Source organism: Bombyx mori, chromosome 1 (assembly GCF_030269925.1).
Source record: "Bombyx mori chromosome 1, ASM3026992v2".
In the NCBI taxonomy this organism is placed as follows: Eukaryota; Metazoa; Arthropoda; class Insecta; order Lepidoptera; family Bombycidae; genus Bombyx; species Bombyx mori.
The window spans coordinates 11540205-11684383 of NC_085107.1; the positions used below are offsets into that span (position 1 = coordinate 11540205).

At 34.9% G+C, this 144179-nt stretch overlaps 5 protein-coding genes and 3 long non-coding RNA genes across 18 annotated transcripts in view; 3 read left to right on the plus strand and 5 right to left on the minus strand.

Moving 5' to 3' along the window:
* Positions 1-7281: 7281 nt before the first annotated feature.
* Positions 7282-10544, plus strand: Surf1 (surfeit 1). Of its 2 annotated transcripts, NM_001046863.1 has the most exon segments (5): positions 7282-7552; positions 8431-8552; positions 8913-9110; positions 9202-9375; positions 10238-10544. In NM_001046863.1, coding segments are annotated over 5 exon segments (885 nt in total). In that variant the 5' UTR covers positions 7282-7378; the 3' UTR covers positions 10455-10544.
* A 1412-nt stretch (positions 10545-11956) lies between these two features.
* On the minus strand, positions 11957-45581 carry LOC101747133 (ankyrin repeat domain-containing protein 12). 7 transcript variants are annotated; one of them, XM_004929863.4, is made up of 15 exons: positions 44432-45581; positions 44199-44354; positions 42128-42385; positions 22653-22832; positions 21482-21674; positions 20708-20852; positions 18768-18987; positions 18115-18254; positions 16223-16342; positions 15288-15357; positions 14971-15116; positions 14699-14883; positions 14148-14256; positions 13743-13904; positions 11957-13640 (listed from the first exon to the last, which is right to left on the minus strand). In XM_004929863.4, exons 1-15 carry the CDS (start codon positions 44565-44567, stop codon positions 13467-13469), a joined length of 2394 nt encoding a protein of 797 aa, XP_004929920.1. In that variant the 5' UTR covers positions 44568-45581; the 3' UTR covers positions 11957-13466. The 7 variants fall into 7 exon arrangements, with proteins under 7 accessions (XP_004929920.1, XP_012548982.1, XP_062525397.1 ...); XM_012693528.4 differs by lacking the exon at positions 16223-16342; XM_062669413.1 differs by lacking the exon at positions 42128-42385 and having other exon boundaries at positions 44432-44956.
* Positions 45582-47670: 2089 nt separating this feature from the next.
* LOC134199166 (uncharacterized) lies at positions 47671-49594 on the minus strand. 2 transcript variants are annotated; one of them, XR_009973537.1, is made up of 3 exons: positions 48699-49587; positions 48055-48610; positions 47671-47973 (listed from the first exon to the last, which is right to left on the minus strand). It is a non-coding gene; the product is annotated as an uncharacterized LOC134199166 (long non-coding RNA). The 2 variants fall into 2 exon arrangements; XR_009973532.1 differs by having other exon boundaries at positions 47671-48610; positions 48699-49594.
* Positions 49595-49602: 8 nt separating this feature from the next.
* Positions 49603-55678, plus strand: LOC101746997 (prostaglandin E synthase 2). Its single transcript, XM_012693531.4, has 5 exons — positions 49603-50248; positions 51259-51468; positions 51547-51749; positions 53547-53759; positions 54177-55678. Exons 1-5 carry the CDS (start codon positions 49976-49978, stop codon positions 54439-54441), a joined length of 1164 nt encoding a protein of 387 aa, XP_012548985.2. The 5' UTR covers positions 49603-49975; the 3' UTR covers positions 54442-55678.
* LOC101735479 (uncharacterized) lies at positions 55668-65475 on the minus strand. The gene is made up of 7 exons (XM_012693530.4): positions 64995-65475; positions 64021-64173; positions 63521-63651; positions 62923-63178; positions 61415-61599; positions 60562-60763; positions 55668-56211 (listed from the first exon to the last, which is right to left on the minus strand). Exons 1-7 carry the CDS (start codon positions 65131-65133, stop codon positions 56090-56092), a joined length of 1188 nt encoding a protein of 395 aa, XP_012548984.1. The 5' UTR covers positions 65134-65475; the 3' UTR covers positions 55668-56089.
* Positions 57057-59197, plus strand: LOC134199170 (uncharacterized). The gene is made up of 2 exons (XR_009973538.1): positions 57057-58653; positions 58769-59197. It is a non-coding gene; the product is annotated as an uncharacterized LOC134199170 (long non-coding RNA).
* A 17996-nt stretch (positions 65476-83471) lies between the features above and the next one.
* Positions 83472-144179, minus strand: part of LOC105842151 (dendritic arbor reduction protein 1) — a 70797-nt gene continuing 10089 nt past the window's right edge. For 2 of the 3 annotated variants that reach the window (XM_062669440.1, XM_062669447.1), the window contains exons 3-7: positions 86289-86732; positions 85848-85949; positions 85595-85790; positions 83911-83970; positions 83472-83710 (exon numbers count right to left, since the gene is read on the minus strand). In XM_062669440.1, coding sequence (XP_062525424.1) covers positions 83520-83710; positions 83911-83970; positions 85595-85790; positions 85848-85949; positions 86289-86732 — 993 coding nt within the window. In that variant the 3' untranslated portion in view covers positions 83472-83519. The remainder of the gene's footprint in view (positions 83711-83910; positions 83971-85594; positions 85791-85847; positions 85950-86288; positions 86733-144179) is intronic. The other variant, XM_012693450.4, reaches the window with a different exon arrangement.
* On the minus strand, positions 135838-143255 carry LOC134199785 (uncharacterized). The gene is made up of 2 exons (XR_009974410.1): positions 143007-143255; positions 135838-136122 (listed from the first exon to the last, which is right to left on the minus strand). It is a non-coding gene; the product is annotated as an uncharacterized LOC134199785 (long non-coding RNA).

A 144179-nucleotide genomic window follows, 5' to 3' on the forward strand; every position in this document is an offset into this window, starting at 1 on the left:
GAACTCTGACTGTATACTTACCTACCTTTTTTACAAAGATATTATTTTAGTTTATCTCATTCAATGTCTTGAATGTTGTCTTATTGGGTTTTTATTGTATTTCTTGCTTTAATTTCATTTAATAATTAATTTCATTCAATTTTATATTTGAGTTCGCTTTTCACTTCAAACATAATTTCAGCCTCTGTCACAAGAGCTTTGGCATAATTGGCTATGTTCTCTTGGCCTGTCCTATAAAAATAGAACTCTAAGGATTTATTTTATTTTCTCTGTATACTTTTTTTTGGCGGGAAGTCAAACCTATTAGGCGGAATTTTTTGAAAGAAAATTTTCACAAATTGTTTTTACCAGGAATTTGTAACCAGGCATATAATCTCACTATTTATAGGTGAGCTTCAACATGAGGGGCAAGCGCAAAAAGCGCAAAGCCGACGATCTACATCAAGATGTGGCAAGTGTCGACGACTCAGATACTTCGACCGATACTGCTGAAACCGATAAGTATACCATTTATAAATCGGAAAATTACTGCCGTCAGTATCCAGAAGATGGCGGTAATTTTGAATATATTGTAATATATGAAAGTTCCGAAACCAGGCCAATAGGCGACAGAGACCTCATGTCCCTTGGCGCTTCATTAAAACGAGGCAACAAGGGCATAAAAAGATTTAAGAGAATAAACAAATACAAAATCGGAGCTATATTCGAGCGGCCAGGGTTAGCTAATAGCGCCCTATATAATACCAAAACATTAAAGGACCTGCACCTAAAAGCATCAATTCCCGCTTTACTCACTGAAACTACTGGTGTAATTCGAAATGTTCCCACTTATATGTCGAACAAAAACATATATAATGGATTATCAAGTTCCAGAGATGTAGTTTCCGTGCGTAGACTTATGCGTCGAGGCCGCGATGAGGACGGCAAATCGTGTTTGCTGCCCACCCAAACAGTTGCCTTAACTTTCGCCTGCCCTACATTACCAGACAGTGTTGATATAGATTCATGGTACTTCGAGGTAAGCCTATACATTCCACCAGTTAGCCAATGCCTGCGTTGTCTACGCTACGGTCATATCGGCAAATTTTGTAAGAATTCGCAAAAATGCACCATCTGCGGTGAAGAACACCTATACAGAGACTGCCCTAAAGATCCCAAGGAAGCCATTTGTGTTCACTGCAGTGGCAATCACATAGCAATTTCATCAGATTGCCCTATTAAGAAAAAAAAAATTGAAGAAAATAAAACTAAATACCAAAAAGTTGCATACGCCGATTTATTCAATGAGAAGTCTTTTCCAACATTAAACAAGTCTAAACCAACTGATAATATAAAAAACCTCCTACAGTGCGATGACTTTGTAAACTTACTTATTTCTTCTATTATCAAAATAATATCTCTCAACAAGTCTGACGAAACGCCTGTTACTTCTGCAGGCATCAAAAGCATTCTATTTGATACTTTCAGTACAAACAAAAACAGAAATAAACTTAAAACCACTTAATTTTTTTATGGACTACTTGAACATAATTCAGTGGAATGCTCAAAGTCTATCTAGTAATAAACATGCTTTTACATATTTCCTTTACAATAATGATATACATATTGCTTTAATTTCTGAAACATGGTTAAAACCCGAAAAACAATTTAATATCAAAGGTTACAAAATAGAAAGATTAGATATTGGTAGCAACCATAATGGTGTTGCTATACTTATAAAAAATAATTTAAACTATATTAGATTAAATACATTACATGATGATTCTTTGCAGAACATAGCAATTAGATTACAGTTCAACAATGAAGAAATCTCTATTGTTAGCTTCTATAGTCCTACTTCAGCTGCCTCGCAAAATTTTACTTATACACATATCAATAATTTGATTGATTCTCTTCCAAAGCCCTTGCTATTGGCAGGTGATTTTAATGCTCATCATACAATGTGGGGTTGCACTTCGAATAATGGTCGTGGTACAACACTACATAATATTATTGAAGATAGTGATCTTTGTATACTCAATGATGGACAAGCCACCACTGTGGGTTCCCACAAATGGCGTCCCAATGCATTAGATCTCACAATTGTTTCATCATCACTATCACTTCGTTGCAACTGGTCTGTTCACAATGATCCAATGGGCAGCTATCACTTGCCAACTGTCACTAGCATCTTGTTCAGCTATTCTGAAAATACAAATAACAAAGCAAGTCAGGGTAATTTTTCCAAACCAAGCTACATAAATGTTGACTGGTTCAAGTATAAACAAATTGTTGACTCCAAAATTTTAGATCACACTTTCGATTTTTCCGATCCCATTCTTTCATACACCATTTTTTGTAATATTTTATTGGAAAGTGTCAATGATGCTAACACGAAAACAAAAAACATAACCTTATCACACAACACAAATCACAAAAAAAGGCTATGTCTACCTTGGTGGAATCAGACCTGTACTGCTGCCATAGAACAGTGTCGCAAGGTTTATTTGCAATTCAAATCAGATCCTTCTATGGAAAACTATATCTCATTTAAAAAACAACAAGCACTTAAAAAACTTACACTTAATAAAGAAAGAGAAGCTTCTTGGACAGCTTTTTGTGAGTTACTCAACAGACAAACGCCATTATCGACCATCTGGAAAATAATAAGAAAATTTAACAAAACCTATCACAACAATAATATTAAAAGCTCTACAAATAGCAGTTGGATACAAGATTTTTTAAATAAATTTTCATCAAACCCCCAGTCACAGGTCAATTTCAATATCCATGTATCAAACACACATACACACAATGAATTTCTTACTAAAAGTTTTACTTTACCTGAACTACATAGTGCTCTCAACTCTAGACGCGATACGGCCTTTGGTTTGGATAATATTTCATACAAAATGCTAAAGAATCTCTCAGTTGACGTGAAAAAAATGTTAATTCTCATATTAAACCTACTTTGGAATGCATCTCTGATCCCACCGGAGTGGAAAACTGATTGCCTTGTACCAATATTAAAACCAGGCAAAGATAACACAAATCACAATTCATACCGACCTATAGCCCTGACATCTTGTTTTGGTAAACTTTTTGAGCAAATGTTAAAACAAAGATTAGAGTTCTATATAGAATCAAATAAATTATTACCTTCAAATCAATTTGGTTTCCGTAGAGGTTTTTCTGCTGCTGAAAGTATGAATAATCTTTACTTAGATATTCATAGTGCATTTGCATATAACAGATTCCTTGTCTGTGTTTTTCTTGATATTGTTGGAGCATTTAATAATGTTGACCATAAAGTTCTCACTAGAGAGCTATTGACTCTTGGCATACCTGTTAAAATAATTGCTTGGATTTTTTATTTTTTACATGGCCGACAAGTATATGTTAAATTTAATAATAATTTATACGGTCCAAAACCCTCTTATTTGGGAGTTTGTCAAGGTGGAATACTTAGTCCATTATTGTTTATTCTGTATATTCATAAATTAAATATTGTTCTTGGTCCAGAAGTCACAAACTTACAATATGCTGATGATTTAGCTGTGTACTGCTCAGAATCTAACATGGAAATAGCAGAAAACAAATTAAACACAGCTTTAAAAAAATTAAAAGTTTACTTTAATTACTTAAAATTGGATATAAGTTTGAGTAAATCGAAAGTAGTGGTTTTTAGTAGATCTAGAAATTTATGTGCTAACTTATATTATAATGATAACTTAATCCCTATGGTAGATGAATTTAAATTTCTTGGTGTAATATTTACCAAGAATTTATCTTGGAATAAGCATGTTTATGACTTGTCAGACAGAGCTTCTAAAGCTTTCAATATTCTTAAGCCTCTTGCAAGGACATCATGGGGTGCTGACCCTAAAATTTTACTTATGTTGTACAAATCTATAGTCCGATCTCATTTTGAGTACAGCTATTTTTGTTACGCATCAAATTCCATTCTTATTAAAAAGCTTGAAATTATCCAAAACAACAGTTTGCGATTAATAACTGGTGCCATGAAAACCACACCAATAATATCTATGCAAGTAGAATGTAACGTCCCACCATTACATCTAAGATTCAAATTTTTAAAATTTAAATTTCTTCTTAAGCTCTTTGCTATTTCACATCATGCACTACTGCGAAAACTTCAGCATTCCCAAACTATTCCTTCTTCCATTAATTCCCCAAAATACCCTTTCATTCTTCTTCACTTCTCGAATTTTATGGCGTTTGTTGAGCAATATAACATTTACAAAGCAGTTGATAAATGGGCTTGTTATGAAGATACATTTGAGAGTAAATTCTGTGCTATGCGTATATCTATAAATAATGACCTTAAATCTAAAGAAGACTTTGATCAACACATAACCGAATGGCCCGATTTTCACTGTATTTATACTGACGCCTCAAAATCAGATCAAGGAGTATCACTAGCCTATTATCACAACAATATTAAGGTTGGATATGGATTTGGTTTACCACCTTCATCCAGCATTTTCACAGCAGAAGCACTTGCTATATTGCATGCCTTGAAATATATAAAAGAAGACATATGTGCCAGAAAACAGAATAAGTGGCTTATCGTCAGTGACAGTATGTCAGTTCTTTCCAACCTTCAAAATAATTGCTTTAGCAATAGAATAAACCATGTCATCTATCATATTAAAAAACTTTGGACGGATTTGCGTAACCAAAATATCACTGTTGAATTCACATGGACTCCAGCACATTGTGGAGTGGTGGGCAATGAAAAAGTTGATAATTTTGCAAAATCAATAAATAACTTGGGTGGCCAGATTAAAAATATTTCAATTCCATGGCAAGACCTAATTCCTGATATTCGTCAACAAATTAATAAAGATTGGCTCGAAAATAGAAGGCATATAAATGAAACCAAAGGTAAATGGTATGCTGAAATAAATAATGAAATCGGTATTAAACCCTGGTTCGCTAGGAGCAAATATTTCTGTAAAAGGAAGTTCTACACACAGATTTGTAGACTGAGATTTGGTCATTGCAAATTTAACGCTCACCTTTACCGAATGAAAATAACTTCATCACCAAATTGTAATAAATGCTCCCTAAATGAAGAACAAACTTTACATCATATTTTTTTCACATGTCCAGCTTTTAATATTCATCGCATCTTATTTATTGATAAACTGCAAGAGGTTTATAAGGATAGCATCCCGCCTTCTCTTCAAGAATTGCTTAAGTGCCCTGCAAGTTTTAGAGCAGTATATGAATACATTATCTCAACTTTCGGAGACTTATAATGGAAAACACAAATTTTGACTTTATAGTCAGATTTTCCAAGAAACACAATTGCGACAACTCTCAACCGAAACAAATGGGAAAAAAAAAAAAAAAAACTGAATAGACATTTACACGGATTTGAAAAATATTTATAAATGAAGAATACTAAAGAATGGGGTTGGCAACTGTCAAAGTGGCGCTGGTGTGCATTGTTCCCATAACATTCAATATTTGTATTGGAATTTTTGATTAAAAATTATTTTAAGCACAATGACGCGTTGTTTTGTGCCAATATGCTCAGAAATTGGAGTACATCAATTCCTGAAGGACAAGAAAATTGGAAGACTGTGATTAAAGGCCATTTGACGCGAAAAAAGTACTCCCACAAAAAGTTCGAGGTTATGTCGTAAACAATTTGTGGAATCTGACTATGAAAACATTAGTAAATACACAGGTATGCTTCTTTCTGTTAAATATTTATAATGCATGACTAGGTGTAACACACATCTTTGTTCTCTTATAAAAAAAATCCAATAATAATTAGTTAGGCACACTATTAGTTGCTAACATATTTTGCAAGTAGATTTATGCTGTAAGGAACCTTTTAACAAACACAAAATCAGACTGAAGGAAACACATTCCTCATGAGCTGTTGTTCATTATCAGCTGTTACTATTGAAAGTTCTATCTAAATCGCTGCATCCATTGCAATAACAAATATTTTGAAACTATGGTCAGGTTTCCTTGTGATAGTATATTTAAATGTTATTCTGTGTTGTAGGTGTCAAACATTAACATAAATATCTGAAGAAAGGTGCTGTACCATCTATATTTTCATGGAATATGAAACCAGTTTCTGAAGAAACAAAAAGTAGAGAAGTTATGTAATTTTAGAGAAGGAATTGTCAATAAAAATAATTAAAAATATTCCTGATTTTTTATTTCGACAAGTATGTATAGTTATAATACAGATATTTCTCATACAATGCTTCTTTGAAAATATTTTCATAAAAGATATCTAATTTATTTAACATATTATTTATAAAATTATTGTCTTTTTCAACATAAATCACTTTGATGTCCTTGTAGGTGTAAATGACCAAGTTGCAGTATGTTTTGCCTGAGCAGTATAACTGTCATTGGATTTGATAATAATATGGGCAGGTTTTTTTAGTGACAATATCCCGTTACATTGTTCTAAATAAGGCACCGTTGTTATATTTATTTCATGTTTTCTGCTAGCGTATGGACATTTCACTTCAATTATAGCTTCTTCGCCCAACACACCATCAGGAGATGCAGCAAGATATGGGCGCTCTTGGCTAATGAAAATGCCTCATGGCTCCACTAGCAAATCATATATATTAGCATATTTTGCTAGAGCATTTTTTTCATTTTGTTTCAAAATTAAAATTTTGGTCATATAGCTCTAATCTGAAAAAAGTAAAATAATATATTAGTTGGTAGGTAATGTGTGTAATATGAGCAATTCTTTTTGCACATGCTACAAGGAATAAAGTTCCTAAGGTACACAATTTAATATTATTATTATAATAGCTACCGGAAACAGTTTGAGAGAAGTTTTCTAAGTTAAAATAAAACATCAACATTGTACCTTTCGACAATATCCACTTTTTTTCTTCGTAAAGATGCAACACGTTTTCTCAACTCCTCCTTTAATTCTTTAACTATCCAGTTGGAATACATGTTGTAAAATTGTTTAGCACTACTTAGAAAGTAATAAGAACCGTATCAAAGTCACAAAATGCCAAAATATCACGAACGCAAAACACACAAAATGGCGGCTCTCTGTGACAAGGGAACAAGCTACGCTGGCGACATCTGAGAAAAGCTTTAACCGGCCAACCCCATTGGCTTTTTTGCCTTGAAATATAAAATTAAATATGAAAATATTAAACTTAAGAATTGGCTGTATGGCTTAGTTCCATTGCCTTTCTCTTCGAGAAAAACCTTACTACTACTACTTTCTCTGAATACTTACCTACTTATCTATTATCCTAATCTGTGATACATATAGGTACCTACTTAAAAGTATATAATCTATGCTACCTACCTACTACCTACATAAATAAATCACTTGGTAGGTTACAAAAAAGAAGGAAGTAGATACAGAATGTTTAACAATATTTTTAAAATATCGCGAAATTTAAATATCATTTCCAATACTTTTATTAAAAAAGGATCTGTCAGTAATGTGAGATTTAATACGAATATTGCAAATATTATGCGATCACAGAAGGTCAAAAGAAAAGAAGAACCGACTGAAATATACAAATGGATCTTACTGGTAAGGTTAAAAAGATATGATTTTATTCAATTTTGAGTTCGATTTTAGGCTTTCATCTTACAAACCAGAGTAAGCAGGTCTAAGAACTGTTAAAAAATGTAAGTACATCATTTTTCTTCTCAGGAGGATCATCATTAAATTAAAATGACTAAATAATACTTAAAGGGCGTTTATAAATAAAGGAATGATGAAAAATGTCCTATAAAATCTCGTACTTACAAAAAAATTATCCTCAAAGCATGTAAAAAAAAAAAATAAGGATGATTTAAAATGAGAAATATGTGCTGTCTCATTGAGAAGAATATATTGACATTCATCAACTCACCTCAAATAAGTAAACGTAAAAACGCATGATTATATGTAAAATGAATATATATAAAAGTTGCCTAAAGATATCAACAAAATTTTATTTGATGTTGATTAATTCAAATTTGGCAAATAGCATCTTACTCGAGCATCTTTAACAACAAAGTAGTTGAAACATCAGAAGTGTATGAATGAAAATGAAAAAAGAAACATGAGATAAAATAGTAAAAAAATCTTGATGGTATATTATTTTTTTATCATGTTTAGTTCTATAGAAAATTCTGTCTATTAATTTGGCCCTGGTTGTAATGAAACATTAGAAATTGTAAAGGAAAAAATAAACATCAAATCAAACAGTAAAACAGTCTTGTAAAGTCTCTTTGGCCTTATTTTCTGTGTAATTTATGTTGAAGATAAAAAGATGACTATAACTAATGTTGATGAATCATGAACATTTGTATTAATTTTTGTAACACTTATTAAGCTATTACATATTTTCTAATCAATATAATATATGTAGATAATATATCACACATGCATATATTTATTTTTAAAATTTTCTTTCATTCCAGATGATACCAGTTACTTCCTTTACTCTTGGTTCATGGCAAGTGTACAGATGGCAATGGAAGCTGGGGCTCATTGACATGATGCAAGCTAAATCCAATGCTGTCCCAATCGACATGCCAAAAGAGTATGCTGATTTCCAATAATGAATTTAACTTTTACTTTCTGTAAAATTATGTTTGCCTTCACAGCATTTCTGATTTTTTTAAGTATTACCAGAATTCATAGACACTGCAATATGAATGCAGCGACACACCATGATATAACATCAAAATTTAAGGTGTATTGTATCTACTACTACTATGGGTACCTTTCTGCACTTGTAGTTGATACCTACTTTCATGCTAACTCACTCCCATAATATAGATTGTATGCTAAATTAGAAACATTGTGAGTTTGATTTCATTAAATTTTGAGATGCTCAAACAATTATTATATTTATCTAGAATTATATTAATATATCTAATGAAAAATTGTGTTTCTCAAGCTTTTCAGAATTAGAAAAAATGGAATATTTACCAGTGAAAGTAAAAGGAGAATTTTTGCATGAAAAAGAGATATTAATAGGTCCTAGAGCACTCATAGAAGAGAGTTCTATCACCAATAGAGTTGGTTCACTTGTATCTGACCCGAAAAAAAACCAAGGGTGGTTGGTGATCACTCCGTTTAAGTTAGCTGACACAGGGTATTACCAAAATGAATGAAATACAATAATACTATTATAAACAATATGTTAAAAATTGAATTTTTTAATTATCACATTTTGTTAATTTCAGAGAAGTCATCTTGATAAACAGAGGTTGGATTCATCAAAATTTAAGGCCTAAAGAAAAGCGAGAGCCATCTTTAATAAAGGGTCCTGTTGAGCTAACTGGTGTTGTAAGGTTAACAGAGAAAAGAGCTCCTTTCATGCCTAAAAATAATCCAGAAAAAGGCTCATGGTTTTACAGGTTGAAATTTTTTTATTCAATGGCCTAACTCATGCCTCATGACAACTCTTTGTGGAAAAGCCTTCTTTATTGCCAATAATGAACGACAAGCTTGCAGTCCATCTGATTTTAAATCTGCAGTTCATTTGTACATATTTGAAACTATGAAATTGTTTTTTTTTGAGAAGTTTAAAAAAAAAAGCAAATTGAATAAATATTTATTCAGCTTATAAAAAAAATTGAATTTTGTCTGAATAGGTTAAATTATGTGCAAGAATGTTCATAATTAATAGTTTTGGATATTTCTGCTCTGATCTACGATTACTATATTATGATAATAGTAGTCCTCTGAAGAATTGTTTTAAATGATTCAGTTCTGATTGAACATGTAACTGGCAAAGTAGTTTAGTTAACCATAAATATATGGTAACTTTGCAAGTAGAACAATTTATAGTTATTATGTGGATGAATGGCTTCACTTTATATACAGCGCATTTTCAGAGAACTATCATCCTAGTATTGGAATGTCTCATCAGCCTTAACTATACTAAGGCATGTATTTCAAAGGATGGTTGAAGAGTCCTTAGATTTAGGGAATGAGCTGTTTTGCTAAGTTTTTGTCTTTGTTGGTGTTCATGAGTGACAGTAACTAGGATCTGGTGAGCCGTAAGTTAGTCTGTCATCAAAGGCATTAATAATGTTATGAATATTTTCATCATGATCACTTGTTGAAGGCAGAGTATAATTGTGAACATTTAAAATATTTGTACTCACACGCCCATATACTGACGTTTTGATAATACAATAAAAATATAATATGTACATATTATTATGTTTAATCTGGCAAAATGATTGATCTTCATTGTTTTATTTTTATTTTCAGAGATTTGGATCAGATGAGTGCTCATATTGGATGTTTGCCGATTTGGTTGGATGCAAAAGGTATCCCAGACCCACCTACTGGTTGGCCGATCCCAAATCAAACCAGAGTAACATTGCGGAATGAACACTTTTCGTACATTGTCACATGGTATTCTTTGTTTGCATTTACTAGTATTATGTGGCATCGTTTCTTCATTAGAAAGTTACCATTATTGTAAATAAAGACAAAAAGTTTAATAGGTTTAGAGCATTATTAATTTTAATGTTACTTAAGTCAAGCACTAAATAAAATTGTTATTTTATTTCAATTATTTATTCAATTTCAATTCAAACCTAGTTTACAAAAAAATACATAAAATCATATTAGTGATGTTACGGCCATTCGCACGTCTTTTATATTCACATTCGCGACCGTTTTTTTTATTACTTAGATGGGTGGACGAGCTCACAGCCCACCAGGTGTTAAGTGGTTACTGGAGCCCATAGACATCTACAACGTAAATGCGCCACCCACCTTGAGATATAAGTTCTAAGGTCTCAGTAGTTACAACGGCTGCCCCACCCTTCAAGCCGAAACGCATTACTGCTTCACGGCAGAAATAGGCGGGGCGGTGGTACCTACCCGTACGGTCTCATAAGTGGTCCTACCACCAGTGATTACGCAAATTATAATTTTTCGGGTTTGATTTTTATGTCACGATGTTATTCCTTCACCGTGGATCTCAATCGTGAACATTTGTTAAGTACATATTTCATCAGAAAAATTGGTACTCGCCTGCGGGATTCGAACACCGGTGCATCGCTACATACGAATGCACCGGACGTCTTATCCTTTAGGCCACGACGACTTCATTTTTTCGTTTTCGACACCGTTTTTCTCTGGTAGAATGGTGAGTTGAGATATTATATTTATTTATAGGAACGATACCTACTCGTTTTGAAACATGAAATCGCGTGCGTTCGCCGTTAAATCATAACTCGACTGGCTTATAAAAGAAACTAATGAAATTTCAACATCCATTCCTTCCATTTGAATCTGTAAACTTATATAATTTCTTGTTCTTTAAGAAAAAAAAGTTATTTAGCACTTACCATTTATCTATGACCCTGTGATAACAATTTGTCCTTCGCAATTACGTAACCTTTTTGTTTTCGTCCCTCGTTTGGATGGATTTTACTTACAATAGGTATGTAAGGTATAGTATGGTCGAAACTAGAAGATGAGCTGAATATTTATCTGCAGAAAATGTGTAACATTTTATAGAATTATCTCGCTTTGCAAAATCTCCAATTGGTTATGATATACGGACATTAAGGGTAGGTCAAGATAATTTTAGTGTCTCAGATGCCCACTCTAGTACCCAGACAACAATGGGCCAATTTTCCTATAAGTATCAAAGACAAAAAAATATTTTGTATTAATAGGATATTATTTACAAAATTATTTAACCTTCCTGATCGCAGCTCTCTTAATGCTACAGAAACCATCTCATTACAACTAACCAAAAGAGCAAACAATATGAACCATTTAAATAAAAAAGATATTGGGTTGGGTTTTATTTGAAATATCTTTTGTTCTTACGAATTTGGCGCAAAAGGGACATCTAGCAATCTCCTATACCCCTATCCGTAACGTCTGTGGCTTACTAATAACGGCATATATAGGCAAGAGTTTAACCAAAGATGTATTTTTGTGGATATCACTAGAATTAAAAAACACTTGATTTGAGATCTTTTATTTCAATTTAAAATAAATGAAATAATATTAAATAATTTACAAAAGAATGTCACAAACATATGTTTTTATAACAAAAACAGACTATATTAGAATATATATTTTAAATACACTAAAGAATGGGTTACACTTCTAGTCAATAAATGGCTAACAATTACATTTAAAATACTTTAACGTATGTATCGTTGTTATACTGAATTATAAAATTTTCAAGTAATTTAAAAAGTTAAAATTTGGGACTTAAGACTTAGCATGCCTTTACAATTCGACATTCATAATGATTATGGGTTTACAAGAGGTAGTTTTCAGTTGACATTAATGAGTAACTACTCAAGAAAACAAATCATGACAAATTATTATGAAAGCACGGTTGTATCTTGGAGACACTAATAAAATCTGATAATTGTTTTCAGAGTACATTTTAGTAGTATTTTCAGAAGAAGACGCTTTCGTTAATTCAAGTAGAAATACGACTTTAACACGCAAGTTATTCAATCTTTTTAGATCGACTCGTGCGAATCCTCACATGTGGTGTGACTACGATACTAATTTACAACAACTAAATGCCTATACACTACTAGCCTATCTTTAGACAAAGATGCTCTTGGCTGGGCCTTTGCTTGCCCACCTGTCCTGGTGAAACGGGAGAGGCCTCTGAGCAACCAGTAATCCCTTAAAAAAAAAAAAAAACAATGATGCTGTAAAAACCTATTAGTCTAAATTATAGTATGGAGTTTGATAAAAAGAGGCGTTAAATAAATCATTGTTGAAAATGTAGTATAAAATATTTGATATTTTTTTTAATATATAGATACGTCATATAAAATAATTATGTAAATTGACTAAGTAAAATATTAAATTACGTTAATTAGAAATATAATTACGTGTAAAATATACATTTCTAATATTAATACAGAAGGATAATCAAAACATAACGTAATTACAAAAACAAATGTAAAACAAGAATTGTTATGTATAAATTTATAGGATTAGAGAGCATGTCTAAAATGAATAAATAATAAAATTTCTTGACCTGTTAACGTATTACTTGAAAATTTCCGTTTTAAACAGAAGTATTTTACTTTATAAAATCTTTTTTTTTTTAAATATATATACGCTTCTTCTAATGTAGATAATAAGCCCTTTTCAAGTTGCGACTTTTTTAAATCATATAAAATTGTCAAGGAATAAATGTCAAGTAACGAAATTATCCAAATAACAAACGAATTATTGTTTCTCCTTATTACAAGTAGTCACTTTTTAAACTTAAGAATAAAAATCATACATGATATAATAGAAACATTTTCAGACATCGTGAAGTAAGGACGCAAGAAAAATTTAGTTATTAGTCTTAATAATCCAATTTTGTAGTTCCGCTTGATTGTCATTACCAATTGGTGCTTAACTTGATAGATTAAATCAGAATGAAAATGTTAGCATTTAATGAGAAGATTTATGCTAACTTTATATAAACACAGGCAATCTAACTCAAAATTCAAGCGGGCAAGTCAAAATTTGATACATGTATTTGTGGTACATGGGTAGTATCAATTTTGGGTATAGTCTTAAAATCGCAGAGGCCCAGCTCCTTCAATTTCCACTCCCAACCCATGGTTTGTACTGCATGTAGTGTTTGAGCCTCGGTGTGCTGACGTCGAAGCATTCCCTCCTATTTATAAAAAATAAATAAATCAAGAGTTAGTAAAAATAGCTTCTTTTAAAAATTCCTTTTGAATTTATTTGTAAATACACGTGTATTGGAAACACTCACTTTAATTTTTTCCCATTTGTCATCCACCTCTTGAAGCCAAGAGTTAATCTGCCTTCCGTTGCAACGTGAGCGCTGCGCATTTCGTTTCTCTTCCTGCTCTGGAGCTAGCACGTTGTAAACTTCTCTGTCACGAAGAATCGTACAAACAGAGAAGGGCAGGGACTGTCGAATAATAAACTACTACAGAATTTATTTACACAATTGGGTGCAACTTGAATAAACTACAGGTTCACTGATATTTCTTTTTATAAAAAGCTAAGCATAAATATCATTGATGAAATCAAAAACTTTATATTTTTTATATCATGATTCATTATATTTTTCAGCACGTGTTTTATTTAATTTTGTCGCCTCTTGAATTTTAAACATAATATCAGTCACCTGTCCAATTAGGATTGCAATTACCTGATTAGCTACGGCGCGTTCAGCGCGCCCGTGCACTCGAAGTATTTCTTGTTCAACTGCCAGCACAAGCTTTTCTTTTTCAACCAGATGTTGTATCCGTAAACGATGCCTTACAAACGAGATTATATTAATAAAAAAACATTTAGTTGGCAAGTAATCCTACATATAAGATGACAAATCTTCAAAAAGCCCCCAAACTATTATGTATAATCAACATATAAAATACAATTAAACAAACATGGTTTCATCAAGATGTCTATTAAATAAATCCGATATGCTACTTCCAAAACATTACCACTACCACAGTTTCCACATTCCACATCATGGTTCAGTTGTATGTCGAATACTACATAAGAACAGTCTACTTTCCATATAACTCCTATAATTTCCTTGTGTCTACGCATACGCCGCCATCTTGGTTATTTATGACATGGAAGATTAATGCTAATACATTGCAATTGGACTTCAACTGAATGTCTCAATATGGATGGGAACAGTAATCCACTAATCGTTTACTACTAATAAAAATGTACATAAAATACTGTGTGCACCTTTCTTTCTCCTGAGTCATAAATTCATTTATCATTTGAGGTGGCAAATTGTGTGGTATCTCGATTTGTGGCTCAGGATTGACATTCCTTTGTAGGGTGTATGTACAACGATTCATCAGATATTTATTGAAATCTTTTGGAGGTTTTGGTTTGACTGGAAACAAACCACGTTGACGGTGATGAATCTGTGAGCAAAAAGAAACTTTTTATATTTCTATCTAGTGAAATAGAGTTTTTTACCATACAACCCTACATTGAATCTAATAATATACCTGTTTCCGTATATGTATGTACATCTGATACGGGTTGCTGTGTGTGATATTATGACTGAGGGAGCTGGCTTCTTGTGTGGAATCGCTTTTCGATTCTCGCGAATGATCCTTGGAGGATTTTAGTTTTCTTTTTCTTGGATGCAACTCTAAACAGGAAGAAGAGTGGTTGATCAATATATACTATATACATAAAAACGTAGTTAATTTATTCGATCGTTATGATTATTATTTCCTTTGGCTTAATTTTGATGATTATATCACTTTCAGAAATACTAAATATAGTGGTATTTATCCGCTTCGATATTACGAAAACTTACCCAATTTGGTTTTGCCTTGTTCCGATCTACTGGAGCCACTCGATGTAGAAACAGTGTGATCATCGTGACTCTAAAAAATGAATATTAATGCTCTTCAATTGTACATGTTCTTTTAAAATTTAACTATGAATTCTCTGTTTAGAATCATTGCATAAATCAAGAACACTTATTTTAATGTGAATATTGGTCTAGAGACAGACCTAAATTCAACAAAATGTGCTAGTTTGGAACAAGTATCTTCTGGGTGTATTTTATTCAGAATTTCGCCGATTTAGAAATAAATACTATCAATACTTTTAAATTATTTATAGAATTGCTCAACGATCCGAAGTTTTTTTCATTTTAGTTGACAAATAATTAAATGACTGTAATGACACTAACTGTAAGAGTAGAAAATAATCTCAAATGACTCCTACCATTCTTTTTATTTTTTTAAGTATGGCAATTGATGGGATTATTGCCAGTGTCAAGTTTTTAAAATCTTCAATTATTACATATATTCATACTCTGTTACATGAAAAATTAAATGGTGTGAAATGAGAAGTTGATTTATTTAATACTAATTTATTATCAATTGGGATGAAATTAAATGAAATGAAATAAGACGGGATGAAATTAAATCTCATTAAAATAGTGGTTATTTAAGCCTTCAGTGGACTGGAAGAATCCGAGATGCTACGGCCAGCGGTTTTATTCCCACATGCGTGCACTTTCATAAATGCTAAAACAGTTAACAAGCCACCGTTATTACAAGTTCAAAACCTGAATAAACGCTAATATAACAAAATAAAACAATCCAGAAAACTTTGCTTTTCGTGTTCCCGCCAAAAAAATCTTATGCGTTCGTACAACCCTTAGTTGCATAGCATCATTAAAACCAAGGCGAGCTAGACTGGTTTTACATTTTATATCAATAAAACATTAAAAAAACTTACAGAAGGCGGTGGACTTTTGTTCGTGTTTAATTGGTTTTGTCCAGCGCCAACGTGCGGTGACGTCCTCTCTTTGTCTTTGTCGTCATTGGTTCTATGCGAACGCAGCACTCTCTGCCCGGCCTTACAAACAAGACATTTGTTTTATCTTGAGATTATGTTTACCTGACTTAGACGCGTCATTTTACTCCATTTCGCATGCTACGTAATTAAAAAATACTATTCGAATATTTTTGCTATGCAATGTCTCATATTTGAATCGATAATAAAGCGTCCTAATCAGGTAAAGTGTTTACAACATTTAATAACAGAGTACAAGAATATAAACTGAAAGGAATACACAGTAAAAAGGCACATTTACCTAAATCTTTGAGTTCATTATGATCGCTTTTTGTTCATAGTTATTTATAGTTCAATTATTTTGAATAAATAAAAATTAGTTTGCCAGACCAAAAATTAGTTATAAAATATATTTTTACGACTTTTTAATATTATATTAGATCATAATTTACTCTGAAGATACTAGAAAAAAGAATAACATAGAACATCGAGGGCTCAAAAAAATAAAATAAAAACAGACTGAAAAATCAAATCAACTCATTAATACAACACTTATAGTTTGTTATTAATCCACAAAAAAATAATGTTTTTCATAAAGATGCGGATTAGATCTCTTACATATGTGGTAGACTTCCTTGGCCACGTTAACTGAAACGTGCGAAATGTCGGAAATTGTAAAAATAGTTGTACCCAACTTAATTATTAAGATAATTTAACATTAGGGGGAGAACAAATGTCGCGCGATGGTTTTTGAAATTCAATTTCATCAAAACACATTAAATCTTTAACTGCTTGATGCTAATAAAATTGATTTTTATTTATTATAATTTAATAGTATATTGTGACATTAATTGTATACAATGAAATACTGTAAACTAAACAACCATCGTTATTGAATTAATAAGAATATAATATTTAGGGATAGTGTAAATCAAATATACATCTAAGTATTGTTTTAGTACCGACCTTGACGTATGGCTGCGAGGCCTGGGCATAAAGTAAAACGAATATGCATTAAAACTGCGTTCAGTTCAAATCTTAACGTAAAGTTTATGATCAAGCAAAATAATGAAGTAATCTAATGAGTATGAGGTGAATTTCAATGTGCTTTGTTAGTTACACATTAACGTTATATTTGACGTAATAATATGATCTATCAGAATAAGAACAATGTCAATAAATTGAATCAATAACGAGTAACCTATTGTGATTATTTCATAAACCGTATATGTATATACTATATATGTACACACATAATATACATACATATGCATATATACATAATACAAATTTTAATTAATCTGGTGAAATAATTAGGATTAAATGAATATAGAGATGTTTCACATTTTTTTTTGTTTCATTTTGTATACATATAATAATATGTTTCTCCAAAAAATACCATTGAAATATGTATGTATACCTATTGTATAAAAAAATCATCGATTTGAATTGTAAAATAACAAAAGTTAATATTTTATAGTTAAGAAGCGATGGATTAGTAAATACGTCGATTTTATCGAGCTTGTCCCATCCAACACATCCCAGACTCAGACCGCTATCTTATTGCCAATAAAATCATAAAACTTATCGGATGCACAGATAATTATGTTATTTAAAAACCAATCAGCTCCACCACCATAGCTTTTCGTTTCAGAACTGTTTTTTTTAATTTGCCCCTGTTTTGTATTTTCGATGAATCTATTCATTATAGATTAAATGAGTAACATCCCTATTTGTGACTCTTGCTATTATATTATTATGTAACATGATTTATGGAACTTTAACGGGAGGATGATTTAAATCGTTTTAGCTGATGATGTTAAACATGAACCAACCTTCCCGCCTTCTATTGTTCTTTTGTCGTCCGAATTTCCGTCCGAGCTGTCCGATGTCTGTCCCGTGTCGGTGCTTGTGCACGGGATTACGTATGGCAGGGTTGACACACTACCCCGACCTTTCCCGCTTCCCCTTTGACCTGTACACCCAAAAGTAACGACGAGACAAATTCTAAAAGTACTGATAAAAGCAGGAAGTGCATAATATAATGTGACATTTTTAGGTCCCGAATAACCAGGATGAAGAATTTTGTCACTATTGTATGTTCCATTACATTAGGTTATCATCCAAAAGTTTTTTTTATTGCTTAGATTGGTGGACGAGCTCACAGCCCAACTGGTGTTAAGTGGTTACTGAAGCCCATAGACATCCACAACGTAAATGCCGCCACCCATCTTGAGATATGAGTTTTAAGGTCTCAGTAGTTACAACGGCTGCCCCACCCTTCAAACTGAAACGCATTACTGCTTCACGGCAGAAATAGGCAGGGTGATGGTACCTACCCGTGCGGACTCACAAGAGGTCCTACCACCAGCAAAAAGAAATTATCCCTCAAATTATTAAGAAGTGAGGTTATTATACTAGATATAGTAATCAATGAGTGAATGAATAAATGATGAGAATGATTAAAAACCAAAAATACACTACCAACCTTCGCCTTCTTGTTCGTTTCTACCGCCAGAGCCCCCGGCGCCACCCGGTATCACGATCTTGAGTGGAGGAACTTTAGGCCCTGATGATTCTTGCGTTTTCTGATCGTCCGTGTCTTCACTATTATCTTTACTACTATGTGGCTTTGGACTTGCCACTGGACTTTTTCTATCTTGCTTGTTTTGCGATCCCGATCCACCTTTGGAGCTTGAGGACTTATTCTGAATATAATATAATTAATTATTGTTACAAGGATTGTGTGGGAGCCGTTTCCGAATCCTAAGCCTACGGGGGTGACAATAATATTTTCAGAAAAAAATATATTACTGTTTTTCAAAATAATGCACAATTCAAGCATTGTTCCAGACGATAAAACTGGAAAAAGAGGGGGTTTCACTGTTCTTCTCTCACTCTCTTCTCTTTCATTATTTTTTAATACGGTGTAACTGCTTCTTCAACGTCTTGAAATCAGATTCCTCAGGTCTTTTGTTTTGTTTTTGGAAATACATAGTAGTTGCGCTGGTTTAAAACTGTTAGTTTTTGGTTTCGAAAAATAGCAACATTTAATTTGGTTTTGCAAATCCTGTCCCATCCCTCATCCCTCGCTTTACCTACCGAAGCGTGCGAGCGAGATCGTGTGGCGACATCGACTCGAGAAGAAATGTAATGGCTGAACTAGCTCGCGCGCTTCGTGTGTGTTGTAATATATTCGTAAATAAGTGAAATTGTTGGTGTTTCTCATCGCGTAGCGGTGCGAGTCTGCAGTAAGGACTACATAAGGTATTGTGCATCCTTCCTTTACCGCAGAACTGCCGCTTCTTATCGTTTCTTTCCGCAGTCTGTGTCCTTCATTTGCAACGATCAAATTTCAAATATTTCGTAGTATTCGCTTATATCGCGTCTGCACATAGGAATCGCAAGGCACAAGGTCAGGACTTTTTGGCGGATAGCTCAACAATTCCACTATTAAAGTTAAATTAAAATTAAAAAATTAAGCAAAGTAGTTGTTTCTCTGGCTGAGCGTGAAGAATCATCCTGCGAAAACGCTGCTCTCGAACTTTATCCAGAACACTGGTGGCAACCAGATATTAGATTTGCATCACATCTTTTCGGAGTAGGCAGTCCGTGCGAAGAATATGGCTATCATGTTTCTCACGCTGTATCTTCTCTTCACCTTTTTTATGGATATTTTTAGTAGGAAACGCCCAGCGTGAAGATTGGCTTTCATATTCCAACAATAATCGATCATGATCGATTAATAAATCCCATGTTTCGTTGCGTATGAAGACGTCAAATTCGGTCAAATCGTGGGGTACCATCTATCTAGGGTTTCATCTTGAAACCCAATCGAAGTCGAATATAATACTGTTGCGACTTTGCGAACTAGGGCCATAGTGAAAATTAGAAAAAGCATAAAGCTAACATTTTTACGTGTTAAATTCACAATACCAGTACCACGATACCTATTCATGTTGCGACCAAATTAAAAAAAAATACTAGTTGACTAAATATATCGCTTTGAACTACAAAAAAAATTAAAAATATCCTCATCGTGCCATACTCAAACTATGTTTGAAATGTCCTTAATGGTGGGCAGCGCTTTGGTCCATGTTAATTTGCAACGGTTAGTACTTACCATTGGGTGGATCGTATGTTAGTTTGCCATCCACGGCGTGTGATGCATTTAAGCGACAATTAACAGAAACGACATTGGTCGCAATCTCAACGGCCTTTATTCCAAGAGACTAACGACTTCGATTTAATGTCTCAAGGTGAACCACAGTGTTCGCATTATCATCTCAGATAGCGACTTAACATTAGGTGGGCCGATCTATTCAGCGATGCTTATATAAAATTATTGTCTTCAAGATTTATTATGAGTCATGAACGTGTCATTAGAAGAAAACAAGAACACGGGAACTTATGATTTGTAAATAATACCTTTCCACCGGCACCTTTTCCTTGAGACTGCATTCCGCTTTTTCCTGAAGAGCCGCCACCCGATCCACCCTTGCCAGAGCCCTGTGCCCCTCCACTTTTGCCGAGTGGGGCCACGCCTGTCTTGCTTGCAGGACCAGGAGGTTTACTGTTTGTTAACATGTAAAAAATTAAGAAAAATCACAAGCATCATCCTCATCTGCTCATCGGTACTGTATCTTTGTATTATGGACAAATTTACGAATAAGATATCATTACGTCCTTCCGGAAGTATTAGTATTTTGAAGTCGAAATTCTGAGCAGTGTTCAAGATCGAAGTCTTATGGAAAGTATAGTGAAGTAGGCTTCTAAAATTATGACAGGAATACTCGAACAAAGTGGAGCGATACTGTAAGTTTGTTTTCCTTAAATGACAGTAAAAATAGAATCATTGTTGAAAAATATAGTATAAGTTTTTTTTTTCTACCTAAGCTGGGAGCCTTGAGACGCTATATCAGCGTAACCTTAATTAGTAGGTGAGCTCACGGGGCTCAAACCTGATGACGTTGCTAACACGAACCCTAGCAAGAGCCGTGCTTCGCAGAATCTACCACCGGATCGGAAACGCGACCCACTAAGAAGATCCGGCGAGAAACTCATTGGGCTGTGTCCGAGAGTTAATTTACTCGTCGAGCCCTTCGTCGCAAGCGACGGGTTCGGCGAGAACGATGACCGGGAGTTTATTGTGAAAACGATAAAGGTATTCTTTACCACGCAAAGCTATCCAATAAAACGTACCGTCCGGGTCCTCCCCTAGCAACAGGGGCTGGTTTACCCATCGGTTCTTTTTCTTCATCTTTCCTCTTCTTTCGTTTTGACACTTCATCATCAGCTCCGTCAGTTTCTTGGTTATCTTCTGCATGCTGTCGCTTATTACTCGTGATGTCGTCTTGACTGGACGACACCACGCCACTACTTAGCTGCGAACTTTCTGCGTTAGAAAAAAAACTTATATCTTTAATTTAAACTTTTCTAATAAAATTAACAATCTTTGTTAATTTACTAAATGTTGATTCGAGATTATTTATTTCAATTCTACTATAAGCAAATGATGTTTATCGTTGAGCACGATGATCAGGATAAGAAATGATAATCTTGAATCTCTGATCAAGGAAATTACCAACACTTAAAATTTATTTTATAGTTTCGTTTATATTATTACTTATATTTTACTGTGAACCAACCACAGCAAATGAATATTTCTTTGATCATAATTCATTGACATTTTTCTTTTTTTCAAGTCAACAGTGTATAAAAACGTTACAAAATGAAAAAATATTAAAACTAAGCTTATTCAAGAAAAGTATATAATATAAATTATTATGGAACAATTTTGATTTTCATAAAAATCTAACTGGTTTTTCATCACATGTGTTCCTTTTCCAGGCGACAGGAAGATCTTCGCCTCCATATTGTTTTAAGTCTTTCAATTTGTTAGTTTCTATTGTCTTTCGATTTGTTAGGTTATGAAAATTATCTCAACATTATCCATCTTATAATGAATTTATATAGTCTTATTAATTGAAAGTTCTCTTTCAACTGTCCTGCCGATACATGCCGATGCCGATCACCTTTTCAATTTACTGTATTACAGTCAACAAAAGACAATTCATATTTTCATAACGTACTCGTATTTTAGTATTTGTTGAGATTTATTTTTCGTTTAATATTCATCTATTGGATATTTTATTTTGACAAATTAAACGAGGACATGTGCAAAACATTGGTGTTCGATTTTCGAAAAACAACAAAAATAAAGTAAACTGATGATATTATTTTTACTGTCCATATCTTAATTAAAAAAGCGATGACATGACGTGGCACTTGATTAAATTAATAAAAATTAAATGTGAGTTTTCAATTGTAAGGTTCACCAAACCACACTTGAAATAGTACACTTCCGTTTTACCATCTCTGTTTTCCGTCGATCCTTTTTCTTGCGAGGTAGCATCTTTGCCTTCGAAATTTTCGCCCTGCGCTAGGGTTTCCATGTTGTTCCGCTTACTGCATTCACTGTTACCACTTGCATTGCCTTTCTTGACGTTATCATCCCTTGCGCGACTGAGGTGTGTTGCTCTCGCGTTACTATCTGTTGACAATTCGATGCGATCCCAATAAGTGTACCAAATATTAAACCCCGATGTCGCAAGCCACGCTGTCAGCATTCGTTGTCCTTATTGTCACTATGCTCAACGCAAACCTGTATAAACAAGTACAGCACAAAGCCTACGTACGTACATAAAGAAAAATTCCTCTTCTGGAATACCAATACTTTGTCGCAACAAGTAGGTAATGTGTGTTCAAAAAACGGTACAAATATGGAGCACGACATTGTATCAATTTATTAAATTAAAAATAGTTAATGCCATGTTATTATATTATGTAGAGAGGTCTTAGGATAATCATCACTAGTAAAATTTAACGATCGTCAGTAGTTTCGTATCCCAGACCGAAGTTTTCAATGATTTTAAACCATTTTCTTTCCTAAGTGCACATAAAATATAAATTTTTAGTTATTGTTGTTACGCATACGCATCGCATATATTCCTAATTTGAAGGAAAAGTTTAAAACGTTTTTAACGATCATCAGTGTGATTCTGCACATAGATAGTGTCCTTATAAAATTTCGCTGTTTATTTAAACTTGCAAAAGAGATGGACGCACAAAGATAAAATTCAGAATAATTTTATTGTGGATCTCTATAGCATGAAAATATTAAATGACGCGTGTCCTACAATTACATCCCTTTCAAATTTTGAAGTAAATGAAAGTATTTGATTGTGAAAATAAAAACTTTAAACAAATATTTTAATATAACAATTAAATTTTTAGTAACAAATAACTCATCATATTTTGGTTCCCAGAATGTGAGCGATTCTCCAAAGAACAAACTAGCAGTAAAAAAATCAGAAATTGTTACACACGCAGACATATTCAAATAATGAAATTATAAATCTACGTACTGGTTAAGCACCATTTTCCGAATCGAGTTATGGTTACGATTTATGGCATATCCGAAGACAGCTTTAATTTGTATTAAAATTCTGATAGATGGTTAACGGTTGTTGGATATTGACAACAATATACTACTTGTAGTACTTAATCAAAAGCGAGACAAAATGATCAAGACTCAAATGGTGTCTCACTTGAGTTTGATGTTGAGAAATTGACCTAAAACAGTTGGGTCAACTGAACAAAAGTGTTGTTTTGAGATTTGTATCGGTACCTTACATTGTTTCATAAAACAAATCTTATTGATAAGATATTCTAACGCAATTGCGTTGTAAAGTAACAATATTATTAAAAGTGTGTACTACTAATATTTTAAGTGCTTCATTTAAAAGATAAAGGTGTTGTTCATTGAATAACATTGATTTTCCGTATTATTACAATTAACTACTACCATAAATATAGTGTCTCCCTGCATTTCTTCCATATTCAAAGAGCGATTCGTGTACATTTCCCTAATAAAACAAAAAAATATTAAATCGGCATTTTACTTCTACTTTATTAATCTTACGATCTACAAAAATACCTAGTATTTAAACATTTTTAGTCATTTCGGTAACAAGGAGGTTTCAAATTACATTTACATGTACAGTATTGCAAATGTATGTTACATACGATATTTATTGATGATTCGGTAATTAGGCATTCCAAGGTCCAACAAATAACTTTCGAAACTCTTACCGAATTGATGACGGTGATAAAAATGCACTTGCACTTTATTTTATTTTCTTGTTTATTTAAATATTAAATTATGTTGTTCGAAGTAATAGCTCAAACTTTCCAGCGCTATTATCCAAACATAATTAGACATGTCTTAAGGTCCATTTTAGCGTGCCAAATATAAATCATTCCTCCATCACACGATGCAGCATCTGAAGATAAATGCTACTAGTCCGGTAGCCTTCGACGAAGTATGGCCCAAGTAATTATTATGCCATATGAAGTGTAAATCTCCGTTGGAAGGAGTCACTTTAAATTACAAGCGGGTCGTGCAAATGCACGTTATGCTCATTGTAGATGCTAACAACACGCGAGAACTAGCTTTCATTTGTTCACAAGATATTGACATCAGCATTTTGTATATCAGCATATCCAGTAACAGAAACAATTCGAGTTGCGTTGTCTTGCGAATGAAGATCGCGAGCCTTTTGGTCATAAAAAGGATGCGGTAGTTAAATCGCCACACGGTATTATGAACATTAGAATGCTTAACGGAATCTAGTGTAGTGGTAAGACGTCTCCTTGAAAGAATTCATTTAATTCCACAAGGGGTCCGGTGCTTCTGCGTCTTTGAGAATGCCGGGGAACACTAAATTGACCCTAAGCCCGTAATCGTCATGTGGCTGCGACCATCAGGTTGCGACTTGAAAGTGTTGTTAGGGAATAACTTTTTGAACATTCGTACAGCAGACTGACCATTGCCGCTTACCCGTAAAATCACTACTTTGTATTTAAAGGTGTTTCGTTATTTGTATTGTTTATTCTACAAATACGAGCATACGAGTATATACTCAAACTAACAGAAAGGTATTGTGGGCAGTGTGATGTTGCTGACGGAGAAACTGAGTAATGACTCGTGAGTGACATAACGAGTAGTGCGTCAGCCACCAAGACAGACGTACCTCGGGGTACTTACTACAAAGCGGACCGGCGACGACAACGCAACTCGTAAAAATTGTCGAAAGTTCTTTTATAGCTTCAGCAATTTTACTCACTCATATTTATTCGACGGTTAATTAGCATCATTTGGCGAAAAGCAGCGTCGTCATTAATTGTTGCATATTTTAGATGTCCCGAGCGTTCTTTACCGATCCCTCTAGTATTGCTACATAGTCTAGTGGCCACAGTCGCTTATGGATGTCACTAATGCCAGTAGTAATAAAGACGGTATCTAAAAGTACTTGTTTTATCCCTTTACTTATCATATTTTTGCCATGGAAAGTGCTAATACCGGACGTCCGATCTTCGTCCAGGGTCAAAACCCGGTCAGAGTACGGGGGTTCCCGCGGTCAACATTACAACCAGACACATGGCGCCACCCCGAGGACGCCCGACCGACGGGTCGTCGAGGCGGTAGTCGACGACCAACGACGTCGGTCTCCGCGGTACGGCGGCCCTACCAGGCCGCCCGGGCGATACTATAGATACTACATTAACTTTGGCCAAACACATTAACTACTGTTTCCCTTTTTTTATCTGTACTGAATTATTAAATATTATTATGGAAAACTTGTCAATGACCTGAGTGTCTGCAACCAAACTGTTAACAAATGGCAGCAGTTAACTGAATAATGCATAATCACTAACAGATCACTCACTCTAATTAGAAAGTTTGAACTTTGAAATACTCAGTTTTAAGTTACAAATGTAGATCATGTGACATGTGTATGTATGTTTAATGTTTACCAAGTTTTGTTTGACTACAAATTTTGTAGTTGATTGTAATATAATAATTTAGAACAAAACATTATTTACTTTTAAGGTTAAATGTAATAAATTCTCAATCTTAGGGTGTTCATTAATTTCGAAAACCAATAGATACCGCTGGTAATCACCACCACCCTCAAGTTGATTTTTAAAAGTATGGAATGATTTGCCTTTTGATTATATATTAGATATTCCAGTATTGACACAACAGCTCATCCTCGTAACTAGTTAGTTCTAAGGAAGGAAAATATATTGTTATTACTACTGCTGTCGATGAGGAAACTATTGTGGCATTTGGGTAACTTCTATTTAACATCAGCTTTAATAAAATTATCTTCAATTACGTTTTCTGAACAACTTACAAACTCAGTAAATTGTAAAAAAAAATTTACTATGATTTTATATATAATTTCTATTTGTTTTCTTATTCAGCAACTTGAATTTTAAATCTTTGGTACTGTCTTTTATTAATAAAATTCAGAGGAAAACAAAAAATTCATTTTCACCCAGAAATAAAATAAAATATAATAATTAACTACATTTAAAGTTGTATGTACTTAGTACTTTAATTGGTTTACTTTTTCTTAACAGCAACTCTCCACAATATCCACAATTATGTACTTATAAATAAAACACACGCTGTGTGAATTCTAAGCAACAGGACAAGTTCAAGAATGTTCAATACCTACCTAACTATTAACAACTACAAACTTTGTTTTGACATTGGCAACTGCTAAGTGCAATGATCTCATTACAGAGTAAATTTTATAAAAGTATTTATCATCATTACGAAACTATTTATCTAATTTGAATTTTAATTGAGCTATGTAAAACGTCACTTATCTACTAATACATATATTAAATACTTGAAAAAAATAACATACTTACCTGCATGAACTGTGAGTGTCGAATATACTATAAAACTATGGACGAAACTTCACTATTTTATGCGTATTATCAGCGTTGACGAGAATAAAATCACCTTAGTAATTAACTATGAGAAATTAAAGATCTTCTTAATAACCACATTGTCATGTTAGGTGATTATTATGAGTTTACACAGGGGTCATAGCACGATCGTGAGTGTACGGCGTGCAGTAATCACGTAAACGTTCGTAACATAAACAAAAGCAACCAAATTGATACTCCTGATTGATATCAAAGAACGTTTTTCTTTTAACTACACGAGCTTATACACAGCAAAAAGGTTTAATGCCTTTTCGTACTCAAAAATTACGAAAATACCTATGCCCAATTTAGCATACGAAACCGTTATGAAGTTAGCTGTAGGAGCGGACCATCCGACTGTTCAGACAACACGCCCCACAACGTTCCGTAACACGAAGAATTTTGTAAGGTTCCAAGCGCCTTTCAACTGTTTTGTCGATATTTTACTTTCATTAATATAAAAATCATTTGATTATGGAGAAAAATATAATAATAATTTATTTAATTTGAAATGATTTTTATTTGTTACTTATCTTGTTTTATTTGTCTACAATGAAACTTTTATGCACACTGAAATAAAATGAGTTCAGTGTTACCAGCGTGAGTTTCAAATTTAGGAGAACAAAAACATTTCGATTAAAATTTGAAAATAAATACATCAGTAATTACTTATATTTAATTTTATTGTATATATTTAAATAAGTCATAAAACTAATATATTTTACCGTAATTAGGTCACAAAATTTAAAAGGTAATTTTAACACTAATAGTAAACTTATTTTTCATTAGGACGCTGTATGTATTATTTTACAAATATAAGAAACGAAAAATTTGCGGTTTTTTTCCGAAGCAAGCAATTGTATCCAATTGGGTATTTTCTAATCGACTCAGCGTGATGGCCTGAACTGTAGCATTCGTTTTATGCCCATTCGAACTTGGTCCTGCAGCATCATCAAGGTAGAGCAGGCAAAACGTATGTTCGAAACCGCAAATTTGAAAGTTAAAAGAATATTCCTCTCAAAGCTAAAAATTTGTTAGCGACTGTTAAGTAGGTTTTCGCCAAGACGGTTCAGCTAACAAAGTTCTTGTGTACTTTGGAGACCTTGAAGAAGAAATCTTCGCCGGCTTTACTATTGGATCACTAGAAATTTTGATGAGTACTTGTTAATGTCCGTTGCCATAGACCCTAACCATGAATATTGTTCACATTTTTCAGTGTTCTCACCCTCGATTTGAGCTTGCCTTGGATGGTAAAACAATTATGGTGGAATTTTAGATTGCTGTCAAACACTTGGCGGTGAACGTAACAAAGAATGAACGAGACATTTTGAACATCAGACAAGCTGCACGTCGGATTCAAGTAATTTTGGAACGAGTCGCGAATACTGAAGGTAAGATGATATATCCACATCGGAATAAAAATTCCATTTCTCTTTTATTATATTATAGCCTTGTTTGAATAGTTTTATAATTCTTTTTTTTTTTTTATTCATTTATGCCGATATTTACGTTTGTTCATCACAGACCGTAATTAGAACAGCCAACTAAAATCAACACAATATGAGTCAGAAAAAGTTTCTGATGAAAACCGAATCAATTTGTTGTGTCTCAAGTAAGGTGTTTTAACTACTTTGTTTGGCAACCGTTCTTCTCTTTTTCTTTTCTGACAGGTTCAAAGTGTTGCCAATAAAAAATAGAAACGGTTACTTTTTTCTTACTTTTACATGAAAAAATATCAATAATAAAAATGTGATACTCAAAATGAATCTAAGTCTCGAGGTGCCAGTGATTGCGATTGAATTTTAAGGACTGGGCGACCATAAGTTCTATTAATTAGCTGCTGCAGCCGAAGGCTAATAATAATATGATAAAGCTATGCAGGTAGGAGTCACCGGTAGTTTGTAATAGCAAGCAAATATCCGCAAAATAAAATCTTAATGCTTAAAACTAGGTGTATAATAGGTGTTATTGATTTTTTAGTTAAATTTTTTTGTTATTAGATCTTGGTAAAATGACAAAAAAAAGTCTAAGAAAACAGAGAACCCAAAACGATAACAACTTATCTAAAGAATTTCTATAATACGATCACTAGCAATTTGGAACTATACTATTTCCATTTCTTTATTTTCTCGATGACAGCTCCTGTGGATACTTGAACGAGCGTCTTTTTTACATAATCTAAACATTATTTATAAAAATATGACGCTTACGCACGTGTCATTGCAGAGTCGGAGAAACTGATAGGGATGGAGCTATCGATAAACGTAACACGATAACAGACCCGATATTTTTTTACAAAGTGTAGGAAGCTAAGCTATTGCCGGATAATTTTGTACAAATTTATTAACTAATATTACATTTGATTACAAGATGTTCATCGACAGTGCGTTTCCAAAGATCTTTTTTGCCACGTACCATCCGGCTTTGGAATGAACTCCCCTCCACAGCTTTTTCCGAGCGCTATGACATGTCCTTCTTCAAACGAGGCTTGAGGAGAGTACTTTATGGTAGGCAGCGGCTTGGCTCTGCCCCTGGCATTGCTAACGTCCATCAGCGACGGTGACCACTTACTATCAGGTGGGCCGTATGCTCGTCTGCCTACAAAGGCAATAAAAAAATAAAATAAAAATGTAAATAAATTATGTTGATACTTTATTTACCATATTTTAATCAAAATCTGGTGAATCGTCACTGTCACTCGATGAGCTCTCACCATCATTTATTATAAGTTCCTGTACTTCTATATTATCGATTCCCGGATGAATTTCCCAATCCGACGCTATATTGTTTTGGGTTCTTCTCACAATTTTTTCCAGTGTTCGGCGGTTACTTCCCCACATGCATTTTTTAATAAATCTAACATCTTCTTTGCCGTAACAGGGGGATGGGTATTGTTTTGAGCGGCGCCGCGGCGTGTCCTTTGATTTATGCCCATAGCATTTTGTTCTAAAGCATTGTACTGGCAATGATACGGCGGAAGTCGAAAAATCCAATGACTACATTCGGAAGCTATTTTGTCGGTAATATATCTTTTAGGTAGGCGTTTTTCGATTTTAAAAATTTCACTAATAGTACTTTTAATAAAGTATTATCCACATTTTCGCCATGACGTTGGAGCCAGTCAATTATCTCTTGTTTTTTATTGGCCTGCGTCGGCATTTTGTCAATTTGTCTGGGGTGATATGTAGCGTTGTCCATAATAATTATCGAAGGTTCTTCCAGAGATTGCACTATTTCTTTAAACCATCCTTCGTAAATCTCCTCGTTCATTTCTTCGTGGTAGTCCACTGTTTTCTTGGATTTAAAGGCCAGTAAAGCATCTGACACGAATCCTTTGCAGCATCCTGGGCAGCAATTAACACGGAGGAACACAAAATACACACCGTAACGTATGGATAATGTGAAAAAACTCAGCGAACAGAAATGTAGTGACGACGGTCCTGTTGCGAGTGACAGGTTAAAACAAACACAAAATGGCGGTGGGCCCTTGAGTGTTCCCAGCTTGAAATAAATTTATTTGAATGGTTTTGTTGTATTTGTCTTTGTTCAAAACATAATAAATATATGCGTTCGATATCATTACTTATTTGATCACAACACTACAACTATCAAATTAGAACTGTCATCGAGAAAATAAAGAAATGGAAATAGTATAGCATAAGTAATGACTTCGGAAGGTTTATTTAATGCTGCGTGCACAAATGACAATTCACATTAAATCCGGCTATTCTACCTTACGGACTGGGAGAGGGATTTTTCAAGATATAATATCTATGGGCTAGGACCACTACTTTAAATCACGTTGATCATGAGCTCGTTCACCGATGTAGTGCAACAAAGCAAAAAAAACAAGACAAAACATATTTACCTTGAATAGAAAAAAAAAATTACCTACCTACCGATATTTCAGTAACACTTCAGCTTCTGCCTTTAAATTAAATATAAAAATCGAAAATGTTAATTAACATTGTTTGCGAGTGATATACGCTATGATTACATCAGAAGGTTCTCAAGTTACGTATATTTATTTGTTTGTTCAATGTTGCGATTTTATATTCATTCGATCATTATAATGCAACACCGGACACGTGTGCATGTAGAGAGCACCCTGGATCCAAACCAGCCTTTAGGTTAAGGTAGTTTTGACGTTAATTTTGAGCTTTTGTTTTATTATTTTTTTGCTTTTGTTCTATTCCGAGATTCTAGTTATTGTTTTTATTTAATTCTGGTATACTATATGAAATACTAATGAATGTAATATGGATGCAAAATCTGAAGTAAATGAAATAAATAAATAAAATAAAATAATTAGTATTTTCTTAAAAGAAATGGTACCTGCCTACGGGTTTCCAGCAATGGCATAGTCTCATCGATCGGTACGAGTAAGCAAGGCGTTTTATTCTTTAGCTCACTACGATATTGAAAACGACTAAGGTATTTTCGACAGAGACGTTTAAATTACACACCAATATCATTTACTTCTTTGCTTATTCCTTGTTTGTTCCTTTAGTTTTATAAAGTACTAGCTGACCTGGCAGACTTCGTAGTGCCTCAATCGATAAATAAAAGACCTAAACTTTTGTATAAAATAAACTTAAAACAAACAAAAGGAATCCATCCGACGGGGGACACATCAAAGGAAAAACAAAATTGTTATTTTTATTTAATTCCGAGCATTTTCATATGTATCTACCTTTTAAACATTCTCTGGACTTCCACAGATAATTCAAGACCAAAATTAGCCAAATCGGTCCAGCCGTTCTCAAGTTTATTTAAAGTATGGTACGTTATTATTTTTTGCTTTTTAGTAAGTATTTTTAACGCAGTTGAGTTTTATACAATTTAATAACTTCTCGTTCAATTATTAGCACATATAAAATATTAAAATAACATGTCTTATTATTCACCACAGCTGAGATGAATCTAATGACACCTCATATTGAAATTCGTTAAGATAGAAGATCGAGATACAGAGGATCTCTTTTAGTATGTATATATTGCATATAAATTGCTGAAAATTGCTTATTAAAGAAAAAATATCAATAAAAATACAGATGCTCATAATCAGTTCTAATGCCCACATAAAGACGATACGCGACCGTGCCGCCTTCATACTAGGACGCCTCTACCCGACGATATGCAGGCGAAGTAAATTGTCCCTTAGAAATAAGGTGACACTCTACAAAACTTGCATACGCCCCGTCATGACCTATGCAAGTGTAGTGTTCGCTCACGCTAACTTAAAATCATTCCAAGTCGTTCAATCCCGTTTTTGCAGGATAGCCGTCGGAGCTCCGTGGTTCGTGAGGAATGTCGACCTCCATGACGACCTGGACTTAGAGTCCATCAGTAAGTATCTACAGTCGGCATCGATGCGCCATTTCGATAAAGCGGCACGACACGAGAACCCTCTCATCGTGGCCGCCGGAAACTACATTCCCGATCCTGCGAACAGAATGGAAAGCAGTCGATGTCGCCCCAAACACGTCATTTCGGATCCTGCCGATCCACTAGCGGTCCTTTTAGGTACCTCAAGCACCGGTCATCGTTCTCGTCGAACCCGTCGCTTGCGACGAAGGGCTCAACGAGTAAATTAACCCTCAGACACAGCCCACTGAGTTTCTCGCCGGATCTTCTCAGTGAATCGCGTTTCCGATCCGGTGGTAGATTCTGCGAAGCACAGCTCTTGCTGGGGTTCGTATTAGCAACGTCGTCAGGTTTGAGCCCCGTGAGCTCACCTACTAGTCAAGGTTAGCTGAAATAGTCTCTCAAGGCTCTCAGCTAAGATAGAAAAAAAAATCTAATGCAAATATATAAATGAACTTCTTTCGAGAGAGGTCTCGACACGAGAAATGTATCGATACAACAAATACTCAAAAATATATTATTTTAATATAAAATGGCAGTTCCATATTTTAAAAAGACGATAACATTACTTGGGAAATTCTGATCTGATAAACAGATAGAATAACATGCCACGCACTTTTAGGCTAAATGCATTTAGAATAAAATTTTCCGAACTATTTTGTTGGATGTCATGTCAATGTGAATGAAGAATGGATTTACGCATATTATTATTATTTTTCCGGCCTGCCCTGGCAAGAGCAGTGCTTCGCAAAATCTACTAGAGGATCGGGATCGCGCTCCACTGAGAAGATACAAGAAACTCAGTAGGTACGCCGCATATTATCAACTCAATGGCTCACGGTGAAATTGAAAAATGGCAACCCTCGTTTTTTGATTCGATGACCCTCGGACGGAAACTCTTTATTTTGACGTGTACTTAACTGCACTAGATGCGAGACCCCTTTAACGGTATAATAGCAAAAATCATTTCTTAGTGATTACTTAAGACATTAAGTATAGGAGCAATTTATACCAGAGTTTTTTTCGGACAACTAATTTTGTACTGCCATAAATATAATAATCCACAGGACACATTTTATACTCATTCATTTTACTGCAGTTTCATTTGAATAGTTACCAAAAAAATACATATTAACATTATGTACGTTATGTTCAAATAGGTTAAGTACTTCAAATTCATAATGGTGTTTTAACTACCACACAAAAGTCCATGCATAGTGCAACATTCTAAACATTCCATTTTGCTTGTTAACGTGAGGTACTTTGATTCCGATGATATAGAAACTAAAGAATAATGCAGAGAATAACACAATGTGGAAGTATCTTAGAAAAAAATTCGAATATTTTACGTCGCGGCCACACATTGGATATACATCTATCTATATATTAATACGAAAAGCAAAAACTTTGCATCCCTTTTTACGAAAATTGCGCGGACGGAGGATTATGAAATTTCTCACTCTTATAGAGAATACAGTGAAGGAGAGCAGAATGCTAATATATTTTTTATATTATGCATTAATAATACATTAAATCAATAAAAAAACATTAAGCACACTACCATGTATTTGACACACACTCATATTTATAATCTATGTTTATTGTCAAGCTTTTGTTATGCTTGGACTTTTTGGCGGGAACGTGAGCAGTGAAATTGTGTGATTTGTTTTATTTTGTCTATTTAGTGTTTTTTCAGGTTTAAATGTGTAATAACGGTGGTTTATTAACTGTTTAATATCTGTGAAAGTGCACAAATGTGGGAAAATGAAACAAAGCTGCTGGACGTAACTTCTCGGGCTCCTCCAAAAAGTCCACTGAAAAAATCTCAGTAAATGACCACCATTTTACTGCGATTATATTTCATCCCATATCATCTCATTTCATTAAATTTCATCCCAATTGATTAATGTCTCAAATTAATCATCTTCATTTCATTTCACTCCATATTATCATTTTTCATAAAATTAAGAATATAAAGTAAAATAAGACATGACTTAAAGGTCTTAGTTACCAGGTCATAAAATCTCTTAAAAAAAAAAATTGTTATGCTTAAAGTCTGTGGTCAAATTGAAAATAGGTTAATATTGTTTATCTTCAATGTTATTTGTCTACAGTGTAGTCTTGGCGAGATCTGTGATTATAGAAGTATAATAGTTTTTGACAATTGCACCATAAAAATGTTCAAACTTATAATTTCAGTTAATTATAGTCGAATTTCGACTGCAGCGGGATCACTAGTTTCATTTAAATAGTTGTAGTTGAAGATAGTGAGCCTGTGTAACTTTGACATTTCATTCAATACCTAACGCCAGCCCACCCCGTGTGTATTTAACACGTTGACTGCGAGACTATATGAGGGATTTTTAGCCAGTACGTATGAGGTCTTTCCAGGCAGGTCTCAAACGGTAAATAAGTAAATTATTTACCGTTTGAGACCTGATAGGTCTCAAAAACGTTTTCGAATGTACCCATACTTATAGAAATGTGGACTTGTCTTAATGCACCAAGCGAAAAGTTTTGACTGCGGCATCAGGGAATAGCTGCGTGTGGGGTTTTTAAGTCGCATAACGCAGACGACGTGTTAAGACAAATAAAGAGGATCTGCACGCGGTCACATTTTGTCCAAAGTAGCCGGTCACCAAATCGACTAACTGTGGTCAATTAATGCACGCACGATGAATACAATGCACGCAGGATGCATACAATGCATTCGTTTTATTTAGGTACTTGATTGACACGATGACCTCGTAGATCGCGTCACAGTAATCAAATGAACAAGATTATGAATTCATAAAACAATATCCAAAAGGACCAGTAGTAGAACAGTAATAATCAATCGAAATCGTAAAAAAACGAGCCACTGGCTTATAAAACATTATGTAAATCTAAACGGTAACGGTTGTTCTAGTTGGAACGTACTCATCAAAATTTGTTGTTAGATTAGGCTATGAATTCCTACTTCACTTTGGGTATATTCCACGACTATCTATATAATAATTGACGAAGCATATACCAGATTACACGAGTATTAATGTCGACGTTCACTCATTTTTATGAGTAACTGAAATTAAGTTCAAGTGCTTTATCATGTTTTGTTTTTCCACAAGAAAAAATCGCCGGATCCCCACCTGCCGCGCGGTATTTTTTTTTTATCCTACCTATGCTGATAGCCTAGAGGCTATTTCAGCTTCACCCTAACGTGTGTAGGTGAGCTCACGGGGCTCAAACCGGAGCGTTGCTATCACTGACCCTAGCGAGAGCAGTGCTTCGCAGAATCTATCACTGGATCAGAAACGCGACTCACTGAGAAGACCCGGCGAGAAACTCAGTGGGCTGTGTCTGAGGGTTAATTTACTCGTCGAGCCCTTCGTCACAAGCGACGGGTTCGACGAGCATGGTGACCGGTGCTTGTGGTGCCTAAAAGCACCGTTAATGGATCGGTGGGGTATGTGGGAGTTGAACCTCACTAAAAACTCCTGCCGCTCACAACCAGCGCCCTACCTGTCCGGCCCGGGTCGGATCCCAGTCGGGGCTATTGAGACGGCAGGACAGGGTTGACGCAGAGCATATTACATCCATCTCGCTTGATCATGTTTTAGCAAGTGTTGGCGTAAATTAGAAACTAGGTGAAGATATAATTAAGATTCAATAATTGGCCATATAATCTTAAAACCAAACTTGAGCTCAAGGTTTATAATATAATCCAATATGCAGCCGCAACAGTTTACAAAGTTTAGTCTTTGCTTCATTAGTTTGTAAATTTGAAACATTAAAAGCAAGGGAAGTTGTGAAGGAAAGTAGCGTGAAAAGTATTGTTAGAGAAAAAAAAGAAAATTTATAATGATAGAACCGAACTGAAAATATTTTGGTTTAAAATTTGAAATACTTTAAATCGTCTTTCGTAGTCGGCTTTTAATCGTGGACGTATCACAAATACGTAAAACAATATTATTAATAATAATACGTATTAAACAACTGCGGTGAGGTCGCGAACCACAATACATGAAATTGATTGATGAGTCCAAGTGTCCGGAGATGACGCAATAATAAATAAATTGAGGGGCCGCGGACTGAATGGTGCCGTGCGTCGACTGCCGTGTCGTGCACAATAAAATGTACAGCTTGACTAAACTACAACATATTAAACAGCTTGCAATCAACACAACAGCAACCAAAATTCGAATACTGAAATTCGATAATATTCTTATATAGTACTTACCTAATTCTTATTATTATAATTAAGAGCTTTGCTTCTCTTTAGTTTATCTAAATTTAATGTATCGCAAATATAACACTGTCAAGTACTATCAGTAGAATCACCGACATTTGTCTGACGTAATCCTTTGTTATGGTAATTTTTGTCCCTACTCATTTAAATCCGAATCAGTGAAAGAAAGGAGGATACAAATTGACACTTTTTTTTTTAAATTATATCGTAAGTTACCTAAATATTAAACATTTTAAGACACTTAAATGATTAAGTGAAACTATTTGGTTGCTTAGCAATGTTATATCGTTATAGTACAGTGAGATCTGGATATGTGTAATCTCTAGTATAGGGATCTTTATCGATTTTTACACGTTCTGAGCAGTGAAACAAAAAATTAGTTTTGAAGAATAAACTATTATAGTTTATACACTTTACTTATTTATAAAACCGAAAACAAAAAAAAAACTTACAACCTTACAACAAATAAATTACGAGTTAAATTAGGTACTATAATTCTAGCTACTCTAATCTGACCATTAACTTAGCAACCTTGTTTAATGAGTGTTCTATAGGAGATTGAATAGAGATGCGATCGCGTTCGATGCAAACGTGTGCGTACCACAGCCCAGTAAAAGTTATCTTACTTATCCAGGTTTCACTATATTACAATGTCGCATGGATTTATACAGAAACAGAAAATGGATACATAAACAAAATGCATTCGCAAGATATTCAAAGCCTGGTTAATGTGTTACAATGATACACGAGTACACGGCAACAAGCACATACATTACGAGCAATCAGTTTGTAGAGTATATTTTAAAACTCATAATGAACGAATTTGAGTCTTATCATTCAAATAACGAAATAATTATTAATCTTATTATAAATTTAATTCGTGAGTAAGAGATTTAAAAACACTCATATCTATTTATATATCTACAACACTCGCTAAAGCATTAAAGACCGGCGCAGTCTTACCAGGTTAACCTTCCTCACTTAACCCAAGGAAGTTATTAAGCTCAACTTTTTAAAATTTAAATTATTTCTCTTCCGCATTTTAGTGTATAAAAAAGTTTTATGCAACTTTTTGCGAAATCATATCACATAAAACGACATAATACTATGAAAGTATGTCACTTCGATTTTATGAAAAGAAAAAAAAGTCATCTCAATATCCCAAGTCCAAACAGCAAATTTTAATGATGTATTGCTTACGTAAAAGTCTTACGAATTTACCGACTTTCTTAGCAATTTTTTTTTTTTTTTCATTATGAACGTTAAGTTTACAGAAACAGCTCAATGTGTGCTCCGCCTTGCTCAGTATACAACCTCGTTCGTCGGGATATGGCTTTTGTGGCATTTCGCACCGTTGTCGGTGTTATTGATGTGAAAACCGATCTAACACGCTGTTCCATCTCGGCAATTATTGGGCAATCGAAGAAATACACTCTCTCCTTCACATAGCCCCACAAAAAAAGTCCAAGGGTGTGAGGTCCGGAGAATGAATAATAGGCCATAGCACCGGTCCCTCGCGGCCGATCCACCATCGCGGAAAGCAAACGGTAAGATGTTCTCGTACGTTGCGAGCAAAATGCTGAAACACCATGTTTCTTTGGTTCTCATAGTAATTCCAGTCAGCCACAGGAAAGTCGTCAATGGCCTTTCCGAATTCCGTTTGTAAAAACGTTAGATAGTTATTACCGTTCAGACGTGATGGCATAATGACGGGACCGATGACATGCCCGTCATAAAGGCCAGTCCACACATTCAGCCGCCACTGGTGATGGAATCTGCCCGCCGTGAATCATGTCGGTTCAAACGAACCCAAACTATCGTTATGCATATTTGAAAGTCCTGACCTCGTGAATGTTGCCTCGTCCGTCCAAAGAACATAGTTTACGTAATTAGAGTTTTCCTCTAACTGCCTGAGGTACCACTCGCAGAAGTTATGGGTCAAAATCGGAGGGTATCAGCTCCTGTGTACGGCGATAAGGGTGACGATTATCGTCACGAAGAATTCGTCAAACTGCAACATGGTTTATACCGAATCTTGTTGCGGCTCGCCTCGTACTTGTGGTCGGCTCCTCTTCAAAATGCTCTAACACTAATTAAGCTTGCCTGGCTTCAATTGTGTTTGGACGTCGACTTCCAATAGACCGTTGAAAAGAGCCGGTGGAATGTAGTCGTCTTGACATGTTCCGAAAACACTGGTACGAAAGCAGCCGTCGCTGTTCAGTGGTGGGTCTACCGTCGATAAATAGTTGCCGATAATGATAATCGAGTTCGCGAGCACGATTTAAATTGCTACCTTCATGGCCTATGCTATGCATAACATCATATCTTAATATTCCGAGTTAGAATGCACAAAATGTTGGGAAAAAAGTTCGAAGCAGTTGTAGGATATCGATTAGAAGATTTGAAATTGACAACATATTAATTTTCTCCAACTTGACTTTTTTTAAGTCAGTACTTGAGTTTAATGACATCCTTGTATTGAGGTAGCAACATTTATGAATGAAAAATAGAAAAACTATTAAAGTCGACAATTAATAGGTAAAATAGGCCTTTCTGTTAAATAATCTGGTTCTCTGACATGACAGCTTACTACGATTGACAAAATTTTTGGCTTAAATTTTTACGGGGTATTTTGTAACATTGTATAAAAAAAAACCTCATTTGCTGTTCTTAACCTTGCTTTGAATCGTAAACAACAATACTTGATAATTTATTAAATATGTCTGCATTTGTGCCGTAAAAAGCATTTTTGCGTAAAGTTTTATTTCATCATATTATGAAAAAAGTTCTGTTGAAGCTCATCGTATCTTAGGGGAAGTGTATCGTGGACATGCTTTAGCTGAGCAAACATGTCGGAAGTGGTTTACACGTTTCAAAGGTGGTGGTTGGAAGACAAGGAGCGAACTGACCAGCCGAAGAAAATAAAGAGTTAGAGGCATTGCTCAATGAAGACTCACCTCAAGCACTTCAAGAATTGTCTATATCATTGGAAGTTGACTTATCAACGGTAAGAAAACGTCTCTTTAAACTCTTAAACATTAATTATAATCCAGAAGGAGGGACATTGAGTCCTGTATGAACTGAAACCAAGGGTAATTGAGAGGCGTCTTTTGAGGTGTGCTGCTTCAACGGGAGGAAAGAAAAGGTTTTTTGCATCGAATGGTGATAAATAATGAATCTATTAAGGTCGGTCTACTATTAACATCAGTTGCAAAGCAAAATATCCATAGGTACTTGGTGGGATCAGAGGGTTGTGGTTTATTATGAACTGCTGAAATCGAAAGAAACCATAACTGGGAATCGCTACCGACTGCACTTGATGCGATTGAGTCGTGCGATGAAAGAAAAACGGCAGGAATACTCCGAGAGACACAACAAGTGTTTTTGCTGCACGAAAATGCTCGTCTACATGTCGCAAAACCTGTACAAACGTACCTAAAAACACTTAATGGAAAGTCCTACCGCACCCGTCGCATTCTCCAGATATCGCTCCTTCAGATTAACTTTTGTTTCGTTCGATGGCTCATAGTCTGTCTGAGCAGTTCACTGTACACAAAAAAAAAATGATTCGATTCGTGGATTGCATCAAAAGGCGAGGCTTTCCTTCGACACGGTATTTTTACCCTGTCCGAAAGAAGGTCACAAGTAATAGAAAGCAATTGGCAATACTTTCATTAGTGTATTTTTTTAATTTTACATTGATTTTTTTTCTCATTAATATGGCTACAAATACATTTGAACACCTTACAAATATTATGAGATTTTTTTTATTTTTTTTTTATTGCTTAAATGGGTGGACGGTCTCGGTATAGTTACAACGACTGCCCCACCCTTCAAACCGAAACGCATTACTGCTTCACGCCCGAAATAGGCGGAGTGGTGCTACCTACCCGTGCGGATACACAAGAGATCCGACCACCAGGAATTACGCAAATTATAGTTTTGCGGGTTTGATATTTATTACACGATGTTATTCTTTCACCGTGGAAGTGAATCGTGAACATTTGCCAAGTACGTATAATATTTCATTAGAAAAGTTGGTACCCGTCTGCGGGATCCGAACACCGTTGCATCGCTTGATACGAATGCAAGGGACATCTTATCCTTTAGGCCACGACCGGTTTTGTAACAGGAAGTTAAAATAAAAGACCTAGCCATTTTAACAAGCGTCAATTGTATGATTTTTATAGCTGCATATATCTGAATAACTGGTTAAGCATTTCATCTAATTCTGGTTGTTTGTGGTCCTGCTTTACTAAATGTTTGGTATATTACTGATGCAAGCTTCAAAATAATTCCTTCCACCTTTATTCTTAAACATGGTTCCACATCCACATTTTTCTACTCCCAAATCATATAAAGTGATAATATAATATCTTTGAAGGATTCATCAATGTTCAACTTGCACAATTTATTCATTGAGAATTTGTTCCGATCACCTAGCAATCACTTTGAAATGACTTAATGTTTTTTTTTTGTATCTTTTACATAATTCATACTTGCTATTAATTAAAAATGAAACAGAATATAATTATTTGACCTGTGTAAAAGACCATCAACTGCATATCAGTTTAATTAGTTGCGAGGCAAGTGTTAAATTTTTTATCAAAATAATATTACAGATTGATTTAACTTGTAAAATCTGCGCCCATCTTAAAGCTTAGGTTCGAGATAATGTGTCAACTATAACTTAGGTAACATTCTAAGGGGTATTTGACTAGTTTAAATAAAACATGATGCCAATTCAAATACGACGTAAATAACAAATAGATACAAATTTTTGTTGTTGCAAATATATTTCGACTGACGATAACAATGAAATCAATTCAGTCAAACTTTGTAACAATTCCCTAAGCAAATTTTGAGTATTTTATGAGTCAAATACCCATCAATCTGTCATCATCATTAATAATTCTAAAAATACAATCCTCTTCATAGCACGCTCATCAATGTGATGTTTTTGTAAAATATATCTTATCTCTTTTATACCAACAGTCTTGTAATTGTATCAGTAATTGTTATTGTACGTCATCGCGACCTAATGCATTTACACGACAAATGTGATTTTAAATTGGGTATCAAGAATATTTCACATTGCATTTACTAAAAAAAAATCATTTGGCTTATGCTGTTAGTGGTAAGCATAAAACAAATGAAATTAACGATATAAAGCTTTTGTGATGAATTGTTATTTTCATAATCTGTTTTTTTATTATTATTGGCAATGATCAATTTCCACATGATTTTAAATTTTGTAAAACCCCAATTTTACCATAACTAATCAATGCTAAAGCAGAAAAACCAGAGAAAACAAAAGTGTAAATTTAATTTAGACTGCAAAACCTTTCCTTGATCCAATTGTGAAAAAAATAAACAAACTAAAAAGAAGGTTTAAATTAACATACCCTTTAAAGACTGTAGATATTCATAGATGTGTGGTGCTGCGTAATCTGATGGCATTTTTCCCTTGCTGTTCTTCACAAATGGGTCGGCTCCATGCTCAATAAGAAATTTTACCATCTTTAAGTTGCCAGACGTAGTGGCATCATGCAGAGGAGTGTCATCGTCCAACCCTTTTGCATTGACATTAGCACCACCATTTACGAGCACCACTACAACCTGATACCATCCATAGCTGCATGCTTCATGAAGAGGAGTCCATCCTAGAATTGTTACAGTTATGTAGACACATAGTTTTGTAACCATGCAGACATTTTGTTTTTGTGATAACTTTTAACAGTTATGACTAGAAGAAGATGAAGTAACACAGTGAAATAACTAGATGTTGCCAGTTTGATTTAGCTGCAAACAGTTTTTTTTTGTAACTTTACTAATGCAAAATATCACTATTTAGACTTTGAGGCCGACTTGCATGAGATGACTCCAGGTGAGTCCTAAAAGCTACATAAAATTATCATTACCCTCAATAAAAATAATACACTTAATAATAATTATGATTTTGTTACAAATAACAACAACCCTCAATATGATATAGTTAATAGTTTATTTTTAATGACCATCAGTTTGATACTAAGTATAGAAATCCATTCTACTCACTAAATGCAATGTAATGGAAAAGCTGACAAAAAAATCATCGACATGTGAAGCAAAACATATTATGTATGTAATTTGGCCTATCTATAGTTTTACCAATACTAATTTACGACTTAGTTAAACACCCACAGGACCAGCTTCATACAGTTAGTCTTGATTTTGGTATATGTTACACATAAGGCAGTTATTGTCATTAATTTTTTTTTTCAAATTTCATTGAGACATTTTGCAAGTCGGCCTTTGTATATTTTTAAAATCACTATTATATGTATGATATATTTTCTCAAAGTGAAAATATATGACATAAGGTTTGATTGCAACTAGATTCAATTAAATAAGCTAGAATTCAAGCATATAAATGTAAACAGATTCAAAGCCATCACATACAGAACAATTATCTTTACAACAAACACAAACAACTTATGCACAGCCTTATCACAACAAATATAAGCAAGGGAAAACATGCTATGTAATAATTTAGCAACAACATTCATACAGCACAGTTACTGACAAAATCTAGTTAGAAAGTTTAGCTGTGTATCAACTAATTACATTCTGTTGAACAATGATTGTAGTTTCTAGCCATAACATTGAAAAATTTACATCAACTACTTAATTTATTATGATTGATGAGGATGTAAACATTGCAGTCGAACCGTTTAATGAAAGTAAAACATCACATGGAACACTTTTACTAAACATTTAGTTTGAATACATTAATCAATAGATGCATATTACAACATAAGCAAACACTTGTATGTAACTTAACATCAAAATGTACTTGTCTAAATGATGACAACATATCTTTAGTTGATGATGACTGCAACTGCAACTAATAGTTTTCTTGCCATAGTTAGAAGAAAACTTCATAGAACTATTGGGAGCTATAGAGTTGAGGAAAAGGTAACAAAAATTCATGTTAAGTATTAAATTGTAACAACATTTTGAACATTGTTTAAAAATGATCAACAGTTTTCTGCTTTATCTCTTCAAATCACAATGGGTCGACAAAACCCTGCTCTTTCCCTTCATAAACATTTTCCCTTGTGAACTATTATAAACTGATAAACATAATAGGATTTAGTATTTTCTAATGTGTGTAAATATGTCGTATCGTTTAAATAATGGATAACACAATTTTTTATTTAAATACTAAATTTAATATAATTCATTAACATTGTGACTTTCAGTATCACTGCTATGTGAAATTATACAATACTTATCATCTTAAATTCACACTTCAACATTATACACAATACGAAATTTATGATTAGTACAGAAGCAGCATAAATACACTGTTAATATTGTTAATAATAGAAATAAAGTTGAATTAAACCACAACTCCCAGATATTAGGACACACATGGTAAACATTATTATTTGTGTTACATCACTTGAGCAGTTCAACAGTTAAAACACTTACCAGCAAAATCAGGAACATCCGGATCTTGACCCTGATCAATAAGCTTTTTCACTTGATCATGGTCTCCTCTAATAGATGCGACATGAAGAGGTGTTTCGCCACGCTCGTTGCGTTGTTGTCTTGTACGCTTTCTTTCTTCTGCTGGAGTCGGAGCGGCTGTACACGGAATTGGCGGGAAATTACATCTCTTTTCTGCAGATTCAACCAACCATATGTATACAACGAAGCCAAACCTGGAGGAGCATCTTGTGATGATATTTGCATCACCAAAGCCAGCTGCTGCCGCTCCGACATGGGAGCTATGACTTGAGTCCGAAGCGAGCCGTCAGACCCACGGCCGGAGCCCCTCGTTCGCGACGTCGACGGCATGGTCTGGGCATAACCACACGGCTAAACGTGAAATAACACTTACGACGCCGTAGAACAACAAGACATCATCTACACTGGATCACTGACGCGCTAATATTTTACACAAGATGTGCGACAACTATAACTTCCTCTAAAAACTAAACAAGCTTCGAGCTTCAATACATTTTTAAAAGTCACAAACACGTAAAATTAACACATTTGACACAGAATTGTGATTAACCATTGAAACTAAATAAAATCTCAGAAAATCAGTCAATAAGGTAAATAATCATTATCCAAATGAAGGTAGCTCGTACAACACTACAAACAGACATTTCGATGAACGAATCGAAACAACGAAAACGTTTACTTGAGATGAAAATTGTCTATGGCAAATGCAATCGATTTCTTCCGAGTGCGTTTTTTTTACAATTATATAGGACATAGGTCCTGAGAGATACAGGGTTCCTAAACTATTATTTTCTTATCCAGTCACGCGAATGTGCCAGTGTTCGAATCTCGCAGACAGATAGATACCTTACATTACATACATACTTATAATAGCTTCACGAATGACTTCCACTGTGAAGAAATAACACAATGTAGTAAAACTCAAGCCCGCAAACACTTCAATTTGCGTAATTAGTGGTGGTAGGAGGTGAGTCCACACGGATAGTTACTACCACTCTGCCTATATATGCCTTGAAACAGTAATGTGTTTCAGTTTGAAGGGTTGAGTAGTTGTTATACTGTAAAAGAGATTCAGAATTCATGCTTCAAGGTGGGTGGCGCTATTTACGATTTACGTTATTGATGTCTATGGGCTCCGGTATCATCATAACCCCAGGTGGACCACGAGCTCGTCCCCCGATCTACGCAATAACAAAAACAAAAATGCGTTCACTTTGTTATGACCATCGAAAGATGTACTACCGTAAATCCGTATTATCGTTGGGAATGGACAGTTCAAAATAATGTTAGATGAAAATGAACTAATTTAGTTCCTTGCTTGATAGGAGTTGATGCTTCAACTGTCAGTTGATTTAGACTAGGACAGGATCCCGGACTGTTGAGGCGATCAGTGCAGTTCTTATTTATTGGGTAAAGGGTGGTTACAAGTATTTTTGACGTGAATACATCTTTAAAATCACTTCCATAGGGACGCAATCAAAAAAAACGAATGATAACAAAATCAGAGGGATACAGTTTAGTGTTGTAGCTACATATCTATCATCTCCATCCAAATTTCAGTTACATCACTGGATAGCTAAAGAATCAAAGAATTTATTACGCTAAGTAAGGACTGTAACACATCGCGCGCGGGGGAGGGGGAAGCCCCGCCATTTTGAAGGTAATTTTGCTGCGTATCTGCGTATAGAGATTTCCATTTTCCATTTAGTATAACTTTCGACTCGGTGAAGCTACGACGTTCATTCAAGTTTCAATCGTCAGCTCTCGTCAAAATCTATCGATTATATATATAAAATTAGTGTAAAATTGTAACTGTGAATATAATGTGTTAAAATAAAATAAAAATATCGAAAAATATATAATGTCGGCCCATACGCGTCGAAAAGCCAAATCGAAATACAGATATCGTATAGGTACGGTTGGAAAGGGCATCTCAACAGCAATCGAATGGTACCAATAAAACACCATATGATCGAGTCAAGCAGTGCCGGCAACGTAAAGTAATGAATGCGGCCGAGCGGATCAACGACGGTGCCAGTACATCTGCAGCTGGGACGGTTGAAATTACGCAGATGGATGATGAAATCGCTTCTGTATCGACATCGGGCTTATGACACAGACCTATAATAAATAAAGTTATAGTAATCGGCAAACTTCTTGAGCAAATGACCTTGACTGCGCAGAACCGAATTTTAGGTCACTTTGGTGGTGAGGGTGAGGCGCGACGGCAGGGGAAATCGTATCGAGCGCGTTATTGGTAGATCAGTCGAACCTTGCGTCCCGCACCGCGCCCTCATTCCGCTTGCTCCCAAAAGTACGCTTGCGTACAGTGGAAATTCTATCGTTATTAATCGTTAAGTTATTTGTTATAATTGCTTGTGGACTTTGTTGCCATTGCTATTTGTTGAGTGTTTGTTGATTTTTTATAAAACATACACTATGCCGTGGCAAACTGGTGTAGTACTTAAAAGAAAGGGTAGAAAATTTGTGTACGACGTATATTGCTTCATTATAAAACAGGGGAAGAATGATATGGAAAAATTAAAACAGACTTCGGAAGCAACAAAAACATCAGTGAGTACTGTTAGGTGCATTATTAACGAAGCTAAAGGCTCTGGCTTGCTCGCCGTGTTTCGGACTCCGGGTAAGAAAAGATCAGGGAAGAAGAAAGTTACCGGAATGGATAGTTTCGTTCAATCTGTAATAAAAAGATGTAATCATAATAACTACATAACAAGCAGCGAAACTCCGTACCGTAGAAAGGCTTCGAAGAATTTAAAGAAAATATAAATTTTAATGGCTCGGAACGAAGCTTACGACGAATTATGAAAGAGCTAGGCTTCAGATGGAAAAAAAGAACAGAAAATAATCGGAAGCTGGTAAATGAAAAAAGTAACATTCGATTACTACGAATCGAATATCTTCAAAAAATAATTAATTATAGACAAAAAAGAAGACCGAATCGACCGAGTTGTAAACTACGCCGATGAGCCCTATGTCGACTCATCACGATGATAGCCACTCGGGTGATGAAAACAGTGATGATGATGATGGTCAAGATTATGATAACGAAAAAAAAATTACAAATACCAGCTTCGCTTTAACTGAACCAAGACCTGGCAACAGCTCTAGTTTTGACTTAATAGAAGGAATATCTATTTTACCCCAAGATTAAATTATTACAATTATTAACCTATATGTTTTGTTGATGTTCTAATAAATATATAAATAAATACATATGTTGATTTTAATAATTTAATAGCATTATGACGCAGAGTAAGTAATGTTTTTGCACGTGAGTGTACCATGCGCAAACTTACCCCCACTACGTCAACAAATGCTCAAGAAGTTTGCCGGTTATTATATAATACAGTAATTATAAAATATGTTTAGTTGATTTATTTCCTGAACCCATTAAATAAAAAAGTTGCCATCATAAACAAAACATGTATACCCGGAGGACTTCTTATGATTATGACATACATAAATAATAATGTTTTATATAGAAACTATTACCCGTTACGAGTCGTATTCACGTACAACAAACGGCCGTGTCCATAACACAGCCACACTCCTTTTTTTCTTTCCTGGTTAACGCAGGTGCTCTTGGAACAACGAATGAGTAAGTAAGACCTTAACTTTTGGGGTAATCTGAACATTTCTGGTGAATCAGATATCACTGGAATTCATTCCAATTATGGATTTTCAGCTGGCGACCTTTTTTGTATTCAATTCACTGTTGGATTAAAATGTTAGAGCACAATGCACTCACTGTGAGAATTGATGTCGCGAAAGTCTTCGATAAAATATGGCATACCTCAATTCTGTTGAAGAATCATCATACAGAGAATTCTTGAAAATCTCTACACGTAGATCGCTAGTTTTCTGAAGGTCGAATCTTAAAAGACGATCGTTGTCCTCTATTCCTATTATAAATACTTGTTGTTTGCATGCTTTTCGCATTGCATAACAAGGCCAATAACTTCTTATTTATTGTTGGCATGCATAATTACGGAAGGTGCACAATTCACCGGGTGCAAGAGTTTCTGTAGCATTGTTTTGAAGGAGCGATCAAAACATGTGTTTGAAGTCTCGGAACAATTTGAATCGAATCTCCGATTTCAGTTAATTCAATTTTGCTCAATGAAACAAGACAATACACAGAAGAAGGTTTTTTTGTTATTCCGCTGCAAATCCAAAAAACTGTTTATGGAATTGGTATTCATGGGTTCCATGAAATATCGACGATAGCGTTCAATAACGTAATCATTTAAAAGGAAAGTCTATTAGACTAACACTTTGTTTATCTCTCTCTCTCTTATGAATCGCTTCTGATGCTTCTGTTATCTCGTTACCATCACCCCCACCCATTGCTGGAACAAAGCTCGTCCATATTATGACCTGGAATCGTTGCAATCTATAAGCATCTGTCTAATTTATCTTTTCCAGAAATCATCTTACCGACTACCATTCGATTCCATGGTGTTTCCTCAGTGCTACGATATGTCTTTTTTCCTACGGCAGTGACGAGAGAATATAGTCGTTATGGTAGCCATACACGTAACGATATACTTGTGCAAGTTTAGACTTGCACAGGTATAATGTCACTCCTAAGTGACCACAGACGGCTCAAGTATAATTGAACGATATCATTTCTATGAAAGTGAGCAGAGCATCCGGGTGTGTCGATGGATGAAGCTTTGGCAATAGTTTGCTTAATATTTGCTACCAAAAAACTGAAAAGACTTAAAAGAAACCGAAATATATGGTGTAAAGACTGGTTAAAAAAAAGAGAGCATTATTCGCACATCAATTTATTAAATGAATAAAAATTTTCAAAGACAGACTTCATTTCTGTAAATATTAATAAATTCCTCCAAATTGTCTCGAACTCCATGTCTCTCACTCGTCATTTTAGCGCGTTTAAAACTATCACAAAACGTGCGCACAAGCGGGCGGTTGCTATACTACTGTAACTTCGAACGCCGGCATGCCACACACGTTCAAGTAAACTTGCGCAAACAGAAATTTGCACAAGTTCGAAATCGAAAATTAAAACTTTTTTAAACTTGTACAAGTCTAGAAATTTGCGCAATAATTTTCCAACACACGTTACTGCATACTTGTACAAGTCTAAACTTGCACAAGTATATCGTTACGTGTATGGCTACCATTATATTAGCTGCTATTTTAAGATGGTGCCGCATAAAGACAATTTGAAGCAATAGTTAGAAAAATATACCTAGTCAACTAATGTACGATCCCACTTTTCTTTGTGTGTTCAGTTGAAGACACATTAAGATCGCCCGGTTACGCTGTTAGGGTGTCTCAAGACCATCAGCTTAGGTATGAAAAAAAACAAGAAAATGGTAGCCATAGATAATTAAAGATAGCTGGCAGTGAAGGTAGTAAACATTATGCTTCTACTTTCTACTATCGAAAATACAGGAAATTTTACAAAAACAGTCCCTATCGTAGATTATACACATTATTAAAATAAAATACAGTTTCTACTATTTTCTACTGTACATAGTCTTTCCATGACACATAAATTGTTGTTGGCTTATATATAATTATATATTACACTTAGGTGGTTAGTCTTGCCTGCAAAGAAGAAACTTATGGGTTTATTTTCTGTTGAAATGGCTTAATTTTCAATCAAGCCAGTACATTAGTATTCTCGTGATAAGCTTAACTATCTACAATATTAACTAAATTAACAGGATAGACTGATCAAAATGTGGCGATCAACACTAACACTATTAAGAAAAATTGTGGTTCCGTCGCTGAAAGAGAATTTGCAGCAATCCAAAACATTATTTTCCACTAAGTCACGGCCTAGATCGACGGTGAGGTTAACACTCATCAGTGCCGGGATAGGAGTTCTTGTTGGAGCTGGCTATGGAGGTTATACACATTACAAAATAAACGCGAAAAAACGTACACTTCCTCAAGAAAACGAAGAATATGCATTTTTAAAGCAAGCACCCAAGTACACACCGCAGTATTGTGTAAGAGGAAAATTACTTATTCTAATAATAGTTTTTAAGTTACATAAAATAAAAGTACCTACAAATGAGAAAAAAAAAATAGCCATTTTCAATATAATTATTTATTTTCAATCTAGGAAAAAAATGTTCTTGGTTACCTAAAAGAGTATGGCCCTGTGGAGTCGAGTAGAGAATAGTAATGTACATCTTTTTATTAGTGTAAGAGATTTAGCTAGAATATTACTTTCTAACATACAAACATTTTTAAACAGACATAATTTGATTGTGAAAATTTATACTACACAACAGAATGCTTATAATTAATACAGTGCCTATGTATTTTGTAATTTTGAGAAAATTTGAGTATAATAATATTATTTAAAACATTTCATTTCAAATCAAAATTTTAATACTGTTATAACAGTGGAAATTGAAGTTGCTCATAAAAAAATATTAAAAAATGTATTTTTATGATTATTGAACATCACTTTAATTTGTTAATAAAATGTTTGTGTGATAGTGAATTAGTCTAGCTTCAAACAATTACATAATATTATATGAAAAATTCATCACACATTGGCTCCCATTGCTTCCAGTATGCCAATCAGGAGCCATCCTGTTAATAAAATCATTGAACTTCAATTTACATAGGAACATCTTAGAATTTTTCAGCTCAAGTCACAATTACAAATTAATAGTTACATAATAAAAATGCTCCTTATTATATTCCAACATGTGGCCTTCCCCTCAGTGCATAATATATATTTATTTATTTATTTGTTTGTATTAATAATGACACTATTGCTTAATGATGTCCAAGAAAAATGCTTAAACTTATATGAATTTGTTATTTGTGAGGATAATTGATTGAATTTTTGATTAAAATATTTGAATGTTATGTAACAATGTTAATTACATTAAATAACAGTTGAATAAGTTATTGCAATAAAAGTTGTATAGCTCAGAAATAAATTATTTCCTTGTTCACATTGTATTACATAAATATTAAATATATCTTTTAAACTTTGCAGGTTATAAATGATTCAGATACTAGTAATCTTAGCTTAGTTCTGTTCCAATACAGAACCTGTCCATTTTGCTGTAAAGTCCGTGCCTATCTTGATGCCCGTGGTATCAGTTATGAGGTAGTTGAAGTTGATGCTGTACTTCGTCAAGCAATCAAGTGGTCTGGTTATAAAAAAGTGCCTATTGTCCTCGCTAAAGTGGATGGAGGGTACCAGGTATATAAAACATGATGTAAAATGATGTTGCCAAAATCAATCAAATATGAGTTACTAATTATGATTTTAATCTTTCAGCAATTACTTGATAGTACAGCAATAATATCTATCCTTGAAACATATTTATTAGACAAAAAATCTCAATTAACTGAAATCATAAAATTTTATCCTGTATCTCAATTTGTTAATGATGCAGGGAAGAACATAACAGAAATTACCAATAAATATTTCATAATGCATAATTCTCCATTAAGTAATGACAACGAGAAGTCTGCAGAATTGTGAGTCAGTGTTTTTATTTTATTGTAATGAAATAATCTTGCTGGATTTGGAAAAAAGAAACATGGTTTCAAACAACAATAAGAGTTTCAACAGTCAAATGATAAATTTGATAGTTGCTAGTAAAATATCCAATGAATTTGAAGCTGCGATTAGAAGATGCCATTTTTTACATATTCAGTGCAACAAGCCCTATGATATACATACATATATGTGAAATATGCATGTTAATTTCATTGCAATTTCTTAAGTCATATTTAAAAAAATGCACAAACACTGTTTAAAGTTGCCTGTAAATCATTTGTCTAGTATGAAGTTTAATGGCACATATCAAGTTGCATAATTTCACATTGTTATAGGTAGAGTATCTTGTCTGTCTCTACTGACCTTATCTGATATATTCTCTTGATCAAAGAGCACATTAAAATTATTCACTTTCTATGAAGTTTTATCACCATTACAGGATATTTGTAGAATGTGCTGTAAGCATGTAAATTGGTGTGCACTCAAGAATTAATTTACACGAATAAAAAAATGGGAATGGTCAAATAAAATATCACAGATAATTGTGATCGTTTTTTATTTATTTATTGCTTAGATGGGTGGACGAGCTCACAGCCCACCTGGTGTTAAGTGGTTACTGGAGCCCATAGACATTTACAATGCAAATGTACCACCCACCTTGAGATATAAGTTCTAAGGTCTCAGTATAGTTACAACGGCTGCCCCACCCTTCAAGCAGAAAAGCATTACTGCTTCACGGCAGAAATAGGCGGGGTGGTGGTACCTACCTGTGCGGACTCACATGAGGTCCTACCACCAGTAGATAGATAGTTTATTAGTTTGGATTTAGCTCAATGTCCTTAGTTTTTAACACTGCAAATATGGATAAAACCAACTATAACAATTACCTACTTTAAGAAAATTATGTATAGAAAATATTTTTTGTACTAAACACAGTATAAATTTTATCTGATATAGTTTTAAGACAGGATATAATATGGGTATTAGTACTTACTATTTGCCTTCACTAGCTTTTGAAACTATTTTGTGTCCTTGGCATAACGTTAATTATTTTTGAATTGAATTTTATTTGACTCGTAATGTTTGGGGAATATGTTTGCTTCAGATGTTTGCCTAGTTTTACTTCAGGTGACCTAGTAACTTCAGTGGCTTTTATATCTTGCATTTTCAACTATTAATATTATTTCGCACAATAAACAAGACAGCCAAGCCATAAAAATGGAAAAACCTACATTTCTTAAAATTCTAATATAAGAAATAAATTTATAACATGAAAACTTTATATAACAGTTTATTTTTTCATCTGCTCTAAAAAAGAAAAAGAAAATTGGAGCTGAAATCAAACCCTTAAAGTTATTAAATTTATTACATTATGCAATTTACATGATGTAAAAGCTTGTTGCAAGATTTACTTATTTCAACTTGAAGCTTTTTTGTGCCTAGTGCGAAACACTTCCAGATTATAATAATTTGGAGCTTTCCTTCTATTTTTTCCCATACGTGAGCAAATACAGTTATGATATTTTCACTACAACAATTGCACATATTTTTGATACTGTAGTGTGAATTTTTCATATTGGCACTGTAAAAAATGGCACATCTATCTATAGGGAGCTTTACTAGTTGAAATTTCATTATCATTTGCAAACAATTTTTTGTAATTCTAGTAATCGTAAACTTATCAACAATGATTTTTTTGCCTTGCCTATAGTACTAGCTAAAAATAGTCAAACAATATAACTAAATAAAACATTGGATGTTAATAATAATTACAGAGAAGAACGGAAATGGCGCCAATGGGCTGACACTGTTCTGGTGCACACATTATCACCAAATGTTTATCGGACACCGGGTGAAGCTTTAGAAACATTCAAATGGTTTGAACAAGCGGGGCGCTGGAAAGAATCGTTCCCGGGCTGGGAATGTGCACTCATGGTTTATGTCGGAGCTGCAGCTATGTGGATGATTGCCAAACGACTTAAGAAAAGGTAAATTAATATGTAAATAATAATACCCTTTAGAGCAAAAACAACATTCCATTTCATAATGGTTGTAGTTCAATTTCGATATTTTTTTGTATTGCTCAGATGGGTCAACGAGCTCACGGGCCCCCTAGTGTTAAGTTGCCATAGCTCAAAGACATTATAGCGTGAATGCCGCGCCCCGTTTTTAGACTTCTGGTCTACTTATATAATACTTATTTTAGTAACAATCACACCACATGAACAGGTCCCGTGCTAACTTCGTAAAGAACTTGTGTTACAGGTACCAGATAATGGAAATAAATGTAAATTTTTTATTATACACATATATACGATACATAAAATATATTTTATATTTATCATACAAATATCTTCGAAGCCTTCAAGAAGAATTCTTTGAAGCCTTGATTGTTTTAATTTCAGACACAATATTAGTGATGATGTCCGTCAGTCTCTTTATGATGCAGCAAATGAATGGACTATCGCAGTAAACAAAAAAGGAAAACGATTTTTTGGCGGGGATGCCCCTAATTTAGCAGATATCACTGTGTACGGAGTGTTAAGTAGCATTGAAGGTTGCATGGCATTCAAAGATTTAAGAAACAATACTCAAATCGCGAAGTGGTATGATGATGTTAAAAACGCAATAGAGAGCAGGATGGGTAAAGTAGAAATGGCTCACGCATAATCCATTTCATTGATATTCATGTGCCTTATACTTTTTATTAAATATTTACACACAGGGTGGGAATAATGGTATTGCCCTCGGGGGTGGTAACGCTTACTCGTGCTCTTTTAGAAACGATCAGAAGCACTGTTGAAACTAAAATGCATAAAATTATGATATCGAAAATAAACGTCTTTTGTGTGTGACTAGTTTGGCATGGTACCCTTTAAGGTGATAACGTCGGTCCCACTCTGTCGAATTCGTTGTGTTATTTAATATTCTACAGTATTGTTGCTTCACTAAGATTACGAGATACTGTTATGTCAAAAGTTATTCATTTTCATTTATAGTTAGATTCATTAAATGCGAATAGATTGTAATAAAATGTACGAGCTCATAAAAAAAATCTGTTTACCACCATTGGTTACTCGACTTTTTAGTCTATCTTGTAATCTTTTATAATGATGATCTTCACTAAAGTGGCGGGAACTTGTTGGGACATCAATAAGCTTAGAACCACAGAAGTCATGTTCAGTCATTTAGTTCTTTTTCTTCACACTTGGTAGTTTCTGATTATTGTGGTTAATAATCTATAACTATTATATCACTTTTGTCGAAGAAGCATTAAATTAAAAATAAAACAGTACAAAATCATTCACCACGTTTCTTTTCACATTTGTAATTCATTAAAATTGTATAATTTCAATAAAAAAACAAAAAATAGATATATATATTTCTGTGTTAAGTTAAGCTTAAAGAGTTCGAAGGCAAGTTCTAGAAATATTTTAGCAGTCGATTAGTAGTCAAAAATAACTAAAAACATGTGATAATTTCATTAATACGATAGGTGACCGTTGTTTTTGCGTTACCTTTCTATTTCAAAAGTTAATGAAATATGATTTTAATTGATTACAAGTAATTGACAATATAGAAATTAAAAAAATACTGAAATTTCACATAAATATATATCAGTATGTATGTTAAGTTGTTATGATTCTAAGTTAATTTTGTTGTATGTATGTAGTTTATGAAATATGAATTCTATTACACTCGAGATCTCGTTTCGCATTGGCCAAGGATATTGTGCGAAATGAACGATAGGTAATCGTTTTTTGTAGCATGCAACATTACAGTGAACATTAGTTTCAAAAAAATGGTCATTGTGTAAGAGATTGTTGAGAGAAAAGCTCAACTACACGGAAGTATTAAACTAATGTGATGTTATTTCTTGAAATTAAAGGCATTAATTGTTGTTAAATGTTTTTTTATTTTCTAAATAAATATATCTACCGGAGGCATGTGTCGCATACTAACTCATAATTATACACTAAACCATTTAAATTTCGAAAAGTAAACGATAATTAATATGAAATAAAAATTAAAGTTTGCCTTTCAAAAAATCGTGTACCCTTAGTAACTATCAAGAACAGTTATATACTAAACAAACGTTTTGATACTATGAATATTATTATATCCAATTATATAATTCCGTATCTTAAAACGTTATAGTTCAAATAATGCTCAATTTTTTTTTAAGTGGCTTAAGCAGTTTTTTTTTTTTTAGTTTATGGCCTGGTATCTAGTAGACCTTTAGGCCAGCTGTTAATTTTTCGTTAAATTTAGGTACAGACTAATTACAAAGTTTTTTTTATTTTTGTTATTGTTAATCTCAGCACGCGATTTGGGTGTACGTCAGAGAGAAACCACGATTGGCCACGTCCGGAGGGGTGGTTGCGGTGGCACCTTCATTGCCGTCTGTCACCACGTACAGAACAAAAGGCTTGGCTCCAGCTGTGGAATGAAAATCTCTTAGAAACATGAACTACGTTTTTTCTGTTTGTGGATGTTGATTAAGAAACTGTATTCAAGGCCCTCGCTTCTGTAGATAGAGATGGAGTCTGTTAATCTCGAGCTTCGATCAACAATAGCGACGATATAATAATATAATAGGTATCTATACTAATATTATAAAGAGGAAAGATTTGTTTGTTTGTTTGTTTCGAATAGGCTTCGAAACTACTGGACCGATTTGAAAAATTCTTTTTCCATTAGAAGCCGACATTGTCCCTGATGAACATAGGCTACTTTTTTTTAAAAAAAAAAAATTTTATTTTTTTGGTTTCATGTGTGTTTTAATGTTTCCGAAGCGAAGCGAGGGCGCACAGTGGGTCGATACTATGATTTTAGTGACTTAGGGACCAACTTTGTTTTTTAAGATTTTTCTTTATGTGGATAGATAGAGCTCGTTAATCTCAATAATAATTGTTCTTGGCAAAAATTACAAAAACTTTATAGTTTGGTCAGAAAAATGTGTTTTGTGATTTTTTTGTATGGAGCGGGTCACATTAAATTAAATTCCTGCTAAGTACCGTGAGGTCCCGCTTTGAAACTATATTTTTCTTACACCTTGCCTAGTCTACTATCATTTTATGCTATGAACATGTGCATAAAGTTGCAACTCTGCCAAATAAATGGATCGAAAAAATGAATCAATACATAGAATAAAAACCTTTATTATTTATTTTCGTAAGTGCTTTTAAATTAAATTTGATATGGATTAGTAAGTAAAAGTACGTAATAATACCCATAATTACATAATACCTAACAACAATACATTTAGTAAGTCTCTAATCAATCAATCTCTCTAATTATTAGGATAGTTAACATTAGTTAATGAGGATAATTAGTTAAGCAGCTATTACTGGGTAGTAGAAAATATAGTAAACATTTGCTTGTCTCTGGAAGTATAAATAAAGTGACCATATTTATTATATACTAACTAGTGTTCGTTTAATCGTACTACTACTAACATCTCGTGATTGTAGTCGTGATCTTCCTTTTTCCGTTATAGTGGATAATTTTGTTATCAATTTATTATTATTTATGATTTTAAAAGAGCAACTACAGTCGCTGTCTGATAATAAAAAACTCATTCAATTCCTACAAAATCAAATGAACGTGACTGAAGAGAAAAGTGTTGAGCTCCAAAAATTCTGTACGCACTTTTGTTCAAATATAAGTGCAATATGGAAACGAAGTATCGCATGTTAGCACAGTTTATAAGAAAAAATTGTGATTGGTTAGAATGTGCAATAAACTGGCCCGAAGGAATGATACCTGAAGCTATCAACACTGTACAGGAAAGGCTCGAGCTTTCGAATACTGAAGATGTTGAAAATGTACCACCCTCAAATGTACTACAGAAGCCTCGACATCTACTTTTACACCTCGAAAACCTTTTGAAGAATTGGGATCCAGGCAAAAACGAAGACGCATTGAACAAATTTACCAATCGCTTTCGTTATCCCCGGATGAAATGAAAGCTACTACAATTGCTAGTTTGAGAAACACTGGAAATGAAGATGTAGGAGAAATAATGAACCATTTGACAAATCACCCAGAAGATCTAGAAAAAGTTAAGGAGTGTTTAAGTACAAGTAAAGAGAAAAGTAGTACACATTCTCCCGATAAGGCACTATTAGTTTCACTTAAATTAAGTAAGTGGCAGTATATAAAGCTAAGAGAAGCAGCAAGTGAAAATAGGTTTGATTTATACCCTTCTTATTATAAAATTAAGCAAGAAAAGAACAAATGTTATCTAGGGAAAGACGAGATAATTATTAGTGAAGAAGGAGCTGCTATTAAAATGCAAGCATTACTAAGCTTGGCCGTATATAGGCTTTTAGATGTGATTACTTCGGATTTGGACTCGGCAAGAGAGCTACTGCTTCTAAGCAAATAGGCTTTGATAGAGCCCCAGGTCAAAGTAATTATAAACAAAAGACTGAAACAGAGTTTGATAATTCATCTATTTTCTTGACCAGTCTAGTTCCTATAAGGCTTCAGAAATTTGATGGAACAGTTGCTTGGTAAAACGACCAACCCTCATCAACTTTTTATTGCCGTCCAATAATGTTTAAATTTACAAAAAAAAACGCAGTCAACAGTGGCAATTATAAAAGCTAGTATAACAGAAGAAATATAAAGACTTCAGTCATCAAAAAACAAACAAGTTGAAGTTAAGCATCACTTGCACATGACGTTGATAGACGGCAAAATAACCTCATATTTGTCAGAAACATTTTTTGCTGCCTGTGATATTTGCAAAGCATAACCGTCAAGGTTTTTTGGAATCACTTGCATATCAAAGAGAAAATAATGAAGAAATATTCCAGTATGGAATGCCACCTTTACATGCTTGGATAAGATGCATGGACTGCTTACTTCATATTGGTAAATATAATTTTATTACATCACAATTTTTTCATCGTATATAGTTTCCTGTGAGATTATTTTTTAAATGACATTTTTTTTGTTTGCATCTTATCATTTGGACTTCAATAAATAGTGCATTGCAATGGTGCATGGAAGGAATGCGGTTGGTGGAATGGTGCAGGTGGAATGCGGTTTACTTATAGATGTTGTCAAGCAAGACGTAGGAACAACCAATGATGGCAATACTGCCAGAGGATTTTTCAGGGATGCAGAAGGAACAGCCCGCATAACAGGAATACATAAAGATTGAATAGAGAGGTTTCACGTGATTCTTCAGACTGTTGCATCTGGAGAGCGCGTGGACCTTTCCAATTTTTCCGAATTTTGTAGATATGCTGCAGAATTGTATGTTAATTTATATCCCTGGTATTATATGCCTTCCAGTATCCATAAATTGGCACATGGCAGTGATATACAATAATTAAGAACTTTGGTGCCATTCCTATAGGTAAACTGTCGGAAGAAGCAGCGGAAGCTCGCAATAAAGATTTTCGGAAATATACAGAGAGTTGTTATTCTAGAAAGATAAGTAGAACGTCGAATAATTAGGATATTTTAAACAATCTTCTTTGGTCTTCTGATCCAAAGATCGAATAGTGAAACAAAATACATAATACTTAGAGAGATTGATTAATTAGAGACATACTAAATGTATTGTTGTTAGTTATTATGTAATTATGTGTATTATTACGTGCTTTTACTTAGTAATCCATATCAAATTTAACTTAAAAGCACTTACGAAAATAAAAAATAAAGGTTTTTATTCTATGTATTTATTCATTTTTTCGATCCATTTATTTGGCAGAGTTGCAACTTTATGCAGATGTTCATAGCATCAAATGATAGTAGACTAGGCAAGGTGTAAGAAAAATATAGTTTCAAAGCGGGACCTCACGGTACTTAGCAGGAATTTAATTTAATGTGACCCGCTCCATACAAAAAATTCACAAAACACATTTTTCTGACCAAACTATAAAGTTTTTGTAATTTTTGTCAAGAACAATTATTATTGAGATTAACGAGCTCTATCTATCCACATAAAAAATTTTCTTAAAAAACAAAGTTGGTCCCTAAGTCACTAAAATCATAGTATCGACCCACTGTGGGGCGGGTCGCTAGTAATTTATAAAATTGGTGCGTGAACAGGTTCACCACAAGATCATGATTTTATTTTTCTTTCGAATTTAAGTATATTTATTTATTAGGCACATAATACGCATTATAAGCTAGAAAAGAAAAGATACACAATGAATAACAACAAGTAAATAAAATTGGATTTTAATATAAGCCATGCCCGCACAACTAATCAAGACAAATGTGCTAAGTACACAATGTTCATTACAACTTTACCATAGGACAAGACAGCACGATAACGATAACCAATTCAACTTTTAATGTAAGGATGTAACAATAAATTACAATCACAAAGGAAATCACATTAAACATTAAACAATTACACTACCTAATCTACTATTAACATAGAGGATGCCCTTGATCATTTTTATAAACATCGCTAATTTATATGTAAAAATATTCAATTCAGTTGACGACTTTGCTAGTTCGTTATAGGTGCGAGACATTCGGGTAATTGGATTATAATAAGATATGTTGTTTTTGTAACTTTTTTTTATATCTGAATATAGATGATATCTGTGCCTATGCATTTTAAGTTGTGTTTTGTGATCACTTTAATCGAAATCAAGGTCAGAATCAGCGAATACCATTATGTTTTGAGTACTTCCGAGTAATACCTACTACATGTAACGTAAAGACTGTTTCTAAATCTTAGTGGCCTCATTAGCTAGTAGTCAAGTAGAAAGCAACTGTAAAATTAAAAAACTCAACAAAATGAAGCTAGGTACTTACTTTGAACCGGGACAAATCCAAGACCGCAAAAGCGGTCAGTGCCGACTGGTACTGCAGTGGCGGCAACAACAGGGTTTGGTATCACGACGAAATCCGTAACACAAGCGCCGTCGTTGACTGCCCCCACCGCTGTGCCCAGTACTGTATTGTCGGCACCCTCTACGTCGCCTGTTACCGTGAACGAGAACACATCGTTCGCTGTCTGAACATAATTAACATTCGGATTACTTTCAGTAGATACCGGGATAATTAAACAAATTGCCAATTGCAAACAAAAGCCTATCGATAGATAACGAATGCATATCTTTTGACTTGAGCCATGGAAGTGATTCATTGGTAGTTGGGCGTATTGTGAGCCCCCACGGGTATGTACCGTCACGCAATACAGTTGGGCGTACCGTGTTAAAGATTAAATTGAATTCGCGTATCTCAGAGTGGCATTCATATTCATCATCAACAGCCCAGGGACGTTCACTGCTGAACTCAGGCCTCGCCATTACGGCCATGATCTCCATTACGGCCGATTCAGTGCTGTTCGCATTCAGCGAAGTCCTAGGACCTTCAGCAGGTCGTGGGAGGTCTACACACTGCGTTTTACAGTATGGGGTCGCTACTCGAGAATTTTTTGGCCTCAGCTGCTATCTGTTTTATGAGCAAAGAGTTTTTCCCACTGCCACTTTAATCGCACCATCCTTCGGGCTATGTCGGTTACCATGGTTCTCCTGCGAACACTCCTCATTCATAATTCGATCTCGCAGGTAAACTCCTAATATGGCACTTTTGGTGACTGAGTTTTCGGATAATCATTCATACCATTATAGAACAAAATAATGTTTGTTCTGTTATAGCTTACCTGAGCGTATTGTATAGCACAATATCCAGCCTCCATTCGAATACAAATACCGTAATTCAAATTCGCAATCTGTCTAGTGCCTGTGACCAAGGAGGCACTGAGAAGAGTATTAGCTCCTGTACCGTAATTGAAACTATTTATGGTGTCCGTAATTCCTGTGTAATACTGCAGGCAACCATTAGGAGCTGTAAAATAAATTATACTAAAATTAGGCAGACATTTCCTTTTTAAGTTAATAACAATCTTATAAAGGCCGTCTTGAACAACTCTTCAAACGACCTCTTGAAGCATGCGATGCATAATACACTGTGTTTGTAATAGGAGTGGGTAATATCGGTTTTGCCGCGTATCGAATCGTATCTATATATCGAGGATCAATATCGGATATTGAATCTATATATTTTCTGAATCTATATATTGATGGATGCTAGTAGATTTTCTCGATTCATGATATTTGAGATTTGAAACGATACGCTGATATAATATCGTAGTAGATATAGATTTAAGTCAACGTTATACGGTTGGTTTTCTGATATCAATTTATAATATGATCTTAAAGTAATAAAAAGAACATGAAAATAAAAATATCAAAAAAACTTCCCTTCATGCTTTTACCAGGCTTAGGACTGGCTACATTATTTTCAGTTTTTAGTATTTTGTGTCTTAATTTAAAATTACAAAATATACCAAAAGAGTGTAGATTTCAAAAGTTTAATACAAACACAAGAAATAAACTCAATTATTTGGATTCAACTAAAAATAGAAAAATGTGTACTTTAAAAATCAAACACAAAAAACTTTTAAGTATTTATAAACACTTGTCCAAAAATTCTAGTTCAAGGTCAAAGCGCGTGAAATTAAATTCAACGATGCAAATAGGCTATACTGCATTCAAGTTAGGGTCGAAAGTTGAAACTTCTTTCCTTAATTATATCCTGCTGATACGCTAAGAATAATCTACAGACATATGGACTTAAATATAAGGTTTACAATTGTATGGATAATGCCTGTTTCTGTTTCATTCATCACATGATATCCCTATCGTGCGCTCACTCACTCTGGCCGATTCGATACGAACCAAACGAATATTGCTGATATTAACGAATCGGTACGATATGCCGATGCGCATCACATCGAGCAATATCGTGTATCGGCTGATATCGAAATATAGATTTCGATTCACGAATCGGTACGATATGGCGATGCGCATCACATCGAGCAATATCGTGTATCGGCTGATATCGATATATAGATTTCGTGCGGGGCGATATCGGATTCAACGATATTGCTGCGATATATAGATATTGAATCTATATACGATTTATATCACCCACTCCTAGTTTGTAACGAATGTTTCTCTGTAAGCTTAAAGGTACTAAAGGATCGGACATAGATGTAGATGTGCCGGCCCTTTTCTGATAATGTAAGACTTTAGTTGTATCTATTTTTGTTTATCAGAAACAAACAAATGAAAATAGAGTATTTATGACTAGCCTATAACAGTTTACCTAAGCCAGGACAATCACATCCCAATTGAGTAAGTCTCATATTCCATCTCCTTGCAAAAGTGGTAGCTAGAGTTGCTGTCACAGCAATTGTAATCGCTGCATTTCCGTTAAAATCTACGAAAATCGTTTGTCCTGTGAGGTCGCCGCACAACGGTGGAACTATCGTGTTTCCACCAGTAATAGTGATAGAATCTGTGACACAGACACCATCACCATCAGGCTGTGCTATCACGAAATCCAGAAAATCTATACGAAGCTGCAAAACAAATATGAATTTAAATATATGTATATCCTAAACCATATTAATGGATCTTAGTTCGCGGTACTGATGCTAGTCTAGATTTTATTCTGGTGCGGTAGGGTACAGCCATCCTTCTAATTTTATCAGCGATGTCCTGATGCTTTTTGAGTTGATGAGTAGGGTAACCACGAACTCAATACAATTGAGAAATCGACCTCATTTCTCAAGTGTGGTAGCAGCATTCAGGCTGTGTTTATGAGCTCTGATCACCACAACAATAGGTAGTCCGAGCAGCACTCACTAGCCCATTTACAAACTATAAAAAATGAATAAGGTTTTTGTAATTTGTTATATTACTTGGCAGATGTTGTTGTTGCATCTGTTAACAATAAGTGTACATGCTTGTCCACCAGCATACGCTGCCGGATAACCGGGGCTTGTGAAGTATGTATTGTTTACGTTCGTTGTAGAGCCACACGTTCGGGAAACTGCAAAACAGCATTATCAGATAAAATTACAATTTAAATGCATTTTAACACATAAGTTGGAAGAGATGAAAAACAATCATGAGCTGTAACAAAATTTTATGAGGTCAAATAAAAACTACAATTTTTAACCTACATTTTATTTCATGAATAGCTTGTTACAGCCATGATTGCTTGTAGTCAAAAAAGTATTTGTAATATTAAAAAAAGTCAATCAAAACAAAGTCAGGTGGTTGCGAAAATATTCATATTTTATGGTCTTAAACGAAAATTTTCCCGATAAGCAGATTTAGCAAGTACCTAATTGTATTATATGCTTAAAATATAATTTAAAATTATGTAAAAAAACATCGAATAATCGGTGGAAATTACCAACACAACATCTTCCTCTCCTAGAAGCACAAGTTCCCGTGATGGTTCCATTAAGGTTGTTGCATTCTCGTCGCGCCAAACATATACCATTCATTGTATTGGTTGACGCACAGTCCGTGTTCGCGAAACGGACGATACTTACAAATGGAAATACTGAAATGCATTTCAATAGTATTATTTATATAACATACATTGCGTCTTGCCATAAAAAAGTTCTGGATAATTCCTAATCCTTATGGCATGGTAATTTATTTAAAATAATATGGCAGACAGATGTCAGGTTCGGATTAAGTATTAGCTTTAGTAAACTATTGAGGGAGATGAATTCTTTTTACGAATTAAAAGCATTTGCTCTTGAGGTGTAAATGGCATTATCAAATACAACCTTGTTTTTTCTCCCTACCTAAGCTGTTAACCTTGAGAGGCTATTTCAGATTCGCAGATTCAAACCGGAGTGTTGCTAACACTAGTCCTAGCAAGAGCAGTGCTTCGCAGAATCTACCACCGGATCGGAAACGCGACCCACTGAAAAGATTCGGCGAGAAACTCAGTGGGCTGCGTCTATAGGTTAATTTACTCGTCGAGCCCTTCGTCACAAGCGACGGGTTCGGCGAGGACGGTGACCGGTGCTTGACGTATCTAAAAGCACCGTTAATGGATCGGGAGGATCCGTAATGACGTTTAGGGCGACGTCGATTATTTAACATTCGGCCCACCGTATCGCGTGTGAAAATTAATTTGCGCTGCAAAACACCTAAACGATTTTATTCTTAATGTACAATAACGGCACTGACTTCTACCTTTCAAGCTGGTTTAACATCGGCCTTGAGATCAAAGTAGACCACATTTACCACTTTAAATCAGAGGGCACATTGAAATTGTATTTTTTTCCCTTAATATTGCTCTATTTAATCGCAATAGCTTGATTTATCGCATTGCTGTGCACAATTCTAAATAAAAAAATGTGTACTTACATATTCTTCCTTCTCTTTCTTCGTGATGGTCCAGATCATTGTCAAATTCATCTGCTACTGAATCGTGCGTGTTATATATCGTATTTGCCGTAACAGCTACGAAAACTGTTATTATAATCAAATAAGATTTTCGCATCATTGTATTAGTGTTTTACTAAAAACGTTTATCGAAATTGGGTCAAATATTTTCCACTAGACCGGAAGATGGTACGTTTGACGACAAAATGAGAGTACAGTAGCGTATCTGGTATAAATAAAGTCGGTAACGGTCACATATTTGTGTAAGCTGTTTAGGTTGTTACCGTTTTTCGTTTAGCACTTGACGGCGACCTGACCGCTAAAAGTCCACTACTAGGTCACGCCCAGTTCTATTATTGCATATTATTTTCTATTTGAAAGACCTTTAAACGTTATTATACTTTACCCAGACTTTATCCAGACAAAATCTTAAGTTGTCACCCTCAATCATGGTCCTGAGCAAGTCGAGCCTTTACATGGGGCATACAGAGTGTAATTTAGAGAACGAAGATAATTATTGGAACTGGCATTTTCCAGCACTATAGTACTGAAAGATGCTACTAATATTCTTTTATAATAAGATAAGGATAAAAATCTATTTTTGTGTATTATAATTATAAATAATAAGGAACAGATTGATATGAAAGTTTGTTAATCAATCACGCAAAAATGGCGGAAAAGATTTGAATGAAATTTCTCATAAAAATAGTGTATATATAATCTGGATTGATACTTTTTATAATTGTTAGCGAATGTAGGATTACACAAACAAACAAACTACGGGTAGTTTATCGATCAGAGAGCATAACTCTATATCTTAGGAAAATCCAAAATTCTTAATTCTTTCTGTATGAAACATTTAAATATATAATGTATAAAACCGCGGGGGATGAGCGTTTTCATGGGAATATGGATGGCGATTGCCACCTACCTTGGCGTTATATTGGGAATTACAAAAATATATATTTACGCTTAGCGCAGTAAATGAACAATCTTTTCCATTCACGTTAGGGTACTAGTTTATTCTTAATATCTTGTATGTATTTCTGTGTATATATTTGTACAAAATTTTAATTAAGGTCAGAGAAAATCTTTTTCTATTGAAATTGAAATTATAGGTTGTTCTACTTATGGTCTCAGATATATATTAGAAAGTTCTTGACAAATGAACCGTCGAAGCGTTCAGTCTACTCGATTACTACAGTTTTTGTCGGTTTCTACCGAGAGACTGAGTTTATCGCCGGATCAATGATTGAGGGATTACCGGGGGCTAAGCTAACCCTGGAGGAGTGGGATTTGCTAAAATTTGCTGCCCTAACACCTTCAAAGGAGACCTAACAACTTAAGAGCAGCTGCTTCACGAATGAATCTACAACCGGATCGGAATCGCGACCCGCTGAGAAGATCCGGCGAGAAACTCAGTGGACTGATGCATGGACTAAGTTGCACGGCTACCGGGGCCCCTAAGCCTGCTTCTAGTGCTAGAGCTGAAGGTGCCTAATCCAAGACTTATTGGATCTGATGGATCCGTAAGGACGTGTCTAGGACGGCTAACCTGCAAAAGCGGGATTGTAGGGTTTGGAGGGTGTCTGTGCGTGCTCAGGCCGCGTGAGCGAAAGTCATGACGGGTCTTATGCAAGTTTTGTCACCTTGTCACCTTGTCCCGAAGGGACATTTTACTCCACTTACAGATAATGGGGGACTGATTTTATATGTGGGCGGAATGTCATGGATGCATCCAGGGTGGCTCCCAGATACTTGACTTTCCTGGCCCAGGGTATGGGTTGGCCGACGAGGGTGATTGGAAATGTGAGATTCCTCCTCCTAATGCCTAAGGAAATCCGTGTAAAGTTTCCCCTTATTAAATAGCACCGCTGTGCTTTTCGCTGGGTTGATGTCTATGTGCCATTTTCGGAACCATTGTCCGAGGGTTACGGCTGCGCTTTGGAGCTTACTCACGATTAGGGACTTGTTTCTACTCGAGTAGTAAACGGTCGAGTCATTTATCTCGGCTATAAAGCGGGCTAATGTAAGGCCATAATGCAATAGAGCCGCATACGACTGAACCGCACATACTTCTATGATAACAATGCAAAATCAATGCTGGTCTTTTCCTCCCTTGGTCGCCACGTGATTTGGTAACCGTGTCTACTGTTCGTCGAGGTACCTGTTTAAGTACCGTTTGAAGTCAGTATCCGCAAGTTACTTGAGCCTTCCTCGAATACGTTTAGGCAGAGGTTGCATGTGTATGCTGGGAGGTCGTGATGCTGTCCACGTATTCTTCTCTATGATGCACAACATTTGAATTTGAATGATGTTCTTTTACTTTTGATGTGCGGTGTCATTCTAAATTATATTTTCTCATATACAAGTAAACACAATGTTTTCAAGTATTATTTACGTTTTAATTAATTGCTATAGCCGCTAGTCCACCCTTTCAGTGTGAGCGATTGCTACTAAAGTTTGACTCGTGCTGTTAAATATTTATACTGTAAGATGAAAGTGTAGTTTTCTATCTGTATCCCACGAGTGAAGGTATTTTTTTAGACCTAGGCCTTGAAGTTGGTATTTAATAAATTATTTATTGGCTTTAATTTAATACTGTTTAATATTTCAAGTTATTTTTCAGTTCCGGTGCTGAAGCTTTCTTAATTTCAATATCCAGATCCAAACGATTAACATATTCGTACATGATGTAATTAATATATTTATTGGCTATTATTATACTTTAATATTTTCACTTGAATATTAGGTAAATGTTACTGTGTGGAACACTGTGTAACTATAATTAAATTCTCATGGCTCCTTCTTTAAGCCAACCTCATTGTGGGTTCTATTCCATGAAATTCAAGCAAAGCGAAAAAACTTTGGACTGTTATTGTAAGAAAGGCCTAACATAGCACCGATTTAGGCCACCGTAAATATCAAATGCACCATTTTCTTTACTGTGATCGGTGGATGTTGAAAAGGCTATAAAGGTGCTCACTTTTATGTGCTTGTATAAAATTAAAATTATCAATTATAGGGATATAAGAATACACTAATTTCATAAACGTGACTAAATTTAATTTGTTCTTAAATTGTGTAACTTCAATAACATAAGTTGCAATATTAGGTTTATGCATTTGATATAGAACAACGCTCTAATTTGCTACAACCAATTTTTTGATAAGATTGAAATGAAATGAATAATAAAATATGATGGCAAGATGACCTGGTATATAAAATCAAACAAATATTGGTTATAATCTTCAAGAACAACAAAATATCACGTATTGGAATATGTAGCAAATTAGTTTGATGCTTCGTATATATTCGGAATATTGATTTTAAAAAAAAAAAACAATTGGGTACGGAATTTGAAACTGATTCAATACTTTTCTTTGAAACTGTAACGAATTTGCTTATTATTTATATATCCTCATGGGATTTTAATTGTATGTCATGCTACTTTCGAAAGTAGGTATTTTTAATACGCACAGTTTCAAGGAAGAAGGTGAATTTTTTCTCAGGATACTAGAACGAGGGAATGGAAAATTAAATATTATTAACATCAAGTGGCCATTAAATTAAACAAGGTTAGTAATATAAAAATCACACTTCTGAGAACATTTACGAACTAAACACTGAAAACACATTAAGACCATAATTTTCCGTGAACATAAATTATAATTACATTTGTTTTTTTTACATATAAAAGCAATTTAAAACATGTCATTGGTAATAAATTATTTTGTGACTTAGTCAACGTACTTATCTAGGTTATTAAGTAAATTATACGCCTTAAAATTCAAAATGATATAAAAACATAACTTAAATAACAGAAAACAATCAAGTGGCATAAGGATTAAGCAAGAACAAAGAAACAAAGGTATGACCGTGTTTACAAAAGTTCCACTTAAATCTAAAGTTATGTCTCTGTTACTAACAAATACAACATAGTAAGTACATAATATTATGGCAACTGCAGACAGGTTGATGGCAATACGTTTGCTTCTATAGCACAAAGGGCGTAGGTACAATTTTATAACTAAATTCATTGTGTCATCGTGTTATTAAATATAATATAGTGTAAATTTAAGTTATATGTTGATGTGCGCCTAGTTTAAATCTTACATAATTCAAGAGGCACTGGATTAAAATGCTATTTTACAATATTAAATATATCAAGGCAATAAAGAAGGCACAATTTATATGAGTAATACAAGTTAAGGCACCTGTTTTGTAAATTTAATTATTTTAATGGCATCATGGTTTCATATAAAAAAACGAACGTTCCCAAAAGAAAGGTTCGTATTTAATAAACATCAAACCCAGATACGACTAGAAAATATTAATATGACACTATTTATCATTATGTAATTAATTAATTAATTTCTTATAATTCCATATTGTCATGACGATAACATGTCTATTTAAAACAGCTTTAAAAAGCGTACCTTGATTCATAAAGTGTAAATTGTATGGGGAGCGGTTATTGATGAAAAACCTTTTTAATAAATAGAACGTTATGAACCAATATTACCTACGAGTGTGGTTGTACTGTTCCTTACAATTTTTTCTCAAGCATCATATCTAAATTGTGTTATTAGACGAATAAAAAGTAGCAATAGAACAGTCCAAATATCCCCAATTACATTACAATACAACATTCATTCAACTTCATTTCATAATTTTTAATGCACCTGAGTTTTTTTCGTTTCTAAACTTTTCATTTCGTGTTCATCTGTTGGTTTAGCAGCCATTACATTAAAATATAATTTCTAAATAAATGAATATTTCAATTAATAACAGGACAAAACTATTATTTCAAGATACAGAATGAAACCAGTAACGTAATTTAAAAAAAAAAAGAAAAAATTACGAGACCATGACTTTTATTTTACACATCACGGATAACGCTTAATCTTTCGCTTGAATTAATTGACATATAACTAGGTAATTTAATTCATTTCTAAATTTTGATTTATTTTAAAATTGTATTTTACATTACTTTATATAATAATGAAGTACAGAGTTGCATTTTCTTCGGTGCTTGCTAGTCGTAGATATAATTGATACTACTTTTACGTTTTAAAATCGTGTTTTCTATTTTCATTATAATAGTATTTTTAACTTTCCGAATACTTTACAATTTTCGTAGTCACGGACGACCAAGTTGTTATTTGTCGACGTTTGATTTTAATGCTGATATAGTAAATAATGACAATAAAAATGCGTTATTAAACTGTAAAACTAATATTAATTATGAAATACACGATCTTTTCTTGTAATACCAACTGGAGCGCTGTATTATGATTATAATATTAACCTAGTCTCAAAAATTCACTAAACCCACGGCGTGTTATAATTGTTATAATAGTAAAAGAAGAACATTGTATAAGTAACTGTAAAAAATAAATGGTTTTGGCTTTTATGAAGGTACTAATGTATGGTTTTACAAAGGTACACAGTAGTAATTTCCGAAGAACATGTTCGTAATTTTACAAAGATATCACCAGTCTGCATTTTTTTGTCTCCTTATTCTGAAACATTCGTTTTCAAGATTCGAGTTCGTGGTTATATAGTATTAAGATAATTAAAAAAAAAAGATTTTTAAGTATACACGTTTTTACGAATTTTTTATTTATTTATAGATTTTCAAACATGTCTGTGTATTTCTGTTTTTTAAGTTTAGTGCTTATAAACTTTGCTTTGATAATTCTGCATTTAACATTTGCATTTCATCTAGATGTTTTTTCCATGAAATTTGTCGTTAGAATTTTGCAAGGAACCGTCAATTAATTTTCATTATTATTTTTCCTATAAGTTTATGTTACTTTCTCAGAAGCAGTCAGTTTTATTCAGCTATGCTTCGTTCACTAGTAGTCTTAATTTAGGTTCTTAGTAAACTCTCGTAAATATGATACTTGAGCGTAAATGCGAAAGTAAAAGCAAATGCGCAGGAACTTATAAACATATTTACTGTTTTAGTTATATTTTGTTTATAATAAAAAAAGGAACAGGAGTTGATATACAACTCTTTTCTTCGATTTTCATGAGTCGTTGTAATAATAAAAAATACTTTTGCAGTTTAATATCGCGTTATTTACTGTCGATATATTGGTATAGTATCTCCAAAGTTTCGAAAACTCCACAGTTTTAGTGGTCACAGAAGATAGATTGATTAATAGGTAATAGTCTTAGTAGTAGTTTTAAAGGTAGCTTTAATGAATATGTAGGTTACATATATTTTGGAGATATTTTAAAAGGAAACAGCAGTGGAAAAAATAACAAAACACACCAAAGGGAAAAAAGCCATATTTTGATCTACGATATTCGAGTGGATTTTGATTTCATGAATACATCTCATTTTTATTTTCCTGGAGAGCTTCGTGGCAGACTAGTGATACTTTATCTATGTAACCTATTGACATTAATGGCTAATAGCGATGGCAAGCAAAAAGTGTAATTTTAAACTTGAATCCATTTTTATTATTAAAGCCATGTAAGTTTTCAATGTCGTTTATATAAACGGTATTGGAATAATTTCAGAAAATGATGACAGATGCTTGTACTAGCGAACAGCAGTACGGTTACGGTAGTATCAAATCAGATTTGATTTTTTTTAAACGTGACACGCGTTTTCTATGTTTTCGGCGCGTGGAAGCTTGGGATTTAGGACGTTGGCGTGTGACATTCGCCGGGAACGATGTTTTACAGCCTATACAGCGAAGTGTAAGGGAGCTCAAGTTATTTCAATAGCCAAATTATGTTATCACAATCGTTATGATACAAACCCTTTCAAATTGTTAATAGAGTTATCAGCTACTTTGAAAAGACTCTACGAGGTAACTGTGATAGTTTTAAGAATAAATTATAATAAATCTTTAAATGTGAGCATGCTTAATAACAATGTAAAATTAGTATGTAATAACTTTCCAAATTGTTATTTTATAGATTACTTTGGTTCTAGTTATAATAAAAATAAGTATATAATATGCCAAAAAATAAACTACATTATAGATAGTATAGATTATGATACGAAATACTTGTCATTGAAAAACAATAAAAATAGTACGTTACACACAATTGAAATAAAAAATGATACTTTAGGTAATTTAACTAAAAATAATTCAAGATATACTCAAAGAACTATACTGGACTACTTTAAAAAAATAAATATACAAACCCCTAATTGTACGAGTATACAAGCATTACCAACAAATAATAATTTATTTTTTCGTAAATAATAAAGAACGTAATATAGATTGTAAACTAACACTATTGCATCAAAACATAGCTGGGATATTAGGAAAAATAGATTTACTTAAAATTACTTTAGATGAGCTTTATAGTCAGAATACTGATATAGATATACTATGCTTCAGCGAAACATTCCTCAAAGTAGGGGAAGAATCTAAACTGGTATTAAGAGGATATAATATAGCTAACTTTTATTCAAGGAGTAAACAAAGAAGGGGTGGAGTAGCAATACTATGTAAAGATTACATAAGCTCTAAACCTATCTTGTGGTTAAGAGACTTAGCATTAGAGTTTTCCTTTGAATGCTGTGGTATAGAGATTCCGGAATACAAATGTATAATTATATGCATCTATAGAACACCAAATTCAAGAGTACAAATATTTTTAGATAAAATCGAAATTGTATTAAGCACAATTCGTAATAAAACAAATAAGAAAATTATTGTCTGTGGTGATTTTAATATAAATTTATTAAAAAGCTCCAATGTATTAAATGAATATAAAAGAATAACACAAAATCACAGATTTAATATTCACATTAACGAACCTACCCGACAAAATGCGTGCTTAGATCAAATAATAAGCAATGTTAGTGAAGCAGAAGGCAAAATACATTCCCTGGGATTATCAGACCATGAAACTGGACAAACAGTCTGTATTCCTGTGAAATATGTAAAAAAACCACAAAAGATATATTACATTAGAAAACGGGACTTTGATGAATATAATATTAATAAATTTATAGAATACGTAGCTTCCTTGTCCTGGACAGAGGAATGTGAGATGACTGATTTAAATGCAGCATTTAATTCATTTCATGATCATATTGTTCTACTCTATAACTTATGCTTTCCTTTCAGAAAAATTAAAATTGATAACAATAAAAGCCAAAAAACGCTATGGATTACTACAGGTATAAAAAAATCATGCGTAAGTAAAAGGAAACTCAGATATTCATATATAAAGAATAAAACTACTAGTTCAAAAATTAAATATAAAAAATACAATAAAATATTAAAATCATGCATAATTACAGCTCAAAAAATTAGAAACGAACATCATATAAATAAATCTAGTAATATATGTCGGACATCGTGGAATATTATAAAGCAAAATGACAACAAAATTAATTCAAATAACAAAAGCAATATTAAACAAATTTTACATAATGGCAGAGTAATCACTGACACTACAGAGATAGCTAGCATATTTAACAATTATTACATTGAAATAACAAATGATGAAAACAAAAACTATAATAATATACAAGCAATAAATACACAAAACATAAATATATCTAGCTCAAGTATATTTTTAATGCCAGCTACATGTGAGGAAATTTATAAAACAATTCATTCTCTCAATAATACTAACTCAACAGGTTATGATGAACTGCCCACCTTTATACTAAAACAATGTGCAATAGCCATTACACCTGTACTCTGTCATATTATCAATCTTTCATTAACTGAAGGTACATTTCCTGATAAATTGAAAATCTCAATAGTGAAACCTATATACAAAAAAGGACATAAGGAATGCATCAATAACTACCGACCGATTACTTTAATACCTATACTTGCAAAAATATTCGAAAAAATCATGCATTCTAGACTCACAACTTTTCTTAATAAATCTGAAGTTATAAAATCTGAACAACACGGTTTTCAAAAAGGCAAATCTACTACACTAGCAGCTTTTAAACTCATTAGTAAAATTACTGAAAATGTAGACAGAAAAATACCCACGGTTGGAGTTTTCTTTGACATGACCAAAGCCTTTGACTTTGTTGACCATAACATTCTTCTACGGAAGTGTAATAATTATGGCATTAGAGGGATAGCTGAAAAATGGCTTAGTAGTTATCTAAGCAACAGACAACAATATGTTGAAATTAGGGATATTGATAATAACAATGAAGAAGTGGCTTTTAAATCTTCATTAGCGTATAATAAAGTAGGTGTCCCACAAGGGAGCATTTTAGGACCGCTACTCTTTATCATTTATATAAATGATCTCCCAGAACACATACATTACCCATGCAGCTTATTTGCTGATGATATAGCCGTTGTAATCACCAAAGATGCCACACTAGATTTAAATGATGAGATAAATGCTACTGTTAGTAAGGTCATAGATTGGATGAATAAGAATAACTTAAAAGCTAATTTAGACAAAACGAGATATATACAATTCTATAATAGACACAAATTTATTAATAACTTAAATATAACTTATAATAATAACACACTAAATGAATGTAATAGCATAACATTTTTAGGATTAAATGTGGATAATCAATGTAGCTGGAATCTTCACATAGATATTACTTGTAGTAAAATTAATCGATTCTCATATGCACTTTGGCGACTTACAAAAATATGTAATTTAAAAACTGCATTACAGGCCTATCATGGATATGTCGCCTCAAATATCAGATACTGTATACCCCTCTGGGGAAATTCTAGTCACATAAATAGAGTGTTCATTGCACAAAAGCAATGTGTTCGTGCCATGTGCAATATTCATCCTCTGACTTCTTGTAAACCATTCTTCCAAAAACATAATATTTTAACTGTACCATCCATATATATACAAGAATGTTGTTTGTTTGTTAAAAAGCACCCACAATTATATAAATCGTGTGGCGAGTACTGTCAATTTAATACAAGATACCCTACTAAACTAATGTTACCAAGTATAAATACTCGTTACTACCATACAAACTGTTATCCTATGACTATCAGAATATTTAATAAGATACCAAACAGCATAAGAGATCTTCCACTAACTCAATTTAAAAGAAAATTATATTTATGGCTGATAGATAAGGCTTATTATAGTGTGCAAGAATTTTTAAATGATAAGTGTTGTACATAATAAAATATTAGAATAAGAAGTGATAGAATGTAAAAATAGATAGATTTAGTAAATTTTGTGTTATAATTAATATAAAAATAAATTAAATTTTCGCATGCCTAAACAGGCGAAATATATGAAGCTATGTCCTATATCTTATAAACTATATTTCTGGCGAATAAAGATTTTCTTTCTTTCTTTCTTTCTTAATTAAAGCTGATCCTTTTTAGGTTTAGTAAATCAATGGGGCAAGTTGATGAACAAAATATTACGTGAAATAGCTAAGGCTGTTTTGTCATGCATCCTTACTCCAGAATACTTTCGTTAAAAAAACGCCTACTTGGCAAATGGTCAGGCTTTTTTTTGTTATTTCCGTTTTGTTGTGTTTTTTTCTTTATCCTGTAGTAATCGTGCCGCATCGCCACCTGTGTTCAATAGAACCGCTCAGGTCCGAGAAGTTGGGGCCTCGCCGCAAGGCGAGTGTTTTCAAGACCCGGGGCCGCCCCACCTGGGCACTCAGCGATCATGGACGCTGTATTCGCGGAATTCCTCCGACTTCGCCACCCACAGCTCGCCTCAGAGTTTCTGGCCTTCAAGGCCGATCACACCGCGAGCCCTCTCGTGGACTCTGCCGAGCTCGCTGCACCTGCGTCGCCTGTACCTGCGTGCAAAGCTTCTGCATCGAGCACCGCAGCCTCCGTCGTGCCTGCCGTTCCCGCGTCGCCTATACTGGCGAGTAAAACTGCTGCGTCGTCCGCCGTGGCCACCGTTCCAGCAGCGCGATCATCCGCAGCCTCCGTCGTGCCCTCCAAAACACCTGCTCGTAGGTCACCTGCGCCCGCCTCCTCGTCCTCCGACTCTGACTCGGAGATGGAGGTCGACCTCACTCCCGCCTCATCGACGGATGGATTCACCCTGGTACAAAAGGGTAAGAAGCGTGCCGCGGAGTCTCGAGCTCCCGCGGCCGCTAAAATTAGTAAAGCCGCGAACGCGTCGCGCCCCCGCCCTCAGACTCCCGTTGTGCCTCCAGCCCGTGCCACTCCGTCGCCGCGTCCGGTGGCACAAAATAAAACCCAGACCCCTCCCCCGGTTATCCTTCAAGAGAAGGCAGCTTGGGATCGAGTTTCTCTGGCCCTTAAGGCCAAAAATATCAACTTCACGAATGCCCGTAACCTCGCGAACGGCATTCAAATTAAGGTTCGAACACCCGACGACCATAGGGCCCTCTCTTCTTACCTCCGTAAGGAACGTATAAGTTTCCACACGTATACGCTCCAGGAGGAGCGCGAACTCCGTGCCGTCATACGTGGCATCCCTAAAGAGTTGGATGCCGAGCTAGTCAAGGCCGACCTTCTCGAACAAGGCCTACCGGTTAACTCCGTACACCGCATGCACACAGGTCGCGGAAGGGAGCCATATAACATGGTTCTCGTCGCCCTCCAGCCTACCCCCGAGGGTAAGCAAATATTCAACATCCGAACGGTCTGTAGCCTTTCCGGAATCGCCGTCGAAACCCCACACAAGAAAGGCACACCTAGCCAGTGCCATAACTGCCAATTATACGGGCATTCTTCCCGTAACTGTCACGCGCGCCCCCGATGCGTCAAGTGTTTAGGAGATCACGCCACGGCCCTCTGCACTCGCGATCAAAAAACCGCGACGGAACCGCCTAGCTGCGTCCTGTGTCGTACACAGGGTCACCCCGCAAATTACCGCGGATGCCCCCGAGCCCCGAAAATAAATCGCCGCGTCGCCCGCCAAAACCGCCTCCGAGCTTCCGGCCCAGACATCAAAGCCTCGGCACCCTCTGTGTCGCAGGCTAAGCCAGCGTTCGATCCGGCGCCGGTGCCCAGTGTCTCGGCTTGGGCGAAACCGCTGCCGTACACGAACACGGTTACAACTCCCTCCTCCGCGATTCGTCCCGCCCCCGCAACTCGTCCCTCTCCCGCGACTTGCCCTCCGACCGCGTCCGACAATCTCGCTTTAGCGATCGACTTCTTTCAGTCGATCAACTTTGAGCGCGTTAACGCTTTGGGCGACGCCATTCGCGCTGCCTCCACTGCACAACACTTTATCGCCGTTGTGCAAGAATACGCCGACGTATACGCGTCATTAAATACGTACGTCCTCCCCTCACTCCGCCGGTAATCAATGGCGTATATAAGTAGAATAAAGCCCCTATCCGTAACGATAGGATTTTTTAACGCTTACGGTCTCGCAAATCAACGTGATCAGGTTTCTGACTTTTTGCGTGACCATCAAATTGATATCTTTTTAGTGCAGGAGACCCTACTTAAGCCCGCGCGCCGTGACCCTAAAATCGCGAACTATAACATGGTCAGGAACGACAGGCTCTCTGCTCGTGGTGGTGGTACCGTCATTTACTATAGAAGAGCCCTGCATTGCGTCCCGCTCGATCCTCCCGCGCTCGCTAATATCGAAGCATCAGTGTGCCGAATCTCACTGACGGGACACGCGCCGATCGTTATCGCGTCCGTTTATCTTCCACCGGATAAGATCGTTCTAAGCAGTGATATCGAGGCGCTGCTCGGCATGAGGAGCTCTGTCATTCTGGCGGGCGACCTAAATTGTAAACACATCAGGTGGAACTCACACACCACAACCCTGAATGGCAGGCGGCTTGACGCGTTAGTCGATGATCTCGCCTTCGATATCGTCGCTCCGCTAACACCGACTCACTACCCGCTAAATATCGCGCATCGCCCGGATATACTCGACATAGCGTTATTAAAAAACGTAACTCTTAGCTTACACTCGATCGAAGTAGTTTCAGAGTTAGATTCAGACCACCGTCCCGTCGTTATGAAGCTCGGTCGCGCTCCCGACTCCGTTCCCGTCACGAGGACTGTGGTGGATTGGCACACGCTGGGCATCAGCCTGGCTGAATCTGATCCACCATCGCTCCCGTTTAACCCGGACTCTACCCCGTCTCCTCAGGATACCGCTGAAGCCATAGACATCTTAACGTCACACATCACCTCGACATTAGATAGGTCATCGAAACAAGTTGTAGCGGAGGACTTCCTTCACCGCTTCAAATTGTCCGACGATATTAGGGAACTCCTTAGAGCTAAGAACGCCTCGATACGCGCCTACGACAGGTATCCTACCGCGGAAAATCGTATTCGAATGCGTGCCCTACAACGCGACGTAAAGTCTCGCATCGCCGAAGTCCGAGATGCCAGATGGTCTGATTTCTTAGAAGGACTCGCGCCCTCCCAAAGGTCTTACTACCGCTTAGCTCGTACTCTCAAATCGGATACGGTAGTAACTATGCCCCCCCTCGTAGGCCCCTCAGGCCGACTCGCGGCGTTCGATGATGACGAAAAAGCAGAGCTGCTGGCCGATACATTGCAAACCCAGTGCACGCCCAGCACTCAATCCGTGAACCCTGTTCATGTAGAATTAGTAGACAGTGAGGTAGAACGCAGAGCCTCCTTGCCACCCTCGGATGCGTTACCACCCGTCACCCCAATGGAAGTTAAAGACTTGATCAAAGACCTACGTCCTCGCAAGGCTCCCGGTTCCGACGGTATATCTAACCGCGTTATTAAACTTCTACCCGTCCAACTCATCGTGATGTTGGCATCTATTTTCAATGCCGCTATGGCGAACTGTATCTTTCCCGCGGTGTGGAAAGAAGCGGACGTTATCGGCATACATAAACCCGGTAAACCAAAAAATCATCCGACGAGCTACCGCCCGATTAGCCTCCTCATGTCTCTAGGCAAACTGTATGAGCGTCTGCTCTACAAACGCCTCAGAGACTTCGTCTCATCCAAGGGCATTCTCATCGATGAACAATTCGGATTCCGTACAAATCACTCATGCGTTCAACAGGTGCACCGCCTCACGGAGCACATTCTTGTGGGGCTTAATCGACCAAAACCGTTATACACAGGAGCTCTCTTCTTCGACGTCGCAAAAGCGTTCGACAAAGTCTGGCACAATGGTTTGATTTTCAAACTATTCAACATGGGCGTGCCGGATAGTCTCGTGCTCATCATACGGGACTTCTTGTCGAACCGCTCTTTTCGATATCGAGTCGAGGGAACCCGCTCCTCCCCACGACCTCTCACAGCTGGAGTCCCGCAAGGCTCTGTCCTCTCACCCCTCCTATTTAGCTTATTCGTCAACGATATTCCCCGGTCGCCGCCGACCCATTTAGCTTTATTCGCCGACGACACGACTGTTTACTATTCTAGTAGAAATAAGTCCCTAATCGCGAAGAAGCTTCAGAGCGCAGCCCTAGCCCTAGGACAGTGGTTCCGAAAATGGCGCATAGACATCAACCCATCGAAAAGTACTGCGGTGCTATTTCAGAGGGGAAGCTCCACACGGATTTCCTCCCGGATTAGGAGGAGGAATCTCACACCCCCGATTACTCTCTTTAGACAACCCATACCCTGGGCCAGGAAGGTCAAGTACCTGGGCGTTACCCTGGATGCATCGATGACATTCCGCCCGCATATAAAATCAGTCCGTGACCGTGCCGCGTTTATTCTCGGTAGACTCTACCCCATGATCTGTAAGCGGAGTAAAATGTCCCTTCGGAACAAGGTGACACTTTACAAAACTTGCATAAGGCCCGTCATGACTTACGCGAGTGTGGTGTTCGCTCACGCGGCCCGCACACACATAGACACCCTCCAATCCCTACAATCCCGCTTTTGCAGGTTAGCTGTCGGGGCTCCGTGGTTCGTGAGGAACGTTGACCTACACGACGACCTGGGCCTCGAATCAATTCGGAAATACATGAAGTCAGCGTCGGAACGATACTTCGATAAGGCTATGCGTCATGATAATCGCCTTATCGTTGCCGCCGCTGACTACTCCCCGAATCCTGATCATGCAGGAGCCAGTCACCGTCGACGCCCTAGACACGTCCTTACGGATCCATCAGATCCAATAACCTTTGCATTAGATGCCTTCAGCTCTAATACTAGGGGCAGGCTTAGGGACCCCGGTAACCGTACTCGTCGAACTCGACAAAGAGGTCGACGTGCAACTTAACCCATGCATCAGCCCGCTGAGTTTCTCGCCGGATCTTCTCAGCGGGTCGCGATTCCGATCCGGTAGTAGATTCATTCGCGAAACACTTGCTCTTGAGTTGTTAGGTCTCCTTCGGAGGCGTTCGGGCAGTTGTTAGCAAATCCCACCCCTCTTGGCTGAGCCTTTGCTCGCCCACCTGTCCTGGTGAAACTGGAAAGGCCTTCGGGCCACCAGTAAACTTTCAATCATAAAAAAAAAAAAAAAAAAAAAAAAAAAAAAAATGGTCAGGCAGTTGTCATTCATAAAGGAAGCTATGATTTAATATATCCAACGAATGCCGCTAAGTATTTTTTGGAAACTATACGACCTACCGAATAATCCTGTCAATATTTGATTTAAATTATTTGAAGTAGTAATTTAATTGTCTAAAGAACTCACTAAGGGCAAAAGTCATCCTTAATAGTATTTACAAGCATGCAAATTATTCTCTAATTAATTTCCGAATTAGAAAGTCATAGACATTTTCAAGACCACTATTACTTTTAATAACTCGTTTATTTCATTAATTTCTTAACATCCACAATTCCGATAGCTAAAATGATAATAAACGCAAAAGGTTCTTTATTTATTTTATTCAAGCGAGCAAAATAAATAAGTGATAATGATGATGATTATATATTTTCTTTCAAATGTCCATTAAAGACGAAGCTCCATTGCTATCACCAAAGAGATGAACAAGTGGTACCAACTATTCCTCGATCTTGATAATTCACGTCGTACTAACTCATCATGTTATTATGTTGTGTACTTTTCGTAATATTATGTAAGAGACCGGAACAAAATGAAAATGAACGGGTCTTAAATTATTGTTTTTTGCTGATGTTTCGATTTTTAATCATAGCCGTAACTAAAGCTTTTTCTAATGATGGTACCGATCACTCTAATTACTGCTTCAGTTCGAGATAATTTGGCTTGAGCCCTTCTTAGACCAGGATCTTTAATGACGTTGATGGTTTTCGTCCACCTTCCCAGTCTCATGGCTCAAATGATGTTGGCGGTCAGCGGAAATCTTACAAAGTTGAATTGTCACCACTCAACCACAGACCGATTACGTAACAGTCTCAGTTTCATTCGAATCGTAACGCACATACATTTACCAGGTGGCAGAAGAGATTTTTTTTTTTTTATATACGTAATTTAGCAACACTCATAAAGCCGTTATTAAATTAAGTTATAAACATTTAAACTGCTATAATATTTTACAAAGTATAACTATAAGTACTTAATTTTAGGGCTTACGTACCATTATGGCAATATTAGACAGCTGATAAGTGTTGTGGCTTTTGTTAATTAAAGATGTGATGAAATATATTATATGGTAAAAAAAAACTATAATAAATTGAGACTAGAAAGTGTAGAAATACGCTAGTCCGAATGAAACGAACTCATCATTGGAAGCAACGTGACACAGTGATAGTAAAATTTATATAACAGAACAAACATTTAAAGTTTTAATTTGCACAGGACTTCCACTTTATCTTATAAATTCTAAGGGTCTCCAAATAAACAGGCAACGGTTGTGGATGTTTCCAATGATGAAATAGCAGTCATGACATTCGAAGCCGCGTTTGCACAATAGAACTAAAATCTAACTAATTACTGATATTATTTTTTTATATTAATATAATAAAGATAATATCTTGGATATTCCTTGCTCTCTTATCATCTTACAATAAATTAACTAATCATATCTAGTGAATACTTGGAGCTGTACGTCGTATGATTAATTTGACGACATCATTGCTACTGCGGTGAGCAAACGATTGTACTTACAACTACTTTAATATTCATTTCAATGAAGATCAACTATATGTTACTGTTCTGTGCTTAGGTTGATCATAATTTGAGTCCTTATTCAGTGTTTTGAGAGAGACGTGTGCCCGTTTCTCAAACATTTTATCATTTAGCAAATCTATTAAAAAGTCAATATTATTTTGAGAAATTATGGTCTCGAGTACTTTTAGTACTTGTACGCAGTAAACAATGTATTGGTGAAATACGTTGTTGACGATATAAACTTAGCAATGATGTCGCAATTTCTCAAAGCAAAACTTTGTCTGGTGTTAACATATTCATATAAATACTTGATCTATCAATTAATTCTGCAATTATGACTACAGTCTAGTCATTAACTATTAAGTAGGTAAATTAATGTAAAGCGATTTCCTTGGTAATGCTGTAATACATTGCAAGTAGTACACTGTTGAGTGACTAAATGGGAAATTAAAAGAGAACGACTCTAAAAAGTTTTCAAATCTGAGAAGTTCACAATTGTCCATTTTAATGAATCACTGCTGTTAGATTCCTGAATTGATTTTCGCTTTAGCAAATTAAAAAAAAAACAAAGTTCTGTCAATGTCGATAGCGGGTGCTCGCCGTTACAGCACTCCGTAGAATGTATCCATCAGGTTCACATCCAGATCGCACTCAAGGAAAATGCTTTCATTGCATTCTTCCTGAAAGTAAACAAAAAATAAGAAAATTACACAATCGAATATGTATATGTAATTTTACAGAACATTTAACGTTTGTGTTTTATAATAAACTAGTTGACCCGGCAGACTTCGTAGTGCCTCAATAGATAAATAAAAGACCTAAACTTTTGTATAAAATAAACTTAAAACCAACAAAAGGAATCCGGCCAACGGGGGACACGTCAAAGGAAAAACAAAATTGTTATTTTTATTTAATTCCGAGCATTTTCATATTTATCTACCTTTTAAACTTTCTCTGGACTTTCACAAATAATTCAAGACCAAAATTAGCCAAATCGGTCCAGCCGTTCGCGAGTTTTAGCGAGACTAACGAACAGCAATTCATTTTTATATATATAGATTATAATTTGTAGAGAGTAGTTGAGACTCGGATGCGATCCACAAACGGATCAGGCTCTCAACAATCTGCTAGCTGAGGATCCTTGGCTACTTCGGTCACATTACGGTCACATTGGCCACCGACAGCCGGATAACTTAGACAAAGTGATTGTAACGGGCAAGGGGGAAGGAAAAAGACCCCGCAGCCGATCACCTAGCCGTTGGTGTGACCAAATAACTGCCATAACTGGTCTGCCAGTTGTAACCGCCCTACGAGAAGCCGAGAGCCGGACAAGGTGGAAACGGCTTACGAGGTAGGCCACGGTCAAGTTTCAAAAACACGACCTTCAGTAATGAAGAAAGCGACGAAATAGATAATTTGTGATTGAAGAAAATATTTCGAAAAGCGAATTATTTGTTTCTAAGTTTATAAATTTATTTGAGATAATGACGGTACGGTGGTTCGTACCTGAGTGGCAATCGGGGCGGGCGGTTGCTCGCCGCCCTTTCTTGCGTGTCATTTAGAAGTCTTCGGCAGGTGCCGCTTATTGTGTAGAGCGAGGTGGTCGGATCTCGCAAAAGATCTCTCACAGACGGAGCATTTGAAAGGTTTCGCGCCGGTGTGCTTACGGTAGTGTCGTGTTAATTCGTCGGACCGCGCGAACCGCCATTCGCATTCCGGCCACTGACAAGTATACGGCTTTTCTCCTATTAAAAAATAGTAATCAAACGTCATTAATAGGTTATCATTCATAATAATTAAAACGAAAATATTTCGCAAATAGCGTAGCACATTTAAACAGCACAATCATCACTCGCGATGCCAGGTATCGATTTTTTATTTGATCATTATTAGCATTTATATACTTGATGTTTAATAAAACGAGTGTGATTAAATATTTGCTTACCTGTATGGATCCGTTGGTGAGCTTTGAGATGAGAACTTTTCGTGTAAACTTTCGTGCAACCTACAAAACCAAAATTCGAATGTCAGTGATGTCTAATACTTAAGAAGAAGACGTAAATTATGGAGAAATTATCATCCTGTTCCTGATCATTATCATTAGACGTTCGCTGTTGGACATACAGCATATCAAACTTTACAGTCTCGAGAGGCTTTCGACAAATTTTTCCTGCTTAGTGGCACTAAGAGTCACTTCTTTCTAATTAAATCAAACATGGATACTCTGAGGACAGATTTTTGTTCTTTCAAGCGACCTTTAGAGTTTATATAAATCCTACAGTTGGCGGCATGATGAATGATGAAGAAATATGAAATAATTAATTGTGAGCAAGAAACTGTTACTGGTGGTAGGACCTCTTGTGAGTCCGCGCGGATAGATACCACCGCCCTGCCTATTTCTGCCTTGAAGCAGTAATGCTTTTCGGTCTGAAGGGTAGGGCAGCTGTTATAACTATACTGATATCTTAGAACTTATATCTCAAGGTGGGTGGCGCATTTACGTTGTAGATGTCTATGGGCTCTATTAACCACTTAACACCAGGTGGGCTGTGAGCTCGTCCACCCATCTAAGCAATAAAAAAAACTCTTTAGTACATTTTCTAGAATATAGGTAAAAAGACCTTAATGTTAAAGTATAGTTAATTAAATAAATCATAAAACCACAAAAGAAAAAACCATAAAAGAAACACCCAAAAGAAGTAACAGAAATAGTCACTCCCTATGACGCGTTGCAATGGAAAAATTATATTAGTGGACATGTAACCCAGGGAGGGTTGACGTCAAGCAGGTGGCCTGTCGTATAGTTCGTGCCAGAGCCCTAAGCAGCATCATCAGAAGACAAGCTGAGCCAATTCCACATAATGTGGCCTAAGGACAAGAATAAGAAGAAGCTACAGCTAGCGGTCATACAAGGTAAAGAAAACTAAGCTTAAGGACCTATTATCTTCTTTGAATTTCTATATGATTTACCTTGATGCTATTATTGGATTCTGTCTACAGTATCATGGTAACGAAAAGTGGCTTTTACAGCTGGAAGTTGAAAGGCGTTTTTAATGATCCAGCAAATTATACACATAACTAAGAGACGTGAAAACGTCAGAGGGTCCTACAACATTAGAAGATTCTTTCTTCACTTATAATGTTCTGACTCCGGCTACATCTAGCTTGACTATATTTTCATATAATTGCAGTTTTTCTTCATAATTTATTCCCAATTTCCACCTCTGATTGTACTGATGGTAGAGCGTAATGTAGCCCCGCACCGGTGACTACCATGACCATCCGACCTTGTTCTACTGCGAAATATGTAACGGCAGCGTTCACCTTAATATTTCTATGGAACTAGTTCGATTTATAATTCCAAAGTAGTCTATTGTCTTGTTTTTAAATTAGGCCACCGTTTTTGTGCCACACTTGTGGTTTCCTCTAGTACGTTGTTTATTAATTTCCTATTAATGAAATTCAATTTTCTATTTTTATCCTAATTTCGAATCTTAGCATATAACCAGTTGTCACTCGATCACCTATTGTTTTGGGAGTCATAGTAATCTCAGACAAGACATATGTATGCATGCAAATCTCTACTATAGTAGCAACGCTTAATCTATTACATCAACGAATAAGAATACCCATGAAATCACAATGATGCACTCTTCTCTTTTCAAGTTCAGGATTATTTCGTCTGTTATACTTCATAGGAGGAGGGGGCGCGAGCCGCGAATGCTGCAGCGGTGCGTGTACCATCGGTTGCGGCGCGGGCGGCATGGCGTGCTGTTGCGGCATCGCCAAAGTCTGCGGCATGGTCTGGTAAACATTCGAAAAAGTCTTATTTAATTTTAAAATTGGTTTGTTCTATATACACAAATAGCACACCTAATGTACCTGCTGATGGTGTAGATGCGAGCCAGGATGTGGCTGCACTTGTGGGGCACGTAGATGCGGAGGCGGGTGGTACGGCGGCGGAGGCGTTCGCCGTGGCCCTCCCTGAAAAAGAATACATTTTTCGTTTCCTCGTCGTTTATATATAGCTCTCAGTCTTTAACGGTCATGATTTATAAACAGTAGGTATTAAATATAGATTTACATTTAAGTATTGTAGATTTGAGTAACATTTATACTCATCTCACTATTTTGTCATGAATTCCCGCGTAATAAACCAGACTTTAACCAAGAATAATGTTAATCGTTTCCTTACCTTTGTCGAAGACTCAACTGTAAAAATTAAAGAAGAACGGCAGACATACATATTTTAGATCGCAATGCAGGAGATGGTACCATCGTTCGCAAGGGATATCGCTGAGCACCGTTTTTGGTGATATTTACCTGCATCGAGTTCCCGGGACTGCCTTGGTCGGAACCTGGCGGCGTCAGCGGCGACATGTAAACGAGTCGCGACGGCGGATACTTGGCGTACGATGTCGGCGGCTGATGTGGCTGCTGCTGCAGCTGTGGCGGCTGCGGCTGCGCGTACGCAGGAGGAGCGCACAGTCTTTCCGTCTTGATCTCGAGAGGACTGAGTAGCGGTGTAGCGCATTCTTCGAGCAATGCTTCATCTGCTTCCAATTTGACGTGTGTGGCTCCCAACGGAGCGAGCATGTTCGCATTCTCGGGGTCGATGTTTCTGATGGAGGAGGCAATGTCCTCCCACAAGGCAGGACGGAGGAACGCATCGTCGCGGGAGGAAGTACCGCCATCGAAAAGGTCCATGTGGGCGGGCGCGAGTGAGGCGCCCTCCTGCTTGCACAGCAGCGACTCAAGTTCCGATGTCTGAAAATGTTTATTTAAAAATTTAATATTAATGTTAGATATTAAATTATGATAAGACACCCTACTTTTTCCTAAATCATAGACATATTACTTAAATTTAATCGTACTGAGGTGGCCGGGTACGATGACTGGGATGAAGGAGGTTTAATAGTACACGGTATTCTCTGTGTACAGGATAGCAGTAAGACTCTGGTATTGTATATTATTTTGTTAATTAGGAACATTTTTAGTCTCGTCTGGTTTTATTTGGATAAACAAACTGGTTTAGTTTACTTTAAAGAGTACAGTGAGGTCTCTAATACTACATTTACAAATAAGTTATTGATCATTGTTCATGTTATTTTGTGTTACGTAGTAAGTGCGTTGGTAAGTAGGATAGTTATTAGTAAAAAAAAATGATGATTTTATCGAGAAAATTCGACAACCCTGATATACACGTGGATGACATTTCAATTTATATTAACATTAAGTTAAAATACTAACGTTTAAAATAATTTGGCCATGAACATTATTTCAATTACGGGTAATTTGAAACTTTTTCTTATAATCTTTTCCATAAATTAGTCTCTTACTCAAAGGTTTTCAATACAAGCATTCACCTATTATTGTTATTTTTAATTTATTGTTACTTAGATCATTATTAATATCATCAAAAAAATCTTACATATCATTTAATTTAAATCAATATAGATCAATGAGTCTAATGGTTATCTTAAACATTGGAACAATAGTTTTTTTATGTGATTTATGGTTTACTGGTGGCCCGGAGGCCTTTCCACTAACTGGTGAGGACCTTTTGTGAGTCCGCAAGGGTAGGTACCACCGCCCCGCCTATTTCTGCCGTGAAGCAGTAATGCGTTTCGGTTTGAAGGGCGGGGCAGCCGTTGTAACTATAGTGAGACCTTAGAACTTATATCTCAAGGTGTGTGGCGCATTTACGTTGTAGATGTCTATGAGTTCCAGTGCAGGCCAAAAAGCCAGTACCGGTGGGCGAGTAAGGGCTCAGCCAGAAGGGGCGAGATTTGGAAACAGCTACCCAAGCGCTTCCAAGGGAGACCTAACAACACAAGAGTAGCTGCTTCGCGAATGAATGTACTACCGGATCGGAATTGCGACCCGCTGAGAAGATCCAGTGAGAAACTGATGACAACGGGCTGATGCTTCGGTTAGGTGGCGCGTAGAACTGTTTACCGAGGTCTCTACTCCTACTTTTAGAGCGGAAGGCGTCTAATGCAAGGGTTATTGGATCTGATGGATACGCAATGTAAGGACGTGTATTGGCGACGACGGTAACTGGCTCCTGCGTGATTAGGATTCAGGGAGTAGTCAGCGGCGGCAACGATTGGAACAATAGTGTGCCTACGTCATTTCAATCTATTCCAGGTAACATAAAATAAGTAAATTTACCTTTAAAATATACCTTTTTTGTTTCGCTGTACGTTTCCGTACATCGACCTCCACAGTGACTGAGCCAATTCACATATTATTTTCAGTTATCGAGACAGGCTTGAGCTAATATAATTTAATGTTAACCTTTTACAAATCAATTGACAAATGAAGAAAGGTATCCATTTTAAAGCGCGTGCAGTAAAATCGCGATCTAATATTCGCTAATAATAATTCGTCTGGTCGGTATTTGACAGAGTACGGCTCTGTGCCGACGCGGACGGATCCATCAGCATACAATAGCTATCGACCCACGCGCAGCCACAGGTGACGACCAAGCTTTCTATCTCTTCGTGAAATATGCTAACAGATACTCATATAATTCTCTGTTTGGTTATAATTGCGATGAAACTTAATAGCCATGGAGAGGCTGTATATTTTATAATTTCTTAAAATTATTTAGTTAATACCTACTATTTAAAATTATTTGAATCTGCTGAACGTTAACCAAAAAGAAGCTCTACGTGAGAACACATAACATTTTAGAATAAGATATCTTTTTTAAGTACTATTTAAGTGTGTGTTTTCTTTAATTAAATACACACATTAAAAAGACTGACCGAACGAACGTTACATAAAGAATGCTGACTTATTTTGAACTGTTCAAACATTATATTGTTAGATACTTTCTTGTGGCCCCGTTTAGCTTTTACTAAATTATGGCCAAACTAAAAGCAACAAATGATTATTCACAAAATGTTCTTTGCTCAAAGAGTAGGTATTTGCCGATAAGAAATGGTACGCAAATACGTGTATGTATTGATAAGCTTTTGTCCGTTGTTTTATCTATATTTACCTTTCTATTGTTTACTTGAACTGTTGAGGGAGGGGCATTACTTTCGTCATACATGTACATATGTACATAAGTACATGTGTAGGTTTGGTCGATACGTAATTTGCCGTAGTTATAAATATTCTCACTTGCATTCATTAAGGTTCTATGTCAGTTATACACAAGAATGTAGACAATGCTTTTTATTTTTTTCTTTAGTTCTAAAACTATAGAATACGATAGACTTAAATTTAAAGATACCGATATTTATACAATACTTGTAGAATATACACAATATTAATTTAAATATTAAGCTCACATAAAGATCAGACATCTAGGCAATTGCAAATCCATATATTTATTGACAGCTTAAATTAACGTGGGAATGTTTAAATCTCGAATATACAGAACATAAATTCTTCAGCATAAATTAAAGTTCATAATAAATAGTCTAATCAAATTTAACGGTTACAGATTTACAAATAAACAGGTGGGTCTCAAACTAAGTGAGTAAGCGACTTGTGCAGAGGGATTTGTATCGTTTAGAACCTCCGCGGAACAGCGCGGTGTCGCAAGCACTGGACCGCGCAAATTCCTTCCATGACCTTTGTGGATGGAACGATTGCGTAGCTGCTCCTCCAGCATGAGACCGGCTTGAGCAACCACCAGCACAGACTAAAACTGCGCAGATCGGACATCGTATCGAAGGCGTTGTTCGATACCAATCTTAATTATTAATTCTGTTACGGAAATTGCATCAATAAATAATGCGAACTAGTTGGGATATTAAATATATCCGAGTATATATACATATTTCCGATTGAATATAGTTTTAAATTATGTATTATGAGTTTGTATTGTATTATAAATATTAATGTATAAAAATATCTGTTGTGTGGTGAATGTTGGTTGGTATGGTTGTATGTTATATTGATATTTTATCTACGTTTTAATACATCCTTTATGATTGATTTCTTGTTTCGTTAGGTGACTTCAACTGAAAAAGAATCAGTTCACACAATTCTCGATTTTTTTAGAAATGATTAAAAAATAGAAAATCTTATCGTTATGTTTCGAAAAATCGTGCCTGTCATCTCTTTTCATAGTTTAGCTAGTTTTTTAATATAAATAATATTTTAGTGGACTTTAAAAAAAATCGCTTTAAAATCAAAGAAAACGTTAATAAATAAATATGAACAATCAATTGAATTGTAATTAAAAGCGCGACATATTCGCTTCCAAAACGTCTATTTTAAATATTAAAAATAATAATATTAACAAATAAACTTATTCTTTGTAGATAGTTAAGCGCCAGTCGGTGTCTGATTCGCTTCAGTTTAGCTCTTTTATGAGTCTAGCAAAATCGGCCAGTTTATATCGCACAGACGGCTCTTTTGTGAAACTATTGAACCTCCCGTTCTTGCATCCGCGTCTCTGATGAAACACGCACTTGCACTAGATTAAAATCTGATAGATTATTATTTATTCGGGGCATTCAATAAAGCAGGTCAGGTTTGCAAGTTTCATTCAATTCGATACAAAGATTGATGTGTTCTATCGAATTGGCGCAATCCTAGAGTCGTATTTATGTCCGAGAGGCGTTTTTCTAGATCTAATCTGATGAGAGAAACGTGTTTCAGAGAGAATAATTAATAAACACACTATTTTAATATTTCAAACGTTGACAATGCGATTGTAATGCGTACGTTGCAGTGGTAAAATGTTATTGGAAACTTGTTGTAAACTTGAAGTAAGTAGAACTGCAATGAATTTCAGTGTGGAATAAAATATTATTTATTGTACACTAGCTGACCCGGCAGACTTCGTAGTGCCTCAATCGATAAATAAAAGACCTAAACGTAAACTTTTGTATAAAATAAACTTAAAATAAACAAAAGGAATCCGTCCGACGGGGGACACATCAAAGGGAAAACAATATTGTTATTTTTATTTAATTCCGAGCATTTGCATATTTATCTACCTTTTAAACCTTCTCTGGACTCACAAATAATTCAAGACCAGAATGAGCCAAATCGGTCCAGCCGTTCTCGAGTTTAAGCGAGACTAACGAACAGCAATTCATTTTTATATATAAAGATTAATATAAAATCGAAACAAATAGAGATACAAAACCTTATATTAAAAAAATACAATGGGCGGTCTTATTGCTAAGAGCGAACTCTTCCAGGCAGTCCTGAGCTGGACAATCACCTAAGGATCTTTCCTTTCCGTTTTTTACTTTAAGATCGGTGTACTTAATTCATATCACACAAAATGTTCAACAATTTAATTACAAAGATCTGTGAGCGCGAACGCTATTTATAAGCGCAACGTCTTAAGGAAACATGATAGGTGTACATTAGGAATATTATAAACTGAACATGGAATCAGATCTAAAGATATGGGCTCCCAAGGCTGCTTCGCAAATGGGAATGGGCAGGTCACGTCTATCGCACAGAACAGATAACCGATGGGGCAAGCGTGTTCCGCAGTGGGGTTCCGCTACTTGGCAAGCGAAGGACAGTTTCGCGATGCCTAGAAATTACCCGTGTGTACGGGTGACGGCGCTAAATAATGTTTAAGGTATATTTCTAAACTTTAGTGTGGAAGTAGCAGTAAGTTAGCCAATTAACGGTTAACTGCTGTTCTGTGAACGAACATTCTTTTGGTTTTTTTTTCTTTTTCTTTTTTTTTTTGTGTTAAACCATTTAGTACAATTCACAGGCACACATCCGATAGCATTTTTCAAAAGAATAATATAGCTGCGTTATGTTTACTTATGCAGAAAGCTCGGTCGCCAATTATGTAGCATATTAGAGGATTTATATATATATTTGATATAAAAGCTAAAGAGATAGTTTGACCATTAAAAAATGTATATAGGGACTTTGTTTTTATTTTTGAATCAATAAAATAATTTTTCAGTAATTACAGTAGGTACGGTACCACTAATTACACTAGATTCTTATCGATAATTGTATAAAAATGTTGTATGTGTGTATTACGTACAGAAACGTTCAGTGTAATGTTGCCTTCGCGAAAGAAGTGAGACGTTGTGATTGGTGATCATCGAGATAATGACGTTGACGCATAGAGCGTAATCGTACAAAAGGTTGCGTCGCGGCGCCGACACGTGCTCGTCGATTTTTCCACCAATAGCGTGCGACGCCACAAATTGTGACAACAAAATAATATGGCGGCTTGCTTGCTATGCTACCTGAACTTCACTATTGTGTGTTTGATTCGAATCAAACGATTTAGAATTTTGAATTACGGGCACGCTCTGGTCAGCACCATGCACTGATAATGAATTATCGTGAAGCCTTCGAATATTTTACCTTTAAGTAATTTTTATGATTTGTAACAAAAAGCATTACTGCCTCCGCCAATCACGGGCTCGCGTGTTACCAAGCAATACGCGAAGGCAGCTCCAATTCTTCCACACAAACACCTCGTCGAAATTAATTGCTAATAGTTTTACACAGTAAATACCAATGGAAATAGCCACTCTCGAACCACTGTACCTACTTGTTAGATGTTAAGCCGATTCAAGAAAATTATGAAAAAGTCATGTAAAATAATGCGATTTTTGTTTGGAAACATTTTCTATTACTTTCAAAAAACAACAATTCAAATTATAGTAGTTAATAAAAAACTAACCTTTAAATTAAAAGTAAAAAACTGTTCAACAAAGTATTCAAAATGTTGGAAATAGTATAAGGACAATAAAAACGCAAGATTAAAACGTAAAAGTAGTTTTCATTATTTATACGGCTTTTATGTAGTAAAGTGGATGAGTTCATAATAATGCGAAATTATGACAACTAGAGGACCCGCAGTAGCCGAAATTCGACTAATTAATTGGAATTGTAAGTTTGTACACTATTATGATTGTATTTTATACTTCTATAATCACAAATTTCGCCAAGACTACACTATAAAAAGTATTAACAAAGACAAACAATATTTAATCTATTCTCAATTTGACAACAGACGTCAAGAACAAAAGTTTGACAATTATTAGTATGTATGCGTGTGTGCGTCAAATACATGGTATGTAGTGTGTGTAATGTTTTCTTTATTGATTTAATGTATCTTTTATGCATTATTTAAAAAAATATTAGCATTGTGCACTTCTTCTCTATATTCTCTATAAGTGTGGAAAATTTCATACTCCTCCGTCCGCGCAATTTTCGTAAAAAGGGATACAAAGTTTTTGCTTCACGTATTAATATATAGATTTCTGAAAGCGAAGCTATTATCGCTGCTGCTGTTTTTTTCATTCGACCCTTAATACGTAATTAATAATTTAGCTATTGATCAAGCTGTTAGTAAAGTGAACGTCCGCTTTGTACCCGAACAAATGAATCATTAAATAAATATAAAAAGCAACGAGGTCAGGTCAGAATGTTTATTGTACAGCGAATCTACATGAACCTCCCTCGGTGGGTGACTGTGTGCTGATTAGTTTTAAGGGACAGTTCGGTACGGACATACTACGAGTATATACAAAAATACATTACGTTATTCATTTTTTCAATTCTTTTAAACGAGTTCCACGCTTTATTTGATTAAGCTTTGTTGTACAACGAGAATTTTGACTAAGTCACTGATCTGCACAATAATTGTGGATATTTTATTTCAAATATTTATGCGGTATTTGCAATTGTGATTTAGTTGAACGGTTCGCGTAATTCGAACACAATTAACGAATACTTTTAGATAATAATTGAACTTTAGCCAATACGCTTTGAAATATACATTAGTTATTATTTAGTGGATTGGTAGAGCATTGATTTTTAATTAAAAACTCGGGACATAGCTGGCCGGTTTCAAAATTCATCCCTACATGAAATGAATTAAAAAAACTCAATCCCGTTATGGTATTGTTTGTACAGCGTGTCGAGACGTCTGCGTCGTCGGCGCGCGTCGCTCTGTTTCCATAATTCAACAGTACGCCCACTCCGGCCATTCTTCAATACGTAGACTCGCACCGAGCTACGATTACACGCACACTCTTAATGTAAAGCCTTAAAGCTTGATTTTCGATCGGATTTTTGATCGGTAACTGTAAACGCGTCGTCGATGTAGGTAATCGCCGCCACATCACGAGATAACAATTATCCGTAAGAACTATTGTTGCTGCATTGTGAAGGAAATTAAACACGATTTCATAAGTGTATGGTAATTTTTTAAATCGCTCTAATTATGAATTTATGTATTTTAACGTGATCATTATCATTTCGTTCAGTGCTCGCAGAGTTTTACTCGTATTTATGGAGAATAATGTTAACTAAATTAATGAATGAATGGAAGATTTCTTATTTGTTTTGTTTCTGTTTAGAATGCATGTTTAACAAGATATTTTTTTTATTAATAAATTTAAGGATTTGATGAGAGCTAGGAAAACATTCGTTCTTACAAATAATTTAAAAAGTAAAAAACCGTAGTCATCCTTTTCAATTATTTAACACATAATTTTACTATCCATTTCTTCTTTCATCTTCAGTCAAGATATACTTAAGCTTGTTCCGGAACTGCTATTGATTTAAATAGTTTCTTAATGAAAAATGCACTATTAAATTATCAGTTAAATTCATTACACTTGACTTAAATTATCGAACTAATTTCAGTAACTAAATTCTGAAGAACGCAACCATAACCCTTTCATAGCTAAATTTTGATTTGAATTTAAATTTGAATCTATTTAGTTTTTCTGAACTTCCTTTTACTGATATAATATTTGATTTCTATATTTTTTAGTGTTATCGAGGTATTAAATAGGCAAAGTATTTGAATGATAGTTTATAACGCGTTTGCTTTGTTGGAATCTACAATAAACAGGTGATGGTGAATATATCTTGAGAGAATAGAATTGATACCGTGCTGGGAGTATTTATCGGTTGGGCGGGCTAGGGCGGTGGATCGATACAAGGCCGCCCATCGTCAGCAACTGCCTAGGGTGTCGCACGTGCTCCCCTAAATTTTAAACGCGAAACTATGTAAATGTATTTAGTGGATAACATTAGGGGAATTTTCCGTCTTAGCATGTTTTACCTTTAATTTTATTGCTGTATTATTTGAAGTTTGAGATTCAATTTATATTATATATATTTATATGATACTGACGTTTTCACAAGTGTGTTTGTTTCGACATAGTTTCTTTATTGAAAAAATTTATAGAAATTGAGCACATAATCCTACAGTTCTTAATATTGTTCCTAAGTTGGCTATAATTTCTCTTATGAAAATACGTATTTTACAAAGCCAATAATGAGTTGTTTAAAACTACATATCAAATTCTACGGCCTATTTCTTAATAAAGCTATTTCACATTTTTTTACTAATGCGTCGTATTACGTAGACGACAATATTAGTTACTAGTTAATGAAAAAATTTCAAAACGTTCCGAAGGTCCCACGGCACTGTCCTAATTGAGAATTAAAAGAATTGTAACGCGAGTAATGTTTACATTTCCCATAATTTTTGGTAAATGTTGAATTAAGGGGTGGAAGCGCGTGGCGGGCACCCGGTTTGCTACCCTGAATGTGAATTGACTGTTCGACTTTTATCGGCCTTTCGTAAGTATTATGTTTTAGCATACAATATATAACCTAGAAGCAAAATTATATTGGTTACTAGCTGACCCGGCAGACTTCGTAGTGCCTCAATCGATAAATAAAAACCCTAAGCTTTTGTGTATAAAATAAACTTAAAACAAACAAAAGGAATCCGTCGGACGGGGGACACATCAAGGGAAAAACAATATTGTTATTTTTATTTAATTCCGAGCATTTTCATATTTATCTCTGGACTTCCACAAATAATTCAAGACTAAAATTAGCCATAGCCGTTCTCGAGTTTTAGCGAGACTAACGAACAGCAATTCATTTTTACATATGTATAGATTTTAATTATCAACGAATTAATAACACTTATCAACTTCATTTTCATTACAGAAATTCACACTGCCCTATACGAGTATTCTTATAAAGATATAATCGTAAACATGCAATTTAGGAACGTTGTTAGATAAATTTTACATTAAATGCTCTAATGCTTTCGATATAATTTGAGCGCGAATTATCCTCCACGACCATTATACGCACACACGGTGCGTTAACGTCACTTATGCAAATTGTGTAATTTTTCAGGAGAAATGTTGGAAAATTCAACATCTTATTATATATATAGTTCTGCTAGACTAAAGAAATAAAAACGATAATACGTATTTAAACTACAACTTTAAGTTTCATTAGTAAAAGCAAACATCTCACTGATAATTATTAAAAAATGTATGCTCTCATACTCAGTTCAGTTTTAACAAAAATTGCATATGTAACTTTGTAGCACTGTGTGTGCGACATTATGTTATATTTATAACTATTGACTATAATAGGCATTTAAAGATTAGCTAGATTGAAAAAATATAACAGCAGACACTTCGAGACTTAGATTTATCTATTTTTCTCCTTTCATTATTGTTATCGACAATTTGCAAACTTTTTTGTAAGTACTAATAAAGGTCATCATTAGCCAAAAGTCAGTAAAGAAATAAAGAATGTCGGTTGACAAACAGATGAGAAAATGTTACAGAACTCTTTCTTTTGTCTACTTATAAGTATATAGATATTCAAAGTTTCTAAATTTTGATTATTAGATGTTGAAGTGTTTAATTTCTTTTCTTTAGTTAACTTCACCGTAATATGTACATGTGATAACGTTAATAATATTTAGATTTTTATTTAGCTTATATTATGATTATATTTAAAAATAAGTGCATACTACATACTGGTGCATGTTGTACGAAATTTGAATAAAAGTTCAGACATTTGTTAAGATTTTTGTAAAAATTCTTGGAAGTGAAAGCGTGAGTATGAAGTGAAATCAAAATTAAACGATTTCGGTTTTTGAATATCAACTTCATAATAAGATCTTGTCTTAAAATTTTACACTGAATTCAATTTTATTGGATCACAATACTGAATCGATTTTTTTTATTACAATAAAAAAATAAATAAACAATATCATTATGTAGACGGGGACTATAACAGTTGCGACTCAGCGATCCTCAAAGACAAGAATAAGCTACTGTTTCTCCTCATTACATTTCGAGAATTATCATTTTAATATCTTAAAAGCGATTGTAATATTTCCAGTGTAAAACAGAGACCGACACCGCTAGCTTCGTTATCGTTTTGAGAATCAGAAATCTGATTGTGTGTGAACGAAGAAGGTCTTCGTATGGATGCATGTGCAGATAAACACGCATTAGGCCGTTAACTTGACGTTGTACATGTTTTCCTGCATTACTCACGAGCTGCGTCACAGAGCTTTCTCGATGATTTGTCAACGCACCGCTAAAACATATCTGATTGTATTTAACATTTGTACTTGCAAATTGTCACTTGAAAGATGTGCTCGAATCATTAATTCACCGAATCGTGAGTACGTCCACAAATTTCATGAAAATTCATTCTGATTTTGATCAAGTAGACCCCGGTCGTTATATATATGAACATTAGCAGTGTTATTTACAAATCACCGTATGAATATTCATAGGTCATCCCCTCGTGAGGCCGTAGGGATGAGCAATACTTATTGTTATAGCTTTAATAATAAAAACATATTAGCCGCATCGCATGTCTGTCTTTCCGTGACCGAGCAGTTTTACACCTGGCCGAATGGGGAGACGGGGCAGTGGAGGATCGTGGGAGGGCAGACAGGGGTTTGTGGGGATAATAGGGTAAAGAGGAGGCCAAGGGGGCGAGAGCACCGTTTGTCAGCGGTCAGCTATTAATGAATGTGCCCATAATGTTTATTATGCCCGCTGAGCAATTTTTGGGTAATACTTGTAACTCATCGTTGTCTAAATTAACTGTCATGACTATCGGTCGTTTTGTTTTAATGCCTTCGGAAACAAGTATTATTTTTTCATTCCATTTAAACCATCGATTATGTACTTAGTACAAAACGACTCTAAGAATTCCTTTGGCAGAATTAAATTAAAACTGACGATATTACGAAATGACCAATTGAAGCGTATGGTTATTGTTATTTTACGAAGACAATTAATTTAAGTATATACTAAAAAGTCATCGGATTTCAAGAAGTACTGATACCCGTAGATAGTTTATAACCTTGAAATGTGAGGATGATGACTCAATTGTATTAGAACAGTGCCTATGTTTCTTGTGGATGAGAGGGAAATTATCACGCGTTTTGGAAATGATCGTTCATTTTGGTGAGGCTTACGGGAAGTCAATATCGAGCAGTGGACTTTTGTGGGATCAAGGAGAGAGAGAGAGAGAATTTTGGAAATCGGAAGGCATTATTGCGACTACTTTTTAGGAAAAATCCTGTGGCTACAAAGACATTACAATACAATTTACTTTTACAGGAAGTAGAGGGAGAGCTGGGGGAAAAATAGGAATACATTTTCAAGATGAGCAGATGGGCATGCGTCATATTTGACGGAAAGTGATTACAATCGCCTATACGCATCAACCTACAGATGTATTATTAAGTCCTAAGTCTAAGTGGCGTGGATTAATGTCCGGATCGACTAATACTGTAATATAAAACTGAAACTTAGGACTTATGTCTCAAGGTTGGTGGTGGCATTTACGTTGTTGATGTCCTTTGGCTCGTCCATCTGTTTAAGCAATAAAAAAGAGGTATCCGAGATTCTCTTAAAGAATAACGTTCTTAAGAAGAGATATATTGCTTTTAATTATGACAATCTTCATCTATACTCGTAATACGTAAATTAAACTTCTAAGAGGTTACTGGAGAGGTAAAAAATCCTCTCATTTGCTTCCTTATTGCACACCGCAAAACATTATATCTTAATCGATGCAACAAATATATTTTGTTAAGACATTCTTACTAAATTGAACAGAGAAATTGTTCTCATATTATGTCCTATTAGATACGGATAAAGAATGGCGTGTTAGCTGTCACATCTGACGCCGGGGAGTCAAAGTGACCACGTGCCATCGTTTATACGTTTAACTTCATTTTATTATTATAATGAAATTATTTTGGACAGGGGCCGTTCGCGTGCACGCCACGCGGCTTCACTTACTCCCTTTGTACGGCTATGTGGCCATTACCTCATTAAAAGATACCCCAATTCTAACATCTGTATGTGGTTAGTTTAACTTTTTGAATTAGTGGATGTTTTAGTTGATGTACGGAAAGGTGTGATTTAACGACTTATCTATTACTTTATTTTGGTTCTGAGATACATTGCTAATCACGTATATTAGACTACGTGATTATTTATGCCGTATCGATATATCGAGGTAATTTTATGTATATATTGTAGATATTGTAGATATACTATACTATATATTGTAGATTTGTAATAATTTTTGACGAAAAAATAACAGGGATAAACACTTCGGTTATATTGTCTGTTCACATGAGGTCTGTAAAGCAGTCTTCGACCCCAAATCATCATCATCATTCATCAGTCATCCGAAAATTTTGAGTAATGAAAACAATATGCAACGAACCAGATTTTTTTTTCGAATAAGAAAATCCACTCTGCACTATGTCCACTCTGCATATTTTTTAAGTGTAGACAATTCAGGTAAAGTGAGCTTTGAAATTCTCGAAGTTCATTGAATTAAAATTAATCATGACCTGATCAAGCTGAAAAAACATTATCAACCACATTTGAATACAAATATTACATTCACGCAGTGTCAACGAATTTTCATTATTTTAATGTACTACGGTTTTTAATTAAATGTACTTCGATGATCGAAGTTCCGCGGCAATTAACATTCAAACGAGATAAACAGTTATTCTTAGCGTCGTATTGAAAACATTTACTTTCGAAAATGTCAATTAGTAAAGAAGAAGTGGTAGGCAGGTAACAATCTGGGAAGAAGGGGGTCGTTGGTAGCCGACAAGTAATTAGCTAATGGAATCGTTCACCCCGCCTCCCCTACGGCTTAGTGCCTACAGTATGCCTCGCGGTCCGTAATGGATTGTGGCACGCTTGCCGCGTTGATTTCACATCTCGGTTTTTTACGCTTATTTATAATTCAATTATTTTTGATACCTTTGAAATGTATTCACTCAAACATATTATATGAATAGATAGTTAATGTAAAGTCGTTGTAAGGTATTTTCCTCATTTGTTTAGATGCCGGACGAGCTCAAGGCGTCTCGGATGTTAAGCGGTTGCGGAAACCAATGTGCGACACGCATCTTGAGACCTAGATATTCAAAGTAAGAAATTTTTTTTTCGTTCCTAATAATTTGAACAATATGTGTATTTAACAGAATTAATTTGAACAATAAATTGGTGTAATTGTATCGCATTTGAAAATTTGAAATTTTAGATGTTTCTTTAGTGCTTTTCTTTACGAATTTCAAAATAGGGCAAACGATGAACAGTTAGCTATTCAAATAGTAATAAAGACTTCACTAAATAGAAACCCGTTTATAATTTATTGATTTAACAAGTTTTGAATTTTGATGTTGAAAGAATGATTTTTTTTTTGTAGCTATAATAATATGTAGGTATGTATGTAGGTTTAAATTATAATCTCGCACTTTATGAGCTTTCGAACAGACTTTACCAGCTTTATACTTATAATATGTTATTTTCATGTATCAAATCTCGTTGCGTTCTTACTTTTTTATTTCAGATTTCACAATTATATTTATTGAGACGGATCGTTATCCGTCTATAGCATTATATAGATTCGGTTGACATTAGATCAAATAATTTTCCATAATAATGGAAATGACACTTTTATAGTTAGTTGACTGCAATAAAAAACGCATAACTTGTCCTCTGACGTAAATTGAATGAACTAGAGGAGGAGGTGAGAGGTGGTCCGTCACCATCAAACAATAATAAACTTAAGCTCACTCGGGACAAGTACGATTTTCGTTCGTAGTTTGTTTTCGGAGTCATAAAATTATAAGTACAGCGTAGTGGAAAATATTACGGCATGGTTAGAAATGGGGTTTATATTATTACTGTAGTTGATATACGTATTTTTCTTTTAGAGTCTATACTTTTAAGTTATTTTATTTTCGAGTAATATTTTCTGAGGATCTTTGGAAAATTACAATTACAATAAGTATTAAAATTTGCCACGTGTAGGCGTTAAGATTTTCATTTAAACCATTATTAAATTTGACGTACTTTCTTTACTTGTAATACTTTTATTGAAAATTATATTGTTACGGCAATGTTGTTATAAAAATTATTCAATTCTTATCAAATTTATTTTATTGAAAATATTACTAATGTTTAAGGCTTAACGTAAGTTGTTTTTATTACATATTTAGTTTAGCTTTTTTACTTTTTTCTTGATAAAATGATTTTTCGTAATAATATTTTTTATGTAAAAAATAAAGGGTTTTTCCTCAGTTTCCTATCATCAAACTGTGAAATATTAGACGCATCAGATTTAGAAATGAACTAGCCTTACTCGCCCGCTTCGCTGGGCATTTAAAATTAACATTATTATTTATTGTCATTATTATTAGAGAGTCGAACACTCTTTTAAATATTAGCCTATCCATTAAGTACATGTATTTTCTACATGGATACCAAGTTTCAAGTCAATCGCATGCATGGTTCAGTAGTTATAACGGAACATCCGTAAAAACCATTGTAGATTTATATATTAGTATAGATAAATAAACACTGATCCTGAGATTAAAACTTAAAACTCTATTTAATCAACTTGCCCACTGAACCAGACATAATGTAGTACACAGCGGTATTTGGATACCATGAGACTTGATTTATTCAAATAAGCTTATATTATGTATGCTATTTAAATACTTTATAAATATAATATGAGGTAATCCAATGAGTCATGCCGACAGACATATTGTCTGCTCAACTAGTTTCTTGTAACTTTGCGTATCAGGTATTAGTAAATTTATTCATTCCGTGGCTTTGTTCCAACGTTGTTTCAACTTACTCAATCATGCTAATGTAACAAAGCGATAAAACTTTAGCATAGGATAATGTCTAAACTTATATTATAGTCAGTTTCAGCACGACATCAATCTTATTATGGCATTGCTGAAGTCCATGGGCGACGGTAACCACTCACTATCGGGTGGGCCGTATGCTCGTCTGCCTACAAGGGCAATAAAAAAAAGAACTAAGATGAGTTTGACTCATATTTTTACACATCAAAATTAAAAATGTCAAACTTTATTTACTTGATATTGTAAGAGGAATATTTTTATGTAGCTACATGTCTAGCTATATGACTAGTATTTTCATTGATTTTCGTTATCTGTAGACACAATTAAAACTAGTTTTACAGCTCCTTCTCGACTCTAGTATTGTCGTTATTATTTTGGATGGTTCGAGTGTAGGTAATAGCCCGAGAGCCCGTGGGATCTACCTGTATGTATTTGACCAGACCTGAATTTTCGTACATTGAGACCCCTATACCTACCATGCATGAGGTGGGGACTCATTAAGCTCAAAGTGGTCGACGCGCTGAGCGCTCAGGTAGGACAGGTACCGATTTTGACGGATTTTAAATCCATTTGACCACGTCTGCCGTTTTGAAATTTTGAAAATATATGATTATTATTATCGGAAAATAAGAATGGCAGACCATTATCGCGCATTTTACTTTGTGGCAGACCACTTTGAAAATGCTAAATTGCATTGAAAATGCAAAATTTTGAAAGTAATTGACTAGATCTGCCATTGATTTAATAATATGTTGTTTATTATAGTCTTAAAAACTTATATTGATCACGGCAGACCTCTACATTGCGTACATACATCAACATATAATAAAATCTTAGCTACTACCCGGCCAGATGTATATTATGTTTTCCGTTCACTGTTTTAGAGGAATATAATTTACTTGCGATTTACTTTAGCAATGTATTTACCGAAATTAATATTTTTTTATATTCTTTATACTAAACTTCATTAGTTAGACAATAAAGAAGTGAATTTTTTATGGAATAATTATAAATAATACGGTATAATGCTGATCAAAAAAGAATTCAATTCCTCATTTTTATTTCGTCAAGACAAAATTTAAAAGTGTTAAATCAGTTAAAAAAATATATCATGCATGCATTACATATTATATATATATATATCAATCTTCATTCATCATCATCATCATCGGAGTCATCTTTATCGTTAGGCGACTCGTCTTCATCAACCATTGAATCGAATACTGCAAAAATAAAACATAAATTGTAAAATGAACGTAAATTCATCTGAACATGTTCGAGAAAGAATTGTTATCAACTTACCAGGAACATTGGTGATTAAGTCACTCACAAAATATGGAAGTTGGTCACCTTCGAACCCTTTGAAGGCATATATTATGTTGTCCTGCTCAATCCAACCATACTCCAATGGGTCTAAAGTTGTGAGTTGCTTTTTGTAAGCATTTCTCCAAATAGAAGAAATATAGTGGGCCCTCAAAAGTTGTTGATAAAGCTCACTCTTATGCGGTGGTATTGAGCTTGCCTCAAATTTTTGATTTTTTTTTCTACAATTTTCATTGATGTCTGAATATTTATAGTTGCTAACGAATAGCTGGAACCTTCCATCATATACATCACTAGATTTTTGGCATTGTATAGCTGGCAAGTTAAATGTTGAATGATAAAAATGAGGAATTGAATTATTTTTTGATCAGCATTATACCGTATTATTTATAATTATTCCATAAAAAATTCACTTCTTTATTGTCTAACTAATGAAGTTTAGTATATAGAATATAAAAAAATATTAATTTCGGTAAATACATTGCTAAAGTAAATCGCAAGTAAATTATATTCCTCTAAAACAGTGAACAGAAAACATAATATACATCTGGCCGGGTAGTAGCTAAGATTTTATTATATGTTGATGTATGTACGCAATGTAGAGGTCTGCCGTGATCAATATAAGTTTTTAAGACTATAATAAACAACATATTATTAAATCAATGGCAGATCTAGTCAATTACTTTCAAAATTTTGCATTTTCAATGCAATTTAGCATTTTCAAAGTGGTCTGCCACAAAGTAAAATGCGCGATAATGGTCTGCCATTCTTATTTTCCGATAATAATAATCATATATTTTCAAAATTTCAAAACGGCAGACGTGGTCAAATGGATTTAAAATCCGTCAAAATCGGTACCTGTCCTACCTGAGCGCTCGGCGCGTCGACCACTTTGAGCTTAATGAGTCCCCACCTCATGCATGGTAGGTATAGGGGTCTCAATGTACGAAAATTCAGGTCTGGTCAAATACATACAGGTAGATCCCACGGGCTCTCGGGCTATAATCTTTCTTTAACACGGTAGATACGTTCCTACGAAGTCCCGTGTTATGCGAAATCGTGTTATATGAGATTAGAAGCCAGTACAAAAAGGAGAGTAATTCTTCTGAATGAAACATCTCAACTATGCCTGTATGATTTTTTTATCAATTATACATGGAAAATAAGCTGTAAAATTTTAGGTATTCGCATATATTGTTTGTTCATAGTGCAGAGTATAATTTTCTAAATAATTTTATCTCGTTATCGCGTTGTAGAAATTCCGTGATATAAGAAGGTTTTGGGGAGCTTTTCTTTTCGTTTTAGAGTGGAACCGTCTTGTAAAATACCGTGTTCTAGGAGAGTATCTGTACTTTACAGTTTCCGTGATCATGAATTACTGATTTGTTTTTATTTGTCAATATTTAAATATAATCGTGAATAATAAATAATATTAATATTGTTATATCAATATTACGTCTATACGCGACATTAAACCGTAAAATTAGTTTTAATTATATCTTGCATTTTGAAATATCACGTCCCCACGTTTGCATTTACTTGTTTGCTGATTTTTCCAAGCCAAGCAGTATGCGCGCGCAGATTGACGTGTAATTTCATTACAAACCGCCCAGCCGCCCGCCCTGTGACGTGATTGGGCCACGCATAGGATATAAAATATAACAGCTTTGCAACGCTCCGATCATATTCATGTAGCTTTGCTCATATTTCAAATTGATATGTTTATGTTACCATAAAGTAAAGCATAGATGTAACAATGTTTTAAAAAAGATCTGTCGTATTGTTGCTCGTTTTTTGGATATATAGTTAAATGTAAATAATGTAATTGTTGGTCACAACAAAAAAGCACGAATGAGAACGGAAAAGATACACAAATAAACGGCTCAAACGTTTTAACCATGTATGAATGACTACGCGAAGGAATGCGGCGCACGCGACTCACACACACCAAAATTTATTTACATATACACTCGCAAACGACATCATAAAACAAGTTATCTTTAAACACACATTCTCAGACAGCGTGTCTACACTAACGCACACAATCACCGGGGACGCTCACGGAGAAAATTCTTTTAAGTGGGTGTATTGTTTTTTTATTCAAATTTAAGCAGTTATAACTGATTTATACACATTTATAACTCAAAGCGTATCTTTAATTAGGACTGTGTTCAATAATATAATGATAAGTATAAAAATATTAATTACTCGCTATTTTTCATATCGATTTTAATTTAAACGGAAAACGATAAATAAAATATAAAAATGAATCTGTAAAATATAAAACAAATTAAAAACAAACGTATTCGATTCTCTAAGATTTTGTAGATGACTATGTAGATTATGAGCGCGTATTATGTTTTGTATGAAATTGTGAAATTCATTGCGAGCACGAAGATACTCGTTTAGTTGAATGGCGTAAGCAAGGTACGAGATTACTATTAGCCCGTTACTTGTCTCAATGAATGGTGCCTCTCAATAGCGCCCAAAAAGACTTCAACATTTTTGTTGGTTTAAGCGAATCAAGAATACGTGCCAAGTCGTAATAAAATTTAAACGTTATCTGCAACCTTTTGTGAAACGTATTAAGTTACATTTTATTTAATGGGACATACTAAATTATTTTACAGTTAAGTAATTTGTATGTTTAGTATTGTGTGAATTGAGAGAACGCAGTTCACTGCTTATTTTAAATAGGTAATCATTAATTTTCGAAAGTTTTCAATATGCTGAATTCTCTTCTGTAAACAAATATTTTCTTGGACTGTAAAAACAATAGATAAAACACAATTTTAATTAGAATACTGTAGTTTTGTATTAATAAAGTTGTTTCTTTACATCTATCGAGATTATTATCCTGAGAGGAAATGTAGTGCGTAAGAATATGCGAAGTTTTATGGCTGCTTTGGCACAGGGAACTAGCCCAAACACCCACACGCCTCCGGAAATTGTACTGATGGTATCTCAGATTTAAAGTAAGCATGCTGAGCACGATTCCGTCATTAGTAGGAATTGTGCATTTTTGCTTTGCAAGAAAGGAAGTTAAGATTTGATAACGTCGAAAAATTTGGTTGAAATGTCAGTGAACTTCGTACATTTTCCTGACAAGCTTACAGAAGAAGGTCCTAATAAATGAGTAACTACGATTTTAATGTAGATGCTTCTAGTTAATGTAGATGTAATGTAGATGTTTCCAGCACGAAAAAAGATAATTAAAGGTGTCATATTGTGTCCATTTTTTATTTAATATTTCAATGTGCAGATAATCAAATTTTAAGCGCGTGCAGACGTGTAGACAAATAGACCTTTAATATTGATATTTTTAAAGCATTCTAAAAGTCAAAGGATTTAAAGTTATTTATCTGTTAGTTATGGTCCTGACTGTAGGTATATTTTGCTGTAGTTGGTTTGTTGTTATTAATCTCTGAACGTGTAAACTATAACATGTCAACGAGTATATCTCTATTCTTCGAATATAGGTCAGTCAGTATATGTAAAGATTCTTTTGGTCGTAGTGTAACCTTCCTTCCTACCTTATGCATTCAGATTAGTAGTAGCTTGCTAGTAGTAGTAGTAGTAGTAGCAGCTTATATATAATGGCATTTACGTATCCAATTAAAAGTAACTTAGAAAGAACATAAATATAATTGCGCATGTTTTGTTTGTTAAAGTAGTATTTAAAATTACCGATGATATAAAAATTTTGAAATACTCTGTACAATAATAGGAAGTAATAAGTACATAAGTCATGGGCTATTCGTATATCAGATTCGTGATCTGTCTGTTAGTATGTCTGTCAGAAAACTGATCTTTTAATCACGATGATCCTAAAATTATAAAGGAATTTTCTGGCACTTACTGGATAGCTTTACGATAAACAAGGTAAAATGATTAAGTTACAATTCCAAGGTTTCTTTTAATTCAAGTTGTTCCTAGAGCCTTTTGCCTTAGAACACAACGTTCATATTCATGGGATACCCATAGTGACATATGTGGTTATGAGAGATGAAGTCTCATCTTTATTGTTAGAACAGCTATTTAATCCTTGAAATGCATGAATATTTTACGTCAGATGTAGGTAGAAAAAAGGTGGTTGGTATCTTAGAAATACAAAAAGTACTGTCAGCCAGTGTGCTGTGAGTTCTTTTAACTGATACATTCATTGATAGATCTGGACATGGATATGGTATTTATCCTCAATATGGGAAAAGATGAGATGATAACCACCAAATTAATAAAACAATGGCGGTCATAGAGATTGCCGATAAAAGTGAAAAGTTAGAATCGTAACTTAGGATTTTAGTATTAAATTATGAATATTTTTATTTTTCAACTTAAACATATATTTATTTAGTACTAACTATTGTACTGCACAGTGATTCTACAATTAAACAATTAAGATATTGAATAATCAAACTCAGACACTATTTGAAAGCGGCTAAAGAAGTTTTCACTTCAAAAAAATATAAATATTTTTTTTTGGTTTGTTACAAATTATATTGTTACTAATATTTTAAGTAGTAGATGTAGTGAATCTCAAACTATGCAAAATTTTGCATCTTGCACTCAGAAATTGAGTACACTTTCCTGAATGCGGTTTCAAAGTACATAATGGTTAACTAACGTGCTGGTAGTAAAAGTATTTATTCCTCGCTGCCTAGGCCAGTAGTGAGGCAAAATGCGCATATAGAATCGTTCGGCAATAAAGTTTTTTTTTATGTTTGAAACATTACTGGTGGCCCGGAGGCCTTTCCAGTTTCACTAGGACAGGTGGGCGAGCAAAGGCTCAGCCAGGAGGGGTGGAATTTGCTAACAACTGCCCGAACGCCTCCGAAAGAAACCTAACAGTTCAAGAGCAATTGATTCGCGAATGAATCTACAACTGGATTGGAATCGCGGCCCGCTGAGAAGATCCGGCGAGAATCTCAGAGAGCTGATGCATGGCTTAGGTTGCACGTCGACCTCTTTGTCGAGTTCGATGAGTACGGTTACCGGGGCGGCAATCAAGTGCTCCAACTCGTACAAGCCTGTTGCGCTAGGTACCTGGATTCTCGACACAATCGCGCTAGGACCACACAGTGCCAGATCCAGCTTCAGTCACTACAATCTGCCCTTTGTACACTAAGCCCGCACTGTGAACTCTGCCTAGAATGTTCTTCAATGAATACAGAATTTTAACTTCAGACTGCTTTTTTTCGTTCCGATAGCTCTACGATTCTCAAATGATTCACTCTGATTTACAAGCATGATAACTTTGTTGATATTTTATGCCAATAAGAAAAAAAAAACATTTTTAAAGTAATTTGGCTATGGGGGTCTGAGGTATCAGTTCGTTTTGGAAAAGAGGTCTCTTGCTTAAAATATGGAAGTTCCTGTACTAGTTTAACCTCCTGTTTGTGATATTTGAATTGTGTTCAAATTCATTATATGAGAAGAGAAAACATCTGTTTTTGTTTTAAACTGGTAATGTATCATCCATATCGACCTCTTTCGCTTTTCCTTTTTGTACAGTTGATTATCCTATGTTCAATATCGCCTATCGTCTGCTGTGGAATTGTGAAATTTCAGGTTTTTCATTCACATATTCGGGTACAAGATCCGTGGAGAGGTTTGTCGTCAAAGGCAGGATTGATAGGAGGAAGGCATCTACTCGACCGTGGATCTTCTAAATTCAAATCTGATCCTTTTTAATTGCCGATACTATCCAAAAATGCATAAGGTCCTGGTGAAAGTATTTGATAGTTAAAGGGAATGGGATGCGTTTCGGTTTGAAGGGTGGGACAGCCGTTGTACTGTAAAAACGGAGACCTTAGAACCAGGTTAACCACTTAACACCAGGTTGGCCGTGAGCTCGTCCATCCAATTAGGCAATAAAAAATAATGAAAAATACTCTTTACCAAACCGAACAGACACGTCACGTCAATGTGTTGGTTAGTGAGATCGAGAACTGGGCAGTTACAATTTATGAATGGAGCTAACGGGTCCCTCGTTTTTGATGGCTCATTAGCATCAAGTCATAAATTGTCGTCCGAATATCACTAAATCCAAGTTTACAGTACTGTTGTTTTTTTTTCTGTTTTCTAAAAGATTCTATATCAATTTCAAACTAGTCATAAAAACAATTTGTATAAGGATAGTTTGGTACTAAATGCAAAGCTTAGAAAATTATTTGCTGTAAAATGGTTTAGCTAGGGGTTAGTGAAAATTCTAAGCATACACTTAGAACAGTGTTAGTTGATCCTGTTTCTTTCGTTTGTCATGAAACCTAAGTCCAGCAGTAGCCAAATTCAGTTTGATTAATATACTCACATCAGACGAAATTAATAGGGCTTTCGGAAAAAGTAAATTGACGATGTTACCTCCGTAAAGCAATTTTAGTACATCATTTCTAACGGCGTATCGAATTAGCTAGAAAGCGGCTGTTAAAATTATGTCTCCATAAATTGTACGAATGTCTGTCGCCCAGAGTAAATGTAACCGTCGAATCCCCGCAGCAGTTCATATTTTGTTATTTAGAGATCGTTGTTGCTCCTTTTGCAAAGTTACATTTTTATCTCTCAAATCATGTAGAGAAATCGAAAATTTCGGAATCCGGTCTTGTTATGTTCGTAATGTCTCAAGGAAAGTGTTGTTTGGTGTGTTTCTGAAGAACGCGAGCCTACTTAATACGTCGAACAACAAAAATGGGATACTTTGTTAACCGATGCAGTTATTAAAAATGATTATGATGATAAATTGGTCAAACATTTTATTAATTAACTAGCTGACCCGGCAGACTCCGTAGTGCCTCAATCGATAAATAAAATACCTAAGCTTTTGTATAAAATAAACTTAAAACAAACAAAAGGAATCCATCCGACGGGGGGGACATCAAATTGTTATTTTTATTTAATTTCGAGAATTTTCATATTTATCTACTTTTTAAACCTTCTCTGGACTTCCACAAATAATTTAAGACCAAAATGAGCCAAATCGGTCCAGCTGTTCTCGAGTTTTAGCGAGACTAACGAACAGCAATTCATTTTTATATATAATAGATTACAGAAAACGTAATCTTATTATAAAAGTTAAGGGAATCACAATATAATAGGAAATAGTAAAGATAAATTAAACACTCTCCTGATATAAGACGAGTCTTACAACAAATATTTGAGCTTCAAATCGAGTGCGCTTCAAGCTCTCCAGTGTAACTCAAGTGGAAAAGCGAGGAGGTTCACACGCCTCTTAAAATTAGGGATGACTTCTAAATTTTAACTTAACTAGTTAGTAGCTGATGATTGGCATTACTGAAATGAAAAATAAGTGAAGCTTCAAATTGAACAAGTCTTGCATTGTCAGATTTACTGGTGGTAGAACCGCTTCTGAGTCCGCGCGGGTAGGTACCACCACCACCAAGTAACCACTTAACACCAGGTGGGCTGTGTGCTCGTCCACCCATTTAAGCAATTTTTTTTTATCGTATTCCGAAATCAAACATAGTGGGGCAAAACAGTACATATTGCGGAAATCAACAAAGTATTGTATTTGTTTCTTAAAATGTGATTTTGTTAACGAATAAACGAAGGCGTCAAAAACTCTAAAATAAAATCTTTTAATTCTGATTGAAAACAAATCTTATTAATTTTCTAAATTTGATTTGTACGTACTTGTAATAATTAATATTTCTACGTAATGATTTCAACAACTTTTCATTGCTCAAGCGACTCCATCGTTGTTTTCTTCAATTTAATTAAAACATAATAGATTAAGCTAAAAATACAGCGGGTACATTACCGATACTGTGTACATTATCGATCGAAGTTTTGGCCTACCAAACAATGTCATATTACACCTATGTGGTACGACATTGTTGACATCGCTAGAAAATTGGTCTACGAACGATATAATATGTAGGTCACCGCCGTAAAGGACCTAGAAATCGGCGTATGAACTAAAAACTAGCCGCCCGTAATAGAATTTTGGGCTATTATGTGCTTTGTTACTTGATTTCAATATGAGTTGTATGTCATACTTTAACAATTGGGAGACATTGTTATAGTAGGTATTCTTGTATTGTAAAAATGTAACTTTCAAAGATGCTTCTCTCAAGGCCGAGAGATTGCTGCAGCTACACCACTCCCTCAAGTTTTTATCCAAGAGTGCCGCTCTTACTTATTTTGCCAGAGATATTGAGTTGTAATTCTTTTTGTTTCGTTTTGCCAAGAAAATTATTGATGCTTATTCAGTATTCCACAAACAGGTATGTTCTTCTTCTTTCTTTCCTATTACCCGATGTAGGGCTCGAATCAAATCCTTCCATTTAGATCGGTCTTGGAAGATCTGTTCTAGCTCCTCCCACGTCATGCCCAAGACCCTAGTTCTTGCTTCACCGAGCGACGCTTAGTTGTTCTTACAAATAGGTATAATACCAATTAATTATTTTTCGGTATATTTTCTGAGCAACGTTGAAGGTGATACAGTTTACGCGTCTTTACAATACGTTTTTTTATTGTTATTTATTACTTGATCACAAGTACCTCGGTAATGAGTACATTTAACTCCAAAATAAATAATAATTTAAAAAAACTAACAACCTACGCTTTTATAGAAAATCCAACTAAAAAATAGAAAATAAAATTTAATAAATTTGAATTAAAAATAGTGTAAGAAAAAATAATTTTATTGTAAAAAAGCGTGGGATGCTTTTCAGGATATTATCAAAATAACCCTTCTACTCGTGATACCATGCACCCCACGCTTTTTTTACAATAAAATCATTTTTTCTTATATTATTTTTAATTCAAATTTATTTTCTATTTTTTAGTTGGATTTTCTATAAAAGCGTATTTTGTTAGTTTTTTAAGCTATTATTTATTTTTAATTTTTTAGTTGAATTTCAATTTTTTCAAGTTTTATTCTATTTTTTTATTTTTTTATATTGAATTGTCATCGGTCCTTAACAGGTATACCAAATTTCGAGTTAATCCGACGTTTTGAAGGGGGTCAAAATCATGTTCAAAGATTCCATTACATACAAGATTACAAGCTAATAAAAGCGTATTAATTATTAATTGACTTCGAAAATTTTCATTAGTCATATATCCAATTTAATTCCCATCTGAATCTACTTGGTTCGATCCGAGGATCGAAACCCGACCGAAATACAGGATTAGATCTATATTTTATATCCTTTAAATATAAGTCTAATAACAAACACGCGTTCATGTTATATCGATCAAAATATCAATTATGATTATCCAAAATGACGTGGTTAATAATGTTACAGTCGTTCCTTTTCGTCTTAGATCGTTGAGGGGCGACCATCAAATATCACATGACGATCAAACGCCAAGATGTACGTTCGCTATGAAGTTTAGAAACTTGATAAGGTATATTGGTATAACTGTCGGGGTCGCGGAACATGGGAACCGAGTCGTCGCCCACGCAATTCGCAACCGGTGCGCGGTACCTTCGCGCGGACAAGTGCACGCGCCGATCTTAGAGATACGAAGCCGAAACGTACCTACATGCGCCGTTTAACTGTGCACACGGAATTACAAGGCATGCGGCTACGAAGCGAAGAACGAATTTATTTTTATAAACGTATTTTGAATTATTCGAAGCGTTTCCGTAACAGAACAATTTATGTGTTCACATCATCTAAAAATTCACCAATACAAATATTTAAACTAGTGGTTCCCCGGTAGTCGAAATTCGACTATAATTAATTGAAATTATACGTTTGTACACTATTATGTTTCTATTTTCAAAAACTATTATCCTTCTGTAATAACAGATTTCGCCACGACTACACTTTAGACAAATATTAAATAAGACAAACAATATTAAATTTATTATCAATTTGACCACAGACTATAAGCAATAAGAAAAGTTTGAAAATAAACAAATAGTACGCATGCCTGTGTGTGTCAAATACATGGTAGGGTTTGGATTTTTTTTGTTATTGATTTCATGTATTTTTTAGGCATAATTAAAAAAAAAAAATTTTTAAATTTCACACTCCTCCGTCCGCGCAATTTTCGTAAAAAGGGGTACAAAGTTTTAGCTTCACGTATTAATATATAGATTAAAAAAATTAAGTGTACCTTTGTGATTTCAAAATAAAGATAATTAATTATATTCTATAAATTGATTAAAACAACAACAAAAAAAATGTTTTTTTATTTTTTTTGTTTGTCTTTGTTTTATGTGGTTGTGTGTTTGTTCGGACTTTTATTGGCAATGATATTTATGAAATGCTAATTAGACTTATTAAATACTTAGGGTTGCTGCGCAAAAATTTTAAAAGCGTTTTTAATGTATCAAATATTATGCATATTTTTTTACAAATAATATACGGGACTTACGTGCTACTAAATAGTTAATACTAAATGCACGCATTTTACATTCTGAAATTTCTAGTATTTTAATTTTAGCTTTTGAAGTATGTCTTGTTAGGATTGCTTGGGAAACCATTTAAATTACACAGACTTCTGAATTTCGAATGGAGGATTTTCTTTGTCCAGCCTCTCATACGTCCTTTTGTACAATATATAAATATTGTTTTAGCGTTTATAGTACGCAACAGTTTAATATAATTCTTCAGTATTAAGCACTTTTCGAGTCTTAAAATTAGTAAATGTAGTGATAGTGTCAAAGTTTTACTTATAATCTGCGTTAAAAGTTAGTATGTAATAACAATTGTTACAAAACCGATAATAAACGTATTTAACGTGAATATAATATCACAACTAAAATAACTTTTCTTTTCGACTGTTCATTACATTAATGACATCATCGGGGGTATAAAAGCGAATTAAAATACGAGTTTCCTATTTTTTTTTCCGATTATGTTAAAGCTCCAGCTAATTGTTTGTCGGGCTAATTTATTTTTAACACGTGCTGTACAAGTTTTCAGTTTTCAATAAAAAAAAATGATTAATACCGTGGTGAGACTCTTAAACACAAAAATCTTCAGAATGTATAATAATTAATCGATAACAACAATGTAAACTATAATAAATAGAATAGAAATAGCCTAGAAAATAGCCTATAGATTGTGTAACAACTATTTTCTCCTTTTAATCGATTAGCTCAGTGATATCGATTCAGCAAAACATCGAGTAACTATCAGTCAAACAGGTTGCGTTCACTGGAGACGTCATTAAATGCGACCGAAAAGGCCTTAGTCTAGTCTTAATAAGGAACGCTTTTAGTTTGACTTCGCCATCGGTAAGAGTATCCAAAGTACCTACCTATATCTGTAACCTCAATATGAGGGTATGTGGAGCTTATTTAAAAAGATGGCGATCAATCCAATAATAAAGTATATTTAAAAACCACTTGAAAAACGGCACTGAATGTTCTGATTTTTAAATAATTATACCGTTGAAACCCATCGCTAGATATCACGGTGACGATACACCTACTAATTTGAAAAGTAAAATATTGCGTGCCATTTACAAGGAGTGTGTTTTAAAGCATCAAAAGCGTTATAACGAAGTTTTCGGCTCAAGCGAATTGACTCGGAGATATCGCAGAATCTGATAAACTGGTTTCCTTTATTGTGTTTCCGTGTTGAATGACAGTATTTGATGACTTTAAAATTAAATGATTCACACAAATTTTATGTTATTAAACCGAGATTTCTGTTAAATTCACATTTCAAAAATGCAAAAATTTCAATTTTTTAGTCATAGAAAAATGAGTAACTATGTGATAGGTTTTTAATCGCACATCTTTGATTTGCCGTTTGATATGTTGTTATTAATTTAATGGACATTCTTTATTTGTTTGCATGAAATTATTAAAAAAGTTTTCTTGTTTACGATGATATACGGCTGATTAATATAATACCACTGGTCGGGTAGCCACCATTTAAATAATTTCATTTGACACATGTCAGCTTAAGAAATTTCAATCTTTTGGAATCCGAATGGTCCCCGAACGCAAACACGAATTTAAATTTAGAATTAGCATCACGCACGTTCTCTCTATCTGCTTCATCTAAATCGGCTTTGCCCTTAGCTCCAGCAGTAAAGGCTTTTATTACAAATTGAACGCTGTACATTACTGGGTTGCAAACGAAACGCGTTTGAGGTACGGTAACAAGACTAGCCTTGTATGTTATGGTCGAAATCACCTTTCGTATGGCCAAGTACAATGATAAGCAGAGTTTTAAGCTCATTTGTCATCGGAAAGATAATAGTGAGTGTTCGTTGAATCGACAATGGGTCATATATTCTTGTTGTTGTTATGCACAAACTCACAAGTGATCTGAGATATGCTTCATCTCGTACATTAGTTCGAAATCATGTTATTCAACATTAAAACATTGAAGTGCAATTCGATAGTACAATTCGATGGTACAAATCGATTTTGGATTCAGCTTATTATCGATATTGCTTTTTTCTATTATTTTATGTCTCAATGAGCAAATGGAATTCTGTTTGAAGCGTTGTCGCATTTCACATTAATCGTATGTCACTGTTATGGGATATAAAGTAGTTGCGGCTACCAGAGTTTAGCGGACGCCATAAAAATCGTTTTTACTGGGGCGTTCGAAATACCATGATTTAAACGTTTACTCTTTTTTTTAATTACCAAAAGACAAAAGGTAAACTGTTGAAATTACATATTTATAAAAATAATAATATTCATAGTAAATAAAAAGAATCTAAAAATTCTACAATTTTTTTAAAAAGCAATTAAATTACTATTATTATTATAAATTATATTATTAGTTGACTAAAGAAAAAATTTAACAAGATATAAGGGAAAAAGATTAACTTATTAAATACGAAACCCGTGATTTAAATGTACTGCTACTAAATATAGCTTGACCACATTCAATAATATCTTGAGTAGGGCTGGTACGAACTTGTATAATATATGATTAGAAAGGCAGTCCACCTGACTTGGGCTCTTTGTTTAAAGGGCTGTCTGAAAACTAGATTTACAACTTGTTGTCTATGGAATCTTTGTTTGTGTAATAAATCAAAGTAAATTTAATTCGTTCATCTTTAATCTTCATTATTTTGTTTCATTAATCGGTTCGTGTCCTTTTAACTACTGGTAAAAAACAATCATAGTTTTGCTTATTTTATTACTATAAAATTTTATTTATAAAAAAACTCTACTATTGCTTCTACTCTTAAAAAAAAAAAAACAATCTTATCCGTGGCTTCCGTTGCGTAGATGATTTAATACACGCGTATAAAAACTATAATATAAAACATTTACATAAATACCGTTTAATCACAAAACACTTTTTTATCTTCGTTAGTAACGATTTGAAAATTACAACTAAAGCGGTCTTGTATTCATTCAATCAACTAGTGGATTCAGTAGTATTTGTTAGTAGATCTCTAATTTCTAGAGAACGGCAATAAGCGGCAATATACGGCGGGCCTAGCGTTTGCGGTTCAACACGAGTCGAATGCTTGAACCATGTAGGTACCTACTTCCCACTGGTATTTCACATCGCGTAAATAAAACAACGATTCTAAATTAAATCGATAAGGGAATGAAATGTTAAGCAAATGTAACACTTTAATTGTAAAGGTCGAACGACAAAAGTTCAAGGATAAGTTTCAGTTTTTCTGACAGTCATTTTACGTAACGTGTTCATGAGCGGTCACAGTGAGCCGTCTCTTGGCTATGGCTATGGTTGACATTGTTAATGGCATAGGTAATGCTTTGGTTAAAACTGCAAGGTCATGAATGTTGATACGTAAGCAAGAAATCATATAATATCAAACATGACATCTTAGTTATTTCATATGTAGTCATACGAGCACAGTTTTGTAAATTTTAATAATGAATAAGCTTAAGGAACGTTTAGTTCTAAATAACTTCAGCTTACAAACGAGCGCACCGAGATTAGCTAATCGGCCAGGCTACTTCGGATAATTAATCGATTTACCGACTCGGCCACATTCACTACAATCGATACTTAGGTCAAAGGTCATAAGTTCTGCTAAACAAGGACAGCTAGCATTTTCACAATACCGCCGTGTTATTCCGCTTGAAAACGCGAATCACGCCTCCACATCGGAGTGGGATAGCACTATCGATAGTGAAATGTTCGCTTGATACAACATCAACTAACTTTAGGCCTTTGGCTTAAGGTTGCTTTTGAATTGCACGAACTCGCGGTCACGATTTCAATATTTCTCTTCAGAAGGTATTTGGTATTTCATTTCATTGTGTTTGTTATTATCATTTAAACCTCTAAATCTTATTATATGGTAATGAAATAGTTACATAAACGATTCGAGTAGTTCGATGCTGTTCAATATTTGACACGGACCACAATATTTACACACTAAATTGTATATTTAAGCAATTTCCCGCACGAGAACACATTTGTTGGATAGTCAATTGTTTAAAACAGTTTGATAAAGCGCAGTGAATATATTCGAGTATGTAATGGCTACGGAATTTAAATAAAAAAAACTTGAACATATTAAAAAATTGTATAGCGATATTTAAAATAATTTTATAGTAATCTTAGTGGAGCATATGGTTTTAGTCATATAGCTAATGACAAGTCTAGTATGTAAAGCGTAATCAACGGAATGCCCACCTAGCTCAGACCACAATAACAATACCTATTTATCGAAATACCTTTAGTTTTAACAAAAATTTCAACGATATTCGCCGTTGTTCTATTTTTTTAAATAAAAGAAAACTTATTGCAGCAATAATAGTTATAAGTATAATAGTTAGACATAATTATGCTGTCGCTACACTTTTTGTAAACAATAATGTGTTCCACAAAGTCGTAGTGTATTCTTTTATGCTATCATCAATAGTTTTCGCAGGGTACGCGATGTAAAGAATATTTTACGTAATTTTTTTACACCTTGGGTTACAATGTTAGAGTTTTCGTAAGGATCCCTAATTTTTTTCAAAAAAGATTATGGCCTATGTCACTTGGGAATAGTGTAGCTTCCAAACAGTGAAAAAAATTTTCAAATCGGTTTAGTAGTTTCGGAGCCTATTCAATACAAACAAACTAATCTTTCCTCTTTATAATAGGAGAGATATAATAGGATAGTATAGATTACTGTCTTCGTTTTGAAATCCCCATAAATTTATATATTAAATAATATAATATGTAATAAAAAAAACCAAAGAAGAATTCTTTACACTATCGAATTATTAACAATTACACCCAAAATATACCTTTGAAATGTTCAATAAGAATATTGAAAATTTCAAAGTTATATTATTAAAGATTTTACAATATAATATATGTATAATATATACTAAGATTGTATAATTTTTGTAGAATTTATTTTACATATTAACAATAAATTATATAATCCCTAAAGCCTAAGATAATAACATATAGCCGCGCAATTGTCCTAGTAGTATTTTAATGAATGTACATCATAATAAAACTAAGCAGTGAAATTTAATACAAATTGCATTTCAACAACACAGGCACGTTATCTAGTATCAATGTTTAATCGCAACGTAACATTCAGAACGATAATCTCGATAATACTATGCATTCATAAAAAAAACACCCAATAGAAACGAAATACGTATTTATTTATATAGCTAATGTACCTGAAAGATTAAAACGTTTCTGAAAATTATAGTATTGTTTAGTAAAAAACATTAATTCTCCTAAGCACTATAACCATTTTAATTATATGTTATATTCTTCAAATAATTTATGATAAAAGGCAAAGTTTGACTGTACCCTTGATAACTACTCATAATCAGGTGAGTAGTTCTTTCTGATAGCAAAGAAAATAATCATTGTAACGGTCGTTTCTACGAGAAATTTAAATTCAATGGAAGACGACACAGAACAGAATAATTATGAATTATCATTGAATGTAAGCTTAACGCCATTTTGTGATCTTTTAAATTAAAATATACCTTTGAAATACTTACGATAGAAGTATTTGGATTAATATATCAAAATTATTGTAAAAACAAAAGTTTCAGTTAGCGTAATAGCGTTTTTCATAATTGTAAAAAAATAAGTCTCAGTTAGCGTAATAGCGATTACGGAGTGGATGCTGAAAATTTCAATAATAAAATCACAGCCGAACTATTCCAAATAAAGATTTTTAATGTGACGACATTTAATGTTTTTAATATCATAATTCATCACTTTGCGTATTTGGCATAAAATCGGAAATGTTTGCAATTAATTAATCTTTGTTCCACCGATCACTGACACGACATCATTATTGTCAAATTATATCCGAAGTACTTTGATTATTTTTATCGTTTAGCACCTAATTTGAATTTTAATGATTGTTTGAAGATATTCCTCTTTCATATATATTGAATTAGGGAAACCATTCATGCCTTAGTAATTTTATTGATATTGTACTTTAGTTATGCCTGCATTGTGGAATGAATAGGCGGAGAAGGTAAACAAAATTCTAATTACATTAACTACATAAATATTTACATATTAAGACGATTCATTTCAAAAAAGTTTTTAATTATTTATTCATGAATGTCAAATGTCAGATCAGTCCTTTTCGCTAGAGAAAAATAAAATGATTCAAAATTTTCAGAACTTCATTTTTAGCAGGTCAACTGCCTTCGTAACGTTTTGGAATGTCGCTGTAATACGTCTTATCTACAACGAATATCCACAACTCAGTGGTTTTTTGGATTATTTGGTTTAAAAATAATTAAAAGTACAAAATGTGGGTCAACAAATAAAGGTGGGGTTCGCGAAACAGTCGGGTTTTTGGACTTTATCTTCATTCACTTCACGTTTGCAGAAATATCGATAAGATAACGTGAATATATAAAAATATACTTGAGTAAATAAAAAATGCACGTTGTCCAATGATAGCAACTTTGAACCACTTGTCCGTCTATACACTTTGCATTTCCTTTTCCATGATTTTATATTCTGTTTGGATAGATATATTGGCAAAGTCATTTCACCGACAAAATGTTTTCTGTACATGACAATTCATATTATGTATGATTAATCGCGAAGAATCGGTTCAATATAAAGTTCTCTGTTGAGTTTTGGCCGTCGAAAACACGTAAGAGACATTTACCTCGACAGCCGTAAATCTTTCTCAAACATGCATATGACCGGTAATCGAACTCGTGGTACACTAAGTCAAGCAAGGTCACTCACTATTCGACAAAATCGATCGAAATATGCTCAGAACATAAACTGTTAAGCATCTAAGCAAAACAAAACCAAACATTATCTTGAAGCAACCGCGATACTGCGAAACAAACGAAGACTTCTCATTCTGGAATGGTCTGTTAGTATTCAATTAAGTTGAGATAAAATAAGTCCGATATTTTACAATAACACCAACCGAGTGTGATTGTAAAACAAGAAAGCTTTATCGAAACATAAAGTACGAGTAAAACGGGTCCAGAACTAATCCTAGTATCTGAACATATAAAGTGAAATTGCAACGAGTTTATCAGTTGCAATTTCATTATTAAGCAGACAACCAGCTTCGAGGTGTATTCCCTATTTGAATTTTAAACGCATGCTCAAATTTCTCGAATCAATATTTTCAGCTAATATTAGTTTATCATTATGTACCTACAAAGAATAAAAACTTTTTATACACAAGTTTTAAATATTTATTATCTAAATGGGTAGATGTAAAACAGATTATATTTGACTTTTTATATCACATTTTATGGTAATATGAAATAATTGCAAAACAGTATGTATAATTATTATTATAATGAGTATCTATTATGAATGCGGTCATAAATATCATTCAAAAGAAACGAAACGTAAATGCGATATTGTAAAGTTTTGTGTGACTTTTGTAAATTCTAGAGGGCTATGCTTTATGTAATAATATATCTAGATTGTGGCGATCATCTATTAAAATTTAACAGAGAGTAATGGCAGAAATAAAGGAAAACCAATGGGGTTCAAGATATATATTCTTAATGGCTTTACTAGCTCAAATTATTGGAAATGACATTTTCTTGACAACATCGAACAGTGCAGTTAACATCGGTGCCGTCGGTCATATCATGGTCACAGTAGCTGGTTATATTGTTCTAGGTATACCATTATTGTACATGGAGCTCGCAGTGAGTCAGTTCACGGCTAGAGATTGCCTCGATATATGGAAAGCACGAGCCTTCTTATCCCACTTAGGCTATGTACAAATTGTATGTCAATTAATTTTAGTATTTAATAATCACATAATCACCTCATTTATTATATATTACTTATTGATCACTTTTGAAAATCCTATACCATATTACAACTGTGGAGAATGGGCAACTGCAGATTGCAATATGATCGAATTGAACTATACTGTGAATCACGAATGCCTATTGCGCGGTGGACCCAGATATTGCAATAATCTATATAAGACTTTTCCAGAATACCAATTTTGGAAATATTTTTTGCTCGGCTATCAGCTAGACCATAAGCATGTGGCGTGGCGTGTGCTCTTAGCTTCCGGCGTGAGTTGCGGATTCATGTTCTTGTGCTGTTTTAGAGCAAAACAATCAGTACGATGGTTCATAAAATTCACGACTATTTTTCCTATTCTTGGTTATTTTATATTTTTGACAGTTTCTATGTTACAAAAAGGAGTCATAACATACTACGAGATCGCTTTTGATACTTCGTTTGAAATGTTCAGCAGCAAGTTTTCGGTCCCTAAAATTTTAATGGAAGTGATAATCACATTAAATATTGGAACCGGTGTATCGTTTAATATGAGTGCCGGCAATTCATTCCGATCTCCGTGCTACTCCAACGTGATTATTATGATGGCGATATGTTCATGTTTGGTCTTGCTCGTTGTTTGTACAACTGTAACGATGTCTTGTCCGTATTTTCACGACCGCGGCTTCGACCCCGTCGTACTATTCGAATATCCCATTTCGTTATTATTCGAAAAAGTCCCAATGTTTCTGAAGTTTTATTCGAATAATCGATTGTGGTTGGTGCTTATGTTTAGTAGCAACGCTTTTCATGGCTTAAATTCGAATGTAATTCCGATTATTAATTTTCAAGATATAATAATGAGGAGATTCGAAAAAACTGTAAATTATCCTGGTTTCATAACGTTAGCCGTAGTTAGTGTGATGTTCTTGTTGACGATTCCGGGTCTGGGTCATTCGGGGCTACAGTTCGCAATGGGCTTGCGTAGATTTGTAGCACTCACGTCAATGCTTTTAGTAATAATCGAGGTGGCTGTGTTCATCTTGTGGTACGGCTTGGATAGGTTTTCCGAAGACATCCATTTCATGCAAGGCTTCCAATCGAAAAACTTAATTAAGGTTTCTTACTTTCTTTCTTGTGCGATAACAACTTGTCTATTGTGCAGTGAAATCTTCTTTGATATTATTAATCCCAATCTACCCACGATTCGATTAATCGCATTATATATGTTCATATTGTGTGTAGCTGGAAGTGTTCTGATCATATTAGTAAGATTGTCTGTGGCGGCTTTTAAAAAACGGTTTCGAGAACAAGTTCAATTAGATATCACCTGGGGTCCGAGAAGTGATGTTTTATTGAGGAGCAGAGCCATGTTCACGGCTCGTGCTATGACTAAAGAGTATTTGTATAGGCAGTACCACATCCAAGCAGGAATTCTCGCTAGGCAGAGAAGAGCCAATGTCAGAGATCAGGGTATACAAGAAATGTAAAATTCGCGACTTGTCAAAAAAATCTTAATTTCTGCGTGTACTTAATTGCCACATCTTGCTATTCCTATAGATTAAAACGAATTTAAATCCTTTCGATTCTTACTTAAAAGCTAGTTCAGCTAATGCTACGTGAGTTAAAATAAAACATTAATTACATATTTTTAGGAGGCTTAATCAAAAATCATAAAGTTAAAATACTTATAAATTGATGTAATTATAATACTTAACATAATTGTAAATTATACTGCTCTCCGACAATAGGATCATAGAAACATTTACACGAACATTTCACGTTTCGCGGCTTCATATATTTTTATTTCGTTATTTAATTAATAAATTTTCAAGAGAACACCTGTTGGTTTTTTATGGTGACTCATAGTAAGCTATATTATATTATTATTGAACTAGTATTCGGAATAGCGTAATGCGATAAGTCGATGACTCACCGCCGAAAATATTAAATCTTGAATACAGGTATTTCGTTTTATTATCGATTATGATTGGCTCGCGAATGTGAAATGTTTTAAATCGATTTTTTTTTTCGTAAATCATTGTGAATAAATTTTTAATAAATGTGTTGTGTTTTCTTTGATTAATGATGACTATGCACGGGTTGCCCGTTATTTATTTATCAGTAATGAATAAAATGTTAAAAAGCGCATACTAAAGTCATAGAAAAAAAAACTATTCTATCTTAATCTATTTAACTTTGAATACCCAAGTTTTTTTAAAAAATTCCGTAGCTAAATTCTATAACCAGCCCATGCTAATCCATCCGCCATTTCAGTACTAACCATTGTTTTTGCTTTAGAAAAGTATTATTTATGACATATAAGGTGAGCGAAGGAGCCCATAGACATCACAACCTGAATTCCGTCACCCACCTTGAGACACGATAATGATATTTATCTCAATACGACTGCAAAATGATTGTCTAACCTTTCAATTCAAAACGCACGAGGTTTTCTACAAAGAATGTGTATTTCTACAAAGAAATTCACAGTTTCATATGACTTACCCTTACCTCACTTACCTTTCAGTCTCGGGGTACAAAAGACCAATTAATACGTAAATAAATAAAAATGCGTATATTATTTTTATTACACGATATTTCTTAACTGTCAAAGTCGTTCGTGAACAACTATTTTGGACATAATATATACACGTTGGTACCTGCGTGTGACATTGAACACTGGCATAGTCGCATTTTGATACCAGCACATCATGCAAGTTATCTTAAGAGACCACGATGACTTCAAAAACTTTGGATACCGTTTTTTGTTGCAATTTGATATTCTTTCCAAAACACAGATTGTGTTGGATTCTTTGCTGAAAACAAAGACAGGTTGTGGTGGTCACTAAAACAACAGGCACGATGGCGTAAAAAGTCAGATTTCAAAAGAATCAATTACAGGATTAAAATTTTTAATAACGTGTTTACAGAGCACGCAATGTAACAATAATTAAGAATCAACTTACGCGCAAGTTCAACGGATAGGAGGTGAATCGTGGGCTCTTTGAAATTGAATCCTGAACGATTTTCTTTGGACCACGAGCAGTGTGTATCTTTCATTAACATTGGTAATTCAGTAAAGTACATACACTAAAGCACAGAATTATAAGACGTGGTTGCCCCAGGGTAGATTGACGACAGAGTCGCATGACTACATTGGGCGCCTTAATTATAATACGAACGCTTCTAAGCTATGAACTGAAACAAGCGATGACATCATTCTCGAAAATTCTGTTCTGGATTAAACGATTTCAATTACCTACGTGATTATAGGCATGTGTAACATAAAACGTATTACTGAATTTAGTATCTGCCTGACAGACTATCATCACATTTATTACATTCTCAAAGGCTATAAAAAAGAAAGTCGACGATTTCCTCTTTAGCCCCCCGCCTACGCCTGCGTCCGAGTTTTTTTTTAGAGAATAAAAATCTTATGAAATAAAAGTGGCGCGCCAAGCTGTCTGCTATTAACGTATGTCGCAACTTGATGCGATCATCTCGCGTTGCATCGTATTCGTTGACTCTCAGAGAACGACTTATCCAATAAAGTTTACTACAAATGAAGCAATGAACAATAAATATTATAAACCCGCTATTTGATTTATTCAAAATACTCTGATAGGCACAATATTTTCATGATTATATAATTCAAGAGAACACCTTTTCCCGACTTGCCAGATTCCATATTATAATATTAATTTATTAAAAGATCGTTCAATAATGAAAGTATGAAGCTGTTTCCACGTTGCGTATTCCAAGGTTCAACAGTCTTCATTTATAATATGTACGTATTCACTAGTGGCGACTAAGACGAGTGCAAATCCAGTTCGTGGCACATTGCGTCATACAAATGGAACATTTAGAATGTTTGACCCGACGTCAAGACCGACCAGTAGGTCCGCTGCCGCAGCGAGGAGCCCGACCGAATTCCGACCATTGTCACGACCGACACCTAACCACCGTGCACTGTTCACTCTACCTACTTACCACTTGTGAGCCGATTAATCTTGATATTGCAAAAGCTCGCTTCGATTTAAAACATAAAACTGTTGACTAATCTATTATTTTACGTTGCCTACTTCTCGTAAAGGTCTCGTTGCATAATTATTAGCTACCTACTAAACGAAAAAGGTGACAAATGCGATTTTTTATGATAATAATAATTGATTGAGATTGTTCCGCAATACACAGCACTTGGACCGGTTGTTTGGGACCCATCAGCGTACGTCTAATACTATCTACTGAAGCATACATTCCGTGATTGCACAACATTTTACATTTACAAGAAGTGTCCAAATTGAGTGTGTAAGTTATTGACTGGTTGTCGTTGTCTAAAGAGGTCTTAAATTCTTCGATAGAAATACGACGCTATTTTATCGGGCACGTTAAACTGTTTTGAACAACATTCCACTAAAGTGTGATACTGTTATACTTGGCGCAGAACGGTTATTAAATACACGATTCTCTCAAACACCTTATTGGTGGTAGGACCTCATGTGAGTCCGCACTGGTAGGTACCACCACCCCGCCCATTTCTGCTGTGAAGCAGTAATGCGTTTCGGCTTGAAGAGTGGGGCAGCCGTTGTAACGATACTGAAACCTTAGAACTTATATCTCAAGGTGGGTGGCGCATTTACGTTGTAACTGTCTATAGGCTCCAGTAACCACTTAACACCAGGTGGGCTGTGAGCTCGTCCACCCATCTAAGCAATAAAAAAAAACATTTTTTTTTAAATTTTACTACTCATAATCACGAAAGCCCTTATGGTTAATAGTAGCTACGGTGAGTTTATTTGCTTAAACACAACCATTTTCCAACAGCAGCCTCAAAGACATCATCCGCTCAAAGAAACGGCAAAATTGGCTGATTGTCATTTTTCAATGTGAACAATAACGCGACCGATAGTCGACGATTGGTCAATCCCACACAATTAATGGGCTGTGAGCTCGTCCAACCATCTAAGCAATATAAAAAAAAGACACACATATTGCTGAATTGTTGCACGAATATCTCAGATTTTGGATTCCAAAGACTGCCGTGTCTGTTAATTGGTCAGTCTGTGGGCAATAATAGTCGGCGATCACTTTCGACGGAGCAGGTTGTCGGGCCCGCCTCCCGCGCTCGCCGCACGCAACTCCTGCGCATGTCGGCAACAACTTAAAGGTACTGACTGAAAAACAGTAACGCGAAACAATCATTTTGTACGTTCATCACGTATGTACTTCTTGAATCAGACGTCTAATGGATTAATCGAACTCACGTCGAAGGTACAACTCATGAATTAGATAAATCAACGATTCTATGTGAAATTTGAGCTTTCAGTGAATTTTATACGAACGTGCACCTGGTTCAAATAAATATTTTCCTCTGAATATATCGCCCTATAATCTTAATTAGTCTGGCCACAAATACTGTTACAATTAAAAATAAAAATCAACTATTGCAAATAACATTTATTATTTTTACAGTGTGTTTGTTTAATACATAAATATAAAACAATTTAAAGTATAAAAAGCTTATTCAAAGTAGTCTCCATTGGCTGCAATACAGTCCTTTAAATGTTGAGGCCAGTTTTATCAATAGAAGCACGCACTCTTTCCATGGGAAAATTTTTCACTGCCGATCGTACGGATTGTTTTAGGGACTCCAAATTATCATGGCGTTTAGAGCAAACCGTACTCTCTAAAACTGACCATAAATCATAATCCAGCGGATTAAGATCGGGACTAGACGACGGCCAGTCTTCAGCTCTGATGAAGTCCGAAAAGTTCGTTTCCAACCAAGACTGCGTAGACCGATCTTTATGATCTGGCGCCGAGTCTTGCTGGAAGGACCATTGTTGATTATTGAACATGGTGTTGTTAAAGGGCTTCACTATCTTCTCAAGAATGGTATCTTGATACACTTGTGCCGATGTTTTGATACCTTTTTCACAAAAGTATGGCTCAGTCACTCCTTCATAGCTAATACCCCACCAAACCATCACTAAAGTCGGATAGTGCCCACGTTGCACTCTGTCGACTAATTGGGAAGCTTTCTTAGAGCTTTGAGCATAAATACGGTCATTTTGTTTGTTAAAATGTTGCTCAATTGTAAAAAATTTCTCATCCGTAAACAAAAATTTTCTATGACCTCCCTTTACATACCACTTCAGTAGTTGTTTCGATTTTACCAACCTATTCTCTTTTAAATTATCAGTTAAGAAATGATCAGTACGTCTCTTATAGGCTGCAAGTCCTAAGTCTTCTTTTAAAATACGCGACATGGTTCTAGATGCCATCTTCATCTCCCGAGATAAAATCTTTTGCTTTCGGACAGGATTTCTTCGAATTCTTTCCCTTACTGCTTTGACCACCTTTTTCGTACGAACACTACGTGGACGGCCAGATCTTTTTCTGTCACAAACAGAGGAGGTCTCATTGCACCAATTAATAGCCCGGTACACAAACATTTTACTAATACCAAGCGTATGGAGAGTTTAAAAAATTGCATTTGGCTCCATACCTACTTTGTGTAATGCAATTACAGCGATTCGGTTCTCTTTATCACCCCACTCCATTTTAATATCGCAAAGTATTAAACAATGTATTGGCGCCAAAATGAGAAAACTCAATGAGCAATCATATAAAAATGACAGATTCCAAATTCAAATGTAATATTTTGTTTATTTTTAATTGTAACAGTATTTATGGCCAGACTAAGTATATATAAAAATGAATTGCTGTTCGTTAGTCTCGCTAAAACTCGAGAACGGCTGGACCGATTTGGCTAATTTTGGTCTTGAATTATTTGCAGAAGTCCAGAGAAGGTTTAAAAGGTAGATAAATATGAAAATGCTCGGAATTAAATAAACATAACAATTTCGTTTTCTCTTTGATGTGTCTCCCGTCGGACGGATTCCTTTTGTTTGTTTTAAGTTTATTTTATAAAAAAGTTTAGGTCTTTTATTTATCGATTGAGGCACTACGAAGTCTTCCGGGTCTTGAAGAGTTCAGTCAAGATTTTTTTGTTGCTTAGATGGTTAGACGAGCTCTCAGCCCACCTGGTGTTAAGTGGGTACTGGAGCCCATAGACATCTACGACGTAAATGCGTCACCTATCTTGAGATATCAGTTCTAAGGTCTCAAGTATATTTACAATGGCTACCCCACCCTTCAAACCCAAACGCATTACTGCTTCACGGCAGAAATAGGCAAGATAGTAGTACCTACCCGTGCGGACTCACAAGAGGTCCTACCATTAGTAAAAATTAAAGTAAATTAAAAGATATATTAATGAACAGTACAACAAGTTACGTTGTATTATTTTTTGTATTTGACAAGCGGGGTATGCAAAGATGTCCTACTGTAGTAAGGGTATTGTATACATAACGGTGGGTTTTGTTAAGAAGAGTCAACATAACTCGTTTGGCCCTAAAGCAGTTTCTCAATGACCGTTCGTACAACGGAAGTTTAATTGCCAATCAGATATCCGCTGCATAATTATGTTGTACTGAATACCTGACGTCAATTAAGCATGCGTACGCCTTTTAATTAATACGTTCACATAATAATAGCAGTGATCCTATTTAGTTTATTCTGTGATGCCGGTTAATTTGTGTTAAATATGTTTTTGTTAATATCTTAGTTAATCATAAAGTCTACGCTAAATACAATATATTTTTTTTTAATATAACGCTCGGTTCTGAGAAATTTTATTATCACTTATTTTACACGATCGTTGTTTTTTTTTCAATATTTAGATTTCTAAACAAAGACACGAAAATCTTTGTTTCATTAAAATAGCTTTACGCGTTGATTTCTATTCAACGGATTATAAAGATACGACATTGACATGAAAGTATTCAACTATATTGCAAAATCATTAATAAATTTTATGCAAAAAAAACCTCAGTAATATTCAATCTTTTCATGGTGACGCGACAATAATCGTAGTCATGTCACATTATCGATCATCCTTCAACAGGTTTCCGTAGGATAATCAATACTTGGCCTTAGTTCCTAATAAAATCTCAGAGATGATAATTGCTTAAGGAAATAATACGTCATTTGTGTCAGTGGATGATTTATGAAAAAAGTGAGTTAAACGAAGGAAAAACATTAAAAACAATAAAGAAAGTAATAATAATAATATAATGTAATTATTAAATACGGTACTATGACAATACTACAGATGAATTCATTATGAATAAATTTACATAAATACAATAGTACTATTTTTTTTATTGCTTAGATGTATGTACGAGCTCACAGCCCACCTGGTGTTAAGTGGTTACTGGAGCCCATAGACATCTACAACGTAAACGTGCCACACACCTTGAGATATAAGTTCTAAGGTCTCAGTAAAGTTACAACGGCTGCCCCACCCCTCCAAACCGAAACGCATTACTGCTTCATGGCAGAAATAGGCGGGGCGGTGGTACCTACCCGTGCGGACTCACAAGAGGTCCTACCACCAGTAATTACGCAAATTATAATTTTGCGGGTTTGATTTTTATTACACGATGTTATTCCTTCACCGTGGAAGTCAATCGTGAACATTTGTTAAGTATGTATTTCATTAGAAAAATTGGTATTCGCCTGCGGGATTCGAACAAGGGTGCATCGCTAGATACGAATCTAATCGCTGATGTTAATGAAAATAAAAGGATTTTCACGATAGTCACAAAAAAATAAAAGATTCAGATTGAACTTGAAATCAGTTTTCAAACTATTTATTCCAAGTTACTGATTAAGATGTGTTGAATATATCGAGGGGTGAAAGGCTGGTTTAAGCGACATTTCATTTAATATGCGACATTTTTCTTTTGTTATCAAAGTTCCGTTTTATCTGGTATTAGTATCAAGAATTCGATGTTTTAATGGAGCTTCAATTAATTAATTTAACCCATTCAAATATCAGAAGAAGACTTTACGGTTATGATATTTTTCCAAAATTTTAAACTTTAAATGGCCCTCGTGTAAAGTTGCAAAAATGTCGCTTTAACCAAAATATGTATATGTAGGGATCATAATATCACATTTATCCGCAATCTTAATTGTTAAATTTGCAAAATCATATTTGTTAATAAAAATAAAATAAAAATCTTTTACCAGCTTATTTTTTTAATTATCAACGTGTTATATTGAGAAGTCGATTAGAAAAACAGAAAATGACTACATAAATACTGAAAAGAAAAAGTTAACTAATACTCGTATATAATAACAGCTGAGTATTCTGTTTTTGAAATACAATTAAATGTGTTTAGTTTAACAATTCCTGTAATAGATACAAAATTAAAAAGGAAAACACGCAAAAGGAACTGAGACCCTACGTTGAAGTCACCATCCGACTGATAAGTGTTTTGAACGTGTCAATAAGATAACCAATGCAAATAGAGTCGGCGAGTCGATGACACATGTAGCCGGGACGAAATGCGATTCGTGCCATACTAAATATTAATATATTTTAAAAATAAATTTCTATCGAAATCCTAGTTTTCAATGCTGATAAAGTAGTGAAAACATTCATTAAATAAACACACGTAAGAAGACAATGTAACGGTCAAATTGGGAAGCGTTTTTAAAGAACTGTTGAGATTGAACCGCCATGAGCTTTATGAAGTCGTCGTGGCCTTAAGGATAAGACGTCCGGTGCATTCGTTGTTGCGATGCACCGGTGTTCGAATCCGGCGGGCGGGTACCAATTTTTCGAATGAAATACGTACTTAACAAATGTTCACGATTGATTTCCACGGTGAAGGAATAACATCGTGTAATAGAAATCAAACCCGCAAAATTATAATTTGTGTAACCACTGGTGGTAGGACCTATTGTGAGTCCGCACGGGTAGGTACCACCGCCCTGCCTATTTCTGCCGTGAAGCAGTAATGCGTTTCGGTTTGAAGGGTGGGGTAGCCGTTGTAACTATACTGAGACCTTAGAACTTATATCTCAAGGTGTAGATGTATACGTTGTAGATGTCTATGGGCTCCAGTAACCACTTAACACCAGGTGGGCTGTGAGCTCGTCCACCCATCTAAGCAATAAAAAAAAAAAAAAAAAAATGAGCTGGCAGTAGTACATTTCGATAAGTGGTTACTGCTGCTTACAGTTTTCTGAATTGCCAAGGGCGCATCCAAGCTGCTGTATCTACCGCTTAAGTTTCATTTAAATTTCTAGAAATATTTATCACAACATCGGATTAAGGGAAGTTTGACTGATTACAGACAAATATTTAACAAAGGTACATTTAAAAAAAAGGCCGTATAATATATAAAAAGCAACCAAATCCACTGAATGGTAAAACTGCTTATCACATTATTTATTTAAATGTTCTTAATTAACTATGTTAAATGGTGTTCTTGAATACAAAACAGCTGGGCCCTAAGATAGAGTTGCAGGTACCGGAAAGATATAGACAATAAGAACTACGTCCAGACCTTATATGAAATGAGATTAACGTAGACTTGGACAGGGATCTTGTATTACGGCAGTTTATAAATAGTATACACAAACTATAGTACTCCTCAGTACACGATCGTTAAGCGATGTTTCTGCAATCACTCAGCGAACAGGTCAATGAAATATCAACCATTTAATTTGTACTTGAAGGAAGCAAATTACGTTCATCATTTCCATAAAATATAGAATAGAATACAATAATGTTTGGATACCTGACCGGCACTTAGTTGCGGCTTTAAATAATTTTGTCGTATTATCACAATATGTATTATGCAATATGGCAATAAACTGTTTTATTTCGTTTAAAAAAGTTAAGGTGAAATCTTTTGATATGTTATGTCGTTATTTTGTGTGGATCATTTGCCTTTTTAAGTTTAAGTAAAAGATAAATACGCACTAACTATTTCGAATTATTACCGAACAAATTTTATTAGAATAATCTCTCTATCTTTGCATTTTGCTGCGCAGCTTAAACTAGATATGGTGTACTGCAACTTTGACACTTCGATAATTTCGATCGAAACCAAATTTCTAAGGCCATAAAATTTTACTCAATATTGAACTCAACACTCGAAATCTGAATACTAATTACGGCATGAAATGTTTTTGTCATTAATTCTCTAATTTCTCTTCTAATCAGATCAGATCAGAAACAGATTTACCGTGGGGTCATACTAAATTATTATATGATCGCAAGAAATAACGTCATCTTAATTTAAATTGATGTTAAAATTGGCAATAGAAATCTCAATTTGCAAAAAAAAGGAAAATATTAACGTGAAAACCACATTAAGTGTTATATTTTATTTTTAATAAACAACTTTTTTTAATGATTCTCAAAGCGACCTGTCTCTAAGTGGCTATCGGATCCCATACGCGTCATAGAAAAACCGGACTCGGACCGGAACACTCCTGAGTTGCTTCCCGGTTGAAATAGACCGGATGACACACTCTCGCAGTCATTTGGGCCACACATAGTTTTCAGATCCATATAATAAACCCTCACAGCTATCATACAACAAATAATATGACTGAAATGAACAGTTAACGTCATATTTTATTACGTACTAGCTGACCCGGCAGACTTCGTAGTGCCTCAATCAATAAATAAAAGACCTAAGCTTTTGTATAAAATAAACATAAAACAAACAAAAGGAATCCATCCGACGGGGGACACATCAAAGGGAAAACAAAATTGTTATTTTTATTTAATTCCGAGTATTTTCATTCATTTATCTACCTTTTAAACCTTCTCTGGACTTCTACAAATAATTCAAGACTAAAATTAGCCAAATCGATTCAGCTGTTCTCGAGTTTTAGCGAGACTAACGAACAGCAATTCGTTTTTATATAAATAGATTTAGCGTAAACCACTAAAATCACATTGTATAAAGTTTACACGACAACATCGTATTTGACATGCGTTTTTGCAAATCAACGATGCGACCGGACACGTGCACCCACGCTGAATAAATATAACACGAATTGTGATTAAACAAAGCGGTTTAAGAGAAGTCGCGAGTACATCCGCTTCCAGTTTTCCGCCGACGTGTGTCAACATGACCGCGGCCGAGGAATGTAGCGAATGGCCGCAGGTGACGAGCCGCGCCACGCCGCAGGCTAGAAAGCGCTCGAGATGAGAACGCCAAATGGGACAGGCCCTTAGCGTTTCACACTGTCAGCACTTGCCATGAGCCCTGAAGACCTATTTTACGCCGGCCAATTGAAACACATCCTTCAAAAGAATCAAAAGTGATAATAGCTTAGCAATACTTTTACTAATTAGTAGACATTGCGTATTGAATTATAAAATATAGAAGAATATAGTGACTAAGGACTCAGAAGAATATAAAATAACATTATAACATTTACAATGAAGACATTAATTGATTATTCCAAAATATTGAGAAAAATGTTTAGTATCGGTTCGCATTCGTAGAGCTTTCCATTGAGCGGAAAAATGCACTGCCGAGCCGGTTTCTTCATACCTTCCGGATTCCCAACCTGCTACTCTAGGTCACACTCTACCATCTCGCTCACTCCTATGAAACACGACTGAGATTGCAAGATCGATTTGGGGTCGCGTCGCCCTAACCCAGATTGTCTGTTCTCCGCAAACTTTGTAATACCGCCTGGTCGACTGGACGACCGTTTCTTATAAGGGAATTTGAATGTAGTTAGACGACAGGTTGCTTGGAAACCGTGCGGTATCATTCAAAGCACTAGGTGAGAGGGCAAACACGTCAACAACTCTGAAAGATTATAATCCTTACTCTTTCTTATTAATTAGAATCCTTGAGGATGAAAATAGAATCGGACTTGCAAAAATTTTGAAAGGGTCATTCAATAGATACGTTTTAAGTTTACGTGGTGTAGTACCAATTTGACGTCGCCCGTACTAACCTATGCGAACGATATTTCCTTCTTTGTTTTTCTCTAATGATAGACGTAAAGGAGCGAAAGAGTCAAGAATATGAATGAAAGTAACGTTATTGTCGCGGCGACTACAATCATGGAACGCAGCACGAATAACGTTTAAAATATTTCTCTCGTTAGCGAACAGTTAGTTTGAATTATGGCAAAGAAGTATTGAGATATTTCCCAAAGTGTTATTATGTTACGGACATAAATTGTTTTTAGTTTTACCAAATGAACAGTATAATGTATTTGGTTTCAACCGGTGAAAGTCGACGTAACTATAATTTGTTGATGAAGTAAAGAGCTTAGCAAAGACGTTTCTTTTTATTTATTTATTATGATTGATCTTTGTTTACTAAAATTTAAATGGAAAGTTTCGTAACGTTCTTTATTTATAGTTGCGTGAAAAATGTCTTATAAGGCGGCTTATGCACAAAGGTTTTTAGTGCGGCCGATTTTCGATTGAAAATTGATTTTAGCTATACAAAACATTTGAACGTATTCGATAAACACAAAGTTCGATGACGCAACCTATTGCTCAATTTAATATTTCTCTAATACTTAAAGTAAACCGAACTACAACGAAATTATAAATGCGAAAGTATGTCTACTTGTTTCTGTACTATTCTGATCTAATCTATCTGGATCTATTAATAGATCATGTTTTTCAAGAAGTAAATAATTAAGCTAAGAGTGATACAGAAAGTTTTTCTCGGTAGAAATTAACATTTCCTATGGCTAGGCTTATTTAGAAAGGGATTTTCAGAATTTATAAATTCATTCTATATACACGGAATGGCATGACATATTTTTGTTTTTTTTTTTCACTTTCAGGGTGCTTTTAGTAAGATTCTAGTAACAGCAATAAGGGATTTTTACAACGTATCGCAATTCGATTATAATTGAATATAGATTCATTGGAGTCTTACTATTAGATATTGCATTGTTTCGTTGGTTTTGCGATTAAACTTTATTTAATTCTGATTCTTGATTTAAGTTAATGAATTACTTAATTACTTTTAGATGCAATGTAATAACGAGATAAGGCTCAAGCTCTGTGTGTACTATTCTTCATCAAGTGCTTTGAAATTTCATGACTCCTTGCCCTTAATATTCCTAATTGAATTGTTACGGTACCTAATTATATAAATGACTTGATTTAATAATTATTTATTTAGTATCAATATATGTTTATAAGCTTAAAGTATTCGAGTTATCTCTGTTGTAATTTATACAGTTGAGTGATAGTAATAAAAGCTTTTTGAAGATGCCATTTGTGAAATATGAATTAAATTGATAAGCAAGGAAACCGCTCGCTTTATTCAAACTGATAAATTGTATTATAATCTATGGTAAAGTCTATGATAAAAACTCTATGGTAAAATCATTCATTCAATCATATTATTTTTTTCTAATATATTTCACTTTTAGATGGAACGTCAAGGTAAGCGGTCGTGTTGCGTCCGCATTTCGAATATAGCCTGATACCGCAAAAATAATGCAGTACAGCAATATTGGTGTTTTTGATGATCCGATAAATTAAAAGAACTGAATATCGGCAGACAAATAAATAAGAACTATTACATTAAAAGAATAATAATTTTGTTTTAATTAGGTACGATAAACGTGTTCGTAAAATCAAGTTCACAATATTACTTCGTTCGAATATACAATTAAATGTCAGTTTTCTTAGTATCAGTCGTAGTTGCTTATAAGCAAATGTAGTTTTTTAATGTTTACTCCTTGATATACTCGTATAGTGATAAGTGGCCAAAGATATCGACACATTTACGTACGTCTTTAAAACCGTCCTTAGTGACATTCAGGTTAACTTGTCACGCTTAATGTTAAGTTACTAAGATAATATTAACTGTAACAAAAAAATTATGGGTTAAATTACTAAGATTATATTAACTGTAAAAAATGTTATGGGTGATAGACCATGCAGAATTTAATTGAAGGTTTTCTCGTCGTTTGGTGTTAGGCTGTTGATGAAGCAAGAATAGACGACAAAAGGTGAAAAATGTCACCCACTCAGAGACATAAAGTTAAAGTCTGTTAAAGTTAACTTTATTAAAATAAAGGCTATTATGCCCTTTTATATCGGAATATGAGGTTGCAGAAATAAACAGGACCTAACAATTCGTGCGAACTTACAACACGGGGTGAGCACAAACGAATTTAAGTATATCTTTTTAATTTATTTTATAACTACTGAAACACGACCAAGCTGCGCTGTAACTATTGTTAAATATAGTAAAAGGAGCTAGTAAGTAATCCCTTTTCGTTACTTATCATATGTTGATGAAAAACACATACTCTGCGGCGGTAACAACAAAGTTTCGACTTATTGTGATAAACAACGCATCGTCTACTAATAAGAAACATACTCGTATATATTCTTCTTCTTCTTCTTCCCAGTCGTACACTCTTGACAGAGTGGTCGTGGTCATGCATCAGTCGGATCCTGCGATACCGATGCTATCGTGATGCGACCGCCATGTGGCACGGTATTATTACATATTTATAAATATATATATATGGAATATTATATACATTATATACAGATATATAATATTTTAATTTCTATTTGCTGAAATGCGTCAGTTGTGTTTTGAGATAGGCAGTTAAAAGATTTACACCAGTCATTGGTTCGTGAACTTGTCTACAACCGTAGGTAATTGGTAAAAATAATACAATACAAAAACAAAACAAACGAATATTTAATTTAAACAGAGCGTTTTATGAATCCATCCAAGAAAGAATACAGAAAGTTGATTTGCCGACATTTCATCCCGCATTACAACATCAATTAATTTTGAAATAGAAAAGAAATGTATGCTATTCTTTTTTTTTATTGCTCTTGTAGGCAGACGGGCATACGGTCCACCTGATGATGAGTGGTTACCGTCGCCCATGGACTTCAACAATGCCAAGGACAGAGCCAAGCCGCTGCCTACCACAAATTGTTCGTGTGAAATCGAATCCGTTTTTGGATTGCGGTAGGTAGGAGACAAGATGACAGGTGTTAACTTTTTCACAGCCTACCTCAAAACATAAGTAACACCTCTAAGCTACAAAAATGAAACTAAAATATACACATATTTATAATTACATTGAGTATACTCAACGGCAGCCGATTGATTCCTTTCCTCGATTAACACATGTATTTGGTTACAAAATTAACTAATATAGAAAAGAATACATCGACGTACGCACACATAATGGCATAATCGATCAAGTATTGAGTACGATCATTGTGTTGGCTAGTTGGACCGTAAATCCTGTCCCTGGGAGCCGATTGCCGACCCTCACGTCTATCTCATTGACGAAGCCGCTTACGCAACTCAGCACGGGCATTCGACTGTGTCATTTGTCAGGTAAGAGTATTATTACATACTAATGTTAATAATTTATATGTAATTTGACTAATCGCGATACGGAATGACTTTTGAACCGGCCCGTCGCCCTCAAGTTAAAGTCGAAAATGCCGTAACGAATTTTGATGATGCGGCGATGATGGCGGTATTGCTTTTGAGGGCTCCTATTAAATTAATCGAAATAAAAAAAATCGATTGAACTGATTTTAGATACTTCCATTTTAATGAGGAAATCGGTTGTTGTGCTTGTGGAGAATTTTGAAGTCGCCGTTTTTTGAATGAATGTTTTTTGCAATGAGTAATTTTGTACTTTCGTCACGTCGGCAAATTTAGATTTTAGGTAATCAAAAGCTTACTTTTCGTTTAGATTTCAGTATGGTGCCTTATTTGCCTACTATATTTGAAATCTGGAAATTAATATAGTTACGTATACCGATTATTCAAAATACCGGTAATTATACTTTTTTTTTTTTCTACCTAAGCTTGTAGCCGAAAGAGGCTATTCCAGCGTAACCGTAACTAGTAGGTGAACTCACGGGGCTCAAACCTGACGACGATGCTAACACGAAGCCTAGCAAGAGCCGTGCTTCGCAGAATCTACCACCGGATCGGAAACGCGACCCACTGAAAAGATCCGGCGAGAAACTCAGTGGGCTGTGTCTGAGAGTTCTTATACTATACCTCATACGTCAAGTACGTGTTTCATTAGAAATGATTCCAACCCCGGCATATTCGCAACGCTTGAAACAAGAACACCATGCGTCTTATCCTTTAGGCCACGGCGACCACTACAGTATTATGCACGGAGCACGTGTTCAAAAACGATAGTTTCAGTTAGTAACAGCTAGCTTGGTGTTAAGTTGCCATTGGCGCCCATAGACATGACATCGTGAACGCCACCCACGTTGTAACTTGAAGCAGAAGTCTCTATTTTACTACGCAGCACTTTCGAACCTGACTAGAGACACTTGTTTTTATCCCGGTACATAATACGCCATACGAATGATAATTCAATTGAGAATATTATTCCTTTATACATTTTTAATTTAGAAAAAAAAATCGAATCTAATTTGTTCGCATCACTCGATACGAGAACACAAGGCGTCTTACTTATCGGAGCACGGACGCGTGTGCGCTACCGATGGCTAATTGACGCCAATAAATAAATAAATAAAAATGTGTGGTGTCGTGGTACACCGGATAGGAACGAAGTTCCTTATTATAAAAATATTAATTTTAATTTTCATTCGGGTATACATTTTTTATTATGATTTTTCAATTAATAAAAAAAAAAAATATGTTATTTTATGTACGTTATATAAAAGTTAAGTCGTACACTGTGTGCATTACTAATAAAAATCTTACGTTACGGACGTTTCTTCCCGATTTGGGTACCCCTCCGCATCGTCCCATAAGGAACTTCGTTCTAAAAAATTTACGTTCATTATTCGTGAATAGGGTACCGGTAAATTTAATCGTAAAAGTAGCGATGCGCATTCCTAACGACGACATTGCTCGTAGATTTACTGAACTAGGAACAGAACAATGGACGATGTCACAGTGCCCGCCGCTCTAATGGCGCGTATAATATTATTTTACACGCTGAACTTTACCGTGTAATAAACTAATCACGCTACCCTGAGATATTGTGGCGGACTGTTCAACTCGTATGCTGTTACAGTGGCTTCGGTAATGCAATAGAACACAGGAATCGAATGTACATAAATAAAGTTGTAAGATGTTATTGAAGTGAAACTTCTTTATCGGCGTTGGAAAAAAATTTACCGTCACATTTTTCGGTTACGCGTCACATTTTTCCGTTACGCGCCATCTTTTTGAAGTGAAACTTCCTTATCGGCGTTGGAAAAAAATTTACCGTCACATTTTTCGGTTACGCGTCACTTTTTTCCGTTACGCGCCATCTGTTTTGTATTCATGTCTATGATAATAAAATCCTTTTGTTTAAACTTTATCTAATTTAACTTTTTGAAGTGAAACTTCCTTATCGGCGTTGGAAAAAAATTTACCGTCACATTTTTCGGTTACGCGTCACTTTTTTTTCCGTTACGCGCCATCTGTTTTGTATTCATGTCTATGATAATAAAATCCTTTTGTTTAAACTTTATCTAATTTAACTTTTTTGTATTCATGTCTATGATAATAAAATCCTTTTGTTTAAACTTTATCTAATTTAACTTTATTTAACCAATTTCTAGAAAGTTGCATGTAGATCATTTTTCGAAAAATAAGGCCATAAACAAGTTTCACTTCTTACGTGTGTACACTAGTACACGCACACATTTTTTTGTATTCATGTCTATGATAATAAAATCCTTTTGTTTAAACTTTATCTAATTTAACTTTATTTAACCAATTTCTAGAAAGTTGCATGTAGATCATTTTTCGAAAAATAAGGCCATAAACAAGTTTCACTTCTTACGTGTGTACACTAGTACACGCACACATTTTTTTGTATTCATGTCTATGATAATAAAATCCTTTTGTTTAAACTTTATCTAATTTAACTTTATTTAACCAATTTCTAGAAAGTTGCATGTAGATCATTTTTCGAAAAATAAGGCCATAAAGAAGTTTCACTTCTTACGTGTGTACACTAGTACACGCACACATTTTTTTTGTTAGGTCATACTGGGTAAGCTAATGCGCATATATGGTAGGCGAGACGCTAGCCCAAACAATGGGATTAAATACTAAATTCGTAAGGTCAATATCTCATTATTCCAAGACAAAACGGAATGTGTGAATGGTTTGTAGTATAATTATTTATTTATTTTCTTTGAGCGTAGGCAGACGAGCTTACAGTCACCTATGGACTTCAGCGATACTAGAGGCATAGCCAAGCCGCTGCCTGCTAATGGTAACAACAGTCTTATGCAGTCGTATCAGAAAATAACCACCTTATCTCTTGCTACAGGTGTCTTGAAAGGAAACTGAAATTTTTGACGGAGTATTTTCTATCGATTATACTAATAAGTATTATTTTAGCGAGGTATATTTATTTACCTTCGATATTTCTACTGCGAAATGATCATGCGCTCCAGTTCGAAGGGTTTGACAGCCGTAAGTAATAATCGGCTTAGCTTCGACGGAGTCTATGGAGCCTTAAGAGTTATGTACTATGTCTATTTATTAATTATATTTCGAAGCAGTACTTACTACCCTGCGTCTTTTTATCGAATTTCTCTTTTTAGCAGACATTTAGTCTATAGACATTTTTGTATAGTTGTTCCAACTCATTAGATATTAGTTCACACGCAGTCAATTTACATCTATAACTGTTAGACAATCAATTAAGGAGCCCGTAGTGCAGCCTTTCCCAAAGTGGGCGAAAATGCCCCCTTGTGGGCGCTGCAGGCCTAAAGGGGGGCGGTAAGATACCCAGAAAAAAAAGGGGGCGTTGTGCAGAGGCTTGGGAGGCGATTTGTAATTTCATCTAGGAGGACTATTAGAAAGCGACTGAGCTCTTGCTATAGTGGTTTTTAAGTAGGTAAAAAAATTGGGGCGCTAAAAAACTGGGCAGTAGACCAAATGAGTTTGGGAATCCCTGCTGTAGTACAATGGCTTTGACAAATACCGTTTTGTTAGGGCCAAGGCAATGATGCCTGCACTATCAGAGCGGCCTATTTCTGTGGAAATATAAAAGGTCAACTGATATGATCTAACGCAAGGAAAATTATACCGTAAGGCACTTAACAGCGAATATATTAAACAATTCGTGCAATATTCATAAATTTTCATATAACGTGAGTATCATAGTAAATAATTTTATTTATAATATTTATTTGAATAAAATACAAAAGCTATTGCCGATGACTACTAATACAATAGTTACGGAAGTAACGTGATAATTTCAGAACATCGAGTCAATTTCGTTTTTGTACATTTGTAATAATCAAAAGAACATGCATGAGTGATTAGGTTTGATGAAAATTAAACTTTTGGCTTCCCTCATACACTTCAACTAGCTTGGTAGAAATTGCAACCGCTTAAATGATTTTGTCGTTTCACTGTTTATTATTCCGTTGCTCATGTTGGCACTAAATATAGCGTTCATGAGGATGTGTGATGATTACTTCATATAATTCAGGTTAAGTTTCGATTTTTTGCAATTGCCTTTGCCTAACAGATTTCCATTTGCGCCACCTATATACCATTATGAGTACTTTTTAATCAGATATCATCTTATGTTATATTTTGGGTGAACGACGAGATTACGATCCATGTAACGTAATGTAATCATTGCCCCTCGTGGACACTAACAATGTCAAGGGTACATGGACGATTTAAAAAGAAATTGAAACAGTACAGGAGAAAATTTTAGTTTGAATAGCCACTTCAGAAGCTTATTTAATGACGAGATTCAAAAATACATGTAAGCTAGGTGCTTTATTTATATATTTTCAGAGACAGTTTTGGAGGGTAGCTATAAAAGGAAGATCTTCCTCCAAGCGGATCACCGGTCACCGTCCTTACCGAACCGAATTCGCAACGAAGGGCTCGACGAGTAAATTAACCCATAGACACAGCCCGCTGAGTTTCTCGCCGGACCTTCTCAGTGGGTCGCGTTTCCGATCCGGTGGTACATTCTGCGAAACATGGCTCTTGCTAGGGCCAGTGTTAGCAAAACGCGTCAAGGAGAAGCATCAGCATAGGTAGGATTAAAAAAAACGGATAAAATTTCTCGGTAGCGACGGCTCGATTGTTCGGAAATTATCTTGAAAACGTCGTCGTTAGCGAGATTCGGGCATCTGTGAAATATTTTTTCGTATTGTATGTTAGTTGCCCGCTACAAATTTCACGACAACCAGTTTTTTCGAGAGACATAGACATATGTAAATAGAACCAATTAAAACGTTACTTATGTATATTTATGTTGGTTTGTGCATACATATATCATAGTGTTTTTTTTTTCTTTCCTACCTATGCTGATAGCCTTGAGAGGCTATTTCAGCTTCACTTTAACGTGTAGGTGAGCTCACGGGGCTCAAACCGGAGTGTTGCACTGGCCCTAGCAAGACCAGTGCAGAATCTACCACCGGCTCGGACACGCGACCCACTGAGGAGATCCGGCGAGTAACTCAGTAGGCTATGTCTGTGGGTTAATTCGCTCGTCGAGCCCTTCTTTGTAAGCGACGGGTTGGACGAGGACGGTGACCGGTGCTAGTGGTACCTAAAAGCACCGTTAATGGATCGGGAGGATTTCGTAATGACGTGAACTACATTATTGTGAGTGAAGAAGAACATTCAAATATTAATATAAACGTTCAAAGTTCATAGTTATAAGAAAGCTGCATTCGTTTTATGCGTGTAACACTAGAACGCAAAATATTATGTTATAATAAAATAAACATACCGTTTAATGATGCACGCGAGTGTAAAAGGCGTGTAGGAATGACCCAATACGATTATCGAGGTATGAATTTCTAGGTAAATGCTCTCAGGTACGTAGTCAGGTAACAAATTCATACAAATCGCTTTGTCTGCATTCTCGTTAAATAAAACTAAGGATCATTTCCAATGAAAACATTGATTTATGCTGATAGTAAAAAAATATGAGTATTAAATTCATAACGAACCGAATGAAGTTAAAAGGTAATGGATACTGAATCTCGAGACTGCCTGTAATGAATTTGTGTAAATGAATTAATTACTCTTGAGAATAGTAAGTTAACTTTATTAATATTAAATTTAATTTTATAATAATAAGAGACATACTCTTTATTTTATGGTGGATCTTGTAGATGTTTTACTGGTGGTAGGATCTCTTGTGAGTCCGCACTGGTAGGTACCACCGTCCTGCCTATTTCTGCCGTGAAGCAGTAATTCGTTTCGGTTTGAAGGGCGGGGCAGTCGCATAGTCGTAACTATAGAGAAGTATATGAAATCTTAGAACTTATATCTCAAGGTGGGTGGCGCATTTACGTTGTAGATATCTATGGGCTCCAGTAACCAATTGACACTAGGTGGCCTGTGAGCTCGTCCACCCATCTAAGCAATAAAAAAAAAAATATATATAATTATATCAGACATACTCTTTATTTTAGATCTTGTAGACTAGAATTCACTTCTAATTACTTTGAATTTGGATCTAACAGCTGGAGTTGAGTGGTAACTGAGACCCGACACAAACTACAAATTTCCCACTAATATCAATCAATGGTTCGTATCGCTACGCACCTGTTATTTCGAAATGTTACAAGAAAAAAAAACTCGAACGCATTAACGGTTAACTGTTATCAACGAATTGCTTGAGTTACGTTCATCGATACGCGAAAAAAAAACTGGATTTCCATTCGGCGCTTATTTGTAAAATTGCACGAAAAAACATTAAATTCTTCCGGTATGAAATCGTTGCCACTGATAACGCGTTGATTTAATCGATTATAGCAACGCACTGTGTATTTAAAACAATTGAATCTAATTAACGAATACTCAAATATATTAATGTTCTAGAAATACGCGGTATTTGTTTTTTATTTTTTTTTATTTTATGACCCGGTGACAGAGTCCTTTAAGTCATATCTTA

What these genes read in the sequence shown, in the direction of transcription:
- LOC101747133 (XM_004929863.4), bottom strand. Translation starts at nt 44,567, where the DNA reads ATGCCGTCGACGTCGCGAACGAGGGGCTCCGGCCGTGGGTCTGACGGC. An exon ending in GCTAGGGGAGGACCCGGACG is followed by an intron (nt 20,853 to 21,481) that starts GTACGTTTTATT and finishes GTTAACAAACAG; the next exon opens with TAAACCTCCTGGTCCTGCAA. An exon ending in GAAAAGGTGCCGGTGGAAAG is followed by an intron (nt 18,988 to 20,707) that starts GTATTATTTACA and finishes TATTATATTCAG; the next exon opens with AATAAGTCCTCAAGCTCCAA.
- LOC101746997 (XM_012693531.4), top strand. Translation starts at nt 49,976, where the DNA reads ATGTGGCGATCAACACTAACACTATTAAGAAAAATTGTGGTTCCGTCG. An exon ending in AACGAGAAGTCTGCAGAATT is followed by an intron (nt 51,750 to 53,546) that starts GTGAGTCAGTGT and finishes TAATAATTACAG; the next exon opens with AGAAGAACGGAAATGGCGCC. An exon ending in GCCAAACGACTTAAGAAAAG is followed by an intron (nt 53,760 to 54,176) that starts GTAAATTAATAT and finishes TTTTAATTTCAG; the next exon opens with ACACAATATTAGTGATGATG.
- LOC101735479 (XM_012693530.4), bottom strand. Translation starts at nt 65,133, where the DNA reads ATGATGCGAAAATCTTATTTGATTATAATAACAGTTTTCGTAGCTGTT. An exon ending in AGAAAGAGAAGGAAGAATAT is followed by an intron (nt 64,174 to 64,994) that starts GTAAGTACACAT and finishes AATGCATTTCAG; the next exon opens with TATTTCCATTTGTAAGTATC. An exon ending in TGGATTTGTCCCGGTTCAAA is followed by an intron (nt 56,212 to 60,561) that starts GTAAGTACCTAG and finishes TTCATTCCACAG; the next exon opens with CTGGAGCCAAGCCTTTTGTT.